Source organism: Lepidochelys kempii, chromosome 9 (genome assembly GCF_965140285.1).
Source record: "Lepidochelys kempii isolate rLepKem1 chromosome 9, rLepKem1.hap1, whole genome shotgun sequence".
Lineage (NCBI taxonomy): Eukaryota > Metazoa > Chordata > Testudines > Cheloniidae > Lepidochelys > Lepidochelys kempii.
Window position 1 is genome coordinate 79,958,729 of NC_136388.1, and position 144,179 is coordinate 80,102,907.

General features: G+C 43.9%; 2 protein-coding genes across 2 annotated transcripts; both read right to left on the reverse strand.

The window, feature by feature from the left end:
• Positions 1-9,731: 9,731 nt before the first annotated feature.
• LOC140916950 (adrenodoxin) lies at positions 9,732-21,233 on the reverse strand. The gene is made up of 4 exons (XM_073358845.2): positions 20,915-21,233; positions 11,566-11,690; positions 10,845-10,974; positions 9,732-10,512 (listed from the first exon to the last, which is right to left on the reverse strand). The coding sequence occupies exons 1-4, from the start codon at positions 21,091-21,093 to the stop codon at positions 10,395-10,397; spliced, it is 552 nt and encodes a 183-aa protein (XP_073214946.1). The 5' UTR covers positions 21,094-21,233; the 3' UTR covers positions 9,732-10,394.
• A 15,437-nt stretch (positions 21,234-36,670) lies between these two features.
• Positions 36,671-108,454, reverse strand: MSN (moesin). Its single transcript, XM_073361010.2, has 13 exons — positions 108,304-108,454; positions 65,719-65,802; positions 48,918-49,013; positions 48,025-48,299; positions 47,284-47,367; positions 43,361-43,507; positions 42,376-42,472; positions 41,045-41,208; positions 40,347-40,477; positions 39,755-39,915; positions 39,158-39,250; positions 37,990-38,223; positions 36,671-36,886 (listed from the first exon to the last, which is right to left on the reverse strand). The coding sequence occupies exons 1-13, from the start codon at positions 108,313-108,315 to the stop codon at positions 36,722-36,724; spliced, it is 1,743 nt and encodes a 580-aa protein (XP_073217111.1). The 5' UTR covers positions 108,316-108,454; the 3' UTR covers positions 36,671-36,721.
• Positions 108,455-144,179: the final 35,725 nt, after the last annotated feature.

The following is a 144,179-nucleotide window of genomic DNA, read 5'->3' on the forward strand; positions in this document are numbered from 1 at the left end:
AAGAGCCCTCACCACCAAATCTGTTCAGGGAGCATGGGCACCAAAGGCTTCTGATTAAACTGAAGCAAAGTCATTCATGAGCTGATTCAGGGTTCCCTGGGACCACAAGCCAGCAAATGGAGACTGGTGTCCCCTCTTCATTTGTCCTCTTTGGCAATAGCCTCCATCTCTTCATCCTACATCGGGGTGAGCAAACTTTTTGGCCTGCAGGCTACAGCTGGGTGGGGAAATTGCATGCAGGGCCATGAATGTAGGGCTCAGGCAGGGGGTTGGGGGTGTGGGGTGTGGGATGGGGTGCGGTGTGCAGGAAGGGGCTCAGGGCAAGGGGTTAGGGCAGAGGAGGGGTGCGGCATGTACAAGGGGGCTCAGGGAAGGGGGTTGGGGTGCAGGGTACAGGAGGGGTGCAGGGTGCGGGCGCCGGACCGGCGCTGCTTACCTGGAGCGGCTCCGGGATGGCAGCAGGGCTAAGGCAGGCTCCCTGTCTGCCTGCCCTGGCCCTGTGTCACTCCCAGACGCAGCCAGCACCACGTCCTTGCAGCCCCTTGGGTGGGAGGGGGAAGCAGAGGGTTCCGCGTGCTGCCCTCACCTGCGGGTACCTCCCCCAAAGCTCCCATTGGCCATGGGTCCCCATTCCCAGCCAATTGGCGCTGCGGGGGGGGGGGTTCATGCAGGCGAGGGCACTGCGCAGAGGCCTCTGCCCTCCCTACCAACCCCCGGAGCTGCAGGGACGTGGTGCCGGCCGCTTCCAGGAGCGGTGCAGGGCCCACGGTGCCACGGGGGGGCAATCCCGTGGGCTAGATCCAAAGCCCTGCTGGGCTGGATCCGGCCCATGAGCCGTAGTTTTCCCACCCCTGTCCTAGGTGAGTCAGGAGCCTTGCTGAGTAAAATACTAAATAATCCAGCTGTGCAAGACCATGTGCAAAAACCACGAGTTTGTCTTCAGCTGCCCTTTGCAGAGCGCCACTTGTGGGCTAAAGGCACCTGCACCGGAAGTGTCTGTTGAGCAATGTCCACTGGCCTCGCCCTCCCTGCATGGAGGGTTCTGAGGGTATGAAAAGGGAAGTGGCCGCCACATCATCATTCTAACCACCACAGGTGCAGCAAGCTCTGATTGCATGCAGCATGCTCTCTGCTTTTCTCCTCCGTTTTTCTTTTTCTGCCCTTTCGGGGGTTAGTTTTGTTTGTAGTTATTAAGATCTTCAGTGAATTAGATGCAGATTTCCATGAATCGCAAATGCTGGTTATTTACCCCCAAATTTACATTGATGTCATGGAAGCGTTGTACGCAATCCCACCATTTATTAATTTAAACTGAGCCCTTGGCTTTTATAGAATCATAGGACTAGAAGGGACATTGAGCGGTCATCTCGTCCAGTCCCCTCCACTCATGGCAGGAGTAAGTATGATTCTGTGATATTCCAACCCTTCCCTCAGCCAAAACAGTTTTCATCACCAGCGGGAACCAAATGCAGTGTGAAACTGCTTTCTGGTCTGATGGGAAGTGGAAAACATACCACAAGATTTTGCCTTTTGTGAATCCAGCAAATCACATGTGTTGGGGGATGGGGGTAACCGGCAATGTCACTGCCTGAGGAGAAAGAAAAGGAGGACTTGTGGCACCTTAGAGACTAACAAATTTATTTGCGCATAAGCTTTCGTGAGCTACAGCTCACTTCATCAGATGCATGCAGTGGAGAATACAGTGGGGAGATTTATATACATAGAGAACATGAAACAATGGGTGTTACCATACACACTGTAAGAGAGTGATCAGGTAAGGTGAGCTATTACCAGCAGGAGAGCGAGGGGGGAAAAAACCTTTTGTAGTGATAATCAAGGTGGGTCATTTCCAGCAGTTGACAAGAATGTGTGAGGAACAGTAGCAGGGAGTTTCTTCACAGCTGTTTAGCTGCAAATGCTCACATGGGGCCAAATCCAATGCCCATTGAAGTTCGTGGCAGTCTTTCCATTGGCTTCAATGGGAGTTGGAGCAAGCCCATGCCAAACACAGGTAGCAAATTTGTAATTTTTGTAAGTCACCACATGGTCAAGACACCAATATTAACTGGCTTCCCTGCTACCACTTGGCTGATACTCCAAAACGGCCACTTCTAATCTTGGGCATTTTGAGACAGCCAATAGGAATTGACAGTTGAAGGGCCCAAAATATTATTTCTAACTTAATTATTGTGAGACCAATTCTCATCTGTCAGTCCCATATAAGGCTGCTTTAGGCAGTAGGCTACCATGCCATCCAGTGCCTTGATTCAGCCAGCATGCCACACAATTCACATGGTAGAGATAGTATTAGCTCCTATCGGTGCAAAAATAGTGGCTGGAGGGGGATGGAATTGCATGGCAGCTGACAAGTCGAGATTAGGATAAAGGAAAGGCTTGCTGAAGCCAAAATATTATTATAACCTACATTTTTGTCTGGGAGAATGACTTCCTCACTGAAGATTTAGTAAGTTTGTTGTCTGCAGTAGTTGACCCAGCTTTGATATCTTCCAGCAGAGCTAAATTTAATAACACAGCACTTATAGAAGGCTTTTCATCTTCTGAGTCCTTTACAGGCATTAACTAATTAATCCTTGGGGAAAGTATCACTGTTACTAATATCTCCATATTTACAGCTGGGGAAACCAAGGCAGAGAGGTGAAATGAGTTGCTCAAGGCCACAGAAGAAGTGATTGTCAGAGTTGAGATTAGAACTCAGGAGCGCCACGCAACCAGGCCTGCCCAACTCATTAGCGCAAACCATGTAGAATAGTTCTTGTAGGCTCAGCAAGAGCGTGGTCCCTCTTTTACTCTCTCATTGGAGTGGAGCAATATGTTCTCTGGTGTTCAGTCTAGGCAGCTGTGGCCCCATGACTTTAAATTGACACTGCCGGACAGCCCAGTGGCAGATGGACCACTACCCACAGCCCTTACTGTCATTGTCTGGCTCGCTCTAGCTCTAGGGATGCTAGGATGGGCTGTTTTTCTCTGCTATCACATCTTTCTGGGTGTGTCAGAACTATTTAATTCGTGTTCCATCTATCACATAGTGGTAGTTATAGCCCCTGTTTTCCATAGACCGCCCAGAAATAAACAAAACCCCCTCAAATATGGGGCCATATCCCCAACTGGTGTAAATCATCCTCACTCTGGTGAAGTCAGTGGAGCAATGCTGATTTACACTAGCTGAGGCTCTGGCCCATGACATTTTAGGAGGGTGTTTTTTTGTTTTTTTTTAAATAAGAATTGTACTGCTTGGGTGCAAAAGAACCAGAAAATGCTGAAAACATTGATAGTGCTCAGAGATGCCATGACCTGGTGTGCCAGGGAACTACTTACAGGGGTAACTCAGTCAACCTCTGCAGCACTTCTCAGCTTATGGACCGCTCAGTGAGAGAGGATGCAAATACATAGAGGCCTGACTTCTCACATGAGAAAAGGCCATAACTTCCTTCAACATGTAGCCCTGGTATTTGTATATAGATGGATTTCTCCTCTGGGTATGTCTACACTGGAGCTGGAAGGTGTAGATATACCCACTGATGGAGCTAGTGAGCAGTGTAACCACACTAACATGAGCAGCAGGACGGGCTAGCTGCCCCAAGTATTATCCCATCAGAGACCTCCAGATACAAGCTTGGGTGGTTAGCTCCTCCCACTGCTCATGCCACCATGGCTGCGCTTCGATTTTTAGCATGCTGGCTTGATTAATGCAGGTGTGGGTATGGCTACTTCAGCTGGAAATTACATTTGCTGGCTCCTGTGTAGACATTTCCCCTGGGGCTACCTTCTGAAATCAGAACAGGGGATGGCTATTGGTCAAAGCGGGACTGACCCATATTGAAAGGCTGTATGCTAAGCCATGAAGGGACACCAGTGACAGTCACTCAGGAAGGGGAGTTGTGTAGCTGTCAGCCATGAACCAACAATGCTCTGCGCCTGACCAGAACTATAGAGCAGGGACAGAGCAGACCATTTCAGTTGCCTCAGAGAGGCAGTGACTCATGTACCTCAGGCCCATTTTGTTCGAGTGCACATTTTGCTCCCTCATCCTCCAGACTTACTGGAACCTTTCTAGTGCAAGGTTCAGCTATAGCTGTTCCTCCCAGAATCCCTGCTGCCACCTCTGACCTATCAACAAACCCAGGAGAACAGCTCTCCCAGGATGTCTCTATAGTGGATTGTCTCCCAGGCAGCCTTTTGGGTGGTGGGCCCATCTCTGTGCCACCAGCCAGGGAGTACATGTGCTAATGGGGACCGTGGGTTATTTTTACTATGTACACATCAAAGGAAACAGTCTTCTCATCCTAAGACCCTTTTCCTGGAAAGGCAGCCATATTCTGAATGGGAATGTGACAGTCCTCGATCCTGTCAGCCAGCAGCTAATCACTCAATTGTCACCTGCTGGCTATGTGGCCTCGAACATGGACTCAGGGAAGGGGTACTGACAGCTTTCAGCAGCAGCTTGTGGCCCAGCTTTGAAGTATAAGTAAGAGAGCACGGAGGGTGAAGCTGCAATGAGCCAGACCTGTTGGCTCTCACATGGGAAAGTCACAGCATGGAGGGAAAAAATTGGGGGGGGCGTTTATGGTGGAAATAACCAGAGCATTCGTGCATCGCCAGTGACTAAGGTGATGTTGGTTATTTTATTTACCCCTTCTGAGGTGTGGCACTATGGCAAAAAGCATATTCCAACTTCCCTAATGCACTCAGAGGACTCACGGGGCAGGAGGGCAATTTCAGAGTAATGCCCGAGACTCCTTCTCATGTGCTTGCAGCCACCACAGCACTTGCAGCTCCAAGAGCAGGAAGCCAAGGCAAGGAATCAAATGTGAATCACTTCCAAGTGACAGCACAGAATAGAGGCTAATGCTGGATTGTATTTGCCATGTGGAACTGAAGCCTTGTTCTAGTGTCAGGACCCACTACCACAAGTATGAGGTGGAGATACTCGGCTACTCAATTTAGAGCTAGATTTCATAGTCACCAGCCACTGTTCAAGTTGCTTGCATCCAGGCCCTTCTCTAATGCTGAAGTACTTCACCACACAACACAGCAACATCCTTGCTCTGTAGTGACCCGGCCCTCTGCCAGTGAGTTGTGCTATACATACACCACTACTCACTGCTAGGGGAAAGGAGCAGGAGTTGGGAGAAAGGACAGAAGATGATCAGGGCAAGGTGTTGTCTCTCTTTCATTTCCAGGAGGGCCCTGTCAAGAACTGTATTTCTTCACAAAATGCCTCCCACTGCTTTGTCCTTTGCCTATTTCTGCCTGCCTCAGTGCAGCAATGAGACAAAGAAACACGACTGGGAAAAGGTTGTCATGTAGGACACTGTGTGAGGGGCTGTATCGCATAGGGTGCTAAATCTGCAGTGGCAAACTAGACACTCATCAAAGTGACTCTGAAGCCCTGATGCTGCATCACGCTCTTGTAATGCTGAAATAAACTTGGGAACTTCCAATCGTCCTGCTGGGAAATTGAATCTGACCTACTGGTGTTGGGCTGAATGGGTAGGAAAGACCTGTGCAGGGCAATGTTTCCATAAACCCAACCCTACCCTACCCCTAGTCTCTGCTAGCTGTACTTTTTCAGTGATGCTGTCCTAAGGGAAAAGCAGCAGAAATCAAAAGCCTATTGTGGATTTTTGGAGGGTGTCAATCTTTTATCCTCTGTTCCACATTACCTAAAGGACCTGGGGTGATCTTCCAGCAGCCAAAAAGGGCTGGATGGGACTCACTTCAGCACTCCTCCAAGTGCATCCACAGGCGTTGCTGCTCTGTGAAAGCCTTCTGACATGGGTAGGTGTTTTGAGTCCTGGGATGCGAATTCAGTGCCCAAACTGGAGAGGAGATTATAAGAAGCGGAAGAAGATCAAGGGTGCAGAGTGGGGAGGGTGTCCTAAAAGGAACTAAGGTTACATTCCCTGCCTTGTTTTATTATCTTTGTTGAAGGAGCTGGTGATGCTGCTGTACAGAGAGTGCTGCCTTGTGTCCAGTTGAAACCTACAAGAATGACTCCTCGGACTGTAGCCGGCAGCCTAAGTCTCTCTCTTCAAGTAACCGCATGGAGCTGTTTTTAGCAATGTTGTTCTGGCAAGTCAAGCTTTATGTTTAATGACCCTGACTAAAGGTCTGTGATCAAGGGGGTAATTTTGCTCTGGTTTTACTAAACTTCATCAGTAAGGGCTTGGTGTGGCAAAGCAAAACACAAAACCAAGGCTGAGAATCCAGATTCTCACTCTAGCCAAAACTCAGAGTTTGGAGGTGCAGATAAATAATTTGGTTTGGACCCATCTTAGTTCAGAAACAGATTCCACATAATCAGATTATCTATTCTACCTTAAACTCCTTACACTTGAATAGTTGAAGTCCTGGTGTTCTAATTAATCTAAATCTATGTATCTTTCTGTTGTGCTAAGTATCATTATTAAAAATATTAATGCTGTGCACCTGGATGTGATTGGTAGGAACATGGATTAAAAATATGGAATACTGAAAAGGTCAGAATTCTAGAATGTTAGTCACCAGGGTTCTAGAATGATAATTTTCTTATTCCCATTACACTAAGGGTCTGACATAAAATGCATGATAAAAGCAAGAAAATTCAACCGACAAGCAGAAATTCCCTCCTTAACTCACCCTACTGCATTTACTGTAGCACACCATACAATAGCATTGATGTACAAACTCACTTTCAGAGACCCCTGCAAATCAATTCTATCTACTTGGCTGAGGTGAGGGGTGTATATGTGCGATGTGTTATGCTGCCTGAATTTTCGGGATGGTTTGGGTTGCTGAAGAACCTACGTAACAGTAGCGATATGGAAGACACAGATTCATTTTTCTGAGGGATGCTTTGTGAGGGAAGGAAAGACTTTTGTTATTATTAAACCTTTATTAGTAGTACATTTGTGCCAACCACCAAAAGAATCCACTGAAGCAAAAGAACATAGGCCCATAACATGCAAATACTTGAACATGTCTCTGGTTAATGCATGTTGGGGAATAAGGAACTGGACCCCAACAGCCTCTGCTGTTGCTGCTATCACTCCCCAGCTCCTTAATAGTGGTGACACAATCCAAAGGTGTGGTTTCCTCAGGCAAATACGGGAAGAACCAAGTGCAGAGGGAGGGGCCAGTCTCTTGCTTCTCAGAAGGCCCCCATTCTGCACAGTCCCAGGACTGCTGCTAGAACACAGCCTAACTGCTTTCAGCTATCAGGTCGTTCCTGCTCTGCTCCGAGCGGTTCCTCAGAGCAGCTCACTTTTGGATTATTAGCTCAGTCGCAGCCATTCCCTTTTACTTGCTTGCTTCTGGGGACTATCCAGGATGGAACTTTTCAAAACCAAGCAAACTGTGAATGACGGGTATAATCCCATCTGGACTGAAGGTGACCACATTAGGCACTAGGCCCAGTAGACACTTAGTAAGACAACACTAACTACCTTTGCCTCATTCTTGGGACATCACCAGGAGCCCCAGCAGCTCTGAAAATCAGTCTGCTTCTCTTTAGGTGCCTAACTCTTGGGTCCAAGCAAAGGATTAGTGGTTTTGGGTGCCTGAGCTGATTTTCAGAGAGTGCTGAGCACCCATGCTCTGAAAATGAGGGCCCTTTAGCTGGTCTCTAGCTGGGTACTCAGAAACCCAAAATGGATTAGTCACTGCTGAAAACCCTGGCCCAAGCCAGAAAAATGTGGCTTTAAAAAGAAAAAACAAACAAAATACCCCTCTGCGTGCTTCAGGTTCCCCTTCTGTACAATAGGGATGATACCACTTCCCTAGTGCTCTGGGAGTATATTGTGAGGCAACGTGCATTGAGCAAGCTGGATGGAGCCCTATTATTATAGTGGGGTTTAACTTGCTTCAGAGTCTAAAGAAGTCATGAGCATGAGAGTCATTCTGGTGAAGCATGTTGTGCTGTCATTACCCTACATACACAATTCATGCTACAACCCAGTGCAGTATTTTTGCCTCTGGAGGAATAGCTCAGTTTGTTTGAGCATTGGCCTGCTAAACCCAAGGTTGTGAGTTCAATCCTCAAGGGGGCCATTTGGGGCAAAAATTGGGGCTTGGTCCTGCTTTGAGCAGGGGGCTGGACTACATGACCTCCTGAGGTCCCTTCCAACCCTATGATTCTAAGTTCTCTCTCTTTTTGTATCACCTTCTCGGTATCAAAGCAGCAGCTCAAAACACCCTGCAGGCCACCCAGGCAATGCAGGGCAGAGCATATTTCTAAGAACAATGGAATCCGTATAGAAATAACAGAGGGAGCATAAAAACAAAAATGCCATAAGATGCAGGTGACAATGAGACTGGATTATTTTACCATTGACAGTATGGTTGGAAACATCAGGTCAACTACAATAAGATCTGTCTAGAATCTTTGCTATTTGAAGGAGTTTGGCTAACTTTTTTGTTCCATTTTCTCATGTAAGTGCTGCTGGTTTCCAGCCTGGGCTGTGCCAAATCACTGAGAGAAAGGCTTTTTTCATTTTCTTGACAGCTCATTCAGGAGCAGGAGGCACTGGAAATCTCACCAGAGAGCCTGTTCTCACATGCTTTCCAGTTTCAAATGGTTCACATCAGCATCTAGCAATCTGCAATCTAGCAATCCCAGCCAAACCAGGCTAGGTGTTTGAAATCAGCCACGTGGGATTGCACATGCGAAGAAGCAGATTTATGGCAGATGTCAGGCACCAGACAATTTGAAGGAAGATGCAAGAAACCCCTTAGTAAACAGATGTGGAAAAATCTGCCCCTGAAGAAGGTTTTATCCTAATCTCTGAAAGATTATCTTAAACCCTGAAACATGACATTTTATCTCCCTTGCAGTACTCTTTTATTAGCATCAACTATAACAACTCTGGACATTCTTGTTATTCATATAAATGTCTAGCCCCTCTTTGAATCTTGCTAAATTCTTGGCCTCAATATTATCTTGTGGCAATTAGTTCCACTGTCTAATAATGCATTGTGTGAAAAAGTACTCCCTTTCATCACTAAAACATATCGCAAGCATATGGAAGTGTCTGTGATGCTGATAAACAGTTTCCCATTAGGTCATTGTTTTTTGATTGCCTGCTAAATGCATTGTGAATTTGAAACCAAATCCTTACTTCTGAGAGAAAGATTTCTGAATGGAAAACCTGAATATAGACTTCAAATGTCCATGTGGCTTCAGTGGCAAGTTTAGAAATTTCACTCAAACATATAGGGTACAGCTACACTGTAATCAGAAAGGCGACTACAGCATGTGTCTATATACCAGAGCTGGCTTTGGTCTAGACAGCTGGAATACTAATATCAGTGAAGCCAAAGCAGTGGCCTAGCTGCTTGAGTACACACGGGACATTTCTACACTGCCTCTGGGAGTGAGTGTCTCAGCCCAGGTCTACAGACTTGTGCTAGTGCATTAAAAAGAGCTGAGTAGATGTTGCAGCTTGGGCTTTCAAGTCTAAGGGAGAGTGAGGGTTATTCAGGCAGTGTTATTCACCCTAGGCTGCTGTGGCTTCACAGCTATTGTTATTTGAGACAGATCCAAGTGATCTTGGGTATGACTACACAGGCTGCAGTCACACCTCTGACTGCATCTTAGACATGCCCATCAAGAGAGAATCCAGGAGGTAAAATATATCTTTTAAAACAGCAACTGCATGTTCATGCCCCAGATCTCCATTTCTTTCATTGTACTATCAACCACATCAGGAAAACAAATTTAATTGGTCTAGAAACCCAGTGATTAGCCTTTTATTTTTGAGTTAGAATGTGATACAATAGTGGAGAAAGGAGCAAATATTTGGAGAAATTAGCACAGTTAGTGCACATTGGCACAAGAAGTTCATATTTATGGGAAAAAATCCATTTCTATGTAAAATGGCAGAATCCTGAAGGTTACCCATCCATTGCTATTTATCAAACTAACAGACTATTTAATCAAGCTGATCCATGCAGTTATGATTTTATGGCACTAGCGTTCCCCCAACTATGTCAGAATGGGAAGTCTCTCTACAGTTAAGTAGCCAGATCCAGCAAAATTCGCCATTCACAGTAACTGTTGGGATGTCCTTAACTTCAAGGAAGGGAGAGAATCACCTGTGTTTACTATGGCCCTACTTCAGCAGAGCATTTAAGCAAAACATTGAGGTGTCTTGTTGAACTTCAGCGGACTTAAGCAGGTTCTTAACTCTAAGCATGTGCTTAAGTCCTTCAAGTTTAGCACATGTGTAAGGAAGAGCTTTGCTGAATAGGGATGGATTCTGAATCAGGGCCTATGTGACCTAATGCAAACTGGTCACAAGGCTCAATGGAGACAACAAAATATAATATACTTAAAAAAACACACATAAATCTAAGGGAAGGCTTTGTGCAGGTGCCAATGCCAGTTACTAATATTATTATTTGCTTTGCTTTCCCACTTCCAGCTCTCTCCTCATGTCAGCAACCTCCATGGGGACCTGGACAGTCAGACCATCCATCGCCTTTTTAACACACACCTGGCAGCCTAGACGTGATCTGAAAAGCAGACAACAGAGTGAGTTTCATACATTTTTGTGGCAAAGGAAAGAGCCCACTAGCTCCCACCGCCAATGCCCATACCATTTCGTTTGTCTCCAGATTCATTCAACAGCTCAGCTATCAAAGGACGGAGCTAGGACTACCCTCCCACTCCCCCAGAAGAAGGAGATTCTTAAGACACGTTCGTAATAGAAAATAAATTACACCCTCTGAGTTACTGGTGCCTTATAAACACTAAGAGTCTAGACTACGAGGAGCGAGACAGAACATTCCCAGTCCAGAAAGTGGTACATTTCTGTGTGCCAACTCCAACAGGCAAAAATGCTTACGTATCAGTGAGTCCATAGGCCAAATCCAGCATGTCCAGCTCCTCGTCTGTAATGGCATCCAACTTTTGAAAGACGTCCTCCTCAAAGATGAGGTGACACGTGGAGCAGGCCAATGTACCTTCACAGGCACCTGCAGGAAGTGGGAAGGGTCAGCACAGTGCATCAGAGAACAGCAAGGAGGGAGAGTAGACACTCTTGAGGAACTGTGAAAAGAGGTGGCCCTGCCTATACCCAGGCCGAAAGTACATCAGGAGTGGTTTCAGAGGGAAATCAAGGAGCCAGTCTTGCTACTAACACATTTACTGGCGGCCCCGCACCTCTTAACCAGAAGGATCCCAAAGCCAAATGAATACATAGTTGAAATATGAACATAATTGATACATCCAGATAAATAAATAACTTCATTAATACAGTCCAGGGGGTGCCAGCTAGGATGGGAGTTGCACAGATATTGCCACTCTGGCCCTTTAAATGAGACAGGGATGTGAAAGCCCTGCACCCTGGACACATACATACTCACTAACGACTGTGTGGCAGAGAGAGAGAGGAGCTGGCCCCCAGTTCAGCGATCCGAGTTTGACCCAACTGCAGAACTGATGATAACCAGAACAGTGAGTGACGTTGCCAGACCATTGCAAGCGCGTCTTCAGTCTCGCAATTCCCTGCATTGTTTATTTCACATTTTGTGTTTGACCCTTGGGAGCTTTATTATTGCACCTACCAAAGCCATCGATGCCCAGGTTTTGATTAACCACCACTTCCAGCAAACTCTCCCCTTCTTTGGCTGTGGCCGTGAGTCTCTCTCCATCCCGGTTTATAAAATGCACCGTCACTCTGTCCGCAGAGCTGTCAAACAAGTTACAGGAGGTCAGTGGAAGCTGGGCCACTGCTACCTATGAAACAGCTGCCGGCTGAGCAGGAGAACGAGGCAGTGATCACATGAGGAATTTACATAAGCACCCAGCTTCTTGAAAGGCTACAATGCAGTTGCATGAAAGTACTTACACTACGTATATTGTGTGTCAGTCCTTGCCATTCACTGCACAGGGAAGGGCAAACTACAGCCATTCAAATCTGAATGGACACAAACTTTACCCCTTCCTCAAATGTTTCTAAGAATAGACATGTGGTTAAGGGTGAATGAGCGTACCTGTGTATGGGCAAGGGGTGGGAGACTGTTGATTTAAACCCAAAGAGCTTGCTAGACATTTGCTATTGCTAGGGGTGGGGGGGCCTCTCTGGGCTAATCCTATATGGAGTGAAGTGAGGATACTGTATGGTAAAGCTGCTCAGGATTAGATTTAAATTATGCAACAGGGGCTCGCTCTTTTTTTCCCCCAGGAGGATTATTTGCTAAATGCTCCATTTCTACTCTTTGTTAGTTCAACCCCGAAAGGGTCACCGAGAGCCTTGATAATACACTAAAAGGAAAATTCATCCTCAACATAAGGGGGATACAGCTTTTAGTGTATGAATGGAAATCGCCCCCATTTTCACTAGGCTAGATTTGGCCCTAAAACTCTATGTGAAGGTGAAGGTCCAGGGACTTTTCTGAATATGCCCATTCTGGCTGGAAGTCTGCATAAAACTCACAACCCATTTCTGCAGGGATGCCTACAACAAATCAGCCTAGGTACATTGCCTGTAATATAACTATTGCATTATAGCAATAACAATAGATCAGACCCAGCAAGCACTGTGTAAAACCTGAGATGGGTTCTTTCTGCCTTTGCTTAGGATATTCTGAATTGCTGGTCAAAAGATGGAGAGGGATCTTCTCTGGATATTAAATCACCCAGCCCATATGCCCTTCTTTGCATGAATGCAACCTAATCAGATTTCTGTTGGCTGGAGAAAAGAGACAGGGAACTATGGAGAATGTAGTATAGAAAGGGGGATCACAACAGAGGGCTATCAATTAAACACAGCTGGTCCCCGAGCCTGCTCTAAAACATACACTTGTGACTTTACTTGGGTTCCCCAAGGTATGCCATGGCAGGAAACATTCACAGTCTTTGTGATCTATAAACTGCAAGCACAAAAGCTTCATCATATGGAGGTCCTAAAAGTCATATGGGTCCCATTAGCATTTCTGTGGCTCGTGTATTTCTGTTACACATCTCCTGTGCAAGAACAGAGGCAGGATTTTGGTAACCCAACTGTGCTTCCCACACAGTGCTACCTCCACAATACCTAAGGGGTGGCCAAACAAGTCAGATAAAAAAAGACTTTTTTTGCCCCAGGCTTAAACAGAATGTCGCTAACAATTGCATCGCTGAGGGTTTTCACAGCTGCCTGCGCTGCTCTGGGCTCCTCCTGGAAGCAAAGCTGTCGAGACACCCCAAGAGAAGCTGGCTGCATGCTGGCTCTGGAAATCTCATGAAACAACCTGTTCTGGCCTGGTTTGGCAGATCAATTACATCTGAATTACAGATGCTGAACTTCACCATCTGCTGAATGCTTTGAGGTTCAAAAATCACTACAGTAAAACGTCAGAAACCTCACACCCCAAGGTTACAAAATCAGGACCGACAGTGCGAACGTGACAGGTGAGGGGCTCCGAAAACAACATCCAAGAGAGAAGTGGAAATCTCAGATGAGGTGGAAATCATTCTTGCAGAAGGGAATTTGCAATTTAAATTGACAGCCCAAGAAACCTAAGTCCTATAGTTATCCTGCCAACACTGACCTAGAAGAACCACCTCCAGGGAGGAGAGGAAAAGATCAGCCTCTGTATCTCATTCAGTCCTTAAGAACATAAGGATAGCCATCCTGGGTCAGACCCATGGTCCATCTAGCCCAGTATCCTGTCTTCTGACAGTGGCCAGTGCCAGATGCTTCAGAGGGAATGAACAGGGCAGGGCAATTAGTGAGAGATCCATCCCCGTCATCCAGTCCCAGCTTCAGACAATAAGAGGTTTAGGGATACCCAGAGCATGGGGTTGTGTCCCTGACCATCTTGGTTAATAGCTATTGATGGACCTACCCTCCATGAACTTAGCTATTCTTTTTGAACCCAGTTACACTTTTGGCCTTCACAACATCCCATGGCAACAAATTCCACAGGTTGACTGTGCCTTGTGTTCCTTATGTTTGTTTTAAACCTGCTACCTATTAATTTAATGGGGTGACCCCTGGTTATAGTGTTATGTGAAGGGATAAATAACACTTCCTTATTCACTTTCTCTACACCATTCATGATTTTATAGAGCTCTCTTATACCCCACCCCCCGCCCCAGTCATCTCTTTTCTAAGCTTTTGCCCTCTACACCAACTTTGACAAGAAGATGGCCAATTCATGCCACCCATGTGGGGACATCTGTCCCATAGGAGCTAGACTGAGACCCTCCCCCAACTCATTTCCCATCAACCACTGAACAGCCAAATAGTAAACAATATTGGCCTAGTAGCATATCACACCACCAGCTCTCTGAGCCGTTCAGAACTTGATGGACTGACAGAGTGGCACACTGAATACAATGGCATCGTTCTGCATAGCACCTCTGAACGGGGACCTGCCCATACTCCTGTGAATTCAAAAGGCAGGAATTGTCTCCAAAGCCAACAGAACTTCAGAGCAGCTCAGTCTCCCTGGTTGACTTTGCAGGTTGCTCTCTCAGCCCTCTAGAAAGGGATGTCACCCATCTAGCAGCTTCTGATACATTCCTGAGCAACAGAAGTGTTGCTGCAGCCAGGTGGCCTTGCTTTTGTCGTTGCTGGCATCAGAAGAAGGTTTTTCAGCCTTGAGAATGATGTGTTTGTTTAGTAGAGAGAATTGGCCAAGCCTGCAATCCTCTGGTTTGCCCCTTATACAAGGCTGACTGAAACAGCACCCAGTTTCTCACAGTCAGAGTAAGATTTAAAGTGAGCAAAACTCAGCAAGGTCACATTCCTGGAAACCCAAGGGACAAAGAAACAAGCAGTGACGCTCAGATGTGCTGGGAAATTATAACACAGTCTACCGATTTCTTAGCAATATGTCCATAGAGTGCAAGCACACAAAATCAAATGACCTAAGCGTATACCAGACACTCTGAAGTTTCCAGTGTAGCTGCCCCGAAGGATGTGCTATATTGTATTTAGGGTCAGTTGCATCAGGCTCACTTGCTCAGAAAGCCCAAGAAGTAAGCAGAGGGAAAACTCGTTTATTAGGGATATCCCGGAGATAGCTGAAGCAACACCTGGGAATGCTTATGCAATGTGTTCATCCCCAGCTGTGCTGTGCGGCAGGCAGAAATCAATTATTTCCGGTATAGGGAGTCCTCCACTGATTTATTTCTATCAGTGACTGCAGAAACAGATGAGAAGGACCTAGCATAGGTGCCGACTCCATGGGTGCTCCAGGGCTGGAGCACCCACAGGGAAAAAATGGTGGGTGCTGAGCACCCATCAGAAGCCCCCCTATCAGCTTATCCCCACCCCCTAGCACCTCCTGCCCGTGGGCCCCACGCATCAACGCCTCTCCCTCCCTCCCTGCACCTCCCGCCTGCAGAGAACAGCTGTTTCGCAGTGTGCAGGAGGCTGGGAGGGAGGGGGGAGGAGCGAGGACACGGTGTGCTCAGGGAAGGGGGTGGAACCGGATGGGAAGAAGTGGGGTGGGGTAAGAAGAGACAAGGGTGGGGCCTTGGAGGAGTCGGGGCAGAGCCAGGGGTCAAGCACCCCCTGGAACTTTGGAAAGTCAGCACCTGTGAACCTAGGTCAGACAGTTTTCATTCCCCTCTACCATTCCCAAATGTATTGGATAGAACATGTAGCATATACCTACCTGATTGTAATGAATGGTCCCTGATCAATCCTTCAGAAGCAGGTGAAAAAAATTACCTGTGAAAATTCCACTGTGGGGAAGAGAGTTGAAATTCCTTCCTTCTACCAAGCTTACTGGTCAGATTAACTCTGCACCAGTGATCCAGAATCACCATGATTGTGTCTAGCGCCATCTATACTCTTAGATAATAGTTGATCACTAGCATTAATCGTCACGATTATGCCCTTGTTACAGTATCTCGCTAAATAATTGTTCTCTTGAATCCTAGTAATATGGATTCCATCAGTAGTCTCCAGTGGTAGAAAATTTGAAACACTGATGATTATCTCTTGAAAAAGCCTCTGCCTAGATTTAATCTAAACTGGCAGTAGAAGGGAGCAGAAGGGTTGTCTTATTTCCTTGTCATTTTCAGGAGCCCCCTCTGTGTTTTCCCAATGCCACATAATTCAGATAGGTAAGGTATAATTCAGAGAATCATGTACCTTAAAATTAGGGGGTCTGCCTATTGCTTTTCAGGGAGTTTCAATCATAAAGCAATATCTAGAACATTTTTCAGCACAGGACCCCCTGGAGATGAAAACAGGGAGAGAAGTCAAGCAGGAAACCTGTACTACAGGAGGAATGGGTTCTTATATACACACTCATATCACATGAGTAACAAAAATGGCCTATTGCAGCCAGAGGCAAGCAGCACAGTCCCGTTTTACTAGGCAGAGAAAATATTCAGAGCCATTTCAAGCCCCACAACAGTGAGACTGACTGAGACTCTCTCTCTCTCTCAACAGAACAAGCCATTTAACTGTCTGTGGAACTTCTTCTCAGATGTCTGAAGCCTGTGCCTCCTGGAATCTTTCCTATTTGTCCGAGAAACTGAATAAAAGGATTGGATCCTTCAAAATAGGGAAAGGCAAAGTGTTGGGATTGCACTTAGAGATGGGCAAAATGCTTTGGAAGAAGCAAAAGCAAACTCCAACCTTCACCTACCTTCTGTGAGCTTTAGCGCTTCAACCATCACTAAGGCACCAGTGCTACGACCACCCAGGCATGGAACTTCCATTGACTTCAAAGGGAATTCAGCATAAGAAATTAATGTGGGATCATGCCCGAAGTCATGTACTTGATTAAGTGGGTACTGTTGCAGCTGAGTGACAGCATGGTGCCGCAGACAGAGCACTGGACTGAGAATAAGGCACCCCGAGTCCTGTTGCCACTGACTCCTTGTATAATGGCAGCGATGATAACCCGCTTTGTAAGGCACTTTTAGATCAACAACTGCCAAACCCATTATCATTGCTAGGTATTTATCAATCTTTTATTTTTAAAAATCATTACACCTTTACTAATCTAAGGCAGTGATGTTAAGCTGAATGAATAATTTAGGCTGTTTACTTTGATAATCTCATACATCCTGAAGTGTGAATCTCACTGTTTAGAGGACTGAAATGATTTGGAAGATTTCTCTGGCTTGACAACTGGCTTGTCAAACAGGACTCTACAGCTTGCCTCCGTATGGTTACAACATGCTGTCTTATTATGCATGTGGTGGATGGGTGCATGGATGTAAGCAATCATTCCTTCTATGGATCTCCTGCCTTACTAGACTAGTCAGTTTCACACTCAGGTCTTCACAGACTATTATTCCCACCCTGCAGGGGAATATTTAAACATAAGATTCAAAACCCTTGTTGATCTGTCATGATGTAAAAATGACAAATTCCTATTCATATTACATTTTGCAAAACTCTTGTTGCTCCTTAACAAAATCTTGGACCAAGATTTTTCAAGAGAGACTAGTGATTTTGGGTATCCAATTTGAGACACTTTAAATGTGTCTCATTTTCAGAGGCAGGTGCTCAGCATTTTCTGAAGATTTCTCCAAGATGTTTCAATTTGGGCATCTCAAAACCTGAAGCACCGACAGTCACTAGTCCCCTCAGGCTCTACATGATACAGAAAATTAGTAGAGGAGTGAGTGGCCCTTTAAATGTTTGTTTATTTTTTCAAAGATTTTATAAGGCCACATGAAAAAGCATGGTGTCAAAAAGTATTGCTGGAAAGAATTTAGTAAGCAACAAACTAATTAAAAAGGAAAACAGTTGATAGTGGCTGTTCATAAGTCCCATTAAACAGGTTTATCGCTACAACTCCTTTCTCTAAGGTCAGATAAAGTGGCATATTGTGTTTTCCATTTTGCTGGCTGGGCCCTTTTTCTAGATTTTTCTTAATCTTTGCTAGCAGATTAAAGCCTACTCAGATCACATTTGTTTGGAAGAACTACAAGTTCCCTTTCTTTTCCACAGAGAAATTAACACATTACCCTTCCACATTACCCTTAACACAAGTGGAGCTCCTTCAGAACCAGTTAGAGAAGATACCATCAGAACTGGTGAGAGACTTGAGGTAAAACTCAGACCCACCCAGAAACTCTGCATTTGATTCTGCATCCCTTACTCTCACAGAATAGCACCATTTACCTCAGGAGCCTCCCTTGTCAAGCCTGCCCCCACAAACACCCTGCTTTGCCTATATTCCCCAGCCTTGTTCCCCATTGGTCAGCTTCTCACACAACCTCCTCCATATCTATTCCTGTGTTGCCCCCCACATATGGCACAACCTCCTTGAGTAAATCTGCAAGGCTTCTACCCTGCCCACACTTAAGTCCTTAAAACGCCACTACTGCTGTGCTGCTTACCGTGAGCGAAGTTGCCTTGTATCTAAATTGCCTTTGGTCCTCTTTCCTTCACTAGTTGTCCTTAGACAGTGAGCTCCTTGGAGCAGGAACCATCCTTCTCAAGTATTTGGAAAGTGCCTGCACATCACGGGCAATACGGGTAATAACAAACCACACTAAATTAGAGGCAGGCTTGCAGCACTGGGCTCTATGCTTTCAATTGATATTCTGCTTTTAAAGCCACCCAAGGATTTGGTGCCAGTGAAATACCCCTTCCCTAATCCAAGCCTATTGGCTCTTTGCTTTTGCATCAAATATAAATGCTTTGATCTGATTGTAGAGGGTTAACCTGTTGCTTGTTTGGGCCCAAGGAGGCATACTCTGATTCCTGGGGGACTTTCTTTCAAAAGTGCAGAAAGCAGCTGTAAGGCAGTATACCTGACCTGCCAGATGCTGCAGTGCTCAGTTTATGCCTGATTTAAGACATTTTTAACAGCTAATCCAAGGATGGATTTGCTGACACCCACAATTTCCAAACTGCTTCTGGGATCTGGCCCTGGGCTGGAATTCTGCAAAAGGAGAAGGAAGTGATTTTTACCTTGTGAATTTAAGAAGAGCTGGGTTGATAGGAATGGGCCTTCTCCCAGTCCTTATTCCTCAATAGTCTCCACCATCCTTTAGCTGGCAGACTCATCATTAAAAGACAGTCCTATCAAAGAACAGGAGCCTCTCTAGAATGTGCTATCCTGATGGGATCTTAAAGTCCTTCTACACAAAGAGCTCACATGCTCGAGAACCGCCATTGGTTACTGTTTGGTGTAGTACCATGACCGAGAAGTGGGTTTGCAACTTGGTCCCTGCCCTACGGTGGGTGCATCCCTGAGTGGAAAGTGAGGAACCCATGTTGCTCAACAGTGCCCCCTGTGGCCGATTAAATAGAAGCTCTTATTGGGATCCATCCACTAGGAAGGCAGACGGCTCCAGCATGTTTACCCAAGAACTGTGGAGGGATGTAAAGATTGGGAGATCCTTAGGGACAAGGGGAAAATGTAAATAAATGGTGGAATCCATCCAAGAGAAAACAGGGAGAATTTAAAAAAAAAAACCAAAACACTCAACTTGTGTTCCTGTTTGTATGTTCATAGTGTAACAAACCCTACAGTAATTGTAGAGTCAGCTGTATTGCCCCCAAGAAGGAGTTCCTGAGAACCTCCTGCTCCCAGCTGCGAGGGTGACAGTCAGTGCAGTGCTATGTGAGGTGCTGGCTTCCGGCTAAGAAGTGCACGGTCTGCTGCCTGCAGATGCTGTCAGCCTTACCAGCTGGGGAGTGAAGGACAAGGTCGGAATCCAAACTCACGTGGCTGTAGCTAGAAGCCTTGGCCAGCCACAGGCCATGTGTTGAATACATCCTTCAAAAACCCACACCACACTACACTAATAAAACCCTGAGGGGATATCTGTAATTCCTTAAACCCCACTGGCCTTTTTGGAGAAAAAATGGTTACTGAGGTGAAGTATTTGACATCTTTAGGACACATAACATGACCTCACCTTTCCCTCAGGTGCTGAAATATAAACCATCCTGTGGCATTAGAGTATGTACAGCTACTATATTGGAAAATGGGTCCTGGAAGCTGTCGTCGCACACTGGGAATCCAGCCCTACTGGCAGTGACGGAGTGTATTTATTCTCTGATGGGTTGTCATAAATATAAAGGGAAGGCACCAGGTGCCAGCGAGGTTACCTTAGCTTCTTATCCCTTTACAGGTGAAAGGATTTTGCCTCTGGCCAGGAGGGATTTTATAGCACTGTATACAGAAAGGTGGTTACCCTTCCCTTTATATTTATGACATGGGTGCTTGGACGCAAAGGGAAAATGATGCAAGTCTCAGACCAATTTCTACCAAACAGGGGTCCACATCACAAAAAACACAGTCATGGTTTGCATTAATTGGCCCCCTTTTTGGCTGTCTGAGCAGAGAGGCTGAGGAAGTGCGGTTCAGCTGGACTCAGGAACCTGGCTTTTCCACTGACCTGCTGTGTGACCTTGTCAAAGCCACTGCATATCTCTGGGCCTCTGTCTCTCCCTCCACCCCCAAGGTACATAAATGTTGCCACAGTCAGAGAAATACTAGAACCCAGCTAGTCCCCAGCATTTGCTGGAACTCACTCAGATCTAAATACATGAGGTATGCACAACACAAGCTGAACTTGCTCTAAGTGGCTACTCACGCCCCACTAAATATTACCTACTGTCCCAATTCAACCCCCTGTCGACGTCTCTCCCTTTAGGACACCATGTACAATAAGCTAGTGAGAACACAGGGCAAGAACCATGCACAGATTCAGCATAACATCCACCCCAATTGTCCCTCAGGTGGCCTTGCCTCTTTCATTCTAGATACAGGTGAAGCCCTACCTCCCACAGACTGGGCTATTCACGGTGCCATTCTCACCTAGCTAGGGGATTGATTGCTATTTATTTTAAACATCCTCTTTTAAACTAATTTGTCTGTCCCACCCCTGCACCTCAGCAGGCTGAGATAGAGGCACGTGGCCCCAGGTAGATGGGGTCAGACTGTCTTTCCTGAAAGATCCTGGAAGAAATGAGGTAGAGTTGAGTCTTTTGCTTACCCTGTGTCCCTTGGGACATCATGGAGCCTGTGTGTGGAGCCGAAGCTTCTCTTTGGCTGCAGGCTGACAGGTGCCTGATTGTGCTCCGCTACTCTGAGGCATTGAAAAGACTGAACTTTGCCCAAATTAAGTCCGTTTAGCAAGGTGCGGATAAGCTGTGGAGCGCACCGGGCCATCATGCTAGCTGAGTCTTGCTTTGTGTTTCTTCGTTCTTTTTTTGTTGCAGGGCTTCTAGCTTCTGAGGTATAAGTACAGCTGAGAGAGGGGGAAAAAAAAAATCTAGGACAGCCTCCCTGTGGAGGAGGAAAGAGGGTGTATCCTGGACCTTACTACAGCCCAACCCACTGGTGGAGTTTTGTAAGCAGCTGTAATGTGCAACCCCTGAGCAGATTAGGACCCCAGCTGATCACACTTCACTATTCTTCCCAATTCTGTTTCATTCTAGCAATCAAACAAAGCCATTTTCAGACGCTATCTTGAGTACAATGCCCACCTACAATATGTATGTCTGTCCTATGGTTTGAAACAGTGGACTGAGACTTGAAATTCTTGAGCTCTACTGCTGTCTCACCAAGTGTGTCCCCTCGAGCACTTAGACTAGTGAGCTAGGATTCCTGGATTCTATTCCTGATTCAGATGCTGTATCACTATGAGCAAATCACTTCATCCCTCTGTGCCACCGCTTCCATTCTGTAAAATGGGCACCTTTACCGACTTCACAAGGGAGAGGAGAGGCTCAATTAGTGAATGGTTTTGAAATCCTCAGCTGCGAAGTGCTACGCAAGTGCAGATTATTATCCTGGTCATTTCAATGCACAGGGAATTTAGTACTGGTGATAACCCTAAAGCCTCAATTTATTCCCAAAGCAAGTATCGTCATGGCAGCAATAGTGTCCTCTACCCCATAACAACGCACCTCACCCCTGACCTGAAAGAGACCCGCCACAATAGAGGAGAGACAAATCCAGTCCTGGACTGATCATTTCAAAAGACTGAATTATCCCTAAACAAATCTGAATAATTTGACAGTTAATAGAAATATTTGTTTTAATTAGGTTTATCTATATCATAATATGTACATTACTATAGAGGCATTATTAGTTACCATTATTACAGATAACCTTTTAAACTGGAACTGTCTAGGGCTCCCACATAGGTTTCAGAAGAGGATAGCAGCAAACCACCCATCTATCCCAAAAGGAAGAGACATTAGGGGGTTTAGTCTAGATCTGGACAGAAAATGGGGGCTGGGGACAAAAATTTAGAAGCAAAAATTATTTTGTTTGTTTTCAGTGGAAAAAATTGACTCTCTGTCAAAGAAGTGAACATTTTCAACCAGAAACGTCTTGGTTTTGGGGTTTTCAGTTTTTCCAAACATCAACACATGTTAACAAGTCTAGTCAGTCAAAAACTGCAATAATCTGTTGGGGAGAAAAAATTAAGGGACCATTTCCAAGCAGCCAGAATTAAAACACACCATTTAAATCATTTTATTGTATTGCTCTCAAGATTAAATTGAAGGTGGGGAGAAGCTTTCAGGGAATGACCTGAGGTTCAAAAGAAAGAAGGTCCCCTCCCTGAGGTCTCAGAGAACCCATGATCTCTTGAGGTATCTGCCCTCCCCGTGATGTGCCTGTCCCATCAGTGAGATTCTCAAACATTCAGGGTTATTTGATTCCCATTCAGTGCTTTGGATCCTGTTCCTGCTCCTACTGATTTTAATGAGAGAGGATCAGCACCATTCTCTATGGGTATGTCTATACTGCCATCACAGGGTGATGCACCCGAGCTAGCTTTAATCTTGCTAGCTCGGGTGGTGGAGCAGCGAAACTGTGGCAGCATGAACTTCAGCATATGCTGTACAAGCGCAGCCAACTACTCCCAGATAACTACGCCTGGGGCTAGCGCTGAAGCATGAGCTGCCATGTGACTCTCCTTTGGGACCCAAACTAGCTACCTTAAAGCCAGCTGGGGTAGGTCTACTTGAGCTGCAATATCACCCTGTGATTGTACTCTAGAAGACATCCCCATATATGGGGGAAGGTGGGAGGGAGAGAGAGAAAGAAACAAAGTGCTCTGTATTTGATTGACAAATGATCAACAAATGCTTGAACTCAACAAACTCAAGCAGCATAGGATCCTCCACTGCAAGTGCTCTGTTGGATTCATCTGGTGTCAACAATCCCCAAATCCTCTCTCCACCTTTCCCCTCTCACTATCTAATGCACACATCAGCCAGTAGAGGCCCCCATAGACCATACAGGAACAGATCCATGACAAAGAATACACTGACCACATCCATGAAGTGAGCTATAGCTCACGAAAGCTTATGCTCAAATAAATTGGTTAGTCTCTAAGGTGCCACAAGTCCTCCTTTTCTTTTTGAGAATACAGACTAACACGGCTGCTACTCTGAAACCTGATGACTGAACATGGTTCTCTTCTCACCCCACTGACCCAGATCAGGAGTTACTCCCTTGAAGTCAGTGGCAGAAAACCAGTGTGAGTGAAAGGGGAATCAGGCCCTTCCCTGTAAAACTTAAGAGGGGGAGGTGGCAAGTCAGTGCTCAGTCCTGTATTGATAAGCATTCTCTACCAACACACAGCAAGTCTTAATGCCTTGCCACAATGGGGACACAGCTCAGAAGGGCAACACCACGTCATCCATAGGCAGCGGGTATAATAGGCCAGGGGAGGCTAAGCCTCCCCAAACCCAGACTGTGGCCCCACTCATGCTCTGCCCCGAGGTCCCACCTTCACTCCTGCTCTTCCCCAAAGCCGGCGGAGGCTCAGCTCAGGCCTATGGAGCTCGGGGCTTGGCCAGCCACTGCACTATGTGGCTGGCTGGCATTGCGGGAAAAGGGGAGGCCAGCATGGCTGGGGCGAGTGGGCGGGCTGATGATTGGGTTGGCTGGGGCGGTTAAATGCGCCTGCAGGTGGTCCAGGCAGCTGGGGCAGGCAGGCTAGTGCTTGGGACAGCTTGGCCAGGACTCCTCTGGCCACGGTGTGGGGGAGCTTGGCATTCCAGCAGGCAAGGGGGTGTGGAAGGGGCAAAGCCGGGGGCTAGCCTCCTTAGAGTAGGGGTTCACATCCTGCCCATGACAGCATGTTAAAAGGCTGCGCACTGAATGACGGACATGCTCTCCCACACAAAGAGGCTGTGTGTGGAGTTTAGTAGGAAGGGTGGTCTTCAGTAAGCAGCTAGATCTCTTCAGCAACCCCCACAAGTGCATTTGGGCCTGGTCTACCTTAAAGGTTAGATTGACCTAGCTATAGCAGTCACAGGTGTGAAAAATGCACCCCCCCCCCCCCAAGAGACATCATTAAGCCAACCTAACCCCGTTCTAGTCAATGGAAGAACTCTGTCAATCTAGTTACTGCTGCTCAGAGAAGTGGCTTAACTACAGCGATGGAAAACCCCCTCCATCACCCTAAAGAGCACCTCCAGCATGGCATTACAGCAGCACAGCTGTGCCTTCATAACACCCACAGCATAGGTATTACATTTACTCTGCTGTAAGGCCCACGTAGCATTATGGAGCCTATCAGCGTTTGCTCAGCCCAGTACATTTTCCCATAATGGAGGGGGGTGGAGGGTGAACTGAAGTATTATTATGGTTTTAATCTAATGAATATTATTACCCTCTCAGTCCAGATGATATCTGTGCCTCCCACACTGAGACAATTTCTGTATGTCCCATGCTTCACAGGGTACAGATGTTAAAGGAAGGAAATAAACCCTGACAAGGGCCCTGCCCAGTAAACTTGGTTTTTAATAGTCTGTACACACACATATGTTAGAGATGGAAAAGACTTCCATTGTTAGGGTTTCTCACCCATTGCACAGACCGCGACCCCCAGTCAATATAGCACTGGCCCCTACAGTAAATCTCCAGTTTTAAATTATTTGTGCAATAGGGCAGGAAAACCAACCTCATCAACCCTGTCCCAAGTCATGCAGGAGTTCAGATGGAGCTGTTCTCAAGAGTGCCCTCATTCACACAGCGACTTCACTGTGGTAAGGGAACCTTTTCACTGGAGATGGGGATCAGACTAAATGCCTGAGCTGAGACCCCTAAAATGTTGAGGAAATTCAGCCCCAGATTAACATGTAACAGCTGGTTTGATCTCTATCACATGCTGAACTAAAATGTTGGGCCTGAATCACAAAGGCATGAAGTTCAGATCCAAACCCAAACTTTGTGGCTCAGGCCCACCTCTAACTTTAACTAGCAAACACTGCGCATGGTTATTAAAAGTCTCCTCCAATCCCACTCTCTGCTCATGAGTCTGGGTTTGTAGGTGCATCTCAGCACCTTGGTCCCTTTCTGTTCTCTCCCCTCTGCCCCCCATCCCTGTGTTAAATGAGAACTGGATTCACCATGAACAATATGGAAAAAGGACCAACAGCACATCCAAACAAACAGCTGAGCAGCTAATCTCACCAGCAAACCTTGAACCGAGAGATAAGCAAGACATAGGAGCAGCAGCTCTCCTGCAAGGACGCTGGCATGTTTGCTTAGCACTGACCTCCTTCACTACCAAGAATTCTAAAACTGCACAGTGAATGGCAGGTCAATGGCACAACAAGGGATAGCCCAGCTGAGGATTGACGCTGAGCTCATTACCCCCATCCCTCAAGGGAGCACTGCAGAGGCTGTGGAATCGGTGGATGGGGAGTAACTCCCCTCCAGCTAAACCACTGCCAGGGCTTGGAGAGAGAGAGAGAGAGTGAGTGTACTCAGGGATCAGCTGACAGCAGGGCATCACCTAATTTTGGACCTCTGAGGATAATATAAGAGAGGCAGTGTGTGGACACCTCCATCTGCAAAACTAGGACCAATCCCAAAAGTAAAATGTAGCGTTTGCAAAGTGACAGAGCTCACTCCCTAAACCTGGAAGACAGCGAAAGAGCTAGGGATAAAAACACAGCGTACTGCACAGAGAATGGCTCTTAGCAGCATTGATTTGCCTGTCCAGCAGTTAGTGCCCTGTCTTGCCCAATCAGATTCAAGTCCTGGTAGGGTGACCAGACAGCAAATGTGAAAAATCAGGACGGGGTGGGAGGTAATAGGAGCCTATATAAGAAAAAGACCCAAAAAATCAGGACTGTCCCTATAAAATCAGGACATCTGGTAACCCTAAGTCCTGGCCCCAGCCTCTGCTCTGCTGAGTAGGCAGGAGCTGAGAGGGAAGCAGGCTTTCCACCACCGCACACGCCTTGAGCAGTGTCACGTTCTTCTGCTGCAGCACTTGCCCAGACAGTGCATGCAGCCCTCACAGTACCTCTGCGCATGCTGCGAAGGGCGGGTTGTTCCCTCCCCCCCCAGCCTGCAATAAATCATGGCTACTTTAGATTCCTCAAGCACAGGGCAAGGGACAAACCCACCCAATTTAGGGACTGCCCTACAAACGTTTGGGAGAGGTGGCAAGGTGACGTGGATTTCCTGACAGCAAAATTCAAAGCAGTGAGTAATCAAAGTGAAATCAGCACAAGGCTGAACGGACAAGTAATTACTTAATGATTGCAGCAGCTCTGAGCAGGAAGCACACTCAGCAGCATTTCCTGAATACCAAACCCAGGTACTTTGACCACCATTACAGCAGCCTGGGTCAGTTTCGCTCCTTCTATGGGCATGTTCCTTAGGGCTCTGCTCCAGTGCTCACAAGTACACATCAGAAAGAGGCAAGAACCCAACACAAACCCAAACACTATCTATGCTTCCCTTAGGCACAGGGTTTTCCTGCAAACAGAAGTCTAATCAGAAAGCATTAACCCCAATGCTGCCAACTTAAGAGACCCTGTCAAGGGCTGGTAGGCCTCAAATGAGGCCTACACTCTATTAGTTCGTAGCCTCCCAAAAAGCAGGATTCTCATCTAGTTTAAAGAAAAGGAGTACTTGTGGCACCTTAGAGACTAACCAATTTATTTGAGTATGAGCTTTCATGAGCTACAGCTCACTTCATCCTTTTCTTTTTGCGAATACAGACTAACACGGCTGTTACTCTGAAACTCATCTAGTTTAATGCCATGTGCAGCATCCCAAACACACCTGCAATTGCAGATACACTCATGTTCATGTCTTGGAACTAGGGGTTGGGGAGGGAACGATTGGGAGATTTTAAAAAAATTCCCTCCCCCTTTTAACTATCAGTAGCTAAAATCCCATGTGACTACATACTGTGTCCCTCCCAGCCTTGTAATTGGGTTGTTACACAATTGTGTAATTGTGTTGGGTTATAAATATTAAAAGGAGACCTGTGTATGGAACAATCATCTGTCCGTGGGGTTACGGAATTGAAGAGAGAGTGGTCTCCATCCTACTGGACATGGAACTGGCCCCTTTATCTGCAGTGAGTCCCAGCGGGAGAGATTGGGTCTGGGAGCTAGATTCTACCATTCTACTGTCATGCTGATGGGAATAGGGCAGGTGTTCTGTGCCCTCACGGCTCGCAAGCAGTGAGGGATTCTGAAATAGTAATGTCTTGAGAGAGGAGGGAGCTAGTGGGCTGAGCTGGGAACCAGGAGCTGCTGAGTTCTAGTTCCAGCTCTTTTAGGGTGTGTCTACACAGCCTACAGCAGCAAGCCTCCAAACCCAGGTCAACAGACTCAGGTTCACACTGCCATGCTAAAAATAGCTGGAGAGAGACTGCAGCTCAAGTCACAATTTAAAAGCACTATCTACACAGTTATTGTTAATGCGGTAGCATGAGCCAGAGCCTGTCAACCCAGGCTTGGAGGCTCACTGCACCACCTTGCCACAGGCCCTGCAGACAGAGCCCCAGTAGTCAAGTCTCTTCTCTAGCCTCAATTTACCAATGTGGAAGAAGGGGACTGCTGACACTTACCTGCCTGCCGCAAGACGGTAAGGGTGAATTAGCTAATACTGGTAAAGCAACATGAATGTTAGTTAAGCATTGCTTTTCCTCAGAAGGGTGTGCGCAGACAGCATGGGCCAGGTACTGCCAATGAGGCAGCCACACATAGGCCTGTCTTATCCTTACCAGTGAAGGATGAGTAGAACAAATCCCACCAAGGTGGAGTGCCTTTGGCTAAGATACCATCCCAGAGAGAAACATGTCCAAATCCAGGGACAAGGGAGGGGTGGGGAGAGTTTGGTCTTCACTTGTAATCGATGTAGGAAAACCAGACCACCCATGACATCTCAGCACAGCATTCCTCATGTATGAAAACCACAGCAGACACTCCCAGTGGCAGAGCACAGATAAGAGGGTCCCATGTCCACAGGTTCAAAGTCACCTTCCAAAATTCACCCTCCCTAACTCCAGATGAAAACTGCTTAGTCCACCTGCCCCATTCTGACTATTTCTATTACAGGGAAAGTGTTGCATTGGCGCAGCCTGAATCCATCTGTGTACTGCTCATGATCACCCAGCTCCAAACACACAAGTCTGTCCCATACCGAACAAGTTGAACCTGAATAGAGCAAATGGAAATAATGTGCTACGGTGGTTAGGACAGACCTCTAGGAGTCACAATATTTTGGTTGTGTATGGCCAGATACTTGGGAATTGTGGGTGCTCAGCTTCCCTATAGGCACAGTTCTGACAGTGGTCAGCACCTCCACAAATCAGGCCATTAAATTCTATGCATTCGTTTTCCCACTTGTAAAATGGGAATAGCCTTTATCTGTCTCATTGGTGTTCAAGGGTTTGAGATCTCCTGAGAAATGGTCCAAACAAAGGGGGAGCAGCACACTTTTCCAACACTAGTGAAGAGACAACCACCAATGATTTATCACGATGCAAAGCCAGAAACAGACAGCACTGGTATTCTGCCCCATGTGACAAATCAACCTGTCATTAATCCACCTAACCACCTTCGAAAGCACCCAGGTGAAGGTCTCCCCAGTGGTTCAAGTGGCCCAGCCAAGTCTCTAGTTTACAGCAGCAAATGCTTTTCAGTCACTCAAGGATTCTGCTGGCATGAGCGAAGAGGGCAATGCCACTGCACTTGGGATACAAACAGCCTTTGCTGGAACCTGCTGACTCCAGCTCCATATATTCCAAGCCCCTTGCTGCCCTGTTCAATCTTTCTGTCAGCGCAACCCTGGTTTGTTTTCCTTAAAGCTTCAGAATTGAAGGCAGCAGGAATGATGGAGATTTGTAATTTTCCAACTTGCTCTTGTGACCAGGGGCTGTGCCAAATAGGTCTAGGGATTTGCTTTGGACAGACTTAGGGTCCCATCCAGCAGCTCCCCCTCATTCCTCTTTCCCCCTCACTTCTCCTGGAGCCCCTTCTTCCTTTCCCCACTGCCCCCTACTGCCCTCTTCCCCCTAATGCCTCCATTTCTCTTTTTCTTCCTCTTCGTTTTTGTCATTTCTCCTCTCATTCCTTGTTTAAATACTTACTTTCCCATTCCTCTGCTGCTACGTAGACTCACCCTCATAATCAACCACCACCTTAGGTCACTCATTCAGCTGCCTCAAGTTCTGTGACAATCTCTAACACTGCAACAGAAAGTCATAGCCTTGTCCATGAGCTGTTCCTGAGCTGGGGCTAAACACACCTGCCAGCAGAAGCTAGCCCTCTGCTTTAATGACAGTTGCACTGGTGAGACTTTTCTGAGTTGAGCCCCGTGTCCGTCCTGTACACATCTTGCAGAACAGCTTAAACTGAGGTTTTCTTAGAAAGGAGGGAAACAGAATTATAATTCCCATGTGAAGTCAACAGACAGAGATTGGGTTATATAGCAATTCTGGGCCTAGGTCACCCTTGTGCCAGTGCAGAGCAACTAAGGGAAAGCAGTGAGTAAATCTGCGGTGTACCATGGGTGAGATCAGAATCAAACTCTTCACACAAAGATCACATTGCCTCCCATGAAGAAAAGTGACAGCTGGTTAACACCACATTTCACAACAACTACAAACTGCAGATGGGTTTATCCTCTACTTCTCCTTAGGGAGAAATTTTGCTCTCAGATACTTACAAGGTACTCCTGGCAAAGGCTAGGATGAATGTAACTTCCTCTCTCATTTACGGTGCCCTCCACTTTTACAAGACATTAAGTACCAACTAGCAGCAGAGGCAGGTGTCATTTTGTGAGGCAAAGTCAATGCAGCTTGATACAGGGAGACAGTACTCTTGTGACCACCACGACCATGGGGGAATTGAGCATTGATACTTGAGCTAAAGTAACTCCTGTAGCCTTAATAGACTTTCATCCTCTGTTGGCCAGTGTCAAGTGGAGGACAAATCATGAACACTGGACAATTGGTTGCACTCTCTCATAGAGAGTTTATGCTTATTTTTGTTTTTCCACATAGCCTAAAATAAAGGGATTCAAAATTAAAGTATATAATTAGTGGGAGAAAAGTTAAGAGTCCTACATACATATGAGAGCAGGACTTGGCCCCAATTGCCTTTCAAGAGTCTAGCAAGAGAGCCTGAATTACATTTGTTATTGCAAGTCATCCATATATTTAAATGGCATTTGGCAGCTTGGCACCAATGGGCATTTATATCCAATTGTTAATTGTGGAAATAAGGAAGTGACTGGAAGAATACAGAAGAAACCGATCTCATCTGCTCGGGGGGGGGGGGGGGGGGCTAAGATTTTCTGGGGTTAGCAGAGGTGAATTACTTCCACCTGCTTACAGAGTGAGACAGCCTTGTCGGTGTCCACTCTGGAATATCCTCTTAACGTGGCTGTTGGCTTGCAGCACAAGAGCTGTACTTTAGGCTCCATGAGCCCCTTCCCCGCCCCTTCCTAGGTTATAAATTAAGACACACACACACACCCCTGACATTGTTACAGTCAAGTGCCCAATCCCTTATTTTCTGTGCACTTGCAATGTGCACTGATCCAGTGCCTCCATGGAAGCAGTATACCTGCATTTATGGGCATCACCTCAGTTCAGAGTCTTTCCTTGAGGTTCTTTTATCTTTGTCCATGCTCAAGCCTGCATCTGCTCCACACTGTAAATGCAGGGCTGATGGATGTCAATTGTTCTGCGTTGACTGAGTCAGCTAAGACCCACCCCACTTCTGGTGACATGTGTCACCTCCAACTGTTTGGGAACCAAATATGCTACATGATACATAACGCTGGAAGTGTGGACTGTTTGTATGGGAAACAATAACCATCTTTACCAGCTAGTTCTCAGCTTTCGGTAGAGACCCCCCACCACATTGGGAGGATGATCGGACATAGACATAACATGCTTGCCTGGGGATGACTGTCCCAGGGGCCTGACCCTGGATCACTTAAATGTCTGTGCTTTCACCCCTGCCAGCACATTAATCAGAACCTTGTACTTTGTAATCCATAGGTTTGCCCAACTGACTGAAGAGAAACCTCTCTCTCTGAGCAGGCTGGGGGACAGGAGTTTCTTTACATTGGACCAGATAAAAAACATCTTTCAGATGTTTTGTTTCTTCTCACATCCCAACAGACAGGGGGTTATAACAAAGGGACAAATCCCAGGAAGGGTAAGCAGAGAGCTGCAGCAAAAGGAGAAGGGGGGAACTAAGACTTCAGTGGTCTCTCAGCACATGTGGGTAGAGGGACAGGAAGAGAGCATGCATGTGAGCACAGACCAGCCAGGAGGTTAGAGCTCAGCAGAGAAAAGCTGATATTACAGAGTTAATTAGTTAATACGAAAACTTAGCCACTGTACAGTCCTTAAGTACCAAATGCTGTCCAATAAAACTGCACACATCAAAACACGTGCACATGGAATGTTTAAAGTATTTGCTGTAACTTTTAGAAGCACAAGTTATAATTTAAATTACACAGAAAGGATCCCAGCCCTTCTGTAACTCAGAAATGGATGGGGGGCGGGAGGTGTTGAGCCCCTGACACTTTCAGAGACCAAGCATGGAAGAAGTAAGCCCTTGTCCTTGGATTATTAGGAGCATATGAAACAGGGTGCTGTAATTAAAGCTATTTTGCAGCCTTAACTCTCTAGTGCTTCAATTCTTCCACACCTGCTTGCAGGTGTATTACTTCCCCAATGGGCAGAGTTTTCAGAAGGTGGAAGGATAGGGCCATTGGTAAAAAGGTTAAAAGGGAACGGAACTACATATTGCTTGAAGTCAAGTAACGATTGTCAGGGTTAGTCTCCCATTCCAGGCCAGTGAAAGTGTTCACTTCTTCCATAGGCTTAGCAACACGTCTCCAGTGAAGGTAAGTGATTCATAACTCACACCAGTGTGCGTAACTCCACTTAAGTCACTGCACTTACACAACTAAGTGGAGTATCGGATGTCAAAATACATCCACACCCCCATTCTTGAATCCCACACTTGTGCTGATGCTTGTGTCTAATCAGCTACACTTGACACTGTTTAATACAAGGTTGCCTCTTACACCCTTGTGGTTCAGACAGCCTTAATCCAGATGTTTGATAATGATTTGGTACTTGTTTAGGAGGAAAAAGTCAATAGTGTGTTGTTCCTGCAACCATATAGTGGTATGTTTGGTTGGACAAGAGGCATCTAAGTCTACCACTGTGGACAAGGCATATTTATAGCGATTTAAAACAAGAAAGTGAAGACACAAGACACCAATGTAGTCTCAGACCAGTTTTCTTCACTGACTCCAATAATCTAGTCATAAATTGGGAGCACTCCTAGAAAACCAGTACACTGAGCAAACTGTAGGCTACGAATTCCATCCTTACTTGGCAGCCCCACCTACCATGATCCTTTATGACCCAATTATGCCTTAGGGGAAGAGGGCTGTTTTAGAGACAGGCTTGCAACCCACCAGAAGGGATAGAAAGTGTCACTGACCCCCCCCCCCCCCCAAATCACCACCAGTGTTCCTTATGAAGTACAACAGACAGGCAACAGTAAATTCTTCTATAATGATTTTTCACCAGTAGATCTCAAAGCACCATCAAAAATAAGGATTTTTACCCTCCTCATTTTGCAGATGGGGAGATTAAAGTGCCCACATTCACCTAGGATAGAGAGAGCAAATGTAACACCCCCCCTCTTCCTTCAACATTCTCATCCTCTCTCCATTTTAAAAAAAAGCCAAAAACACACTTTGAAATTTGGGAGGAGAGCGAGGAAAAGCAACTGTAGCTTGGAAAAACAATATCTAAAGTTCAAGTCCCACTACATAGGAACATCAGCTCATAGCAAATTTAAGCTACAAAACCAAAAGCAGACTAATATATGCTGCCCTCTTGTGGCTTACTGATGCAAAGCAGCAGCTGTCTGCACACCAGAAACAAGGTTTAGTGAAAAATGTAACTCAAAATCCAACCATTTTAGGTTCTTCCCTGAACCGGAAGCAGTTTTAGATTGGAAAAAAAAAAGTTTCCTTGGTCATTCTCAGTTGCAGGTGTTAAGGACAGTACAAACCTGTGACTTGGTTTTGACTTCCACTTCTGGAGACCTGGCCTCCAACCCTAGCTTAAGTCAAGAGTTTTGGTGGGTTCCATCCTAGCCTCTACTTGTGTGCATCAAGAAGGAACTACAGAATTTGTTAATGCTGAGGGGTTGGAGTTCCATGGTAACAGACTGTTGCAGGTGAGCATGGAGGTGCAGTGGTAGAACATGGAAGGGGGGAGGAATGGGGGTGAAACAGAAACCGCAGCAATCCAGATACACCAAGGATTTAATTTCTCTAAACTTTATTGGCACTGAAGGAAGAACAGGACATGGACTTTAACAAATTCCTCCAAATGAAAGTGTTTTGATACCAAGGTTCTTTTTGTGGTTAGTCACATGGGCCAATGAGTTACCTCACAAGCCCCAAAGGACTGCTGTTTTAATATAACCAAAAATAAAAAAAAGTTTGGTCAAAAATGTGTAGACATAATTTACAGCAACAAAAAACAAAGGCAGGCAAACACTTCATAGGATAACCCCCTGAAGAGGATACTATATATCCAAGTAGTAAACAAACTGGGGGAGGGGGACAAGAAAAAAAACTCAATGTATTGTAACAAATAAAAAAATGTGTCTAGAAATCTCACCATAATACTGAAAGCTTCTTACATTAATTTCCTTGCAAAATATCATCTCTTTACAATACAGTATACATTTTCAAAGGACGAGGGGACTATAAACATCTCCTCCTCCCACGATTAATATTTTCTAATTGTGCATAGCTAGAAAGACTGAAATCAAATATCATTAGATACCACTGGAATATATAATACTGGTAGGAAAGGGCACAGCTGAAACAACTACATGAGGAGTTAGGTGGACTCACTGGTATGAACTGTTCTATTCCTATATTGGACCATTTGAAATTAGAACGTGACAAAAAACAGAAGTCACGTCAACATAACAGGAGTTCAGCAGTGTTCCGTGACCAATCACAACAGAAAGGTTTAATGGTTTATTATTTGAACAAACATACTCCAGGCACTGTGCATTCTCTCATTAAGGAAACTGTTAAAGATGCAATAAAAGGCTTTTTAAAAAAGCCAGTAGTTGTCACAGAGCAGAACCGCTGAGAACCAGGTTTAAAGCACCAGAAGTGAAGTTTAATTGTTGTTTGTTCTCCCAGTAATGACTCAAATAGAATCAATGCCAATAACTCTTCAGTAAAGAAATATGCAAATAAGTTCTGACAAGTTTAACTACAATCTTATTTGTAACTTTCAAAGCACTGGGGTGTTTTGTGAGTTTTTTTGGTTGATGGAAAGTTTCCCCTCTCCCTCCCCTCCTAAAGGCACATCGTGTCTGGGGACAAAAAAAGTGCTTCAAAAATGCATGTACTGGACATTTGGAAGGATCTAAGTTAGGTTATGCCACCAACAGAGGTCCATTTGGTCACGGTTTGCACGGACCTCCGTGCAAACAAACTGATATTGTGTCTAAAATCACTTTCCGATGAGGTGGTTTCAAGCAGCACAAGGGATTCCTGGAGGAAATATTGCAGGCCTGTATTAACACTGACTTTTTTGGCACTCTTCTCTCCACACCACTAACATTCCACTGTGCCGCTTCTACTTCGCCTTAGTAGAAGGAGTTCGAGTTTTGAGGAGTTCTAGTGTAAGTTTTCAGGTATTTTCTTTATACCACAAATAACAGTGGCACTATATGGATGAGAAGGGGGTGGGAAGCTCCCACAGGGCTGAAGTTGCATAGATTTTGGAACATGCTAAGCAAGAATACATTACCAGCCAGGCTGAAGGCTGCAAATTTAACTAGCAACAGGCTAAGCGATGATGGGAAGAGCAGGGGAGAGGAGGAGTCCATTTAGGTGGATGCAAATTTTAAAAGGGCTTTTCTAAAACTGGAGAATTTTCCCTCATTTTCTTCTACAAAGAATCAAGGCCATGTCCAAGTCAACCCTGACCATACATGGTCATTTCCTGCCAAGTGGTACACAGAATCCTCTCTAACATGGACAGGAATGCATAACAAGTCCGTTTGGATGACAGGACTTGTTGGAAAGTACAAGTAACAGTAAAACAGTAACAGCTAGCTCAGGACCACGTCACCTCATCACTAGGGACAGAAACGTCTGTTCTCAGGGCCACAAAAGACACAATATCATCATTTCAAGGGGAGGACAGAGGTTTGAGTTAGGAATGAAGTGTGCTGCTATCATTTGATAATTAAGATTGCAGTAGAAGAAGAGGATTCCATTTAGGACAGACAGCTAGCAAGGTGTAACTCCACCACAAGAGATGGCAGGGAGGGATGGAGGGAAGAAGATGCTGACCTGTAACAGATGAACCAGATGTGAAATGAAAAGCCTTAGGTCACTGATTATTTTCCTAGTTTAAACTAATTAACTATGAAGACACCTTATTAAAACCCTAAACTACAGTATATATCTGTGCACAAGTCATAAGGCACCAATGATTTAGGATAAAAAGGCCTTTTCTGGAAGTTACCTGCAGGAGAGGAATAAATGTATCATAATCAGACAGAGTCATGATTTTTGGTGGCTACATTTTCATTTGGTTAGAGCTACTTAATTTTTACATTTCTCCTCCCACTCTTGCATATTAGCCTATTCATTTAGAATTCTAGTTGGGGTCACTAGTGGAAGTGAAAGCCCCTCCAACAGTCTTTGCTACTGCTTGCCATTGGCACAAAAAATGGCAATGAACAAGAATTATTGTGGAGGAGGAACCCCTCTCCTCACTGACTAGGGAATTTACTGCTCCAAAACAAGTTGCTTTAATGGAAATGCCCAGATCACTCCAAAGGACTCAGGAATAGGAAACTGAAAGCTTCATAACTAAAAAGAAGTCTGATGGATCCACAAGAAGTTTTAACACTGACAGTTCAGATGATCTGTTTGGCTTGCTCAAATTCAGGGAGCAGAAAAAGCTTTGGTCTTTTACAAATAACATTTATACTTTACTTCCAACCCTTCTTCACTCAAACCCTCTTCCCCTATACCCCACCCCGCAACTCAATTAAAATCAAACCCTTGCATTAAAGCAGCAATCTAGCCCCTAGCTACTCAATTCTAATACTGAAGTACTGTTGTAAGGCATGTGTGTCAGACTGCTGACTTTTACCATATGTAACTCAGTGGAAGTATCTGGTTGCATCTCCTCCCAGTGGACCCAGGGAGCAATGCAATTATTTCAGTGAACAGTACAAAGCCATGTGCAATTGAGACTTTACCCAGCTAAGCAAAAATAATTTCAGATTTGGAGTCCTGTTCTCCCCCCCTCAAGACAACATGGATATTTTGTTTGTTCCTCTGTGGCTGAACTGCAGAGACTGCACGAAACTCGATAAATAAAGACCATGGTCACTCTTCTGTAGTGGTTCCAGCGCAGCACGATTACACGTGAATGATGGGAGAGGACGAGAAAGAGGGGAGAGTACAGGGACTGCAGGTGCAGGAGAGTTTACATGGACTCGAACTCATCAATGCGCTGCTTAGTATTGCCCTGCCGGATCTGGCGGAGGGTCTTGTACTTGTCACGGCCCTGCCGCATGTTCTCAGCGTGGATCATGTCATTGGCTGTCTTCTTAGTTTCATCCCGGGCATTTGCCAGCTCTGAGGTAAGAGCCTGTAGATGGGAGAAAGACAGAAGTAGGGTTACAAGCCAGCACATGCCACAGCCTTGAGCTGTAGGATCAGGAAGAGGTAAAGTGGGCCTTAGTCCCAAAAGATCGCTATCCTTTGAGATGGAAAACCCTGTGCCTACCTAATCTAGTATTTTCTCATGCCCAATATTTACAGTGTAGGAAGTGTGATAACATCACACCCTTTGCTCCCAAGTCTAGATTTTACCTAGTGTAGGAGGAAGGCTGGACTAAAGTTAGGCATAACATTACACAGGAAAAGGTGACAACACAGGCTCCAAAAAAATGTGGCCCCTGGGGCTCTCTCACAAGGGATTTTTCCCATGGGGGGTAGGGGTTGGAGAAGACAAATAGCAAGATATTTATTTAAATAGTGAACAAAATGGCAAGCCGCTTGCCATTAGCAAGGCACTGCAGATTCCAGCCACCTTTCTAGCATCACCACAGCACAGTGCAGTAACATTTCTGCCCTGGTCTGCAGGTGAAGGAGCCTAGACAGCCAGTAAGTGATTCACAGCTGGACACACACCACCACTTGTTAATTTAGTGCCTGTGAACGGTCACCACGCAGCAGACTGAAGTTCAGTGCAGAGTGTAGGTACAGCACAAACAGCAGGGCAACCTTTCCCTGTGCTGCTCTCAACAAAGGAGCTTCAAACCTGCCTTTGAGACCACTACTAGGGTTGAGCAGTGCAAACCAGCTGAGTCAGCCAACAGGGCAGCAGACTGACATGGACATCTGCTTGACAGGAACTGGACCAAGTCCTTCATCCTGTTCTGGACACTGCTGAACAGCTGTCAGATGGACAGCAGGATTCACGTGGGCAGAGTACATTGGATAGATGCTTTTCTTGGTAATACTTGAATACTCTTCACTGGTAAGAGGTCTGAATGGTTATTGGATGGGAATGGGTGGGGGAGGGGCAAATTTCTCCCCCACTGTCTCTACATTTTGCTATGTATTGACCTGATGAGATTGTGGCACCCTACTCTTCAATAGATATATCTAGCCCCCACTACAGCTGCCCGAGCATGGCAGGGAGGAAGGGAACAGAAGCAGATATCCCTCACCCCACCCCGGCATTACCTTCAAGTGTTTCTGAACCCGTTCGTTCTTCTCTGCCTCAGTGGTGCGATCCTCCTCACTGCGGTCCTTGATGGTGGCATCTGCCTTCAGTTCAGCACTGGCCTCTGCAGCGTTCTCATCCTGTTCATCATCATGCTCGTTCTCAGACTGCATGGGTTCGGTGACATGAGGGGTGCTCATGGCCGTCTTCAGTTCCTCTTTGGTCTTCTCTAGGTCTTCCTGCACAGTCTGAGCCTGCAGGAGGGCAACATCCCTCAGTGGGTTAGCGGGAAAGAGACCCATTTCAAAGGCTTCCCTTATAGTCCAAGGGACCCAGAAGAGGGAACATCTGGGTTCAAATGTCTCTTTCAGAATGTCCATAACCCCTTTGGGTGAAGTGCTTTCAAGTGAGAATTCATAGGGTGTCCAGGCACCACCATACACTAGTGGAGCTAGAATATGGCCATCAACCCCAAGGAGTTTCGATAGGTGAGTTATATCCTATTTGCAGTAACTAAAGGCAACTTAGATAATCTGGGCAGCCGTGTGTGTACAAGTACTGCAGAGTTAGGTGTGTGCAGCTGTGCACACATTTGTATGCATTTTAGGTGTTGATACCCAACCTGCACCTGTAAATCCTGCACTATGTATACTCCTACCTTAAACCAGCCCTAGGCATGTGCAACTACATAGTCTGCACACACATTAGGCATGAATAAGGGTGTAAATGTGCCCATCTTTTGGAAGTCTGCCCACAGGATAATTCCCATGTCTGTCCATTTAAGTTGCAAGGTGGACATTTTCTGCTTATTCTTTTGAATAAATTCACTTTTGGAACACTGAATGAATTTGTAGCTGCATGCAACTACTAGATTTTACCTGCATACGTTGCTCTCACCACTTTTTGAACAAAAAGCTGGTTCTAGCAAGGTGAACCAGGAAATACTGTAATTGGTAAATTGGTAACTGGAGGCAACTTAGCTTTACCACACATTGAACACACTTCAGCAGAAAGGAGGGAAGCCAGAGTCTTATTTTAAAGAGCTCTCTGCATCCTAAAAGGACTCGTGGTTTGGGTCATATGATTAATCACACTGACATGGTCAGAGGGTCAGACCAGCCCACAGTAAGAAGAGGAATACTGTGCCAAGCCCAAAGCTACACTTTTGTATTTAGGCTCCACTGATACCTTCTGTTGCCACTCCATGGCTTCACTCTCCTTCTTCTGCCTGGCTATTTCCAGCTGTGAGATTTTGGATGTGAGTTCTGACATCTCAGCTGCCTGTGGAAGTAATAGGTTATTTTTAGTAGGAGAGAAAACCAATTCCCTTCTGATATTAGGACCCTAAAGCCCCAGGAACCTGGAAGTTCCATTTCCACACTGATAAGAGGACTAGGACCAACATTGTTAGTTGCCTTATGCCCACCTTGTAGCTGTGGGTCTTGGCTCGGTCTTTCCCTCTTTTTCTTCCCTTAATTCCAAGAGTTCTAGAACAAGGCCATGAGCTGCTCTCTCAGTACTGAGCTTGACTAGTTAGCGCATATATGGACTTTACTAGAAGCTAGTCTCCATTAGTCACTACATACAAAAAGCAGCTCAAATAGAGACCACAGTAAAAAACACCAGCATTTTTCTGAAAAAGGTAATTAAGTTTCTTTAGATAGTAGCTTATGCCCCTGCTACAGCTACAACTAGGCTACATAACTCACCCAGTTTTGAGGCCAGCAGTCTAGAACTCCAGTAAAACCATTCCCCCACTGCTAAGCTTTCAGGAAAGCGGCTTACCAGCTGCTCCTGGGTCTTTTTCTGATCATGGGATGCTTTCAGCAGGGCTTCCTTTGCCTCCTCTGCCTCTTTGCGTTCCTTAGCCAGCTTCTCTGCTTCTTCCTGAGCTCGTTTCCTTTCCTGCTCTAGCTCCAATGCCCTGCGGGTCTGTTCTTCTAATTCTGAAGCGAGGACAGAAAGTATGAGGCAAAGATGGTCTCTTTCTGATCCTCTGAGCACAGAATAAGTGCAGGAAAGCAAGCTTCCTTCCCCATGACAGACACACACTTTCCCTTCACCACCAACACAGGAAGGTGGGTAAACAAGTGGGAGTAAATACTGGTGAACAGGATAATCAGGAATATACTGCATAGACAGCCTGGTTTTGCATTGTCCTACCCCAAATTAAAAAAGGTGTAAAGTTAGCTTCAAATGCCATCGGGTTACTATTAGTTGGAACCATTGGTCTGTACAAAGCACCAGAGCACCAGGTGATTACGTAGCTCAAGGAAGTAAGATGGCTGGTAGGGAGGGTAATTGTGGAATTTATTTTCAATGAAGGCCCTGTAGAACCAGACTATTTCAGTCTCTCCCAATGCACATTTCGTAATACCTAGTTGAGCTTTCTTGGTTTGCTCCTCAATTTGTCTGAGTCGTTCCATCAGCTCTTCCTTCTCACGCTCAATCTTTTCTTTCTCCTTTTCTGCCAGTTCCCTCTTTTTCTTCTCATTCTCCAGCAGAGCTCTGATTTGGGGAAAAAGTTAGATTTAACTGCTATACTGTAAATCACAATTCAAAAGACAACAGTACTTTATTATAGAAGACCCAGGAGCATGCAAACAGCAACTGACTTAGTGAACTTTAGAGACACAAGATGGGTGAAGGAATGTCTTTCATTGGACCAACTTCTGTTGGAGAGACAAAAGCTTTCACGCTTACAAAGAGCTCTTCTGGTCCTGGGACTGACCCTGACAACACCACTGAAAACATTAGTGAACTGTGTCAGTTAGGTTCTCATTTGTAGAGATTACATAGGTCAACCTACAGCTCTGTTTAGATCACCTATTTGGACAATCCAGACTAATTTGAAATATAGCCTTTATAATCCTCATTAAGATTCAGAATCATGATATTGATATGATTAGACGTGAAATGCTCTGAATTGCCCAAGGCAGTCCTACACAGGATCTTATTTATAAGGCGTGCCATCTACAACATCTCTTTAGGTTTACTGGAGCAAAAAGGAATCCGCTTGATCAGTTTAACAGTGGACTCAAAAACACTAGTTACTCAGAGTCCTGCAGTACCCACCTCTCCATCTGTTTCTGATGCTTCTCTTCCCGAGCCTGTGCCTTCATCTGCTGCACCTCAATGGTGTCCGGTTTACGTCTGCGCATATAGAGCTCATGGTTCCCCATGCACAGCGCCAGGATTCGCTTGTTAATCCGTAATCGTGGAGCATAGAATACAAAGTCCTTGGGACAGATGGGAGACAGCATTAGTCTCGTTGCTCCCCAAGCATGCACCAAACATACCTCTGTATCCAATAATAGTCTTGCATAGAAAAGAAAATGTCAAGTGTCTGAGGGAGCCCATTAGCAGTAATAAAAACTGATTTCAAACACCTATACCCATAAGTGCCTGATGACATGGGTCAGGTGCCTTGAATTAGCAGTACTAAAACAGTCAGTTTAGATTATGAAGATTGACAGAACTTGTACAGGAGTAAGTATCCCCACAAGCACATTTTGGAGATTACAGTTAGCAGTTTTCCTGGGATTCCCAGTGATATATGGTGCAGTTCAAGTCTCTGGCCTTAGAAAATTTTCAGGGTTTATGTTCTGCTTAGTGCATACCAGAACTGGATTTTCCGTTGTGTGGCTATGCATGCAGTGCAGAAATACTCTAAACTCAGTTAAAGCATTCCTCTATCAAGCCTCAGTGTCTGGTTTTAAGGAAGTTTTTCTATGTTCTGAGACATTCTAAAAGTTTTTATGGATCATATCATAAGAATGACACCCTTATTATTTCTATTCAACTGGAATTGTAATGTTCTGGCAGACATGTGAAGAACCACGTTTCCTCTTATGCCAGAAAAAGGGGAAGAAATGGATCTTCATTGTGTGAATGAGGTACAACAGCTGCAAGGTTGTTTCCAAGCAGCAGTAACTTCATCCAGGGAAGGAAAGTAGAAGATATAAATAGGTACTTGGGGAAGCCAAGGAGATAGAGCTTGATTTCATTTTCTCCTGAATTGGAGAGATTAGAAATGCATTCTACTTTGGATTTTTCCAGAGTGAACAGGATTTGTTTGGGCTATCAGAAATAGTAAAATTCGTCCTTGCGCTTCAGCAAGAGATTATCTCAATGTAAGGCAGCCTGTCACCAAATCAGAAGTGGACAACTATACAAAATGACTATTGTATCAACCCCCTTCCCCTACAAACCCATCTACCCACTTACTACTATTAAGCTTGCTCTGCAATGCTGGAGGTATCACTTTGGCAATATGTGGATGTCTTATACCAACAAGAAGTACTGGAATTGACTAGACTGGTTTTATTTAAATGTGTAAAAGATGAAGAGCTCAACTCTATGTATAAAATGCTAAAGATTTATAGTGTTTGAGTACTGTTTCTTACTGGTGCTTTCTTGTCAATGGGCTTGATAACAAACTTCTTGTCATTGAATGAGATATTCCTGATCTCACTCCAAGGGAATCCAATTTTTGGTGTTAACCTGCAGTAATGAAGAAAGGAGAAGTTTTTAGTAAAAGTTACCCCAAGCAGTCTCAAATTCTTAGTCTAACTCTGGGCTGGAAATCTCACCCAAACTGGCTCTCAGAATATTTCAGTACTTCCCAATTCCAGCCAATGCCAGAAACAAGAGTGAAGAGGCATGTTAAAAAACAAAAATATAAGAGCAGGAGTTGACAGCTTTTCAACCCCTCTCCCCCATTAGAGAAAGCGAGGCCAGGTCTACACTACACAAAAACTTATCTGTGAGAAATCCACACCTGAGCAATGTAGTTATACTAACCTAACCCCTGGTATAGACAGCGTCGTGTCAGCAGGAGAGCTTCTCCTGCCGACATAGCTACTGCCTCTTGGAGATGGATTAACTACACTGACAGGATCAGCTCTCCCACTGTAGGGGTGTCTTCACCTAAGTGTTACAGTGGCACAGCTGCAGCGTTTTCAGCATAGACCTGCCTTAAGATTTGAAGGCTTAGTCTTTAAGCAATCCTTGTTTAATGGGATTTGATCGATGCCTAATTTCAGTTTCTTGTCCTATCCACCCCATGATTGTGAACAGCTTTTTTGTATCAACTTTACTTATGCAGGAGATCCAAAGTACTGGATCACAAGGTTTATGTTGATGTCATTGCCAAGAGCCACATGAGGACGTGGCTTGGAGGAGTTTGCACAGACTGCATATAGCATCATCCCAACAAACTGAACCACCTTCCTATGTAGCTGAGTGAGGAACAGCTATCTGTTCCAAAAACTGGATTCTTAAAAGTATTGCTTTGCTTTGGAGAAGGAAGTTTGTGTTAGCTGTATATGCATGGTGGAATGAAGGGTCACTAGAGAGGGGGCAGTGAACTTAGAGACGTCCTTTTGTTACCTGTCGTTCTGCTCATAAATGTTGAGTCCGAGAGCATCAACACCTAGCCAGAGTTCAGAGCCCTTCTTATTCTTAATGCTGAAGTAGTTCACGCCATACATTTCTAGATCCTGTGCAATTTTCAGGTACTCCAAGATGGCATCTTCCCTAAGAATGCAAAGGAGAGCAGATATTCCTATTTGAAACCAGATAAGCCAAAAATTGAGAATTTATGCCTTCTTGATTGGTTAGTGGCAACTACTCTAACACGTCAGAGCATGACAATGCAGAGAGGATTTTTTGAACTAAGGGCTTGGCGAAAGCCAAGAGGAGCACGTGGTTCAGGTGGGATGTCTCCATTAAAGCGGGAACTATGTCCTAGTAAAGAGATCGTAGAGAAGCTAGTAAGGACCAGACAAATGTTAAAAAAAAAAAAAGGTCCCATTTAAATAACATGAAGGCAAGCAATTGAACATTGGTAATATACTTGTGCTTATGTACACAAACTCTAGCAGTCTAAATACTAATATGGATGAACTAGAGTGAGTGGCATTACATGAGGATATTGATAGAATAGGCATTGTGGAAATTTGGTGGAAGGAGGATAATTAATGGGACCCAGTAATACCAAGGTACAAAATATACAGGAATGAAAGTAGGTCATGCTGGTGTGGGAATGACACTGTGGGTCATTTTAGACCTTTTAACTTTGACTCTCTCTCACATAAACTGTCTCTATAGAGTCAGTCTATGGTAAATTCCATGCCTGAATATAAGGATAGCAGTCTATACCACCAGTCTCCTGACCATGATGATGAAATGCTTAGGGAGATTAGAGATGCTACAAAAGGCAGGAAACAATAATAATGGGTGATTTCAACTATCCCCATGACTAGGCATGTGTCACCTCAGGAAGGGTTGCAGAGATACAATTTCTACACTCATTAAATAACTTTTTTGGAGCAGCTGGTGCTGTAACCTAGGGGTTCTTGACCTCTTTCTTTCCTTCTTTCTGAGCCCCCCCCTCCCCCCCAATGCTATAAGAACCCCACGGTCCACTTGTGCCACAACTAATTTTTTGCATATAAAAGCCAGAGCCAGCATTAGTGGGTAGCAAACAGGGCAGTTGCCTGGGGCTGCATCCCACAGGGGACCCCACAAAGCTAAGTTGCTCAAGTTTCATTTTCAGCCCCAGGTGCCAGGGCTCAGGACTTTGGGCTTCAGCCACATGAGGTGGGACTTCAGCTTTCTGCCCTGGGCTCCAACGAGTCTAACACTGGCCCTGCTGGACCGACCACCTGAAAACCTTCTCATGGCCCCCTCGTTGAGAACCACTGCTGTAACTCACAAAAGGAGGGGCAATTCTTGATTTAGTCCTAAATTGACCACTGGATCTGGCCCAAGAGGTGACTATAACGGAAGTACTCACTAATAGTGACCATAATGTAATTAAGTTGAACATTCTTGGCGGGGACAAGGAATACTAAATGCTACTATAGTGGTTGTGGGTTTTTTTTTTAAACTTCAAAAAGGGGTCGGATACAAGCTTCCTCACTTTTGTTAAATGGAAATTAATAGGGTGAAAAGCCTGCAAGCTGCATGGAAACCATTAAAAAAAAAAAAAAAAAACACACACCATACAGGCTCAAACTAAATGTATACCGCAAATAAAAAGACAAAAACCACCACACCACCATGGCTAAACAGAGTAAAGGTAGTAGTTGGGAAGACATCCCTTAGAAAGTTTGGAACTCAAAATCCTACTGAGAAATAGAGAAGTATAAACCCTGGCAACCAAGGGTAAAGGCAGGCCAAGAAAGAATTTGAAGACAAACAGCAGGAAATTTTTTTTTTCTTTTTTTTTGTTTAAGTACATCAGAAGCAGGAAACCTGCCAAAGTCAGTCGGGCCACCGGACAACTGACATGTTAAAGGAGCACTGAAGACAAGGCCATTGTGGAGAAGCTAAATAATTCTTTGAATTCTTCACTGTAGAGGATCTCTGGCAGATCCCCACACCCAAACCACTCTTTTTAAGAGAAAAATCTGAGCAACTGTCCCAGATTAAGGTGTCAATAGAAATAGTTTTGGAACAAACTGACAAGTTAAACAGTGATAAGTTTAACTTGTCAGGCTCAATGGGTAGTGATCAATGGCTCCCTATCTTAGTTGGCAACTGGTATCAAGTGGAGTTCCCCAAGGGTCGGTCCTCGGGCCGGTTTTGTTCAATATCTTCATAAATGACCTGGAGAATGGTGTGGATTGCACCCTCAGTAAGTTTGCAGAGGACACTAAACTGGGAGGAGAGGTAGATACGCTGGAGGGTAGGGATAGGATACAGAGGGACCTAGACAAATTAGAGGATTGGGCCAAAAGAAATCTGATGAGGTTCAACAAGGACAAGTGCAGAGTGCTGCACTTAAGACAGAAGAACCCCATGCACCGGTACAGACTAGGGACTGAATGCCTAGGCAGCAGTTCTGCAGAAAAGGACCTAGGGGTTACAGTGGACAAGAAGCTGGATATGAGTCAACAGTGTGCCCTTGTTGCCAAGAAGGCCAATGGCATTTTGGGATGTAGAAGTAGGGGCATTGCCAGCAGATCAAGGGACGTGATCGTTCCCCTCTATTTGACATTGGTGAGGCCTCATCTGGAGTACTGTGTCCAGTTTTGGGCCCCACACTACAAGAAGGATGTGGAAAAATTGGAAAGAATCCAGCGGAGGGCAACAAAAATGATTAGGGGACTGGAACACATGACTTATGAGGAGAGGCTGAGGGAACTGGGATTGTTTAGTCTGCGGAAGAGAAGAATGAGGGGGGATTTGATAGCTGCTTTCAACTACCTGAAAGGGGGTTCCAAAGAGGATGGATCTAGACGGTTCTCAGTGGTAGCTGATGACAGAACAAGGAGTAATGGTCTCAAGTTGCAGTGGGGGAGGTTTAGGTTGGATATTAGGAAAAACTTTCACTAGGAGGGTGGTGAAACACTGGAATGCGTAACTTAGGGAGGTGGTGGAATCTCCTCCCTTGACAAAGCCCTGGCTGGGATGATTTAGTTGGGGATTGGTCCTGCTTTGAGCAGGGGGTTGGACTAGATGACCTCCTGAGGTCCCCTCCAACCCTGATATTCTATGATTCTAAGTTAGTATGACCAAATGGTATTCCCCCAAGAATTCTGAAGGAACTCTTAAGCAATTGCAGAACTACTGACTGTGGTACACAACCTATTGCTTAAATCAGCCTCTGTTCCAAAACACTAGAGGGTAGCTAATTTAACTCTTTTAAAAATGGCTCCAGAGACTATCTTGGCAATTACAGGCTAGGTAAACTTAACTTCAGTACCAGGCAAATTGGTTGTATCTATAACAAACAGAATCAGACACATCCATGAAAAGTGTTGGAGAAGGGTCACAGCTTTTGTAAACTGAAGTCATGCCTCCATCTACTAGAATTCCTTGAGGGAGTCAACACACACATAGACAAGGGTGAGACAGCAATATAGTTTTCTGAAAATCCAAGTACACCTTTGACAATGTCCCTAAACCCCCAACTGCCAAAAGCTGGGACTGCAAGGTGGATGAATCACTCGAAATTGCCCAGTTCTATTCATTCTGTCTGAAGCAGCTGGCACTGGCCACTGTCAGACACTATATGGAGATAGATGGACCACTGGTCTGATGCGGTATGGGTGTTCTTATAATGCAGCCATTTAGAAAAGTTGAGTTTCACTCTGCTAGGGATATTGTACATTTGCTAGCCAATACTGGCTGAGACAGATAAGATTGTAGTTATTCTTCAGCAAGATGGCTGGAACAGTGCTAAGAGGCTTTTGCCCTAGGATGAGCTTTTGTTTACACACAAACCTTATCTACAGAAGTAGAGAACTACCATGTAGTGTGACTATACCAATCTAACAGAGTGCGATCAAACCTTGATCAGTTACCTGAGCATTCCCCGATGTTCCTCATGCCACACTTGGATCCTCTCCTCCCATTGGTCTTTGTTGAGTTTGTGCTGCTCCAGAACTCTAGAAAAGAAAAGAGCAGCAGGATCCTGTCAGTTCGAAAGGCGGCACTACACCGAGACAGGCCACAAGTCTGAGCATATGCAGTGCTGTACAGTCTAAATGTCCCATACACAGTATAACAATGCCAACAAATTCTATAGTATATGGTGGCCTTATTGGCCAGGGTTGACTCTTAACCCAATTAAATGTTTTAAGACAATTTGGCCTGATGAACACCACTGCTGCATATCCAGACTACAGCATAATTTGACAGGAGCCCTGAATATTTAGCCAAGTAATGATATCCAGCTTCTCATTTCTTTTATGCCATCATACCCATTTATGAAGTTTAGTGCCAAAATTTACTCTTTGCTCCCCCCTTCTTTTGCTTAGGTATCTTCAGTTCGTTATTCTGAGAAATTTAAGTTTCTACCTGCATTTTTATACGGAATTGCAATGGGCTCTTCAAAATGCAAATTTCCAGGGAGAATAGACAGGGGTGCAGGAAGTGCAACAGCCTTACTCTTATGGAAAGATGCACTCTGGACACCCATCAGAATTAAGATGATTTGAGAAAACAAAACAGGCAAAAAGCTAGAGTAAGTGAAGCTTATAGTAAATATAGCACTTGTGCACTTCATGGTGCTGGAAGGTCTGAGGCTGGTGAAGTCTGCATACCTTTGAGGGAGCAGTTTGTCACCAGCAAGATAGCCAGGCTTGTGTAGCTCCTTGTTGAAATCTCCATGTTTAGATTGGACGGCATAGGAAGCCAGCAGGACAGCAGTCTCTGGAGGGCAATAGATATCATCATTCAAGATGCCCTCCTTCACCTGGAGGAAAAAGAGGCGCTGCGTGATGTCCTGAATCAGCTCCTCTGACACATCCTCTGGGTAGAACTTGGCACGGAACTTGAAGAGCAGAGGGCTTTCCTTGCGTACATCCTGTGCGGTCACCTGGAGTGAGAGAGCACCATCCAGTTTTAGAACTAGCCGGCTGAGTGGAGCAGTGTGTAATAAAATGGGAGTAAAAGACAGAGGCATATTCAAACACACTTCTTTTCTGACACAGAAAGCAAAAAACCATGAAGTATCCTCCCATTGAGCAGTTCATTGGAAACTGCGGAGTTGGTCCAGTCTAGCCAAGATTTCTTATTTAGCAACTACAAAATACTATTGTAAACCTATCAGAAAGTCATGCACCACAGAGTTTTCTAGGGATGGCACCACACCAGGAGTCTTATTCACCATATGTATTACACATGAATAAAGTCTCTTCCTTGATCCACCACATTAGATCTGCCTGGATAAAGAACAGGATAACTGTAGGCCAGGAACAGCATATTAGCTGGCATATCTATACGCTGTAGACCTAGCTACTCTGGAACAGTCAGCGCAGACTAACCAAAAATAATAATAATAAAGAATATCAAGGTTCGGTATTCAGAGTGGCATACAAGAACAAGTGTGAGGAGCTGACCATCCCATCCAGCTGAGGATAAGAGTCCAGAAAATAATTTACTGCATTTGTTCTAACCATTATCAAGTGTACAAATTGGATAACCAGGCATATACCTTTTTATTAAGTTTCAGCCATGTTGAGAAGCCCTTGGTGTCCTGATATTGAAGTCCAAAAAACCAGACCTCTCTCAGCCCAATTGTCTTCACAACCTGGAAAAGAAGACAGAGCAGTGCGTGCATCAGTAACTGTCACAGCTGACTGGCCACAGGCTCACTGGTTACCTGGGAATGTGTTGGAGTGGTGTAGTATAAAGGTAGGCAAGTTTAGAAAAGAATCAAATAAACCAACTTTCACCTGTTGACTATGGGGACAGGGAAAAAGCTATCCTTGTTCGCTCCCTGCACTCCATACCACTTCTGCAGAGTGGTTTATAAAGAGAGACAAGAGGGGTCCCTAAAAAGTTTGCCAAATTTGAGGTAGGGTTATGGTAATTAAGGTAGGCCAAATTGAAGCAGGTGGTAACAGAATGCCCTATGCAGCTCTGCCAGTGCAGATCACTACCACTCTGCTGCATCTTCTTACATGCCCCCTCACTCTCCTTGAGTGAAGGCTGCCAGTTGTACAATAGTTTTCTGATTAAGACAGACACCAATTAAGAACTAAGCACCTATCACAAACTCACCGCAGATGCCTCCTAAACCTATCTGAAACAGGACTCCTGCTGGGAAAAGCTGGAGCATGGAGCAACCCTAAATTGGTACACTAAGATTTTGGCACCATAGCAAAGGCCAGGGTTTCCCTTGTATGTAGGTAGATTCCAGAGAGTTTGCAGGTGGGAATCTATACAGCTTAGACCCCCTACCTTTTCCTGGTCTGAGCCTGGATAGCAACAGTGCAAATGCTAAGATACTAGCCACTCTCATAAATGAGCAAGGAGGACTGCAGTAAGGAGCGATACATGCTGGTTGGGTAAGGCAATGGCAGATACTACAGGAGTAGACAGCATATGCCTTGGCTCTAGTTCCAGAACCATCCCTCATTTTTACATGCAAGGGTCCTATTTTTGAGCATAGCATGAACCACTCTGCTATGGACCAGAGAGTCAGTCTTGTTAACTGCCACATGCCTTAAGATTTGCAAAGCACGCTACCTTGTATGTAAATGATGCCTACCCATACCCACCTGCTGTTTAGTTGCTCCACTGAAGTGCACTGCTTTGGGTAAGGCAGGGCAACAACATGCCCCTTAGACAGTGGTGAGCCACCAATACAATAAATAAACCCTGATGCAAGGATCTCTCCTCTGTCATGCACCTAGCACACTTTTGGTGCTATATAAACAAAGAAGGCTTCACAAAGCTATTGTAGCATTCAGTGTTAGAAGCCTGCCAAAGGTGGAAAACTACTGTGGTAATGCTATTTCCTGTCAGGGGGTGGGGGTTATTTGTGATTGAACAAACCAACAGAACTGAACTTTTTGATAAGCCAGAGACATGTTATGGGCTAAAAATTCCCCTACAGGCAACCTTCCTGAAACTTCGTCATCTGGCTTCCAATCTGTACTCTACACTTCAGGAAAACCAGACAGACAGACATGTCCCACTCTCCCCATCATCTTCACTAGCTTCTTAGCCAGCTGACTTTACCCACCTGTCTTTCAAACTAATTTTATAAAATTATGACCCCCCAACAACACTGCAGCCAAGTGTCTCAAGACTGTGGCACTCACTCCAGCCTACCTGTCAGACTTCAGATTTACTCACTTCCCTGAGACTGCCTGCTTGCCTCCCTGGGCCTGATGCCTCATCTGTTGGGGAGGAGCAGTGCTGACATGATCTCCCCCTCTCAAATCACTTTCTCTTTTAATCTCCAGGAAGCCCTCTGCTCCATCCGGTTTTTATTGCTCTAGTGGTGCAGCATACCCGGAGATTTGTATTACTGGTTTTACGGCCTGCTTGTAAGAGCAGAAGAAATGCTGGATCTGAGAACAATGCTGGGTCACTTACTGCTTTGCTACTTACCTGTAAACCTCTCACTTTTGCTGTAAGTATTTATCAGACTTGGTCTACAATTAAGACAACTATATCAGAGATGTGAAAAACCTATACTCCTGACCAACACACAGCTATTCTGACCTAGTGCCTCCAGTATAAAAGCTGGAAGAATGTGTCTGTCACCCTTGCTACCATTGTTTAGGTGGATGGTGTTCCAACACAGAAGGAAAATCCCTTCAGTCAGTGTAGGCTGTGTCTACACTGTGGGGTTATGCCAGCATAATTATGCCAATATAGCCTCTATATGGGTCCCACCCTGAAATCCTCCCCTATGCACCAGTCCCTCTGACTTCAGTGGGATTTGTCCAAGTAAGCACTGCTTGCTTAAGAGTCGAGGGATTGGTCCAATGGTTTGGAGTAGACTCCTAGGGACAGTGGGTCATAGGAACATAAGCAAATGTTTGAGACAGGCAATGGAATACATGTTGCTAAACAGACCTTCTGAAGTGCATTTAATACTGCAGGCCACTATACAGCTTGTAAGTGTGTGGGGCAGGGGAAGGAATGGGTCTGGAACACAGTTAAAATGAGAGCTCTGTTCTCAGGCATCATTAACATTTGAATAGGATGGTGGCTCACCCCCACTGCTGCATGTGTCCGCTTGCCGCAGTTTCATTTGCTGACAGCTTAAGCCTGGGAGTTCAGCATGCTGAACTGCCAAAAAGGAACCGAACGGCATCACACTGAGGCCATAGCACAAAAGGACTTTTATTCCACAGTGGAGAAGTCTGCACTGTAATAGCAACAGCAACAGATGGGACAAAAAGGAAAGCCAGCTATGCAAACTCAGTATCTTTATAAATCTTATTCCCTCCCTCCCTGCCCAAAATATAACTTTTCTGCAAAGTTATACTGACACTATGCTGCACAGAACCACATAATTAGTGCTATGAATTACATGAGCTGTAAAGCCAAGCATGTTCTGGCTTGCTAAAGCAGGTCTGTGCGCAGGCTGTACGTAGTCATTCATATCTGAAATAGTTTTCCAACTGGATGTGCATGCTGGTAGCCTCTATCAAATGCAAAGGCAAGTAACTCCCCACTGCATTAAAAAAAATATTTTTTGTTCCATTTTGCAAAGGAAAAACATCAAGGTAGAAACTGATTTCTACAGCTGCTAGGAATCTGCCTGGCAGCTAGCAGCCTGATTACTAACTACTTTTGTTAAAGGGGTATGCAGCATTTGCAGATTTGTTGAACTGTTTGCCTGTGGAGCCTCACACACAATTCTTGGCAGTGAGCAGCAATGGAGGGTGCAAAGGGACAAGATGCATAGGGCTGTTTTGAGGATGAGGAACAATGAATTTTAAAGACAGCTGACTGTATGCAGTATTACAAGATTACTTGTATATTTATAGCCTTACTTTGTAAGTTGAACAAAAGAACACTATCTTTCCTCCTCGCCAGGCAGAATATTAAGTCAGGCGGACTAACAGAACTCTGGAGTATAATACAAGGAATTTATTCATAGATTTCATGTTTTTGATCTGCCTATAGGATGGTGGAAAGCAGTGTACGGAGAGTTCAGGCAATCCTCAAGATTCCAATTATGGTTTCATAGCCAATTAATATATATATTTAAGACCCCAGCTCAGGTACAGTTCATCAAGTGGAACTCTGGATGCCACAAGTAAATCCCAGACTGGAGTCATATCAAGCCTTTTCCCACCTTATATTGAAATAATCACACTAGGTATCTTCGCACTCATTCTTTGAGTGAATCTGTATTAGCACTAGCAATAAAAAGTTTTCTAGGGCAGTGTTTTTCAACATTCGGGTCGTGACCCAGTACCGGGTCACACCATGTAAGGCACCGGGTCACCTTGCTCAGCAACCAGGGACCCTAGCGGCTCTGGTGAGCACCGCCAACTGGGACGTTAGAAGTCCGGTCGGCGGTGCTGCCCAGCTAAGGCAAGCTAGTGCCTACCTGTTCCGACATAGCACTGTGCCCTGGAAGCAGCCAGCAACGGGTCCAGCTTCTAGGCAGGGAGGCCATGGGGCTCCATGTGCTGCCCCCACCCTGAGCACCAGCTCCACACTCCCATTTGCCAGGAGCTGCTTACATGCCTCTGCCTAGGAGCTGGACTGCTGCTGGCCACTCCTGCCTCTGCACTGCTGACCAGGAGCTGCCATAGGTAAGTCTATGCCCCAGCCCCCAAACCAGAACCCCCCTTCCTGGCCTCACCCCAGAACCTTGACCTCCTCATGCACCCCAACCTCCTGCCCCAACCCTGAGCCTCTCCCCCCCAAACCCAGAACCTGAAGGCTCTTCCAAGAGAGTAAGATTTCTTGAAAGAATAGCAGATGTCTAGCTCTCCAGTCTAAGAGACCAGAAATGGGAGACACTGAAGTCTTGTCAGAGGTAGCTTGTCTCAGGTAGTTTCTACTAGAGCTCCCAAGTCAAGAAGGCTTGGTTGGACTTCTGGTTGGGGGGGGTCAATGCACAGTATGTGGCCAGGAAGAGGAATGGGGGAACCCTGCCAAGCTTCCAGAAGTCATATGATAAACAAGCAGGGCTTAAATTCAGCTGGAGCCATCCAGAGCAGAGCTCCAGTGAGTATTTTCAACCCCCTAAGAGGGTGGCTGCTGGGGCTTCCTTGTGGGGCTGAAAGCCCCAAAGACCCCGACAACACACCCTGCAGCTGAAACCTGGAGCCCTGAATGGAGGAGGGACAGAGAGGTGCAGGGGCTCTGGGATAGAATCTGAGAATTTAAGTCCTGGAAGCAAGGATCAACATAAACCAGATCTGCACTTCCCTTTAAGCTTCACTGTTACTAACTCAATTTTATTGCAAGTCTCTCAACATGGTGGGTTTTTTTTTTGTTTTGTTTTTTAAAGCCCAAGCTCTGAGTCACAGGATGACGACAAACCCCACTCATTTAAAAACAAAGTTTCAGCCCTCAGAAATGCAGAGCAAGAAGAAAAGAAATCCTAAAGGGTCAGATTCCAGAAAGCAAATCAAGAACCCCAATTTTTCCCTCCAATCTCATGATTTCTGAGGGCCAGACCCAAGACTAAATGTTTGGATTTGGCAATAGTGAAACTTAATTCACTGAAAAAGCTTTGGATGTAGAAAAAAAGGATTTCATGTTTATCATCGTTTCATATGCTGTGAAAAGGGAACAGAAAATGCTTACCAAACGCATGAAGTTGGCTAGTTTCACTGTAGCCTTTGCCCTGGTATTCTAGCTTCACAGCAGTACACACACACACACACACACACACACACACCCCAACATACCACATCCAGCAGCAGCAGCATGGTGAGAAGATTTGTTTAATGCTCTCAAAAGTCATGTTAAACTTTTACTCTGTGCCAGTAACTACTTGGTTTTCCAGGGTTCTGTAACTACAGAACCCATCTTCCTGTCAAATCTAAACTTAAAAATTTAGCAATGAATTCCTGGTTGTGAAGGCAATCTTCAGAATAGTTTATTGCTTTTAAAAAACAAAAAAAGGTAACACTGTACTGGTTTTATTCCTCCAGTTTGATTTAAAATGTAGACCCATTTAATTTTACAGAGTCCTGAAGCATAGCTACTTAAGTATCAGACAAAGCAGCCTGATGACAAAAAAAAATTTACATCTAATGTGTGCGCGTCCCCCCAAAAACAGATCCTGCATTTATGTCCACATGCTTTAAGACTCAATTTTTAAGTCTGAAAACAGCACGAGGAGTTCTAGGAGAATACAGAATGAGCCAGAATCATATAGAAGTAAAGCATAATTATATATAAATTAGGCAGCCCACGAGCCACTACTCTAGGAGGGAACCTTCAAATACCACTAAAAAGGGTACAGCTTTCCTTTACCAAGACAGACATGGACCACTGAGAAGACACCTAATAAGCCTTCCTCCCCATCCCTGGAAAAAAGAAAGTACTCCACCCAAGGTTCTGAATTGCCATAGTATAGGTTTTAGAAAGGGTTTTGTGCAAGATATACATGTTGCTTGGCACTAGTCTAACTTCATTCTCTTGGCCCAAATCTACAGCCAAGATAACATGCTCCAAGAACAATTTGAGAGGGAAAAATGAATAATCTCATTTTCTGGTTTGAGCAAGATTAGCTACAAAGCTTCCCTCTAAGAAAACAATTCCTGGCTCCAGTCACCCTTTGGAAACAAGTTTCATTCTGCATAAAGTTGGCTCCTGAAGTAAAAATGGCAAAACCACATTTCCAGAAACATTTCAACACCACGACAGCCACAACCACCCTTAGCTGCAGAAAGGAGATGCATTCCTCGGGGGGGGGGGGGGGTTGGAGGAGGAGAAGGAGAGAGAAGAGAAGACCTGATGAACAGTGTCCATGGAATCCCATCTTTCCCTTATGGGAATGCCAAAAGGCATTGCTAACTTCAGTCTAGGAAGCTAATGCATTAACCACTCTACCAGCCCTTTAAAATGCCGCTAATATTTCAAGGAAATATTTCAGAGGATACTTGCTACTGCTGAGTGCACCTCCATTAGCATCTCACAGTTTACTTTGTGTGCAGTATGAAAGCCTGCAAAAAAGGTATTCCATAAACCGCTTGATTGGGCGAAGTGGTTTTTTCTATGTACCCCTAGGGAGGTTTGTTTACTCATACTTGGCTAAACTGTTGTGGCTAAAACCATTGCTCCTTAATAGCAACCATGAAGAAATCGAAAAAAATAAATATAAATAATTTAATAAAATAGACTAGACTCTTCCTACTTCTATTTAAAGTCCTGGTTTGTCAGCAAGGTGGCTTAGAAGCAGAGTAATGCACATTGGAAAATCTCAACTACACATATAAAATGATGGGTCTAAATTAGCTGTTACCACTCAAGATCTTGGTTATTAGGGATAGTTCTCTGAAAACATCCACTCAAATCTGCAGCCTCAGTCAAAAAAGCAAACAGAATGTTGGGAAATTAAGGGATAGATAATAAGATAGAAAATATATTGCCTCTATATAAATCCATAGTACGCCCACATCTTGAATACTGTGAATTGGAAAAGGTTCAGAAAAAAGGGCAACAAAAATTAGGGGTATGGAATGGCTGCCATATGGGGAGATTAAAAGACTGGGACTTTTCAGATTGGAAAAAACAACTAAGAGGGGGGATACGATAGAGGTCTATAAAATCATGACGGGTATGGAGAAAGTAAACAACATTTCCTTATTTACTCCTTTCCATAACAAGAACTGGGGGTCACCAAATGAAATTAATAGGCAACAGGTTTAAAAACAGAAGGAAGTATTCTTTCCAGACAAAGCACAGTCAACTTGTGGAACTCCTTGCCAGAGGATGTTGAGAAAGCCAAGACTATAACATGGATCACAAAAGAACTAGATAAAATTCATGGAGGATAAGTCCAACAATGGCTATTAGCTAGGATGGGCAGGGATGGTGTCCCAAGCCTTTGTTTGCCAGAAGGTGCAAATGGGACACACTTGATTACCTGTTCTGTTCATTCCCCCTGGGACACTTGGCATTGGCCACTGTCAGAAGACAAGATACTAGGCTGGATGAACCTTTGGTCTGACCCAGTATAGCGGTTCTTAAGCATTACTTCATTGCTCTAGGATCCAGGAGTCAACTCAACACCAGCCTGCTGAGGATCCAGTACATTACGGGCTCTTTCCCCATTGAGATGGATCTTGATAGGCTCCACATTTGAGCGTGTGCTAGCATCTGCTCATTGCTGGGCATCAAGGACAGTGAGCACTCTGAATAAGATGTGGTCACTGGGCTACAAGGGAGAAGCGGACATTTCAGCTTCAACTCCTTAGAGTTATAGCTTTCCGTTACAAGCCAAGTTTTCATCTCCTCAATGTATTTTCCTCAAAAAATATTTTCTCTTTCTGAAGTATGCCATAAATCACCTGGCTTGGCTAAGAAACTTGAATTTTATTTTATTTATTTATTTTTTTAAATAAAAGTCCTACAACCTTTGTTTACTTTAAAGTTCGGTGGTTGGTTTTGGAATTACATGCAGACTTGAACCATTAAAACTTGGACCTCAAACCATTAAATTTGGTGCTGAACTGGCTGTGTTTAAGGATTCCACAGGGGTAAGTTTGTGGAAGTTGTACCGTATGAGCAAGCTGAAGCTCAAGATATGCTAGTTAAGACAGCTGTCCTTTAGGCACATACCTACTGGATAAGTAGCTCCAAATAAACAGGGATGTTACCATTTGACTTGACAAATGTGTAAAAAAATCCTCAAATGAAAAATTTAATGAGTTATGTTTGCAGATTCAAGAAAAATTAGAACACTGAGATGTGAAAAATAATTCTAAAGTCAAAAAATTTTGAGTTTATGAGTATCCAAACTTAGCGATGCCTAGGTTCCCGAACTAGGGACTTGATTGACTGATTCATTACATTTTCTGTAGTCATACACCTGTGCACAGAAGATTTAAAATGCTCACAAGTCTGGCATCTTCTGTTTTGATGGTGTTTTACCCTCACTTTACATATCATGTAATTATGACCCCACATTCCCACTCACTATGGCATGTAGTTATGGCAATACCTACTTTCTTCACTTCATATGGCAGATACTGTACAATGGTCTAGGAGTCCCATGTCTTCTCCAGAAAATATGGAACACAATAAAATATGATGTGGTGGTATTAGGGCTGTTCTAAACTTCAAAGGGTAGATGTAGTAAGCTGGACTGTCCAGCCAGATCAAGGATGGATCAAGATAAATTTTTCTGGGAGGTACATGGAAGAACCGTCAGCGTTTCTTACTATCAAGCAGAAGATTTATAGAGCGGTGTTTACAATATGGGAGAGGAATGTTGTGGTCTGACCTAATAAATCAGAAGTGTTATTGGGGTATAATAGATGCAGAGGGTTTGACTGTGGTGAATAGGTAGAGGGCGCATGTGGATACAAAGCCAGACATAAGATTTTGGGGAATCAAACTGATTTTCTAGACTTAAAGGTTTCTGCTCAAAGCAGAGGGAGGGGTGTGGTCCTAAACTGCCACACCATGTTCAATTAGGAAGTGAGTCAATTTTTAAATATTTCCACACTGGTTACTGGCTACAATTCCCAACTTCCTATCTGTAATGCAGGGGTGATCCTTTGCCTGGAGGCATCAGTTGCCACTTTAAGTGTTCACCAGTAGCTGATGGATGCTGTCTCCAACAAGTAGTTCCAGAAACTGCAGAGGCTGGCTAGGGAGTCACTGCCAGCGCTTTTACAAAAGAAGTGTGATGTGGGCTGTACGTCCAGAGGAGATAGAAGTAGACTAAACAGGATCAGAGAGTGATTACTCGGTGCTGAACAGGTCAAAAGTAGAGCTGCTCCGTGGGTTGGAGGAAAAAAAAGTCTGTGGCAGAGTAGGGCTGGGGGAAGTGGAAAGGGATTCTACAGGTCTGTTTTGAGATTTGGTTGTATAGTGTTGTACAAAGTCAAGGCATGCAAAAGACTGAATTTGTGTGATTTTTTATTTCAAGCTGCTTCCACTTAATGGTCTCTTATTACTAGTTCTGTAGGTAGTAAAACAAAAATTCCACCAGCCTAAACACAGATTTCTTTGAACAAGACTATCTGGATTTAAATTCTAGTTAGAGAAGTCCAGCCTGTGCACCACACACTCAAAAGAAAAAAAATAACCCAGCTGTACCAGGAAGAGATCCTCAGACACAACCAACCAAGTGAACTCACGAAAGCTTATGCTCTAATAAATTGGTTAGTCTCTAAGGTGCCACAAGTCCTCCTTTTCTTTTTGCTTCCTCTCTGTAACCACATAGTAGTTGAAGGAGGTAAAACAAAACGTAGCTGGTGGCATCTATGGTAGGAAGAGGGCGTCAGAGGAAACATTTAAGAGGGAGGGAGAATGGGAAGGGATTGGGGTAGGACTCCAAAGCAGTTTAAAGGAACAAGTTACTTACTGAATTTGCAGTTTGTCTATCAGAGATAATCATTTACCCCCAACTATAGTTAATTTAAAATAAAAGCAATGTTCTGCACCATATGGAGCAGTATTAAGAGGGCAGACACCCACAATGTAACAGTTACATATTAAGCGTCTCAAGCCATGCTATATTTTACTCTTTAATCCACATGCTATGAGGGGGAGGAGGGGGAAATAAACTGGTGTTGATGTTGCAGTCTTCACACTAATCCACAAACCAGGGAAGTTGCCATTTCACAGGTGCTTTACAGACCACTCCAGCAGCAGTGAAGGAAGAACCAGGCAAGGGGCTAAGCAGAGTGAGGGCAGCAGAGCCCCTTGATTGACCTGTAGCTCCATAACTAAGAGTGTCTACACTGGCAATTAACAGTGCTGCAACTTTCTTGCTCAGGGGTGTGAAAAAACACCCTCCGAGTGCAGCAAGTTTCGGCGCTGTAAAGCGCCAGTGTAGACAGGGCCCCAGCACTGGGAGCTGTGCGAGTTGTGGAAGTGGGTTTTTAAGAGCGCTGGGAGAGCTCTCCCCCAGCACTCTGCTGCAACCACACAAACCACGTTAAAGTGCTACCGTGGCAGCGCTTTTAGTGTTGCCAGTGTAGATGAGCCCTAAGTAACTCATTTAATCCATAAATGCTAGAAGAGCCTCCCATCAATTCTCTGTAGAGTGTTACAGGTTCACTAGTCCGCTGAAAAGTATTGACATTCAGAGGCATCTAGAGCAGCTGAATAATTAGGAAAAAACTCACACAATACTGAGACCCTATGGAACAACATCAGTAACTGGGACTGGTTTATACAAATGGTTATATGAACCCCCAGCTGACCATTTGCAACTGAAAATTGTCTGTTCGTGCATGTATGTAATTTTCCTAGTTCTATACTTAAGTCAGGCATAGAATTGCACATGCACCCAGAAAAAAAAGCGCCAGATATTAGAGATGTACAAAAGGCTGCAATAAAGCCCATCTGCAGCTCTTAGAGACAGGCAAGGCAGAAGGACTCATGCATCCCTAGGGTGGATCAATACATTAATCAAAGTAGTTGGTTATAGAAATAACAGCTTAGAAACTAGTCTCCCCATTACAGAAAGAGGCAAGCAGGAGAGTAGCCTTTACAGTCTTGGGCTGCTCAGTTATGGAGAAAGCCACCTAGTTTACTACTGAACATTTAAGAGCAGTTGAATAGAAAAAGGAGGGGGAGTTTAACAAATGTCAGCACTTAAAAATAAACGGCTGTGAAACCATCTCTGCAGCCAACCACACACTACACCCTGCTCTAGTGAAGCACTGTTTAATCAGATGAAAGTCATGGGAACTGACAGAATTAGCGTCAATTCATATTTGAAGTGATTTAAAATGAATACAAGGTAACAATTTTTTGCTGCACTTTTAGATAAGGTGAGTATGGTAGCTAGAAAGAGAAGAGGTCCAATGAACTCACTGGCAGGTCAAATATACATAATGCAGGGCCAGCTATACACAGGCTGCTCTTGAATGTGGTTGAATGAAGTCAGCTGCACACACTACAATATGTTCATATCCATTACAGTTGTGTATCAGAAGGTTTGACCACAAGCTGGATACTAGTTTTGCTAAGTTTAGTAAGATATGAGAAGAGCTCAATTCCTACCCTCAAAGTCTCATTTACTCTCAAATGAAAAAAAAAAAAGGGAATGCCAGTGCTAGGAGTCTGTTTGGAACAGAGCAGAAAGTTACCCCCCGTCCTTGTCATGGCTCCAGGGAGCATCAAGATTAGGCCTGACGTCAGGAGATGATGATCCATACACCGCTTCACAAACAAACTGCAGGCTGGCTATATCAGTTCAGGCAAAAAAAAAAAAAAAAAAAAAGTGTTTCTCAACAAGGTGCTGAAACAGATGTGGCTGCCAGGAGCCATGCAGAAGTGACTGCTGACCCAATTTTGTCTTAAGAGCATGCCGTAACTTAAAGCAGCTAGTACAGCTATAAGTCTAGAAGTAATTAACCAAAGCCAGAGCACTGTAACCTGGTTCCATCGGTTCCAATGGGTCTTACCCATTGTACCAAAAATCTCTGACAAGAGGCAAAGCAAGATGAGCCTTCTAGTCACAGGCAAAGCCAAAAGGAAGCCTCAAGGCCCACGTAATGGCAAAGCAAGAGTTGCAGCTGAATGTGCAGTCCAAAATGTCCATTAGTAGTAACTGTGGCAAGAAATGCAGTTCTGCACTGCACCATGTGTGTCACTTTACACATAAGATACAAGATATGTCCCCTATCATCTACAGTACAAATTAGGCAGCATGCAGACAGGGTGGAGAAATGACTTTAAGTTACTTAAATACGCAGTTGTGGCTTGGCACAGGTCTACAACAAAAAAACCTAGAACCGCTAGACAAGAACAGGAGAGAATGGTTAGCTACAAGAAGTGAACTTTTAGGAAAAACCACCTCATTCTTTATGCAAGTGCATTAGATCAGGCGCAGAGGATAGAGAGCAGATGTAAAGGCTTTTTTTTTTTTGGGTTGGGGGGGAGAAACACATCAGGTACAAAGACAAAGGGATCAGAGAGGCAAGGTGATTGGCAAAGTACTGCACAAGTGGTGGTGAAAGAGGATGACAGCAGAGCCCAGCAGTGCAGAACTATAGTAGGCAGAGGTATTTGAACTTGATGTGGAAGTGTGGAAGCACAAGAAGGATTCCAACCAGAGCTAACCAAAATCAGACATGCAGGGATAATTTGGCTGCAGTCCATTGAATGAGGGCACAAGTAGTATTAATAACTGAGCAAAATACCACGAGAGGACAGCCCTCCACCCATTTCATGCCTCTCCCTTCACCATCCCCTGCCAGGTTAGATCATTTGATAGAACTCCAGTATGTAGTTTACAAAAATTCCCCAATTGAACATCCATCATGAAACTTGTTCCATGCACATCGTTAAAATTATCTACATCAGCAGCTGCATCCAAGCTCTTTGGCCTTTCTGGTTATACTTATCAACTCACTATTTCACACTGTTATATTCTGAGCAACAGTTATAATATTCCAATATAGCCCTGAACTCATTTGCCATGTTTGGGTTATAATGCCTGATGGTACTTTTCATAAAAAGTGGTTCTCTGAGCCAGCTTAAATATGGTAGACCCTCAGAGTTACGAACTGACCAGTCAACCACACACCTCATTTGGAACCTGAACAATCAGGCAGCAGCAAATATAGTACAGTCCTGTGTTAAACTACTAAAAAATATTAAGGGAAATATTATTCTTCTAAAGTTTCAAAGCTGTATTAAGTCAATGTTCAGTTGTAAACTTTTGAAAGAACCAATGTAACATTTTGTTCAGTTATGAACATTTCAGAGTTACAAACAACCTTCATTCCCGAAGTGTTATACTGTACATTCAACAAAACCCTGACCCAACATTAGGGCAAGTGACCAGTAAAGCAGCCACACTGAGGTTCTGACATTTATCATTTGGTTCCCCATGCAGATGAAACTGGGCATAGGGGTGCTAGAACAGAATCTTTTCCTCCCTCTAGCCTCCCCGGACTGTGTGCAAATCTCTGACAAAGTAAATCATTTTCAACCAGGGCAGTCTTTCCAGGCTAGAACATTTGGTCAAGAAACAAAAATAAATACGGAATAATCAGTCTTATTTCAGAACAGGAGCAGTACGTTTCCTATTGTTACTGAAGCTGAATGGGATATTTCCTTTGCAATCAAACTTCCCCCTTCTGCAATTGTCCAGAGAGAGTTTTTGAATGCCAGGGCAGCATTAGAGGACAGATTAGATTCTTTATCAATCCACTGACATAGCAGTAGATTCTAAAGTTCCTCACCCCTCCTGAGGTTCTGTCTGCAGTAGACTGAGCTGCTGGAGGGAAACCTTGATACCCATAAATGCAATGCCTACTTCCCATCTCACTCTTCAGAGTGTTTCTAGATCGCTCACTTTTCCTTGGTAGAACCTTCATCTTCCCAACCCAAGAGTTTCCATTTGAAATCACTATTGTTCTGGAGTCCTTTGGCTAAACGGCACTCTTTCTAGCCCCCTCACTGTTCCTCATCCCTAGGACCATATTCCTAGAACTGCCACACAGTCACCAGAGTGAGGCGGACATGCACAGCCGTCAAGGACTACATACACCACTTTCACATACTCCCTAGGGAGTGAGCAGCAGGAGACAAATCAGACAAGCTTCTAGATGGCAAGATCACTCAACTGTCCACATATTATGTATTAACCAGATATGGCCTACTGGGAAGCCTTCAAGAATCTTCTTTGCCCTTGTCAAGCCACAAAGTGGATGGACACACACCACCATCTAGTGCAATTTCTCTCCTTTAACAAATCTAGTATATCTATATCTGACAGCTATAATGATAATGCAGATAATTGAAAAATGAGAACAGGAGGAAAAGTAGCAGAGGAACTGTTCTGTATCCTGGCTCTGATGTATTGTGGAAACCCTTAGTCATATGCCAGTGTATTTCCCTCTCCTTGTGGGTCAAATTACCACTCTTTCTTTGAAATTCTTCCATTAAGATTTTAAAAGTTTAACCCACTAGTGCAGCTTCTACACAGTTTTAAGATTCAGCCTTCTAATCCTTGAAGAGCTGGTATCTTGACTCAACTATGCATCAGTCTTTTAGACTTTGGGGGAGGGAGGGAAGTAGGCCCTTTAATAGTTCAGGGAATGGAGAGAAAATCAGAAACAAAAAAGGGAAGTAACAGAGGCAAGCAGAAAAATGCTTCAGTCTTGACAAAAACTGAATTCTGCTCAAAAGTAGTAGTCACTTTTGAAAATGTTGGCCATCTAGATTTAACTCATGGTTTTAGGCACCTACCAAAAATGGCCCAATTTTCAGGAGCACCTAGCATGGCATAGCATTAACATGTCAGCTGTGGACGCTCAGTACCTTTGAATGAATGTGTGCCAGACCATTCCAGGTGTCAAAATATTTGTGGACCCAGGTAACATTAAAAAAGCCAGTGCCCAAAAACAAGCTACATTGGCCAAAATTCTCAAAAGCCAATCGATACCACTTTCCCTCTGGGCTATAAAGGACAAAAGAATGTTATCAATGATTAAAAATTAGAAAGATATATGCTTTTCAAATACAGACTTATTCACGGTAAAGACTAAATTCAGCATCAGTGCGTGCTTTGTGGAAAAGTTCTGCCGCCCTGGGAGCGCAAAGCCATCAAAATTGCAGACCCACATGGAGAAGATTTGGAACCCCCTTTTCTCATTGGTTAGGGGTTACAGCTGCAAGAACATCCACTGAAGTTAGTGGTGTGCTTGCTGAGTAGCACCTTACTCTGTGTGGTTAGGAGTATTAAAGCCTGACCCTTGAACCCCCCCATGCCCCCTCCCAAAAAACACACAATATGACAGTTTCAAGGGAAAACACTTTGAGAACATCAAGCTGTTAATTCATTCTGCATCTGGCATCTCAAGGGCTACTGCTGAATGATGGAATAAAGTTAACAGTGCAGTGTCCCTATCCTTATTTGTGTACACTCATGCTGCTTGGGTTTCAACAATGTCATTTCTATGGACCATGAAACCGTTATATTTAAAAGGTGGGTCACAAGGCTAAAAGTGTTGGAGCTACTGCTGTTCAGTAACATGCTAACAGTCCATGTAAGCCCTCCGTAAGTCAAGACTTTGGTTTACTCACTGAATATCTTGAGGCACTGCTCCATCACAAAAAACAGCATACTAATCTGTCAACCTATTCCTCTATATTGCAGCTTTGCAGTGAAGCAGTATCAGAAGAGAGAACATTTACTATCTGAACATTCAGACAGTCTAGTGTGTGAAAAGAACAAACAACTTTAAGTCACCTTGCGGTCCAAAATTAAGCTTTCTGGTCCCAAATGAGGTAGTCAGCTTTATGGGGAAAGTAGCCATAATTTATTTTTTTCTCCCCACTAGCCCAGATGCGGTGCAAAGGCTGGCCCCAGAATGTCTAGGGTTTCTTGTGAACCACACCCATGTTAACACACATGAAGGAATCACCAGGCAAAAGAAGAAAATGAAAATAAGACTTCTTGTTCACAGAATCTTCTGCAAGCAGCCAGTGCCTGGGATCTCTTCCTCCCTCCACCTCTACTGCATGCCACCTCCCCCAACGGCAGATCGACAAAGTCCCCACTGTCTACAAGACATGATTGCATCACTCTCCACAGGCTGAACAGATGCTCTGAGCAGCTGGGCAGTAGCCTGGATAAGGCCTCTGGGATTACAGTTGAGATGTGTAATGGAGTCTGTCAGTTTCTCAACAGCTGTGATTGATAATGTCCATGGCTTCACAGCTTCACGTTTGGGCTGCGTATGTCTCCCTGCTTCTGTTTAGCCTGAGCTGAGAGGGGAGGAAGGAGGGGTAAATCCACCCTGCCAATAAGCATAGAATGCAGAGGAAAGCGAGTCCACCAAGATAAAGACCGCTGAATCTAGGAAGTGACTTACAGTAGTAAGAACCTCCTTGTCAAAGTCTGGCGCACAGTATAGTGCACATCATTTCACTAAACTCATTTGCTGAAACTTGTACAAAGAGGAGTTTTTATTTTGAAAAGGCACAACTCTCACTCTTTCAAATGCCTCCCAGGGGCTATTCCTACCAACACACCTACAATAAGCTAACTAATGATGGTAGGGAGAGAGGTGATTCAGGACAGTTAATATTTTTAAGAATAAATGGTGTATTTTAGCCTCTCCCCTCCTCTTGGTATGCAGTTTGCCCAAGAGTGGAAGCACTATGGGGGCAGATATAGCTCCTGGCACTCTCAGAGTTAAAATATACAAATAATGAGGTGGGGGTGAAAACATGCAGTTTCTTGATGCTAGATTCTCTTTTAAAGGCCTCAAAAGAGTAAGTAAGTGGTGAGTGTGTGCTAAGGGGTGAGGATAGTTATGAAGGGGTGGGGAGCTAGCAAAGTCAGTACTAAGGGCATGTTTTCTGCAGTTGTGTCACCTTACCTGATCAAAGAGCTGCTTCCCTGTGGTGTTGGGCTGGATGGCAAACTCCAGCTCAGCATCCATGGTGGTAACTCGCACACTGATCTAGAAAATGAAGAAAAAAAGTGGTTACAATGGGTGTTCCTAATTGTGTGATAGTATTACAGGGAACATAGGAACTGTCATACTACATCAGACCAGTGGTCCATTTATCTAGTCCCACCCCCAGTCTACAACAGCCAGTGCTGGAGTCTTTGGATAAAGGTGCAAGAAACCCTTAAGTGGGCAGACAGCCCATATGGGGAGTTTCTTCTTAACCTCCTCCCTCTTGCCCCACCCAAGTCAGTGAATGGTTCATCTCAGCGATGAAACAGGAAGGTTTACATCCCTTCTAACAAAGTTAATCCAATCTAAAAATGTACATGTGTAAAATGGCATATTATAGCTTGTAAACACATATAAAAGTTAGTGCTCTACAGAGGACATGCCAACAGCTTCCATCATATTTAAGAAGGGAAAGCACTTGAAACTGCTGGCATGCATGCCAGAGGTTGCCTACCCTTGCTCTACGCACTTAAGGCTAGGTCTACACTAGCCCTTACTGCAGGATAAAGTTAAGTCACTCAAGGGTGTGAAAGAGCCACCCCCAAAACGGCATAAGTTATGCCAACCTAAGCACCATGTACATATCGCTATGTCAGTGGGAGAGCTTCTCCCGCCAACACAGCTATTACAGCTCAGAGGGCTAGAGTAGTTAAGCCAATGGGGGAAGCTCTCTCCCATTGGCTTAGAGCAGTTATATTATGCAGCTGCATGGCTGTAAGCTCTAGTGTAGCCACAGCCTAAGGTGGGAAGGGTTTCTCTTTGAATACTACTGTATGACTGAGCTGTGATTCCATTCAGACCTCTCTGGAACATCCATCAAGAAACTAATTCAGTGCAGAGCTGCATTTTCCTTTGTTAAAAGGAGATTTCTCCTTGTAGATTTGAGTGGGGGAAAAAATTCCTGCTTGAAAATGGACAGGATGCGTTACAAGAATGTCAGTGAAGCTAATGTTAGGACTTTCAGTAGCAAAGAAAAAAAAGGGGAGGGGGAGACAAGTTGTTTGAGAACCCATTTCTGTTTGCATATCTATCCGTTTATATAGAAGGGAAAAAACCTCTAAGACCTATGTACATTGTGCTTCAAGTATTTTTAGCTGGGTGGGGAGGGTACTTTTAGAACAAACTGTGTTCTAGTATTCTCCCATCCCGGACACCCAAACCAAATTTTCAGGATTATGCAAAACAAGATACTCAATGTATCAATGAGAATACAAAGAACTGTGCTATGGTTACCCCTGGCTTGCCAGGAGTCAAACTGTTTTTTAAATTACAGATACCAGCTGTCATCTTCAAGATGATAGACCCTTCCCAACTCTCCCTTCAGCTCTACCAGCCCCCTCCCAAAGAAAGAAAAGACACCATGTGGGTTGGCTTTACCAATAAAAATTCAAACTCAAGTTTAGACTAGAGTTGTTAACCATGATGACACTATAGGCCAAAAAAACAAGAGTCAGCAGAGAAATATTTGAGGAACCACCCAATACAGCTATGAATTAAGCTGGTTCAGAGTAATCTGTCTACCTAGACAGGTTTCATCGCTACTAACATACCATTTCCTCTGCTAATGAGATAGCAGCACACAAAACTGAAGAACATCTGTGGAAAGATAGGAGGAAAAGGCTTTGTCTATTTAATGCAGGAACTAGTCTAATCCTACATTTTACATACAGGAGAAGTTCACTGTGCCCAGATATGTGCATTTCTGAAATATATCCTCAACAGGCCAATTCCCCCACTCCCTGGGATAACCATGCTGGCATCTTGCACTTTATTCTGCCGTAGCATTAACTGTTCCATCACCATGCAGTACGAAAAATATTTGAGTCAAGCCTTAAATTGGCCTGTTCCGCCTCCTTTGGTGGGTTTATAATACAATTTTAACCCTACATTTTTGTAGTTCCTGTACAGCATTCAATGCTTTGTTAGGATATCTTGAAATATCCTCACAGGCGGCTCTTCTAGAGATTCTGGGTATCTACATTGGCTCTACTTATTTGTCACCTCCTTTAGCATGGTATCAATCAGTTGACCACCACTGTGAACAGAACAATTGTTTTTAATTGGCTAGTAAAACACAGTCTAGCTAGGCATTCTTGTGTTGCCAGCTGAATTAAGTAGCCAGGAGGCATGCTGTCATCTGCAGTTTTTCCTCCCTTGTTAGTGGCACATATGGACGAGAACAAGGATATTTGTTTTTTTTAAAGAGCCAACTGTCAGCCAGGTTACACAGTTCAGCCACAATGGTCTTTTGAGTACTATCCTCTACAATTACTTGAGTCCTCTTCCCCCCAGCTTTACTACTATTGGTGCTGATCACTGGTGGAGGAGCAATCATTTTGCTCTCTCTTTTTTACAGGTTAAAAAAAAAAAAAAATAGATGACTGCTGGCCAAGGACATCCTGCTTGGGCAAGCAAGTTAGGCTGATATCAGAGACACAATGTTGGCTTTGACACTTCAGCCCACAGTTCCAATTAATAAGGAGAAGACAGAATTGTAGCATCTGTGGCTGGTTCTTTATATCCTGGGACAGAATAATATTTTAAGAAGTTGCTTTCCAGATCAGGCCTTAAGTGAAGCTGCCTTGATGGATGGTAGTACCAGTCCTACATCCAGGATTCTATAATCTTTTAAACCTATTTGTGCCCACAGAGTTAAGATGCAATGCTCAACACTGCTACGTCACAGTAATTAGGCATGCAGTAAGGGGCCTATTTTTACTTCAGTGCATTTAAGCCTATTCTACTACCAATCTGTTCAGTATATAAAAATCTTTAAGAATCCTGTAGTACTGAACATAGGTAACTATTTGAGTGAAATATTTGCATTTTCCCCACTCTAAAGGTTCTACCAACTCTTTCTGCTCAGAGTTAATTAAACGAAAAAGGTTAGAAGCAGGCATAAAATCTTGAAACCTATGCAGTTCTGCTTAATTCAGTGTGCTGTATATAGATTCCAGTGGCCAGTTTAAATTGTGAGATAAGTAGGTGCTCTGTAAAGCCACCCCTAAATACAGTGGGGCCTCACTTGTCTGCACTAATAATGAAGGGATCTACTGAAAAACTGAATTTTGTGAGTTAGCAAGAGATCAGAAGGAGAGCGCTTCTTGTGATCTATTAGCCAATTAGCAGCAATAGTGCAACTGGTTTCATTTATTTATAATCTCATACTATGCTAGTCAGCATGCTGTACTAAGTTTTGCAAAGATAAATATGGTACCTCACTACAGTGAAACATTTTTTCAGAAAAGCTAGTTTGTATCCATGCGTTACTAGGTGATAAAAGGATTAGCAAAGTTCTACTGTTTAAAATAGGAAGTGGGGTTTCTCTTTATTATCCCAGTAAGCAGATAAAAGGTCAGGCTTGTAACAACACTTATAAAGGAGGATGGGCACATGGCTCATGTTTTAAAAGTATGGTCCCTTAGTGAGACACTGTCATGTGTAGGAGCGGTTCCATCCTCATCAGTTAAATGAACTGATAGTAAAAGATACAGATTACAAAGAATAACTTTTCCTCAGTTTACTCTTAAATGATAAAGCAGAAGTGATATGTTAGTATACATACTGCATATATCACCTCTGATGGGACAGTGCCTGGCAGAGCCATCAGCTAAAGTATTTCCTAGTTAACCTTAAAAAAAACCCACCCTTTAAGATGAACAAAAAAGCCTCATACTCTGCCGATTATGGGGAATACCACAGCAGTATGGGTGCCCTATAAATACTGATCACTATGCTTAACATTAGACAAGACAATTGTATCCCACCATAGCACTGCATGCTGTTTCCTTTGTCAGTTATGAGATACTATAATTTTTGGGGGGGTAGAAGGGGTTAAAAGGACAAATTTTTTTTACCACCAGTGTTTATGAAATACAGATAAATAATTATGCTAAAGATTCTTAAAACTGCTGTGAGCAGGAGGTTTAAGCTGTTTCTACCTTGCACTTCTCTCTCTCTAGAGAAATTTCCTCAGGTCTGATGTACTAACAGCCATGGGGTATGTATTCTCCCCATTTCACAGATGCAGAAGTGGGTGTAGAGTTGACGTGACCTGTCCTAGATTTTATAGTGAGCATGTGGCAAAGCAAGGAACTGAACTCCCATTTTCCTAAATCTAGTAGGTTTTTGCTTCCAAATGCTAGCAGAAGAAAGGTAAAGACATGCGAGTTCTGGACTCGCTCAGGGGACTGAACAGAGTCAGACTCTTTTCTATGAGCATTTTGTGTGTGTCCTTCACCAGACAAACTAAGTTGCAAACGAGTCTTCTACAAAGTTGTAAGTAGTTCTAATGTTTTCCCCTCCAAAAAACCTATATGCGCTCACCAATGCATCCTGCCACCAGGCATGTGCAAGAGACTAGAGCACTGTCTGGCAGTGGCATGGTGACATGGCAAAGGTGAAGTGATTTCCCCATATACACAAGTACCAACAGCAGTTTAGTTTAAGAGTCAGCACAGCTGGTGCTGACAACACTGCTCATGTTTAACTGGTTGTTCACAGGCTAATATTTTCCATTCCAAAGAACCAGCTACTCCCCAATATAAGGGAGAGTAACCCAATTGCGTAACTGGGCATATGAGATTCCAGGTCTGTCATTCATTGTAGGGTTACTATATATTTAATTTTTATGAAGTGACTAATAACAGCAGGGAAAAACCATCCCCTCCAATGATAAGAGCCCAGAAAGATACTTGTGCGTGCTTATGAAAGAAAGCGGACATTCTAAAAACACTTCATGTCCTTCCTTTCCAAAAGGAGTTATGTTAATGTATTGGAGGGTTTAAGACAAACCCTTAACCGCTAAAAAACCACAGTTAAGGGATTTATTGGCTTATAGTTTTAGACTTCCACTTCAGGAGGATTGCCGGGGTAGGTTTCACTACATTTCTATTTAATGCAACCCAATAAATCTATCCATCTTAGCACTTTTAATGCACTTACTGGTGTACGAGTGTGACCATGAAAACAAGTTTGTTTAGACCTTTAGAGGCCACCTCTACTAGGGAAAAAATCTTCTGCTAGCCCTTTGAGCCAACGAGCAATTTACCAATCAAAAGGAAGAGACAGGTTTGCACAACTATTTATCCTCCCTCCACTTCTGTTTCTACAACATAAATTTAAATTTACAGCTCAATACTGTGCAAAGTGCTTCCAAAGAAATGGCTCTTGCTGCATATTATCGCTGTGGTACTTTTAGTGTTCCTCCCTAACAGGACTCCTAAGAACCCACCACACCAGATATCAAGAGGAAGGAGAAGATGCTAGTCATGAAACAGACAATACTGCTAACATCTCCCTAAAGGAAAAACAGCCAGAACCCCAGCAACTCCTCCAACTGTTACAGAGAGCAGTTCCCATTGTTTTACCACTTTAATTAAAAAAAAAAAAAAGCAGTTAGTTACGAAATTGCTTCTACAACAGAATTTCCTGCTGCCCTGGACAGCACTGCTGCGAAGGCAAGGCCTCCTACACAGGCCAAGCCCCCTAAGTCAGAGCAGCGCCTGTTCCCATATGGAAAACAGCTGCAACTGGCAAGATTGCCTTTTAATATATAGCTTCAGAAACCTTCATCAGGGATCAACACCTCCTCCTACAGCAGCATCAAACTGGAGAGAAGTGATACTAGGTGCCTGGTACCACTATCTATTTGCAACAGACCTTCAAAAGTTTAACATTCCACCTATGCCTTCCATACCCACCCTTTATCCCCTTCCTCCATGTAAACTCCTGAATAGGTTCACTAATAAGTGCCAGAGCATTAGAAAGGGACATCAGTTATTCTCAGTTGTTCAGAGGGGAAGAATAATCCCCCTGCCCTCTTTTAATAACCAGCAGTAAACTAAACAGGGTGGTTTGGTCTGTAGCTACATTATAAGAATGGCAAACAGGAAAATAAAAATTTAATCAGGCCAAATTAAGGCTGCATGATAGTATTTCCTACTACATTTGATACAACTGGTACCTAGTGTTCCCTTTTCTCCATTGGTATGTGAGCAGACACGGAGTCTCCTTTATCTGAAAGGGCTGTCCCAGAGTCACTTGCCTTATTTATTGATTACTTTACAATTTATTAGGCTGACTCATGCCTAGGTGCAGGGATGAAAGAATATGTCCAACTCCTGTACTAATCAAGTGTGCCGTTAGTTAGCTGAAGGGTTCCCCCCTGCTTTGAGGTTCAGAGTTGCTGCAATAGAAAGTGCAAAGGTACTGGGAGAAGAGATTTTACATGTTGTAATCAGTCCAGGGTATTCACAAATGGCCTCCCTGAGTGTTTGTGGGAGACTACTGCATTTTAAGTCCACAATACAAGAAATTTTTTTTAGCATCTAAATATTGTGGGTTATGTGTGTCAGTATTCCACACACCCTAACCAGACATTCCACTGAAAATTGGTGTGAAGTTTTGCTTCAGTATTTTAAAGAACTGATTTCCGTAAATTTCACATGACTCTTTGCATATGGAGCAAAAAGAATTTTACAAGTCACAAATTCATCTAACACACATGCTTGTAAGGAAGAGCAATAATAAGCACAGTTGCTAAATAGGGACAGAGTTGATCCAGCTGATACTCAGCATATCACTTGCTTCAAGCCCTGGATCAGGAATGACCTGAGGTAAGTCACGGATAATTAAGATGGGCCTGTGTTATTCACCTCTTAGTGGTGAATGAAGCAGGCACAAATTCAGCTTGGCAAACAACCACCATATGACTCAACTCTATATGCTGAGTCAGTCATTGCTGCTTTGACCAGAGAGCCTTTTCCCCTTAGTCTGAAAACAAGTACACCACATTCACATCGTATGTTGGGAATTTAGTGGATCTGTGGACTGGGACTGATCCCACTTTTAGACAGTCGCATGACAGAAATCAAAGTCAAGCAAGATAACAATACATTTTACCAATCTGCATTTTGCAGAGCAGAGGGCTCAAATGGAGGGGGAATTCAGTGCAATAATGGCTAACAAATTTCAGTTGCAAGTTTAGCTCTTTTTATTCACACATGAAAGGAATTACAGTTTCTACAGATGTACCCATTATTCCCAAGTATTTGCTGAATAGTTTAGGAAACTAATTCCAACCTGTGGTTTTACTTGTAAGCTATTCAGTTCAACTATGCTATTTCGGATGTGTGATATCACATGCTATCATTTCTGTGACATTCGGACATTCCCTGAAAGAAAGGAATGCTAGAATGACACTTCTGGTATGATTTTTTGAATAGATTAGCTTTATTGAAATTCACTGAATTTGTAGGATTTAACACATGCATATATTATCGGATCACCCAGCTGAGTACTCATGAACAGTTAAGCCACCCCAAGAACCCTGGGAACCTGGCAAGTCAAACTCTGCTATCGTTCACAAAAAGATATTTGCAAGTCATTTTGTATTTGAGTACCTAAAGCAGGGGTGGCTCTCCCAATCAGTTTTGCCCATTGAAAACATTTCAAATCAGGCAGCAACTGTTTGTGTTGGGGGGGGTTAAAAAAATAGATACTGCATAGCAGAGCTTAGTCCTAGCGTAACTTGACATGGAAGGCAGTTGCCCCCTAACTCCCAAAAGAGGGGCAGTTATCTTAACTGAGCCCCGATATCAATGTCCATTGGCCTTGAACAAAAACTACTTTCCATTGCTTTATTACAGTGGTTTTCAATCTTTCTTCAGCTGCAGACCCCTAAAAATAAAAATTCAGATGGAGGTGCTGACCCCTTTGGAAATCAGACAGTTTGCAGATCCCCAGGGGTCCACAGCCTAAAAACCACTGCTTTATCACAATCCTACAAAACTTAATCACTGCTACTGACGCATACCTGTTCCCACACCAATATTTCCCCAGATTCCAGCACTGCCAGTGTAATCATAAATTGCACTAAGCTTTCATGATGCAGATTGTCCACCTGCAAGTTTTAACTTACCAGGCTTTTTACAATACCCACATGAAGCTGGCATTGCTAACCATCTTGCCTATTTCTTCCTCTATTTAGGATGGCAGTTTATACAATTAGGGACATTCATGGACCTCATACTCCTGCTTCCATATTTTGATAGCATGCTTTCTGACTCGGGCATTACCAAACCTCAAACCCTTAGGGTACATTCCTTCTCAGATGGCAAGCTCTCTATTTTGTGTATGGACAACCCAAGCTAGAGCCCCACATACTGTGCTTGTAATCTGAGGGACATTAAATATCCCCTAGAGTATCATTTATTCAAGACTCCTTGACTGATCATTTCTTGAGCTACTAAAAAGTCATTCCTTATTGGAGGGAAGAATGCAGGAAGATTGCTACTCCTCAAGAGCACAGGATATAACACTATTGGTTTGATTTATAGGCTTCACACCTCCTGTGACGTTAAGGCTACTGGATTCAAGTTATCAATATGTCCATTTCAGACTAGACTATTCCTGGAGAAAAAACTCTGCTCTATAAAAAAGGGAAACTTATGCGTGTCTGATTTTCTTGTGGACCGTTTGGAATAAAAAACTAAATAGAATACCAAACTACATTTATGAAGTCCTTTCACCCATACAAAATCTGAATTCCTTTAGGAGTGTCACAGACACCCCCAATCAATACACCCACCAGGGAAAAGCAGCCACTTCTGGGGTGGACATTTCCAGATTAACAGCATATTGCAATACTACAGAGTTTAGGACAGGAAATTAAGTATACCACATAATAGAAATTGTATGGAGAAGCTATTCATAACATGGCAAAGCCATAAGAGGAGTCCAAAGCTGCTAAAGAGGACTTTAATAATATCAAAAGGAGATCTCTGTAGAGAATACAGAGGCAGAGGACACCATGATCAGGGTGAAATACTACCCCCTCCCCCCCCAAAACCCACATGTGTTTAAGGGGTAGACATTTCTCACAGCTACATATTAATTCTAATCCTGGCTGGAAAGATGAACTATCCTGGCTCTGCCACCTTACATATTCCAGGCCCAGTGGCTTGCCAGAGGGACACGAAGTCCCACAAGTAGAGTGCACCAGGTGCTTCTGCTTACCACAGGCCCTACAAGGAATGTTAAGGATAAGCCACTCCACCCCTACCTGTTGCACCAGGGATACTTACAGACATCTGGATTCTTTTTGAGTGCCAGCCCTTCCCTCTCAAACTTCCCTGTGTTTGTGTGAAGCTGGACCTAGGTCATATGAAAGGGCTTGCAATTGCTGAAGGGATTACATTTAATTAAACCAAGCCCCCTTCCAGCAATCTTAAAGGGGCTTTTCATATTCCTAAGCTAATCAGGGAACAGAACACCAGCAGGCAGGCACACTCAGGGTTCCAAGCATAACCCTGCCACATTGCAACCTGGAGAAAAAGATTAACCCTCCAGATGGCCACCCAGAAAAGCCTGCTGCATCCATCTTTTGTTTCTCCATTTAACTTTCACACACTAGTCCTCTCTACTTCTACTCTTAGAGACCTTGGGCTCTATGGACAGGGCACCAGACTAGGTTGGTAGATGCATTCCATCCCCAGATTTGCCATCAGCTTACTGTGTGACTTTGGAGGAGTTTGCCTCTGGGTCTCATCATTCCTGTTTTATAGAGGTATTAGCTATTTGCCCACTTTTCTAATGCACCTTAATATCTATGATCACTGTAGAAGTGGTATATCCCTTACAGTCATTCATTTCCATTTTCACTAGTCATTACCTTTCACTGCAGCTCATGACGGGAACTCCCTGTTACTCATGGACTCTTCTCCCCCCCGCCCCCCAACCAACCACTTTAGCTCCTTGTCTTTAGTATCTGCACTAATATTACAAGATTTAGCTTCTCTGCCCCATACAGGCTTAAACAGCTTCAGGGAGAAATTAAAGGGACATTAAAAACTTAAAGGATTGTTGTCTAAAGTTAACTTTCTGTTTTAGATTTCACACCCCCCCATGAGAACCACTATAATTGAAAGAGAGAAACAGGTTGTTTTTGTTGCACATTTGATAGTGTTATTTCTAGGTCAGTTTTGTCATTCATCTACGTACAAGTTACAATTTAAAAAGTACTTTAACTTTTTGAAACCAAATTTCAAGCAGACTGTATCCCTGCACCAACACTCTAGTTATGGAGTGTGTTGAGACCCTTGTGTTCTGTGAGTACAGCATAGAAGAGTTTTAGTACAGGAGAATTTGGGAAACAGATTTTTAGAGATATTTAGGTACCTAAAGACACAGATACCTGTCAATGGGAGTTAAGCACTAAGTGGTTTGGGAAATCCTACTAGACACCTGGCTTCTTTAGCTGCCTAAATACTTTACAAAAAAACTTTCAGACTGACTACTTTATGCAAGCAGCAAGTGTCAAAGAAGACAGCTCTTGTATCATGTAAAATTAAGCCAACATGATTGAGAACCTTAAGGTCAGTCTGAGATAATTTAAGATTTAGGTAATAAAGATTGCAGTGACAATATCGGTCATTAAAATAAAACTACACCTCAGAAGACAGGAGTTTATGGGAAGAAATATCAGAAAGAACATTTCACCCAATAATAAAGTCTTATCCAAAAGGACAGCCTACAGAAAGGACTATAGGCTGGTCTTCAGGCCACAGGATGGAGAAGCAGCAGGAACAGATGGAACACAAGGTCACAGTGGCCCGAGCCCTTTCAGAAAAGCTTCTCTTAGGTCATTGAAGGATTGGTCTAAATATCAGGTGCAGTCAACCAGCACCCAGGAAGATAAGCAGCACCAAGGTGCCAAGTCAAGTGGCAGCTAAACAGAAACCCTTCAAATCTTCAGCTGCTGGTCTTTTGTACAAGAGCAGGAGTGACTATCTCAACCAGCCACTGAAGCCAGTGGAGAGCTAGGATTCATCCAATATGGCAACAATGTCAGGCACACTCAAGTGTGATATTCCAACAGCAGAAAGTTTAAAAAAAAAAAACAAAAAAAACCACACACACTTTCAATGGACAACTGAGAAAAAGCCGAGCCCCTCACCATTGTGGCTTATATAGAAAACTGTCTGCAGCACTGGTCCTTCATCTCAAAAAAGGGGATTTCAGAGTTTGAGGAGATTCAGAGATGGAGCATAAAAGGCATTAACGGACTGGAGAAACTTGTATGAAGAGATTTGAAATAGGTGGGATGTTTATCTTTTAAAGAGAGCCAAGTGGGGACATGATAGAAGTTAAGAAAATAATGAACAATGTAGAGAAGGCAGACTAGGAGCTTCTATTCTCCCAGTCTCAGAACTGATGAACAAGGGAACATTCAATGAAATTAGAATAAAGGAGATACTTTTCCACACACACAGCATAATTTGACTGTGGAAATCATTGCCACATGTCACCGACTTGCAAGATTCCACAAAGAGACGGACTCGACATTTACACGGTAACAAGAGTATCTAGAATTATAATTAGTTTGCGGGAAGCGGTCTGAAGTCTCTTGCTTCAGGGGTTAAGCTAATCCCTAGCTATTAGCAGACTACCTAGTGCAGTGGTCCCCAATGCGGTGCCCACGGGAGCCATGGCGCCCGCTGGGGCATTTATGTGCGCCCGCCTAGCGACATGGTGTGTAAAGTCATGCCCAGCAGGGGAGAGAAGCTGCAGCCCCACATCTGCCGGGGACAGAGAACTCTGGGGCTGCAGGTGCTGGTGTTCTCTGTTCCCGGTAGGCACAGGGCCACAGCTTCTCTCTGCACTGCCCAGAACTGCCGCTCGGATTGCCACTGTCCGAACTGCCAAAGTGCAAAACACCCCCACAAAAAAAAAAAAAAAAAAAAAAAACCACACACCACACAAAAAAACACCCACCTCCCCACCCCAGCTCGGACTCTGCTGCCCCAAGAATGGATGGCATGCCGCCCCAGGCATGTGCTTGCTCCGCTGGTGCCTGGAGCTGGCTCTGTAGGTGAGCATTCTTCTGCTGCACTGATACTGCCGTTTTCTCGTGCTTTGTGATTTATTTATAACATTTTGCCCCAAAATGGAGTGGTTCAAATAAAAGACAACGTACGTATTATTTCAATGCAGAGTGGGAAGAATCCTACTGTTTTACTGAAAATAAAAGGGAAATGTGTTTGCTTATTGTGCAGTGGTACTGTTGCAGTGCTGGGGGAAAAAACAAAAAACGTTGAACGCCATTTCCAAACTAACCACTGCTCTTTTGACATTAGCAATCCACCTAAATCCGAGTTGAGAAAGGAAAAAAAGAAAAAAAAAAATCAACTCAATCTGCCCAGCAATCTGTTTTCACTAGACAAGTGGTAAAGTGCTACTATTGCTTCCTTTAAAATTGCTCATCTGCTTGCAAAGAAAAAACCCTTTCAAGATGGTGAATTGTTGAAGGAAGCATTTTTGACTGATGCTGGCCGATTGCATGTTTCAAGGATTTCCTAACAAGTGTGAGATTTCATCGGCAATGCAAGACTTGCAGTTAAAAGTATTGCCTATGAAAGGGTGAACAAAGGGTGAGGACATCTATAATTTATTCAAATCATACACAACATCAATTAGTATGCCACGACACAAGGTGTCTGCAACCACCACTGATGGGGCACCAGCAAGGATGGGAAGCGCCAATGGATTCATTGCACTCTGCAGGAAGAATTAATCCTTTCCGAACTTTGTCTTATTGCATTATCCACCAAGAAGCTTTGTGCATCTAGGTTCTTTCTTTTCAACACATCATGAATCTAGTTATTAAAATCATTATCTCTATCCGAGCGAAACCTTTGCAACACCGACCTTTTAAGGCCCTGTTGGAAGAGGTTGAGGATAAACAATCTGATCTTATCTTGCACACAGAAGTACGATGGCTGAGCAAAGGGAAAGTTCTTGCATGTTTTTTAAGCCTAATTGAAGATATCAAAGAAATTCTGGAGTCCACAAATCAGAACTTTGAGCAACTAGAAGACTCCAGCTGGTTAATGAACTTGGCTTTTCTTGCTGACATCACTGACAAATTGAACATTTTAGATCTTGAGCTCCAGGGAAAAAGACAAATATGGCTCAAATTATAGGTTCTGTAAAATCATTCAAAGCAAAACTGATCTTGTGGATGTTGCATATGAAGACGAAGTCTCCCATACATTTCCCAAGTACGAAAAAAATGGTATGAGACAGTGATTTTAACCCATCACCATTTGTTATCCACATTCAAACACTTCTGGAACAATTTGAAAAGAGAATTAAACAGTTCACCATCATTGAGTCTGCTGTTGCCTTTCTTGTGAATCCTTTTACTTGCCAAATGGAGATAACAGAAATGGCTACATCAATTGCAAGTCTCATTCAAGTAAGAACAGAAGATGTGGAACTGGAGATTTTGGACCTTCAAAATGACATTGTTCTAAAATCCTGCGCAACAGATGAAAAAAAACTTTTGGAATCTGGTTGACCAAAAAAAGTTTCCTGTCTTAAAAAAAAGTAGCATCCGAAATAAGATTTTGGTTACACTTATCTATGCGAAGTTCTGTTTTCAACAATGAACATCATAATATCAAAATACAGATCTCTGCTTACAGTTGCCCATTCTGACAATTGCTTACAAATGGGAATATCATCCTACTCTCCCAGCTATGAAAAACTGGCTGAAGAAATGCACTACAAAAAAATCAGACTTTATTAGAAAAACCTCATGAATTAATGATCCCTTTTCTATTAAGTGCTGATAAGTGTGTATGATTAACTTGTGTTTAACTTTTTTTCATTTGTTTATTGAAATCTAGATACAAGTAACAATACAAAGAATATTAATTAACCATAACTGGCTATGTTAAAGTAAGAATAATAAATATTTGGACCAGCAGTTCAACAATGTTTTATATATAGGACTGAAATATTACTAGCCTCACTTTCTGCTACAGCTAGTCTAAATTTTTCCAAAAACTGTCCAATCAAAAAAATAAAAAAAGTTAAAATAGGAAAACTTTCTATTTTGTAAAAAATCCTTAAATTTTTCTTGCAGGTAGATAAAAAAGAGCAAGTTCACATGGTAAGACGAAAGAGTAAATGCCAAATAATTTAATTAATACCATTTACATGTAAAATTACCTTTATCTTATGGATTCATGTATTATTCAATAATACAAAAAACATCCTATTTAATATTTAATGTACAAATACAAAATAAGCCTTGAAAAATTGTTGGCATTTCCACACACTCTTCTGAAAACATGAATGTGCTATTGGCCACAGAAAGGTTGGGGGCCACTGACCTAGTGTATGTGTTGGGGAGGAACATCTGTCTGATTCAGAGAAAGGTGCATGAACCTTGTACTGTAACATCTAGTTTGACCAGTGTTGGAGACAGGATACTGTTCTGGATCTAGTACAGCAATTCCTGGTGTTTAGCACGGAACATTATATTTATGACAGCTGCATGTTGCAACATATTACTCAAGACTATAAAGGGAAGGGTAACCACCTTTCTGTATACAGTGCTACTTTCAAATGGGGGGGGGGGGGGAGATGCACAAGAAGGGGTCTGTCTGTGTGATGCTTTTGCTGGGAACAGATCAGAAATATAAGCCTTCCAACTCCTGTTAAATTAGTAAGTAATCTAGCTAGCAAATGCGTTAGATTTTCTTGTTTAATGGCTGGTAAAATAAGCTGTACTAGAGGGAATGTATACTCCTGTTTGTGTGTCTTTGTAACTTAAGGTTTTGCCTAGAGGGATTCTCTATGTTTTGAATCTGATTACCCTATAAGGTATTTACCATCCTGATTTTACAGAGGCGATTCTTTTACCTTTTCTTTAATTAAAATTCTTTTAAGAACTTGATTGATTTTTCATTGTTTTTAAGATCCCAGGATTTGGATCTGTGTTCACCTGTACCTATTGGTGAGTATTCTTATCAAGCCTTCCCCAGGAAAGGGGGTGTAGGGCTTGGGGGAAGACGTCTCCAAGTGGTCTCTTCCCCTGTTCTTTGTTTAACACGCTTGGTGGCGGCAGCATACTGTTCAAGGACAATGCAAAGTTTGTACCTTGGGGAAGTTTTTAACCTAAGCTGGTAAGGATAAGCTTAGGGGGTTTTCATGCAGGTCCCCACATCTGTACCCTAGAGTTTAGAGTGGGGAAGGAACCTTGACAGCAGCTTTACAGTTAATTACTAGCATATATGCACTCCTATAACAGCGTTCCCTAAAGTAAAAAAAATTTGTAGTGGCAGTGCTCAGCCACCTTAGTCTGCACTTTATGGCTGAATCCAACTCCAGAGACCAGTAAGTATGTAAATTTCACAACATCCAGTCAGGTACAGTCTTCAAATAAGTAATTGATGGTGCATGTAAAGGAATGGGACTTGCTTTCTACCTAGCAGAACTAGATCAAAAGCCAGGTTGGTCAGATACATCAGAAGACTAGGAGGGCTGGGAAACTCAGCACCACTCATCTTCCAAAAAGGGATACATGGCCACTGGTAACTACTATACCCATTAAAGCTCCAGTTAGTGATAGCTACACAGAGCAGCTGCTGGAGGTAGAGGATCACTAAGTTTTTAAATGAACTAAAATGCAATTTAACTATTTGATTTGCAGATTTCCAGGATACCATAAAGTTGGCTTTTGACTTTGACTGACTGTCCTTGCTGCAAGCTGCACCTTTAAAGCAACTGCCAAAGCACTGAGTAGTTGAGAGAATGGTGGGGCCAACCCACTATAGCAGGAAGTGAACCATATCCGCCTCAGCAAAGCTCAAGAACTTATGACTGTATTTGAAGACAATCTACTTGAAGAAGTGATCTGAGAAAGAGGGGTGGGGGGGAAGGGAGAGGGCTGAAGGGAAGTGAACATGCAAATCAGGCAACCACCACCACAGGGTGTGAAGTTCTCTTGCTTCTGCAGTGGAACTCAGTGGGGCGTTGTCAACATTAAGGGTCTGTGGCCCCACAATTTATAGCAACAATAAAGTATGTATGACATTTGCATGTCATTGTTCTTATTGGGGGTATGGTTGGAGTGTCCTGGCCATTAAAATGAGGGCTACAGATGTTTGCTAGAAGACTATGTCACCTGTACTGTCTATTTAACATGAATGGCTTTCTGGACTGCCGCATTCCACTTAGGCCACACAATCTGAGTACCAACATTGGCTACTGGCTGCAGAGAGAGAAAACTCTGCCTTATCCAACAGGCTGGTGGTTGAGACTACACCCATTTCAGTTTCAAGGATCTCTCCATTTTCAATTCTGAACAGTTGCACAGGATCTACTGCCGACTGTCTACAGGTGGGGGGGGGAGCGTCTTATATCCAGTCTGTAGTGTTTTACAACACTCCTCTCCAGCCTCTGCACATGACTGGCCATCTTCTAAATCAGGGGTTGGCAACCTTTCAGAAGGGGTGTGCCGAGTCTTCATTCATTCACTTAAATTTAAGGTTTTGCATGCCAGTAATACATTTTAATGTTTTTTAGAAGGTCTCTAAGTCTAATACATAATATAACTAAACTATTGTCATATGTAAAGTAAACAAGGTTTTCAAAATGTTTAAGAAGCTTCATTTAAAATTAAAATGCTGATCTTACGCCGCTGGCCCGCTCAGCCTGCTGCCAGCCTGGGGTTCCATTCACCTAGGCTGACAAGGGGCCGAGTGGCCGGGACCCCAGGCTGACAAGGGGCCGAGCGGCTCAGCCCACTGTTGGTCTGGGGTTCAGTCTGCCAGCTCCTGCCAGCCAGGGTTGCAGCTGCAGCCCTGCTCAGCCTGATGCTGGTCTGGGATCCTGGCCCTGCCCACACAGAGTGGGTATCTACCTTCTCCCTGGTTCTAGCCCATTCTCTTCCTCTCTCTCTGCACTGAGCTGAGGGTGGGAGTGCACAGAGCACAGGACTGGGGGCTGAAGGAGCAGGCTGGGGGTTGGGGTGCAGGGTCTGGCCAGGAGCTAGAATGAGGGAGGGGGCTCAGGCTTGGGTGTGGAGTGCTTACCTGGGCAGCTCCCATTTGGTGTTAGGGGTGCAGGTGGGAATGTGGCGGGGTGTGGGGTGCAGGAGCTCTTGTTTGGTGCTCAGGGTAGGAGTGGGAATATGGGGGGTATTGGAGTCAGGGCAGGGGGCTGAGAGAGTGTGAGTGCTCCCAGCCCCCTGCCCAGAGTGGCTCATGGCAGGGGGCCGGAGGGGATATGCCCTGACTCCACCCCCCTTTCCCAAGGCCCTGTCCCCACTTCTTCTCTGCCTCCTCCCCAGAGCAGTGAGCCCACTGCAGCTCTTCTCCTGCTCCAGCGCAAGGGCCATCAGCTGATCGGCAGCAGGGAGAGGAGGGGCAGGAACACAGCACACTGGGGGAAGAGGGGAGCTTGCAGCTGGCAAGACCAAGCTTCTTCACCCTGCCTGGGGGGGCAGAGGGGAGGGGAGGAGAGAGCTTGGGGGGGGCACCAGAGAAGAGCGGGCCAGGGCAGGCAGGATTTTTAATGGCATGCTGTGGCCTGCAGGGGTCCTGGCCTGGGTTCGGCAGCAGGCTGAGTGGAGCTGGTGGCTGGGACCCAGCAGGCAGCAACATGCCATTTAAAAAAAAATTGCTCACATGCTGTCTTTGGCACGTGTGCCATAGCTTGCCAACCCCTGTTCTAGATTTTAGTGCAACTCCAATCCTGCCTTAGCATTCTTGGTTGTCCTAGGGAAAAAAGTTTCCTTATTTAACCTTCTAAAATGTCCCCCCCCCATTGTATTATAGGGTAAAATCCCAAAATATATGTATGGCATTCATTGAAAACACCCTGAAAAGATCCTTTGCCAAGGTAGTCCAGTCTCCAATCCCCTACAGCAATACTTTGCATTATGTGAGGACAAGGTGCTCCTCCAAGTCAGAACTCACCAACAGCACTTCAGCAGATTTTAACCTGCAGAATTTGTTCTGTAGTGGCTGCTATCCTTGTATGGGCCTTTCCCACCTTAGGTTTGTCATGACACTGGTTTGCAGTTAAACTGCAAATCAAAGAGGCTCCTTGGAAGTTTTCATTCTTCACGCGAGATACCCCTATGCCCCCTTTTCAACCCTCCAGGGGCCTCAGACGGAAATACTGATTACTTTGGAGAGGGAAGAGTGTCTATTCCCTTTTTAATATTCTTGGATGCTTTTCTTTCTTCACAGCAATTTTTATAGCCTTAAGACATTTGTAACAATGGTCATCTGGGATCAAGTCTGTCCCACACCATATAGTTTTGCCTCAGCTACACCTCCCTCACCTTGGGACACCCTACATCAGAGCAACTAGACATAGGCCAGTGCAGACAAGGGAAGAATTCCCATTTAATTGGCAAAATGCAGTCCTTGGTCTTGAAGATGGTTTACAGATGCCTCCAGCCTGACCCTCTTCCTCTTTGGACAGAAGAATCCACAGCAAGTGAAGACTCTTACACCAATATCCACCATGTAACCATCCATATTAGGTGTTCCTAGAACTAATCAATCTACACAAAGTGATTATTTCTACTTTGGTTCATTGTGATAGGTATGTGTAAACAGGGGGACATGGCAAAAAGATAGGCGGAATAGAACTCATTAAAATACCAAGAACTTGGATTAGCAAGAGTGGAGACATGCAAAGAGGCAAGTATCCAAACTTAAATGTTCCCAGTATGACCATCCATCTTTTGGTGCAATAATCTTATTCTGCATTTGCAATTACTAAAGGATACTCCAGATAGGGCATTCCTGTGTTACCAATTACCACAGCTCCCCTCACCACTAGAAAATTGTATCTGTTTTCTCTACTTATTGCCATCTCAACACAGGACTGAGAGCAGGGATTTGAATTCTATTCCCATGACTTGTGGGTTGGGAATAGGCATTTATGCTCTTAGCACTCCAGTACTTGCTCTCCTACCTCCATCTGCAAGATGTGAATAGCACTTATCTCACAGAGGGGTTGCAAGATGCTCTGAACACACAATATTCCGTTACTGATGATTAAGTCACACAGTGCAGCACCTTTGGAAGAACTCTCTTTAAGGGTTTCAGAGTAACAGCCGTGTTAGTCTGTATTCGCAAAAAGAAAAGGAGTACTTGTGGCACCTTAGAGACTAACCAATTTATTTGAGCATGAGCTTTCGTGAGCTACAGCTCACTTCATCGGATGCATGCCGTGGAAACTGCAGCAGACTTTATTTATACACAGAGAATATGAAAAAATACCTCCTCCCACCCCACTGTCCTGCTGGTAAAGCTTATCTAAAGTGATCATCAGGTGGGCCATTTCCAGCACAAATCCAGGTTCTCACCCTCCACCGCCCCCACACAAATTCACTCTCCTGCTGCAGCTAAAGAGTGTTTACGAAGCAGATCACCCTGTCATTAGTTACCCTGATAATGACGACTTGTATCAGTACTCCCAAAACAGTGACTATCCTTCTACTAGCTGAAGACTTTGTTAGAAGAGCAGCCTGGGATGCATCTGATGAAGTGATCCATAGCTCACGAAAGCTTATGCTCAAAATAAATTGGTTAGTCTCTAAGGTGCCACAAGTACTCCTTTTCTTTTTGCGAATACAGACTAACACAGCTGCTACTCTGAAACCTGGGATAGTCTCCCCCCAAGTTTTCACTCATGTGACCAAAAAAGTTAAGGCAAAACATTTATGTTCCAGCAGCACTGCCAACTTCCCAACCCAGGGTCTTTATCCCGGAAAGCTATTCACACCACAGGGCATTTAACCCTGTTTTGCCAGTTCTTCCCCCCCACACAGTGCCCACCTACCAGATCCTGTGAAGAAGTTTACTCCACCCTCAGAGATGAAAAGCAAAATACCTCTCTGCAGACACTGCCATCTTGACAGGCAGATATCCACAGGTTATTCCCTAACTGACCTCTCCATCACAGCAGCACAACCACACCCAAGCTGGGCTTTCTTAAAACAATTAAGAGGAAGCTAATGGAAGATGCAAGTCTTCAGTTGTAGGCACTCAGCACCTATGACAATCAGACCCCTAGAATCTTGATTAAGCTCAGTTGTGTGTTGTTGGGCAAGTCTTTCCTGCACCCCCTCCAAAGATATCCATGGCCACTGTTAAAGCAAATCAGCATCTTACCTGCTAAACATTATATGTATTTAAATCAAAGTTTCTGGATTTTTACAGTAGGCTCCAACGTGGGAAGACCATCTAAACACAAAGTTTCTTAATGAAACAAGAATGCCCTACCTTGGCGATAACCAGACTGTGGTATGGGTGACTAAGGCTTCAGGTATGTCCACCATCCCAGTCCAATGAGCAGTCAAGAATGCTTGGGGTTGTGTTAAAGACAATTTTAAAACCCGGGGGGGGGGGGGGGGGGGAAGGAAGCTTCCCTCATTCATCCCACCCAATTAAAGACAGGTTTCTTTGCACTCATGTTTCAGTAACACTGTTTTTTCCATTGATACGGATATACAAGTGTAAAAGCTATGGTAATGTGGCTTTATGACAACACAAGCCTTAACAGGGAGCACCACAAGAAGAGCATCTACCTCAACATTTATTAATTAGTTCTCAGCAAGTGAAAGGGGAGTTTCAGACACTTACAACTCTGGGGATATTACCTATTTGATTTAATAGTAAAATCCCCAATGACTATGTTCCTTTCAGAAATGAGAAGGACATGTAGATTCTGTTGTGCCAGGGGTAAAGCATGGTCATTTGGTTTTAGCCCCAGCAGGGGGACTTGCCCCTTTCAACAGGTTACAAGCAAAATCAGTCAGTTGAGGGTAACTGAATTTATTGCATTTAGTTTGTCTGGATATGCCAGTTCTGTGGTTAAATGGCAAAAATTGCCTCCTAACCAACCAAGTGATACAGGATTAACCCCTTCTTGCAGTCATAAGCTGTGTTTCAACAGTGGCCACTGGCTAGTCAGCTAGGAAGGACACAAGCAGTTCCCCACCCCCTTAATTGAAGGGGGAGGGGGAAATTAAAAGAAAAGGAACTGCAAACTAAGAACACTAAGCCAGAAAAAAATATTATGGGTGGATCAAGTAATAGTCAAGTCCAGATATTTATGGCAGCATTTATTGCCAATGTTATTCACAACCTTGGGTAATAAGTCAAATCCTCTATTTTTGCCACTTCCTCTCTCATAAATAGAATCTTCATGCACACTCCCTTTGCTTTCCTGTGATAAAGTTTCTGTCTGAAGTTCCTGTGCCACTAGTGTTTGAAATTAGGCTCTTAAAAGAATTGCTTTTCAGAATGTGGACAGACCAACTACTTGGGTGACTTGCAGAAACGAACAAGCTTTATCAGCCAAAAAACCCAGAAGGGGTGCAAACATCAGAATCTGGAAAGAGGACATTATATTTCCCCTCACCACATGTTCAACATGAGGTTCAGGAGAGCCAAATCCAGCTTGAAGTAGTTGCCATTATTTGTCCCCTTCCATATTTGTAATGAGAGACAACTGCCTGAAAACAGAACAGATCTGGGTTTTTGGTGACATATGCATGCTGGGAATATACACAACTGTGTGCTTAGTATGACCCTTGGACTTTAAGTAGTAAGAGCTGTACTTTCAGGGCACAAGATTAGGGCCAGGGACATGCCTATGTGAAGTCACATACAAGGCTTCCTGCCTCTTAGGCAAGGGCCAGTCACGAAAGGACCTGGGAATGGGAAGGGGCTCTTTGCGCCTGTCAGATGAAAGCTTTGACAGGGCCCCTGCAGGGCACAGGAGCTACCTATGAAATCCTGGAAGAAGGGCTGACACCCTGGACACAGCAGCTACACCAGACCCTGAGGGACAGCATAAATGTTTTGGGTTGCATCACACTGTTTTGAATCTGTTTCTAAAGTAATCAGGAACCCTGAGGAAAGAAACTGAACTGTGCTGTTTGGGGCATGATTTTACCTTCCCAGATGGGGGAGTGAAAAGAAGCTTGGCACACCAGTTTACAGTACTTGCTGATTGGGATAGATGCATAATAGTGGTCTCTGCTGACGCTATCCAAGCTAGACATAGCCACTTCAAGGAGATTTATATCTTGGGATCACAGAGAGGGTCATCTTCCATTTATGTGACCCAGTTCTCAGAAAAGATCACAAAGGAAGCTGGTGTGCCTGAAGAGCCATTATTGTCCACCACACTGCATGATCATACTGTGTACTTCCCAGTCAATTCTCATTACAAATCAGAGTAATTCCCTCATATACACTGAGCATGCTGCTTAAGTGGATGTGCTTTAGTAAGAGCTAGGATCAAAATGCAGGGAAGACAAAAAATGGCTAAAGTAAACACTAGCCAAATCTCTTCAGATGCCCTTAAGCAGCCACTAATTAAATATTTTGAAGGTTATTTTTCTATTTAAGTCATCTCCTCAAAACTTCCCTCCAGTTAATTAGGGGCATTTCATTTGCTTTGTTGATCTAGTGTATCATATACTCTCTCCATATCTAAGATGGCATACATTTCAAACAAGCCTACTAGATCACTAGAAACTCCCAAATTTCAATCTGGATTCAGTCAAACTAAGATTTCAGGATCCTAGTCTACTGCTCAGTGGGCCTCTGGCCAAATCACAACAGTAAACTATGAGCAGCTCATAAGCATGTGTTCTGATCTTGCCTATCAAGATCAAAGCAGGCTTGTAGGGTTTTGAAGACTGAAGTGCATTGGATGTGTGGAGATGAGAGTCCCACAGACCCACCAATACTATGCTTTATTATACTGGATGGCTAATTTCAGCTTCATAAGCTAAAAAAATCCAAAAATTGAGGAAAAAATTTAGGAAAGAACTTCTCTAGTCGCAAAATTCCAAAACTTTTTTTAGGAGAGAAAAAGCACATATGTGCATAAAATGTACACTCAGGTGCTTTCACAGGTTTGGGGTGGAGGGAGAGCACACCATCCCTTCCTATATAAAATTCTACAGGATTTGTGTAAACCACCTTTTACAAAGTTTTCACCTAGTTAAATCTCTTGATAAACAAAGAGAGGCAGTCACTTCTGGTAAGTCAGTTGTATTTTATGGTCTTTGTAGCTCAACATAACAGTTGAAGACAACTGCCAGTACCAGACATCTAAATCAGTGTCTGGGTGAGGCACACCAAATACTTGTGCAGTTTCTCAGTATGCACTAGAGCTGTCCAGTAGCCAGATCTCTAGGAACTATGAACACATTTATTCACTGTGGGAGTGTGCCTGTCCAGTCTATGAGGCATATCTCCAGATTTGTCTGCAGTGAGACCTAAAGTAAAGCTGTTGATCATTCTGAGATTCTCAGAATCTACTTAATCTTGAGAGAGAGAGAGAAAGTTAAATCTAACTTGGTTTCTTTTAGGGTCTCATATTCAGGAGTGAGTCAGTCCGTCCATTCAGGATGTGGCTCCATCCAAGACAGGATTTCACTGAAGTTCCAGGAAGCACAGGGGTATTTTTTTTTGTTGCTATTGAATTTTTTTTAAAGTTTCCCCATCTTCATTTGCCTCCCACCCCACCCATTATCTTAGTGTTGTATAATTCCAGAGTTATTTATGGTTTAATAAAACTGATTTGCAATACCAAACCTACTTTTATAGCTTAGTGCCTGCCTACATATTAGGAAGATTGTCAAACATTTGCATGGTTGTAACTATATTGAGACAGTCACATTGGTGCAAGCCTCTAATGTTGGCAACCGCAGCAATGCAAGAATGAGACTTCACTGGTAGAGTACTCTAGTAAATTACCAGAGTAAGGGGCATTGGTACAGCACTAAAAAAAGCCCAGCCCCCCACCACACCCCGACTGGTGTAGCTACAAAATACGACACATGCTCTTAAGTTATTTTCCAAAAGGCATTCTGGTTTCATGTAAGAAACACTTTCCAAGAACATTGAAAATGGAGCCATAATCAGACTTCAGAGAGGTATTCATATGCCCCTTGAAACATGCAAGGCCCAGTTTTCAGAAGATGGCAAGATTTGGGCATTTTAAGTAGCATCTGGATGCTCAGATCACTTAGATGCATAAAGTACCCATTTAGAAGGGCTTTTTTTTAAAAAAAAAAAAAAAAAACCCAGATTCTGGATTATAAAAAACGTATTAGAATGCCCACATTTGAAGAGCAGGCCCTCAGTACATCACCATACAATTATGCAGTCTTTGAATGACAGGAGAAAGATCAGGAGAGGTTACACTGGTGTTTAAATATAGATGATCTGCCACCATATTAGGCCAGAATAGCCAAAAGTAAGTAGTTCTACCTTCCCCAACAATTAATAAAAATATCCCTTTGACTATTTCAGTTATAGGAGTATTAAGCATCACATTGTGAATTATGTTTCCCACTTTAATAAAAAAATCCTGGGGACTAGAAGTGTAAAGAGGGATGTGAATATTGAAACAGTGCTCCTGCTTAATACAATCCATTACCAGCTGTTATGACTTGAGCATTGTACAGAGGAGTGCTGGTGGGCAGCTTTCTGTCGAAAGAAAGCTGGAGAACTATGAAGTAAGCACCAAAAACACTTGAAACTTACAGGCATTGTACAGGGTTTGCAAGACTCTTAGCATCCCCACACTCTGGAGAATCAGAATGCAAGGACTTTAAGTCAAAATTTGGTAACATTTAAGAAACACTAAACTACAACCCATTTTTTGAAACAAGTTTGAAATAAATAAGCAGGGTTATTAGCTTTTGGTTAAGTAGTGGGTAGAAATGGGGGAAGACTGATTAGATCATCTATTCCCTCTCCCTGCCAGTGCAGGGTTGCTCTCTACAGTAAATCTGCTACTACTTTCCACTCAATCTCTTTAAAGAAATTCCCTCCTCCCCCAGGAAATTCCCAGCCACAACTACTGTAAACAATGGGGATCCCAATAAAGGGATCCACCTGCCAGTGGACACACTACAGCAATTTTAAATACTAGCCTCTACAGCTAGGTTTCAATGTAACAGAAGATTGGATATCCACTTCTCCCTAGCAGTTGGCTTAAACAGCTGTATAGTGTAAGCTTAGAAGGGAAAAAAAGAGAATACTTGCTCTTATAAAGACATTGGGAAGAGGTTGTATCACTTTAGTCACTGAAAGTTCTGTAACTAATGGACTAAAAATTTCCCTTCCTACCTTCCTCGGAATTGTGGCGAGAGCCTAATTTTGATCAAAGGCTCAGGGGCTACTTAAAGACAATACAAAGTGTGCATGGTTTGGGAGGAGGGTGTGGCACTGTAACAGGCTCTACAACAAAATGTTGCTGTAATTGGAGAACTGCTCTGCAACATTTCTGTAGAAGGTCTCAGAAGATACAAGTAGGCTAGAATTGGAGATAATGGGACAGTTATGATGGAGAAGAATTTTGAACATTGACAAGCCTATTTTCCTCTTCAGGTTTGACTTGTCACTGTAGGCAAGAGAACCTTAGAGTTCCCTTCTGGGAGCATACAAATCAGGCTACCACCCCACTTCCCAAATGCCTTTTTCTACAGGCAACATGAACTACTTAGTGCCTTGAAGTACAGACAATGGGGAATTCAGGGCAATACTTGAAGTTTGTAATCCACAGGTCCACATGCTTAGTAATATTTCAGAGGTTCCTCAGACCCACCCAAGAGCATTAGCTGACATCCTTACCTCATGCTGGAAGAAGATTAGTCACCCAGTGCTGTCCTAGAGAAGATAAGGATCAGTCCAGCTGGGTGAAGAGGTGCCAAGAACCCCAGGGAAGTGTTGGAGGCACCTTTTAAAGAGCAGGTAGATTTTCTTCCCCCCCCCCCCAACCCACCCAACCACTCTTTTAAAATGGAGTTATAAAATGTGACTAGTTAAAGGGGAGCTCATGACACTTAAGAACTGTCGTGACCACAACATTGCCCATCACCCCACTCAGAGAGATATTATATACTCACACACACCCTTCCCTTTTGGTGGTATCTTTGCAAAAAGAGTTACAGCACAATACCCAGAAGTTTGATGGTCACTATAAGAGTCCATTCCAGTAGTTAGAAGGAAGTCTCTCCCACAAAGAGGAGGGCTGAGACTGTTCCCAAACCCCTCCATGGGTGGGGGAGAGAAGAGCTCTTCCCCCCCCCCCCCCACAACCACCTATAACTTCTTAGTCAGTTGGGATGGGGCCCTGAAGGGAAATCCAGAACCAAAGCTAGTACAGACAATAAGAAGTGGGGGAAAGCACCTGCTGCATGAGTCATTGTGAAGTCTCATGTTCACTCACTGTATTTGAACGAACAATGAAACTTTTAAAGCAAGACAGATTTTGAATGGGTTTAGACAGAACTCACAGCAAGCACATGCTACAGTATCACACAGGCACTCTCCATCTTAAAAACAAAGTAACAGCCTCCACAGCCAAAAGGTCTGCATCACTTCCAGAACAGTACAGGCCTATGCTTCTCCAATCAAGAGCCATGCTGATCACTGCTTTAGCATTATGTAAAGATTCCAAAGTTTTTGCTATTAAAATGCCTTTCAGCCACCTAGGAAAGCAGGTGTGCTGGGGTCTAGATTAACCCTCCAGACTGGGAGTCAGGATTTCTGCACACCTAGAAGTAAGGGGCTCCTTTTCAATGTAGAGCATGCAGCTTTAACCACACAATTGCACTAAAAGTCAGTGCAAGCTGCACTGCTAAAACCCTGTACTACTCTGGGAACAATCCTAGAGGGAAGTGGAAACATGTACAGATTTATCAGCTCAGTGTTTCAAAGCCCACAGTGATCAGAGCTAGTGATTTAAAAAAAAAAAAAAAAAAAAAAAAGACACAACGAACTTTAGCTCAACTCACAGGTTAAAGCAAGTCTAGCAAGCCTCATCTTTGTCTCCACTTGTCAAAGTTAGACCTGTTACTCCAACCTCTAACAAGGTATGTGGGAGTTCAAGACTGAGCCCTGGCCTACCCCTAAAATTTTGATCCACCTAGCTACATTGCTGGAGGGAGGGGGGTGCAGGTTCTGAAAAATTCAGACCCAAGCACCACTGTGAATTAATTATATAGTACTGGCTAGTCAACAGAAGACTTCATCTGTCAACCTAGTTACTGCCACTTAGGTGGCTGGATTACCTACAGTGACAAAAATCCCATCCATGGATGTAGGAAGTATCTACTCTATGGCACAATAGCTACAGCACTGCAGCAGTGTTTGGAGTGCAGACCTGTCCAAAGAAAATTAATTGGATAGCAGAGGCAGCCTGTTCAGTATCTGGCTATTTCCAGTGAAAGCTAATTCCTTAATTTACTTCTACCAACAAAACCAAAAAAAAGTTATTCAAAGAAAATCAGAACTCACCATGCCAGACTAGGGGAAACAGTACCCTTTCTAGGCCATAATCAAAAAAGCTTATATTAAAGAACATGAAGGCTTGATAAAGTTGAGCTCTATAAGCAAAGAAATAGCAATGTTAGAATAAAGGCTGTGCATGCAAACCTATGAGTATGCAAGCACTGAGGCCCTTGCTTCTTTCAGACACCTTGCACTTAACTGGAACTATTAAGTCCTGAAAATCAGCAAGAAACAACAACTAGTGCACCTACCAAGGTTTGTTTTGTTTTAAAAGCATATACCAGAGTTTGATATATGAATACATGCTACAGTCCTCTTCTCCCCACCCCCCTTTTATTATTAAGTGTCCTAAAGGACTTTTGTTAAAGTTACTCTATCCCTAAGCCATGGATGATTTTCAAACTCCCAACAGGGCCAAATCAAAAACCATTCCAATTAAAACCCTGAAGAGACATCTCCAAGGCAATTCTCTGCTAAACGTTGACTCTCTCCAACCATTCTGGTACTTGACCTGTTTAAAGAGGCTGCTTATCACAGCAATGCTAGCCCAGCTTTCCTCCAGTCTTCCACACGCAGAGTCCTATCCACATGCAGGTATCAAGCTAGGAACATTTCATCCCCAACAGTTGATATTCAGAAACTTGCAAGTAACTGAAAGAGGGTAGTTGGAGAGAAATGCTTGGGCACCCTGAAGTATATTTCACTAGAGTTTGTGAACACTACAGCAGTAGCATTAAGTCAAAACCCATGTCCTAGTATCAGTTTAGGGGCATTGGGAGAAGGGGTTGCACATGTGTGTACAGCACCAAGTTTACTTTGTTCACGGTTGCTGGCACAAGCTTCCTGTTTGGCAGAGTGTGGCCACTTGAGTATTTGTCATCCCTTTCAGAAAAAGGAAATATTTCAACTGGAATGAAGACTTTCATACTTATTTTTACATACAGAAGCAAAATGCAGCTCCTAAGAGAAGAGTAAGAAACACTCTCCATTTGTAAGTCAAACCTACTTGCTGAGTGGTTTTATGCTCATGACTAGTGAAGCTAGTTTATTGTTGTGAAATTAAATTTAAGAACTCCACACCGGAATGTTTAAGTCACACAGAAGACAAATTCAACTTGTTTCACTGTAGGTGTAAGGAGACCACTAACAAAGAGCTGAGACCAGGAGCTACAGGTTGCCCCTGAACAAGATGCACTGGTCCTTACTGACAGAATAAGCTATGCTTGGTTAACACCCATACAAAGAGCAAAATATAGCACCAATTCAGAAGGCTAAACATTATGTTTGTTAAAGCCAAAGTAACCCACACAGATAGGGGAGAGCTTGAAACATGGCAAGGATTGTGTGTCAAAATTCCCTATCTTAGTGATTTAGCATTGGTCAGTTATTTGCCATATTCAAAACAATGTGGAGTATCTCAACCATTTCCAGTGTAAAGACAGAGTTTTGGGGTCTGAGTAAAGGGTGGAGTTTGTTAGTATTTCACCTCATCTTTGGCTGATGATGCTACAATTTTGGGGGTGAACAGCATTTGGTCATTTGTCTAGTTATATTTTTATGTTATAGGAGAGGCACTTGTAGCTCAGGACAGGCACTTTAGCACATGTTAGAGCTAAAGAAAAAAGGAACTTTCCTAAGAGAGTTATGAAAAATCCTAATCCAACCCTCTGTTTGGACATGGGGGCATGCAAATTGATGCACTATTTCTGATAGGACCTGCTTGAGGATGTACTTGAGATAACAAGTGAAGTGCCAAAGGTTATTAGTGCCAAGCCATAAGAGACAGTGAGGTGTACAAGGCATTACAATCCTTCCCTCTTTCAGCATTACTTAGCTGCAGTAACTGTAGAAAAACAGACACTCACACCACAGTAACTGGTACTGCACCAAGCAATAAACCAGACAGATGCCACGAAGACTCTCACAGACACCAATTCAAGAATTACAGGTTGAAATACGGAACTCCCAGGTTTATGTTCTTGAACAGCTCACTGAAAAGTTAAAGCAATATGCTTTTAAAGATGAACATCCAAAATTGACAGCACATTGTAAGGCGTATGGGCCACGTGACAGCATGCTTCAGCTTAAAAAGGATACTTGTTTGTAAGTCTCCATACTTCTTAGAAAATAAGTTCAGGTTTTTCATGTTACTGATACCATCATAACTGATAAAAAGAAAAATATTACTCCCTGCTCATCAAGAGTTTGCCTGATGGCATTAACAGCTGCAAGATAAACCTAGAGTACTGAACTGTGGCCTTAACAGGTAAGAATATTTACAGTTCACAATCAGCCTCCACAAGCAAGTCTGCATAACCTTCAAATCGATTATCTGAGACATTCATATTTGCAGGACTGCAGTATAATTTCTACCATTTTCCAGTCTTAATGGGATACCAGTCCTTTGACAACATCCTTTGTGGAGCGGTCTTAAAGGCCAATACTTTCTCTAATCTAAAACAAGCAAAGCTGATCAAGTTAGTCACAAATGAATATTCATCATCCTTCTATTCATGCATTGAGCCAGATTACTAGGAATGTTATTGGTAAGTATTCACTGAATAGTTTATGTAAACAAGTTTCACCCTGTTTGCAAACTGTTCACTAACTACTGATTTGCTGTGTGTGTTGTCACTTAACTGATACAATAAAAGCTTCTGCTCCCTGACTGGATGACAATTATCCTACAAACAGACCCATTTCTCTGCTTTTGGTGAATATATTAGGGAATTACTTTGGGAATTATTTAACCAGCCCTGTGAAGCTCTTCAGGTGGGTCATGAGTCCTTCAGGACACACAGCAAAGCTACTGGATTAAGCTATGTTCCAATTACAGGGTTGACACAAAAAATCTAAATCAATTACACATCATATCTTCAGAAGCTATAAGACTCCTAATGTGCACAAATCTAATCATTTCCTCTCACCTCACCCAATCCATTTTGGAAACATGTTACATAATACTGCCCACCCAGCCTCAAACTTGCTGTTCCCTTAGTGCAGGAGTACCCCATACATGGCCCACCAGAGCATTTCATAAGAGCCAGAGCCTGCTTCAACACCATATACTAATCGCAGATTCATTAGCTTTTTGTCATCATGTTTACATCATTTTAGTTTACACAAGTGGAAACAGACTACTGTACATATAAACAGCCTAATACATATGAAACAAGCTGAACTGAATATAAATCAATACAGGTGACTTTAAATCTTATTAAAATATGTGGAATCTGTTTGGCCCACAGAAGGTTGAGCTTAGGTTTGTGAGAACCTCCTATGTAACAAGGTTGGGCACCACTGCCTTAGTGGAAATCCAGTCACATGTGTTTAGTCAAAAATGGCTCTTTGAAAGGGAAACACCAGATTTAATGCCTGGTTTTTGCTACAGCAGACACTATTTATAAACCGTAGTAAGTGTGAAGTGAGTCCTTAAACTGCTGCTAGCAAATAGTGAGCTTAATGAAACTTTTCTTTTAAGTGAACACCTGTCTGCACAACCAGTGAGCCTTACTGTCTCAGTAGGTAGCTTACTGTTGCCACCCAAACAGTTTTACAAATCCAAACTCTCCAGAATTCACGTCAATGTAAAGTCAGTCCAGACTGCTTTTTTAATCTATTTTCTTGACAAACCTGGACTAAACCGCTTTGGAGTACTGCAACATGGAGGGAATTAAGAGCTATTAATTAGAACTGTTAGAATAGAAGATTCTGATTGATTTAAAAAAAATAATAATGTTTTGGTGAAACTTTAAGAACCACCCATGACTGACTTTGTAATGCAAAATAGTAAAAGGTCTGTGCTAGTGCAAGATAGCCAAGTAGGATAAACTGAGTGTAGTTAGCATGTAGAAAAGACTATTTTTTTTCCTAACACTCCAACAATTGACCAAATTACAGAACACAGTTGAGAATTTTCTCTACACTGTTACTTGTTTTTCCAATAGCTGCAGATTATTGCAATAAAGTTGAATATTCCATTAACCTGATCTTGATCACTAGACTGTATCTGGTACCTTACCAATTGGTATAATACCCATTTTGTTAAATGTATTATTTAAAGTAATCCTTGAAGGATCTATTTTGTAGTTAAACAGATGAACTGTTCATTCAATAACCATATTTTTCATGTCAAAGTTAGGCATTTTAAATGCCCCATCATTGTATTATCATGAACCCCCCTGATAAAATTAAGACTTGGATAGTCAATTTTATCTCTACAAAGTACTGTATTCATGAGAGGTGTTCACCAGCAGCTCTGTCTCAGCAAGAAGAGCTTAATGAGGGTTGTGCTAAACCAGTTATCTATTTCCTTCAGAGACCAGAGTTAAAACTCATCTGGATATTGCACACAGATTGAATGTAAAAGAGTGCTTGCATTATAGGACATGGTAGTTTAACTTAAGAGCTCATGGATCTTCACTTTTCCTGAACTTCTAAGTAGTCAAAGCATCCTGAACATGGATTAAGTTTTACTTAAATTTAAAGGAAAACTGCAGGAACTTTCTAGAAGTGCATTGAAGTTTGTCTAGGTTCACTATAGCTTCTTTAAGTGCCTCTATGTTCCTCTAATACCACTTTATCAATAATAATTTTTTAAAAACCACACGCACACCCCCACGCCCGTGTGAGATACAAGAATTTTCTTGTGATGAAAGTATACCCAGGCAAAAGACTGTACAAAGGACTGCACACTTTTACAATACTAATGACTTCTGTCTGTTGTAGTTTACATGCTGGGTGCAGAAAAATCTGTGTCAAGATTTAGTAGAGAAAAATGGAGAGATGAAAATACTTTGTGAACTCTTGCAGCTTCCATTTTCCAGCCTGCTCCAGACAGACCTAAACATTTCTTAACATGTTTATTTATATCATTTTAAAAGGCCAGATTCTGGAACTGCTCCAATTGCCATGCCAAGCATTATCTTTTGGTTGATCTAAATTCTTGTCAGTGTTGCTACCTATTTAGTAGTATAATTACAATGCTATAGTTCTTCTGGTCTACATGAGGAAATTGACAAGCCCTAGAACAGACAATAAAATTAAGGGACCAAATTCATTCTTTGTGTAAAAAAGTTATATTGGGATGAATTTGGCACAGCTTTTCATGCATTATTATGCCACATGAAACCATAAAGTTTATTTAAAACGGCTACATGACTGATGAGACTATACTCACTGCTAGATTTTTCCTATATTGAATAATTTCCTCAAGTTAACAAGCCCTTCCTAACCAGAGGACAGAGCAGTGATTCATAGTGGTAAAGCAAGAGGGAGGATGAGAGGTTCGGTTAGTGATTTTCAGAGTCAGACAAGAGACATGTCTCATAGCTTCAGGGAATAATCTAGTTTGTTTTTGGAACAGGAGTTAAGAGCTTTCATTAAAGTATGCATGGGATCTCAATGAGATATTCTGAATTGTTGCTTACTAAGGGGCTGCAACAAGCAAAGGGTCTGTGTCATTTACCAAATTTATAGTCCAGTCTGTATTTTGTGGGATTCACAGGCTACCACATTACTGAAGTTAAACCCAGGACTCTTAGCACATTGTACCTCTGTTCCAGTGATACCAGTTTTGATGTCTTGTTTCTCCTCTTCCACCCTCCCCAACAGTCTTCATGCTTTCTTCCCCCACAACAACTCCCTTCTCCACTCAAATTCCTCCTCTTAAGTTACCCAACTACTAATGGCTAGTGGACGAAGCAGCTGGATACTGCCAGACACTCCCACCCCACTCTTCAGACACTTGTCCTACAAAGTAAGCTCCTCAGGACAGTGATTGTTGTCTTACAGGTTTGTATGGCAACTAGTACAATTTTGGGTGTGGCTGTACTTTAGGTCTGCAGATACCTGCAGGAGTCATCCCATTGTCCTCAAAAGATCCAGATTGGTATTTAGTCAGCTTGTACCTTCAAGTTTAAAAACCCAAACTAGGATAGCCATTATGACACCCAAATTTGTGGGTAATAGAGGTACCTAGGTGAAGATAAACTAAAGTATCCTATGGCTGAACAGTAAGACAGCAAATGTTGGATCTCCCCCACAAGATTTTACAGCTACACATGGGGGCGGAGAGGGGGGAGTTTCAAAGCCTAAAAACCCTTGCTTAATTTCAGAACAGTTGCAGCTGATTCTCTTCCTCCTCCTCTCTAGATCTATGGTTTTAATCATCACCAAACCTGCCAAGGACCTATTTTCTACAAATATTTGGCAGTGGAGTTGGAAGATACATTAAGCATTATAGCAAGAGAATCAGCATTAGCTATTGCAGTCAGATGGATGTGTTTATACACCCAGACCATTCAGCAATTCTACAGTTGAAGTCAGTTTTCAATAAGGTATAAGACAAGTGCTTTTGTGAAACAACTCACAATAAAAAAAAAAGCCATGAGCATGAAACAAACTTCAGGTTGCTTTAGAAGTTTAAGATCACTGTAAAAATACAAGCCACTAATATGGCATTTAGTAGATCTAATCCACACGTCTTCTGTTGTTCTAACACATCCCTTAGGAAAAGCAAGCCACTAAATTGGCATGAATTATTCCTGGGTGGGGGGTTTTGTGGTTTTTTGTGTGTGCACTAAAACTGCTACAGAGGCCCCCTGAAGAGTTTGGCACACCACATTAAAAGCAAGCATGTGAATGAGGTACTTCTTGGAGGTAAGGAGAGAGAGCGCCTTATGTCTACACAGCAACTAGATACCCATAGCTGGCCCATGCCAGTCAGCTCTGGCTGTGGGGCTATTCCACTGCTGAGTAGACTTCTGGGCTCAGACTGGAGCCCAGGCTCAAGGACCCTGCAAGGCAGGAGAATCCTGGCACTTGGGCTCCAGCCTACACAGCAATGAAACAGCCCCACAGCCTGAGCCTAAGTCAACTGGCACAGGCCAGCCACGAGCGTCTAGTAGCTGTGTAGACATCCCCACAGAGTTGAGAGAATCTTGGCACCATTCTCCAAGCAGGAGACCGTCAGTGCTATGATTAAACTCAAACAACAGCTTTATTGTGCAAAAATCAGGGAGGCCCTTTCCCTGCACAGAGAAAGAAAGAGTCAGCCAAATAAGGCCGTTTGAGTGGTACCAAGCCCGGAAAGGGACCAGGAGATGACGTTGTTCAAAGGAAGCCCTTAGTCATCAGCTTCCTTCAGAAGCTGGAGCGGAGCCAGAAGGCACCTCTCAGACATTAAATCTCACAGTGAAGAATGTCAGTCAGTTGAGAGCAGAGATGCTCAGATCCCATCAGCTCATGATGAAAAAGCAGCTTTAAAAATAAGTCACAACAGGCTAATAAGGAGTCCCTCCTTTACTTTAGAAGGTTTTAACTAGCTGTACTTCCTGCTAGTTGCACAGGGCTAAGTGAGCTATGCCGAGCAGTGCAGCAAGATTTTGCTTCACACCAAACATTATATATGAGACATCTGAAACAGAGAGCTTCCTCTTGAGACAGCTGTGCCATTTCCTGTCAAAAAGGAGTCCATATTAAGGCATCTTAAGCAGGGATATTTCTTTTTTTTTTTTTTTAAACGGACTGTTCTTTACCTTCAGAGGGGATTAATCAGACACATATGAAGAGGAAACAGTCAGCATGATAGAGAAAGCACTTCAACCCCTGCTGCTCCAAGGAAGGAATTGCCTGCCATTCAATTGCAAAAATACTCTGGTGTGTGAGAGAAGTGCTAGATTAGCAATCCTGGGGAATTAAGTGTTCTGTTTCTTCACAAAATTATGGTACGAATAGCAGCTGTGAAAGCATAGCCATGCTGCCTTTTTAAGTATGCTTCAACACTGATCTAGCCATTATGTTCTTAGAGAACCTAGAATAGTCTGTGGTAGCCAAAGTCCAGAAGTGGGTGGGGGAGAGGGGGGAAGATGAGGGAGTTCAGGCTCTGTCTGTTCAATTTGTTGCCACTTCTGTGGAACCTAAGAGGATCAGTTATAGTGGTGATTTGCCAGGTGGACACTTGACCAGGAAGTGAACAAAGACCATGAATGTATTTCAAAAGTCAGCTACGAAGAGATGTTAGGGATAACTTTTGGTCACTACCCAGAAGGGTCAGGTCTGAAATTCTGCTTTTGCACTGAGGTTCTCCACATGACATGGCCAGCCAGATACTCCCCCTTCTGAAAAGGGAACCCTTTTGGCTAGCGTAAGGGCAAAATACTGTAAGGAAATTAGATGTGCAACAAAATGTAACTTGTTGAATTGGTTTGTCATTTTGGGGATTGGATTTGCCACAAAAACCCAAACCAATTTATTCAGTTTCAGACTTTTGGGGATTTAGAAGAAAGCTCTTAGAATTCTACTACTCCCTCCTCTCCTAATCCCCAGCCTGCCAAAGAGGAGACATAGGACTTTGTTTTAAAAAGATGATTTTTCCAAGTCATCTGATGGTACTAGGCTAGCCCACTACTAAAAAAAAATTAAGTAGTCCCCCTTTTGTTAGTCTCAACCAAGAATTTGTTGGAATGACTGAATTCCCACCACCAGACAGGCCATTCTAAAAAAAAAAAAAAAAAAAAAAAAAAAACCAAACACCCAATGTTGAAGCACTCAGGCAGAGGCTGAAGTTGTAAGGGAAACTTACCCTGCCACTGGCTTGTGTGTATAAAAATGCACCAGAACTTATTAAGCAAATCAATGTTATTTTATCAACTGGATTTTGTAACCCCATGTATTATTTAAATGCCAGAGTCCAGAGCAGGGGTGGCCAACGTGTGGCTCTGAAGCCACACGTGGCTTTTCAGAAGTTACTATGCAGCTCCTTGTATAGGCACCGACTCCAGGGCTGAAGCTACAGGTACCAACTTTCCAATGTGCCGGGGGGTGCTCACTGCTCAACCCCTGACTCTGCCACAGGCCCTGCCCCCGCTCCACCCCTTCCCGACCCCTCCCCTGAGCCTGCTATGCCCTCGCTCCTCTCCACCCCCCCAAAGCCTCCTGCACACCATGAAACAGTGATCAGGAGATGTGGGGAGGAAGGCGGAGGAGCTCTGCTGGTGGGCAGGAGGCACAGGGCGGGGGGAGAAGCTGGTGGCAGACTGCTGACTTATTACTGTGGCACTTTGGCAACATAATTGGTAAATTCTGGCTCCTTCTCAGGCTCAGGTTGGCCACCCCTAGTCCAGAAAATCCTAGTTAGCTAATTAGCCTCTCTCAGTTTTATGGCAACTTCCAACACGTGTGTGTGTGTGTGTGTGTGTTCCATTCCATGCATCTCACAAAGTGGGCTGTAGTCCATGAAAGCTTATGCTCTAACAAATTTGTTAGTCTAAGGTGCCATAAGTACTCCTGTTCTATGGAATACAGTTTCTAGACCATTCAGCTCACCCCACTGTGCATAGGTATAACTGCACATTATATACGAGATAAAATACAGAACACAAATATTCCTGCAGCACCAAGAAACCATGATAACTGCTGTTCTAAAGTGATTAACATTTCAGAGATTGCTGATCTGCAAAATAATCAGCCCTTTTGTCATTTGACCATTTAGCTTCCACTTCTTTTGCCCATCACAAGTATTACAGGGGTTTGGGGTAATAAAGTCTCATTAATTGAGACAATTTAGTCAGTGTGTTTGATTTTAGCCCCATTTAAAAATTCTAAAATAAAAAGACAAGTTTCTTAATACACCACTATTTCCAGATAGTCAATGTTTGTCATTTTGCTGGAAGAGATGCAATGGGACAGGAAGGGAGAAGGGAATTTTCAGTAAGCCAGAAAACAGTTCTGTCTGCCACAGGAGTGTTACTTTACCAAAACAAATCAACTGTATACTGGTATGGTACCATACCTGAATGTTTGGATGTAGCCAGTCATAACCCAGTACAATTTGAAGTACAAAAATGAGGAAGTATTTGAAATTCCCAGATGCCTCAGGCAACCCAATAGATTTCCCTGAAAAGGAAGTTCTTTGGAGGCTCTCAGTGCAGCCTTTTCATTTTAGGACCTCTCAGATTGTTGGCTGCAGAGCAGAGAGACAGACTGCAACTTGAGTTTGCATAACAAGCTAACCATTCAGGCAGCCATGCTAGATCAATGCTGAGACATTACTTTTCAAAGTTAGACAAGATTCCCAAGTCCTATAAGGAGCCTCAGAATGGAAACACTTTTGTTCTCTATTAGTTAAGACAGAAGACAAGATATTTGGGACGCCTTGAATGTTCCTTGGCAACACATCAGGATTTGAACCCAGTTCTCTGGTGGTGCAGAAAATTTGCCTATTATAATTCAACCGGCATTTCATATGGTTGTCTCTCACTGGACCCCCAAAGTCAAGTCTTAGAGTAAATTCTGTAACTGTATAAAATAAGTACCAACGTGGACACAACAAATGGATATAAACTGGCCACCAGGAAGTTTAGACTTGAAATTAGACGAAGGTTTCTAACTATCAGAGGAGTGAAGTTTTGGAATAGCCTTCCAAGGGAAGGAGTGGGGGCAAAAGATCTATCTGGCTTTAAGATTAAACTCGATAAGTTTATGGAGGAGATGGTATGATGGGATAACATGGTTTTGGTAATTAAATATTCATGGTAAATAGGCCGAATGGCCTGTGATGGGATATTAGATGGGGTGGGATCTGAGTTACCCAGGAAAGAATTTTTTGTAGTATCTGGCTGGTAAATCTTGCCCATATGCTCAGGGTTTAGCTGATCGCCATATTTGGGGTCGGGAAGGAATTTTCCTCCAGGGCAGATTGGAAGAGGCTCTGGAGGTTTTTTGCCTTCCACTGTAGCACGGGTCACTTGCTGGAGGATTCTCTGCTCCTTGAAGTCTTTAAACCACAATTTGAGGACTTCAATAGCTCAGACATAGGTAAGAGGTTTTTCGCAGGAGTGGTGGGTGAAATTCTGTGGCCTACGTTGTGCAGGAGGTCAGACTAGATGATCATAATGGTCCCTTCTGACCTTAGTATCTATGAAAGTCAGCACATGTATAACACTGTACAGTTACTGTATTATTAAGATTTGAATGATTGTCCTAGAGCAAGAAAATTCAATGATTCAAAGAATGCTAGAGAAACTTGGTCAGTATTGTTTGGAAAGGAGGCAGCAAGAGAAAAAGTATATACAATATTGGAGAATAGCAAGGGAAGAAGCCACAAGAATATTTAAGAGTGATATAAGTCAAGAGCCACCAGTTTAAACCAAAAAAGGAACACAGGCCATTATAAGGAACTTAAACAGCAGTTTTGTTATACTGGATTAGTGGGAATACAGAATAGTGAACCAAAGGCCACAACATTAATTACTCTTCAGGAAAAAATAAAGTCTTAAACTGACAGATTAGTAGAGTGGTGAAAATATTCCCCCTTTTTTTTATTAAAAGCTTCCATGTTTCTCCAATTAGATTTTCTTTGCATGGACTTTTCGGTTAGAGAGTGCTAAAGGGCTAATACTCTAGAGACTCCATCTACCAGCCAGCAACATTTAAGTGCTGCCAACACAAAAAGCAGATGAGCACTAGCCCAGGCCTTGCTTATAAAATGATTGGGCCTAGCCTACAAAAGCCACTGTTCTGTGAAAGGCCAGTTCTGGCCAATCCCATTTCCCTATGGTGTAAATGAGGTTGTAGAGTGATTAAGAACTGAGCTGTTTAAGACAGTAATGATGAGCAACAAGTTTTAAGTGGCCAAACTGTCTTTACAGGGTAAGACAGAATCACAAACATCCAAAGGTAAAAGAATATTTCATGTGGGACTGATGCTTATGTTGGTCACACTGGACCTAGTAATCCACTCAAAGTAAATCAGAGCTAGTTTATTTGACCTTAACTTGTAAATGGAAAAAAGTCAGTAAATCTAACTCCTTATGTCCCCATTTAATAGAAACACATGAAAGTATTAACTCTATGAAGCAGTGCTTACCCCACAGGTAAGCTTTTTTTTTTTAATAGCTAAAAGTTATTAAATGAGGTTTTGAACCAGCTTTCACAGTGACAGCTCACTCACCTCAATTAGGTTCTGGAACACAGTGTAGTGTTCAGCTCTACTAAGCATGAAATGGTTAGGGTGAAAGATAGGAACACTAGCCAGTCACAGTGAGACCAGCTCCCCCTCTTGGCCAATAAGCACTCAAGGCTCAAACAAAGGGGAAGAGACTTCAGTGCTTTAGGATGACTTGGGAAAGCCTTTAAACAGTCAACCATCTCCTTCTAATATGTGGAAACAAAAGAGTATATAGCCTACTCTTTCATGTAATCCTTAACTGCATACATCACGCAGATCTTTCAGAACAAAGAACAATGGTGAGCCAGAGTGAAATAAAGTTAGAGGCAACACCCGTTTAGGATAGCTCTCTAAATTCAGCTGCGAAGCCAGATGCAGTTTTCCCCAAGAAAGAGTCTGGCAGGATTAGCAGACATTTTCACAATGGACTTTCTACATATCCTGTATAAACGCCAATGCCTCCACCCCCCACCCATGCCCCTTAACAAATAATCTTCGGACCAGCCCTGGGGAGCCATTTCCCTCCCTTGATCACAAATGTACTGACTGCTTGACAAAGAGAGCCCATGTACATCTCAAAGGTCACAGGTAGCACTAGTTCAAGGGTTAACAGAGTGGAGCTTTCCTTCCTATTAATGGTGCACCAAAGTTTAATGCCACTTGGCCAATTCTGAAAAGTGATGGAATGGCTGAAGGAAGCATGATTTCTATCTAGCTCTGTTAAACTTTAGCCTGGCCGGTAGATGCTTAAAAAAACTGCAATAGTTTTTGATGCTTAGACCAAACAGTGACCACATCGGCACGTTTTCTGAGAGTCTGGTGAAACTCTATCAACGTTTTCCTGCCCAGCCGGAAGTAAGTGTTCCCTTAAACATTTGCTCCAACTGGCTCCTCCACGATGGATTTATTTTTGTGATGAGACTCATACTACAGCTATGTCTAACTACTTAGAAGGTTTCACCCATGTTTGACCTGGATTTGAAGGAAGAAAGTAGCTCATATTTTCCTCTTTGAAAGTGACGACTAGTAGTGTGCTATTCTTAATTTTTTTAAAACAAAACGGCTGAAATTCATCTAGAGAAATGGTTACATAGTTTTGCCTACATTTCCTGTGAGCCACATCTTGAAAATGCTGTATCTACAATTTCTCTGCAGTGCAGGATGAAGTGTCATTTTATTTTAGGTCTGCAATTATAACAGACAGGCCAGGAAACAGGAGGGAAGCTGGCTACTAGCTATTGCCTCATTCCAATGAGCCCACAGTTCTGCACTTTGGTAGTAGCTAGGTGCATGTTTAAACAGCCCACTTCGAAATCTGCTTCAGCATCTGAAGTTACAACATACAGCAGATATAACATACTACAATGAAGTGCTTGGAGTTTCATATCTGCATCTATTTGAATTACTCTGAAAATAGAACCAAGCCCCTGGGCAAAGAGGGGAAAGCAACAGATTGAACACATGAACTCAATCTAGGGCGTGTGAGAGATTCTGAAATTGCAACAGGCACTGTATTACAACATGGCACATAAATCTGGATACAGCTTGTTTGCAGGGTAACCATACCCCTCAAGAATGCCTGCAGTATGATAAAAGTACTTCAACCCAAATCACATTATCTTCAAAAGTTCAGGGTAGTTTCATTAGATACAGGTACTTGGCATGTTTCCTATGCTTAAAAAAGGGCTGTTGGTTTTTTTAAATGTAGTTTGTAGATTAACTGGACAAAGTTTTAACTACAGGAAAATCTTCAGAGTTTGGCCCTTCCATTTTCCAATAATGGAAAATACCAGTTCTGAGTTCAAGCAAGAGAAATTAAAAATGGAAAAAACTCATCCTTCTTATTAATCATTAAACTCCTACTACAAAAAGTAAGAGTCAAGTATGGACTTGACAAAACTTTCTCAAGCACTTGGTTCTCCCTAGCCAAGAAATACTTTTGAATCAAGTTGGGACAAGGCTCCCTAGCAACTCAGTCAAACAGAGACTTTAATTAGGAGTTATAAAGACACCAACCCCATGTTCTTTGTGGCTGAAATGTAACCATACTGGGAGTTATGAGAGTACATCCTAAATGCATTTTTAACTCTGCATACTTTGATTTTAAAGGGGTCAGTAAATTTGTACTCAGGAAATATACACTTATAAGACAACCCCTGCAGTATAGAAAGGCTTGTAAACTTGTGTAGGCTGAATAAGGCCCTGTCAATGGTGGACGCAGATAGAAAAGTCTGATTCAAAAAAGAAAAGACAGCGTAAAAAGAATGAATACTTAGTTTCAGGAGGAGAATTACACAACTGTGCAATTAGTCAGTCAGCCACCTCCACCAAGGGCAGCCAGAAGCAAGACTCAGGGCCGATTTCCACCACTCACACCCCCACCACCCATTGACAGTCATCTCACAGTTAGCAGCAGCTCATCCAATGGAAGCTGGGCCAACACAGCCCAGCGCTTCTGAAGATTCACTCCTCCTTCATTTACATGGCAGAAACTCTCCCCCCTCCCCCCGCTGTTCTGGGAAGTCTGACTAGCATGACAAGAACCCGGAGCGGGGAGGGGGGGGGATAGGGGTATTTACTCCACCTCCAATTAACACTTTTATCCACTCTTGTTCTCACCGAGTTTGGCGGGCAGGGGTGAGTGAGCAAACGAACCCCCCCCCCCCCGGGCAGGAACCGCACACGCTCCACCATGGCTTCCCACAGCCCTGCCCACGTTTCAGCTCGTGTCCGCGCCGCAGAGGAGCCCCTGCCGCCCAGGAATGGGATCATTCACGGGAGACTCGGAAGCTCGGCCCGGCCGCCTGTTCCGCCAAGCGGCTGGCCGGCGAGCTCGGCCCGTAATCAATCCCGGGCCAGGGCAGCAGGAGCCACGGCTACACGATTTCGGCCACACCTGTCTCCCCCCCCCTCCGCGCCCCGGCAGCGGTTGCAGACCGTGCATCGGGCCCAGAGACCCCCCCGCCCAGAGGAACAACTGAAGAGGGCGTGTGGCCCTTTTTTTTTTTTTTTTTTTTTTTTTTAAAAAAAAGGGACACCCGCCCCCGGCTCCGCACATCAGATACTGGCCAGCGGTGGTGAAATCCCCGCAGCGAGAAGGGAAATGCCGAGAGTAACCCAGCCCGGGGAGGGGGGGCAGGGCTCGGCCAGGGGGAGGAAAGGGGTGGGGCCTGCCCTGCACCCCCCCCCAGAGAGGGGACCCCTGTCTCCGCTCCCGAGCCCCCAGCCCCGCCCACGCAGCGCCCCCCGCCCTGACCCCGGGCGCCCGCCGGAGCCCCGCTGGCGCGGCGGGGAAGGGCTGCACAGGGAGCGGCCCGCAGGGGCAGAGCGGAGACGGCTGCTTCCGTTCGCCGCCCCCCAGCAGCTGCGAGCCCCCTCCCCAGCCCGGCGAGCCCAGCGCCCGGGGGCACCCACCGTCTTAGGCATCTTCCCGGCGGGCTGGGCTGGGCACGGCGCTCTCGGCTCCTCCGCTCCGGCTACTGCTGCGGGCTCCGCGCTTCCTGCTAACGGGACTCGTCTGCCTCTCCCGCGGCGACGCAAACCCCACCCCGGAGCTGCGGCCCCGCCGCCCGCCTTTATTCTGGGCTGGAGCTGCCGAGCCCCCGCCCCTGGCTGCCTCCCCCGGCTGGCGCTGCCTGCGCCCCGCGGCCGGCCCGGACAGGCAGCCCGCGGCCCCCAGCCCCCCACAAGCCGTGTGTGTCTCCCTGGCCCTCCCCGATCCCCTCGGCTGCCGCCTGCACCCCAAATCCCTCCATGAACCGCTGCCTGATCCCCGTCTCCTCGCCCCCCAACCCCGCCCAATGTCCCCTGCCCCCAATCCCCCTTCTGCCCCCACACGCCTGCGTGCCCCCGCCCCAATTCCCCTTCTGCCCCCACACCCTTGAGTGTCCCTCTGCCCCCACACCCTTGCATGTCCCCCTGCCCCCAATCCACCTTCTGCCCCCACACCCCTGTGTCCCCCTGCCCCAATCCCCGTATGCTCCCACACCCTGTCCCCCTGCCCCATCCCCCTTCTGCCCCAAAACCCTCGTGTGTCCCCCTGCCCCCAATCCCCCTTCTGCCCCCACATCCCTGCATGTCTCCCTGTGACCCTGTCTGCCCCAATCCCACTCCTGCCCCCACACCCCTGCGTGTCCCCCAGCTCCAGTCCCCATCTGCCCCCACGTCCGTGCATGTCCCTCTGCCCATCCTCCCTGTTACCCCCACACCCATGTGTGTCCCCCTGCCCCAATCCCCCATCTGCCACAAAACCCTGCGTGTCCCCCTGCCCCCAATCTCTTCTCTGTGCCCCACTCCTCCACGTGTCCCCCTGCGCCAATTCCCATCTGCCCCCCACACCCCAGCATGTCCCTCAGCCCCAATCCCTCCTTGACTGCCCCCACATCCTTGCATGTCCCCCCGCCCCAGTCCTCCCTGTGTGGGACACACCCCTGTGTGTCCATCTGTCCCAGTCCTTCCTGTGACCCCATGGGTTCCCCACTCCTACATCTCTTCACTGTGTCCCCCTGCCCCCACATCTCCCACACACACTCCAGTCTCATATTTCATCACATCTCCTGAGTGACCCCTTCTTTGAATCTGCATCCTCTCCTTGTAGATCCCCATCCCCCAGCTCTCCCTAAATGTCTACCCACTTCATCCCAATCCCTTCAAGTGTTTCTATCCTAACACCATATCCCCTTATTGCATCCATCCCCACACACAACCTTCCAACATCCCCTCCCATGACAGAAGGCCTTCAGAATGGCCTACAAGCCATTACCCTATGATCCCACTGAGAGTTACCAAAAGCAACTACAGCATTTGCTCAAGAAACTTCCTGAAAAAGCACAAGATCAAATCCGCACAGACACACCCCTGGAACCCCGACCTGGGATATTCTATCTACTACCCAAGATCCATAAACCTGGAAATCCTGGGTGCCCCATCATCTCAGGCATTGGCACCCTGACAGCAGGATTGTCTGGCTATGTATCAGAGTAACAGCCGTGTTAGTCTGTATTCACAAAAAGAAAAGGAGTACTTGTGGCACCTTAGAGACTAACCAATTTATTTGAGCATGAGCTTTCGTGAGCTACAGCTCACTTCATCGGATGCATGCCGTAGAAACTGCAGCAGACTTTGTTTATACACAGAGAATATGAAAAAATACCTCCTCCCACCCCACTGTCCTGCTGGTAATAGCTTATCTAAAGTGACCATTCTCCCTACAATGTGTATAATTAAGGTGGGCCATTTCCAGCACAAATCCAGGTTTTCTCACATCCCCCCCACCCCCATACACACACAAACTCACTCTCCTGCTGGTAATAGCTCATCCAAACTGACCACTCTCCAAGTTTAAATCCAAGTTAAACCAGAACATCTGGTGGGGGGGGGGGGGTAGGAAAAAACAAGAGGAAATAGGCTACCTTGCATAATGACTTAGCCACTCCCAGTCTCTATTTAAGCCTAAATTAATAGTATCCAATTTGCAAATGAATTCCAATTATTTGGAGCAATTTCCAGTTATTTGCTCCAACCCCTCAGACAGAGACAAACACCTACAAGATCTCCGTCAAGCTTTCTTACAACTACAATACCCACCTGCAGAAGTAAAGAAACAGATTGATAGAGCCAGAAGAGTTCCCAGAAGTTACCTACTACAGGACAGGCCTAACAAAGAAAATAACAGAACGCCACTAGCCGTCACCTTCAGCCCCCAACTAAAACCCCTCCAACGCATTATTAAGGATCTACAACCTATCCTAAAGGATGACCCAACACTCTCACAAATCTTGGGAGACAGGCCAGTCCTTGCCTACAGACAGCCCCGCAACCTGAAGCAAATACTCACCAACAACCACATACCACACAACAGAACCACTAACCCAGGAACTTATCCTTGCAACAAAGCCCGTTGCCAATTGTGCCCACATATCTATTCAGGGGACACCATCACAGGGCCTAATAACATCAGCCACACTATCAGAGGCTCGTATACCTGCACATCCACCAATATGATATATGCCATCATGTGCCAGCAATGCCCCTCTGCCATGTACATTGGTCAAACTGGACAGTCTCTACGTAAAAGAATAAATGGACACAAATCAGATGTCAAGAATTATAACATTCATAAACCAGTCGGAGAACACTTCAATCTCTCTGGTCACGCAATCACAGACATGAAGGTCGCTATCTTAAAACAAAAAAACTTCAAATCCAGACTCCAGCGAGAAACTGCTGAATTGGAATTCATTTGCAAATTGGATACTATTAATTTAGGCTTAAATAGAGACTGGGAGTGGCTAAGTCATTATGCAAGGTAGCCTATTTCCTCTTGTTTTTTCCTACCCCCCCCCCCAGATGTTCTGGTTTAACTTGGATTTAAACTTGGAGAGTGGTCAGTTTGGATGAGCTATTACCAGCAGGAGAGTGAGTTTGTGTGTGTATGGGGGTGGGGGGGATGTGAGAAAACCTGGATTTGTGCAGGAAATAGCCCAACTTGATTTTCATGCACATTGTGTAAAAAGTTGTCACTTTGGATGGGCTATCACCAGCAGGAGAGTGAATTTGTGTGGGGGGGTGGAGGGTGAGAAAACCTGGATTTGTGCTGGAAATGGCCCAACCTGATGATCACTTTAGATAAGCTATTACCAGCAGGACAGTGGGGTGGGAGGAGGTATTGTTTCATATTCTCTGTGTATATATAAAGTCTGCTGCAGTTTCCACGGCATGCATCTGATGAAGTGAGCTGTAGCTCACGAAAGCTCATGCTCAAATAAATTGGTTAGTCTCTAAGGTGCCACAAGTACTCCTTTCCTTCAGTCTGTGTTCGTCCTCCCCATAAATCTCCTCAGCATACCCTCACTAAAACCCTTTGATGTCCCATTCCCCCCACAAGTCTCCTGAATCTCTCCTTTCCCTCATTAAAGCCCCACATCTCTGTTTTCCAGACACGTTCCTCCATCTCTCCTTCCCTACTTTTCCCAGTCTTGCCTTGCCTACACTAGAGAACTGAATCAATTCTAATTTAACCTTTTTTAAAAAAATATTTATTTATTTAGGAGGCTTTAACAAGTTTACAAATTCTTGCCATTTAAATGTGAGAAACCAAACAAACATTACAACAGTTAGCTTTTGTTTAAAGAGACATTATGTAGGAATATAGTCATCAGATCTTTCTATTTAACAAGGCATTAAAGAGTGAGCATCATTACAACCTATAATATGTTGCTTCTAATGATTTTATTAAATTGAGTGAAGTCTCTATATAAACATATTTAACAGACCAGGCATAAACATTACCAAATGTTAATATTCAAAAAAAAAAATTGGACAGGTGTGCTGGGTTTTTTTGCAGGTGAATGTACTTTGAGTACTGAATAAAACTTAACCAGATATCTAAGTTTATTTAACAATAAAACATAGAATCAACAGATATCAAATATAAGGAATAAAGATAGAAAAGGTTGCAAGCAAACAAAAACTAAAAATATACTACTAGGACTAAAACTTTATTTCAGCAAGGTACAATCTTTGCCTAAGCAGGTTTCTCACTAAACTCAGTTCCCAGAGACTGTAGCCCTCTTAGCTGAAGGATCCAAAATTCTATGATTTCAAGAGCTCTGGCTCCATTAGTCCCCCAAGTGATAGATAACTCAAATGTCTTTTGCCCCCCTTTTGTCACCCGAAAGTACTATCTCTGTTCAAGAGCCAGGGAGGCTTCCTGCTGTTCTTCCCATCCTATAGACTTCCCATCCCCTGCTGATTTGTATGTAAATGGGGCTTCCATTGTTTTGATTCCACACTGCTTACTTTATATTGGAGACAGGTAGCTAGCTGCCTTCTCTCCTGTCTGGGAGAAAACCTGTTTCTTTCTGTGTTTGATCACAGACTTTAAAAGCATAATGTCAGTAAGTATCCATAATTCCTCGGCTAATGTTAACACATACATTTCACAGAGACAATCACCAGTGGGTCAGAGGCTTCCATAGAAGACCTTACTTGATACACTTTGGTAATACAGTAATATTGTATACAATCAGCTGATTTAATTGCTTATCACTGAAGAGTCAGACTTCCTGTCTTTATAGCCAAGTCAGCCTTTGAAATGGATTCTTTGAAAAGTAAGTGCAGACCAAGGGCTTGTCTACACTGGCAATTTACATCGCTGCAACTTTCCCGCTCAGGTGTGTGAAAAAACACACCCCTGAGCGCAGCAAGCTGCAGCGCTGTAAAGCGCCCTGTCGACAGTGCACCAGCACTGAGAGCCGCACTCCCAGCGCTGGGAGCTATGCCCCTTGGGGAGGTGGGTTTTTTAGAGCGCTGCACCACAACCATACAAGGCATGTTAAAGCGCTGCCCCGGGCAGCTCTTTAGCGTTGCCAGTGTAGCCTAGCCCCAAGTTTCTGTTTCCTTGTGCAGATGCCACACTGGCTTCCCAAAGTTAATTGACCCTGCTTCAAGAAGCATGAAGATAACTCAGGGGGGCAGGCTCCATCCTCCATTGAGATTTGGTATTTATCTTTCCCCACTTGCTCTCTTGATGGCTTTTTTTTTTTTTTTTACCTTGCAAGTAAATGTTCTCTTCTTTGTCTTTGGTCACATCTTGCCTAATTTACACCAGAGACATTTTCAAGCATATGGAGCCACATTCCTTTGTCTGGAATAGGCATGGTTAGGATACTATTTATCAAATACATTTTAAGAACACATTTGTAGCATATATCTATAACTCTTCGTATGCACTCCCTTACATACACCATGTAATGATTTTCAGGACCAGCCTGTTACCAGTTTGTATATGGTATTTTACATAACACCTTTTGGATACAGATTGTGACAACAGTGTGTTAGGTGTAGTGAGTATGTCAGGCCTGACAAGAGTTACTTACACCAATGGGCCTCTGTGTCGCTGCAGGGTAATCCCATGTCCAAGAAGTCTACTTAGTGTGATCTTGAGGGAGCCTGAAATAACTTTTGAGGCCGATAAAACATCACATTGCAGATGTTATCATGTCTGATTACAAATGCTAATATGAAGTCATGAAGCATGAGTTTTCCCCATTGATCAAGCTCCCTTTTAAGTGTAAATCCTACTGACAAATTGTATCACGTCCTGATACAATATTCTACCTGAACAAAATTTGTGAGTTTTTAAACATCCTGCAGGCTAGTTCACAAATGATCAGCACAATTGCATGAAATCCAGGAAGGCTGGAGCAGGCCAAAGCTCTCATTTTGGTCATTGACATTTAAGCCACTAAAGTTTACTGAAGTTTCCCCTGTACCTACAATTCTTTTAAAGATGTTCTTTTCTGTTTAAAAATGCCTTACTGATGTTTTATAGAATAACATTTTTCAAAGTACATTTTAATAATTTAAAAAATGAGAATACAACATCAGAGGATAATGGAATCAAAATTGGGAGGAGTGTATAGGCACATGGAGAGGATGTGAAAGTAGTGTAGGGTAGAGAACATTTAAGCACATGTAATTTGCAGGATTAAGGCAATCAACATTTTTTTAGGTGGTTTTATCATGTTGGCAAAGCTGGGAAATTACATTGGTGGGAGGAGCATTTCAGTGTAAAACTGTGTAGTTTACTTGTCTACACTGCCACTTTACAGCACTGCAACTTTCTCAATCAGGGGTGTGAAAACACACCCCCTGAGCGCTGCAAGTTTCAGCGCTGTAAAGTGGCAGTGTAGACGGTGCACCAGTGCTGGGAGCTGCAATCCCAGCGCTGGGAGCTACTCCCCTCATGGAGGTGGGTTTTTTACAACGCTGGGAGACCTCTCCCAGCACTGGTGCCGCAAGTACGCAGCCTAGTGAAGACATACCCTAAGTCTTAAAAGCATCAGATGTAGGGGCCCATCCGGCAACAGTCAAAGTCAACAGACTGTTCATCTACGGAAGGTATTATAGAGTCAGACTTTGATTTACAAAATTCTTTCATAGCCTGCTGCGTGTCTGAGAAAGCTATATCCCATTTTCAGGCACTTAAATATTAGTCCTAGAAGCAATGGGATCTAGGGTTCGGATTCTCAAAGGTCCCTGTGATAGGGTTTACAAGCCCCACACTAAGGACGAGACAGCTGTTTTCTTCATTTGTAGCCCCAATAAATCGATTCCTAGGTTCAGTGGTTCTTCTCCCTTAATTGATTCCTGCCACATACCTGTTGTTTTTTGGTGCTAGAATAAATCAAGGTGGTGTAAATCCATATCCAGCTACAAAATGAGAAGTGGACTAGCCAAAAACTAATAGGCAACGAAGGGTATGTCTACACTACGAAATTAGGTCGAATTTATAGACTTTTTTTTAGAAATCGTTTTTATATAGTCAATTGTGTGTGTCCCCACACAAAATGCTCTAAGTGCATTAAGTGCATTAACTCGGCGGAGTGCTTCCACAGTACCGAGGCTAGTGTCGACTTTGGGAGCGTTGCACTGTGGGTAACTATCCCACAGTTCCCGCAGTCTCCACCGCCCATTGGAATTCTGGGTTGAGATCCCAGTGCCCAATGGGGCAAAAACATTGTTGTGGGTGGTTCTGGGTAAATGTCATCAGGCCCTCCGTCCCTCCCTCTGTGAAAGTAATGGCAGACAATCGTTTTGTGCCTTTTTTCCTGAGTTACCTGTGCAGATGCCATACCACAGCAAGCATGGAGCCCGCTCAGCTCACTGTCACCGTACATCTCCTGGGTGCTGGCAGACGCGGTACTGCATTGCTACACAGCAGCAGCCCATTGCCTTGTGGCAGCAGATGGTAACCATCGTTATCATGTCCGAGGTGCTGCTGGCTGCCTCGGTAAGGTTGGTCAGGAGCGCCTGGGCAGAAATGGGCACAGGGACTAAAATAGGAGTGACTCGACCAGGTCATTCTCTTTAGTCCTGCCAGCAGTCCTATTGCACCATCTTCTGCCGAGCAGCCAGGAGATGAGGATGGCTAGCAGTCCTACTGCACCATCTGCTGCCAGCCAAAGATGTAGAAGATAGATGGAGTGGATCAAAACATGAAATACACCAGATTTGTTTTGTATTCATTTGCTCCCCCCTCCCTCCCTCCGTGAAATTAATGGCTGACAATCATTTCAGTGAGGTCTGTCAGGGGCACCTTGAAAAGTTTAATGGAGATTCAGTTCTGCCTAAAATAGTGGGGGAGGGATAGCTCACTTGGTTGAGCATTGGCCTGCTAAACCCAGGGTTTTGAGCTCAATCCCTGAGGGGCCCATTCTTTGTGACAGTTGTTTTTGTTTCTCCTTGATTTAAAGCCACCCCCTTTGTTGATTTAATTCCCTGTAAGCCAACCCTGTGAGCGGGTGAGTTTGGGGGGCACTGGCCCCAGGTCCAGGGTGAGAAACAATTCCTGGCTGTCGGGAAAACCGGTTTCTCCGCTTGCTTGCTGTGAGCTATCATCTTCCTCGTCCCCAAAACCTGCTTCCGTGTTGCCTCCATCTCCATAGAAGGAGTCAAACAACACGGTTGGTGTAGTGGTGACTGAACTCCCTAAATTGGCATGCATCTCATCATAGAAGTGGCATGTTTTGGGCTCTGACCCAGAGCGGCCGTTTGCCTCTCTGGTTTTCTGGTAGGCTTGCCTCAGCTCCTTAAGTTTCATGCGGCACTGCTTTGGGTCCCTGTTATTGCCTCTGTCCTTCATGCCCTGGGAGATTTTGACAAACTTTTTGGCATTTTGAAAACTGGAACGGAGTTCTGATAGCATGGATTCCTCTCCCCATACAGTGATCAGATCCCATACCGCCCCATTCGGTCCATGCTGGAGCTCTTTTGCGATTCTGGGACTCCATGGTCACCTCTGTTGATGAGCTCTGCACTCACCTGCAGCTTGCCACGCTGGCCAAACAGGAAATGAGATTCAAAAGTTCGTGGGCCTTTTCCTGTCTACCTGGCCAGTGCATCTGAGTTGAGAGTGCTGTCCAGAGCAGTCACAATGGAGCACTCTGGGATAGCTCCCGGAGGCCAATACCATCTAATTGCGTCCACAGTACCCCAAATTCGACCTGGCAAGGCCGATTTCAGCACTAATCCCCGTGTCGGGGGTGGAGTAAAGAAATTGATTTTAAGAGCCCTTTAAGTCAAAAAAAAGGGCTTCGTTGTGCGGACAGGTGCAGGCTTAAATCAATTTAACGCTGCTAAATTCGACCTCAACTCCTAGTGTAGACCAGGGCTTAGCATAGCCTATTGCTGACTAATCCCTTTTGTTTAATTTGATTCTAGGATTCTTCTGGGAGTACCAGAAAACTAGGGCATATTGGGAATTGACACCACATTAATAATACATTTCTCTAGTGCCTTTGCATTTTTCTAGTGCCTCTATCTAAGGATCTCAAGGTGCTTTTCATACACTAATAATTAAATCTTTACAACTGCTGAAAGGAAAATTTATTTTTTCCCCTGAGCAATAATATGCTGTAAAATTATATGTAGTATAATATAAATAAATTTCCATTTGACAGCCTGTAAAATGTGTTAATGTGTTTTGCAATGCCTTGTTTCTTCACCATGTAGTATTCTGTGAAAAAGGGAAAAAACCAGCATAATTCTCATTCTATAAAAGAAATATATAAACTATAAGATATTTGATTCTCCCCTGCCTTACACCAGTGTAAAGCAGGAGTAACACCACTGAGGTCAATGGAGTTACACCAGCACAGAACTGGCATAATAGGAGAATCAGGCCCATAGCCTTCTTGAGAGCCTGTTGTATTTATTAAGCCTGAAACCTGCAGCCTCACTCAAGCAAAATTCCCAAGGTCTTGGCTAAGAAGATTGCATTCGTTTAACTACAACTTTTCTTTAGACAAGGCCATAGATTCTCTAAGGGCCCATTGAAATTACCTGTACAACACAGTATGCCAGTTTCCTTCTGCCGCCTTTGTTGACTTGAAATTTGTTTATATATCTCATAGGCCAGACTGAGAACAAGACTCCCCATTGGTTGGTTCCGACTATATCTGTAGGAACTTACTGAAATAAGTAAAAAGAAAAGGAGTACTTGTGGCACCTTAGAGATTAACAAATTTATCTGAGCATAAGCTTTCGTAAGCTACAGAGGCTTAAGCTCAAATAAATTTGTTAGTCTCTAAGGTGCCACAAGTACTCCTTTTCTTTTTGCGGATACAGACTAACACGACTGCTACTCTGAAAACTGAAATAAGTGACTCAAGATGCTATGTGTATGGAAGTCCTTGCCCATTGCTTTGATTTGGCTAATGATATTGGGCTGTCTATTGCTCCTTTGTGCCAGGTTTGGAGCCAGACTGAACAAAAATTCAAATATGTGGCTCTGTCATAGAATATCAGGGTTGGAAGGGATCTCAGGAGGTCATCTAGTCCAACCCCCTGGTCAAAGGAGGACCAATCCCCAATTTTTGCCCCAGATCCCTAAATGGCCCCCTCAAGGATTGAACTCACAACCCTGGGTTTAGCAGGCCAATGCTCAAACCACTGAGCTATCTCTCCCTGACTTGCACATCAAAATACTAAGCTGTATTTTTAAGTGTGTAGATTAGTTCTCTCACACTAGTATAACTCAATGAGCTCACTGTACTTTTACAACAGTATAAGTTAGAGAAAAATCCAACCCCTTGACTGCATCTTCCTGTTTCTCAAGTCCCCCTCCCCCCCCCCCCCCCCCCCGCAAGTTTTGAAGCAATGTACATGGGAGATTTAGCCACTAAGCTCCCATTGGCCCGGTGACTTCTGTTAAAGTTCAAGTCCAGGGCATCTCTTTGTGAACTTTCAGGTGTCAGTCACAGTTTGGTTTGTAGGGAACTAGCTTTGTGCTCACGTTGCTGAGATTAGGAACACTGAATGCCAGTGCTGTCACACACCCATGTCAACAGCAGGACAATCAAACATATATAGTTCCAAATTTTAAAGAAACACCATTCAAGGAATATTTTACTATACACACAAATGTATAATTCTTTATTACACCTACAGGCCACAGTGTGCCAGGCACTGTGGATATGTGTATAGTGCATCCTAACCTGGGGCTCTGACCCAGGTCTGAGCCCAAGCCCCACTTCCCTCCACGCACAAATCAGTCTGACTCAGGTCAGCAAGTACTCAGAACCCAGGTCCCAGGACTCTAGTAGGAGAGTGGGTCAGAGCCTAAGTCTTGCTGTTACTTGGGTCCAAACCCTGTCATTTTACAGTGTGGGTGCAGCTCAAGTGGCAGACTTGAGTCAGAAAGTCTGCCAATTGTAGTATGGAGGCATTAGCATGGCTGTGGGATCCAGGTCCAGCAATTGTAAACCCAGGCTTACAACGAAGTGTGGGCCCTAAAGCAGATTTGGAAACAACAAGACCACAAGCCTGGGTACTATATGTAAGCGGAGGAATGGTCCCGCTATTGTGGGGAACTTTCCTGGCTTATACACTACCCTGGTGAAATGGACTAGCGAAAGGATCTGAGACCTCATTCCCACTTCCTTTACCCAGAGGCCTGCCTGATCTCAAGGGCTCCCCTTCCACTCTCCAGGATGGCAGGATCCTTCTTCCCAGTGTTGCCCCTGCCCTATCGGGGTTACAATCCCCCTCCAAATCTGACATGCAAGGCCTCTTGGCCAGGGGTGTCTTCCTGCACTGGGCCTGCTGCCCAGGGTCCCCCATCACTCTCCCCAGCTGCTCACCACACCTAGCTCCAGATTGCTCCAGCTCCAGATCTACTCTGCCTCAAGCTCTCTGGGCTGCTTTTCTGGCTCTGGTTGCTGCAGCTCTCTTCCCAGCACAGGTCTGTTCTCTGGGCTGCTTCTGTGACTGTGCTCCCAGCACTGACCTGCTTCCTGGGCTGCTTTTCTGGCCCCTCTGGCTGGCAAGACCCTGCTCCCCAGCTCAGCTTGGGCCCCTGCTCTGTCCTTAGTTCGGCCTCACTCTGCCCGACCTAGGCAATTCCAGCTCACAGGGAGGATAGGACCTTCCCTGGCCTCCTGACTCCCTGAACAGCCTGCCCACCCTGTCAATCTGTTGTACCAATAAAAAAATAACCAGCAGGATCTTATTAAAGGGAAAAAGGCAAAATACCACATTTATTGTGAATACAGGAAGAATCATAGTAAGCAGTTAGTTATAGCTATAACATTCCATTCAATCTCATATTTATTCTCACATTCATTCATACAAACACACACACACACACACAGGTTCTGCAAGGTTGTTATCATAGTTACCAGCCTTAGAGTTGCTCATGCCAAGCCACTGGCCAGGTGGCCTGGACATGAGGAGGGAGCAGGGCCTTGTCAGATGCTCATCTGATGCTCCTGGAAGTTGGTTTGCAGAATCAGACCCCAAAGTTCTCACTTTTTAGAGTCTATTTTTATAGGAATTTCTTCCTATGCCAGTCTATGGGAATTGCTTCATCATGCTGTTGCTGAATCAATCAGCAGATAGCACATTCCTGACGGCTCCAAGATGTTATCTTGTTCTTTGGTTCTCCCATTCTTGAGGCTGTTGGGTGGATTCCAGTCTGCCCTCCGGGTGGGGTCCTCTGGTTATTTCCACTTGACACCTTCTTCAGCCGATGGACACTGGATTCTTAGGCTGGCACCTCCCTGATCATTCAGTTATTATCCACACCAAGCATCCATCCACATACATCCTCTATCTCTATTTTAATCACAATTGTTAATACAACAAAAGGGTGGGGAGTCTCTGGGTGCTGTTTCTGTTGTTAGAGTATTGCTTTGAGTCTCTCTCTCTTGTGAATTGCTTTGAGAACAGACTCTGTCTTAGAATGTACTAACACAGTTAGCAGCTTGCAAGTTTCACACATAGAGGGAGAGAAACAATACCAAAAACCAAGAGACCTCTTAATTAGTAATGCCCTGGAATTTAAACTCTGGGGAATCAAACTCATTTGTGATTTTAATACAGAACTTCTTTAATATGATCCAACATAATCCCCCTTTTGACACTAAGATTTATAATCGTCAGTGTCACTTTCTATGTAACCTATTCAAGAGAAAGTACTGTGAGTTTGTGATTCCAATTCATGCCACATACATGATCCTAGTGATGTATCTTTACTATAAGGTTCTGGGGCAACAGGCAAGGTGAGGCACACCCACTTTTGAGGAGTCCATTCGGTACAACCTCTAGTGTCCAATAGCTTCCCTCCCTCCCCAGCCCACTGGCTCAAGGTCCAGGGTAGCCAAAAGGATCCCATGTGTAATATGGGGAGTGGGTTAACCTTCAATACCTTTGCCTCCAGGGACTGTTGGTGTGCAATTTTGACAACAATTTCTCCCATTAATAAGTCTGCTTTACAATAGTGGAAACATATTGCATCCATTCATATTGATAAGTGTCAACAATGATCTCTTTCTTTTTTAACAAATGCATCAAACCCTTAATATTTCCCAATATGACCCAGAACATTTTGTGTTCCAAAGTAGCTAGTGCAAGTATCTGCATTTCAGTGCATCCCATAGCTATGGCTGTGTAGTTTCCTATTTCTAATATTTTTTTTTCTTATGGATAAGCCATGTGGTAGTATTAAGCCATTACTAAAGATTCCATTGGCCTTTTAGGTTACCCAGACCAATTTGGACCAAGTCTACATTGGCATGTACTTGTTTTTGTATCAGGCTGTCCTGTAGCTGGGACAGAAAGCTTAATTTATTTTTAAGTTCCTGCAGGTCTTCAGTATTTTTTTTTTAAACACACAACAGTGCTAGCAACAAGACAAAACACAAGACAAAACATAGAACACAGAACACAATTTCTATTGTGACAGTAGATTCATGGTATTGGGTTGCTTTTCAGCTGGCATCAGCTTTTCCTGATTTTCTGAAAGACAAAAAGAACATGTTTCTACCCCTTTTGGGGTGGCAGATTATTGCTTAAAATATTTCTTTTACAAATACCCATATTTCTTTTACAAATACCCTTGCTGATTGCAGGCAAAACAGAGAAATTGCCCCCATATTTTCCTGTTTTTGTTCTATAGGCAGGCCAGGTTTCAATGGCTTTTATCTTTTAAGGGTTATGGGGAAATTATCCCACTGTTTAGTCATTAAATCCCTGAGTTTTCCTTCTTATACAGCAGACCAAGTTTATAATGTTTTTCCTGCTGTGTTAAGCTTTAAGTTTTATTTACAGGTAATAACTGAGAAGCATCATTACCATACGACCTTAAAGGATTTTTCCAAAAATCATACACACTATACGTTGTTACAGGGATACTTATTATCATTAAATTTATTAAAATTATCTTGTTATCCCATGCCTTTTATTTAGACAATTTGTTTGCTGACCAGGTATGTCCTTTATCTGCAGCTCCTTTGTGCTGCTAGTTCTTTCCTTCCTTTATCATTTAGGTAATTTGCATTTTCACAGAAACTTCCTGCTTTTGGATTTAAAGCCATCAGCAGCTCAGAGACTCTATCTTAAAAGGGACACAATCAACTTTCACCAGAGTTTTGATTACTTTTAACTTCTGCTTCCAAAACACACAGCAATCTGAAAAAGAAAACCCAACCTATTGTGGCTCCCTTTGGAGCCCTAATAGCATTTTAATTAAGTAGCATGGTATGTTTGCATTTCTTTTGCCCCTTCTACAATATACCCTGCACATGTTCTGGGGCAAATGCACATTTCTTCCATAGTTTAACTTCTATAACATTATCCAGATCCATTTTTACATAAGGTGTCACTATTTCTTTTTTTGCTTACAGAGTTTTCATGTACCTTTATCAAAGTGACAGTCTGATTACTCAGAGCCATTTTAAGACTCAGTGTTTCTAACATTGCTTCTTTTTGTTTTGTGCACCTCACCCCTGCTGTTGCTTCAGAGAGGCACTGTCTTTTTTTAATTTTTTTTTCTACAACTCTCATCTGCTATTTTGTTACAAAAACAAACAAACAAAAAACAAACAAAAAGAATCCAAAAAATTTTTTTTTTATATTCTCCTGATTTTGACTGCCCTGCTGCAGCCACAACTTAAAAACATTTTAAATTTTGTAAAGCATTGAGTTACCTTTTAAGGGTTAAATGCCAAATCCCAAAGCCAAACAACACTAATTACCTGTGTCTAGCAAAAAGGTCTGTCAGTTTTGCAACTTTGAATTAAAGAGTCAAATGGATTTTTAGTGGCATTATTTGAAACAAAAACAAAACTAACTGGTCCTTAGAACTTTACATATTTACACACACACAGACAGATACATACACGTTTTCTTTTCCTTAACATCCCTTCCACACTGCTCTGTTTTTTACATCTTACATTCCCTTTATACATTTGAGGCAGTTAAGTTCCAATAGAATCCTCTTATGTTCTTTTAGCAAATTTGACTAAATTGTCCAGTCAAATGATTTTAATCAGATAGTTTATTTTTGCCTGGCTAATTTACAGACATTCCTTTGGAAAAGGGCCCATTTTTCTTTCAGAATGGCTGCAAAGAAACCAAGAATGCTCTAACACTTTTCCTTTTTAACATTTTCGGTTAAAAGTTGTTTGGGTGAAATACAAAGTTTAACTGCTTAATTCCCTCCAGCCTCTGCAGAGTTAACTTTTTTTTTTTTTTTTTACTCTCTTTTCTCTTTGTAATTATGCCTGGGGGTGCCGTACATAGGACCTTCTCCCCCTTTACCTGCCTCCCTCCAGCCTCTGCAGAGTTAACTTTTTCACTCTTTTTATATTCCTGGAGTGCCTCTTTCACTATTTTCAGCTGGCTTTGGATATTTGTAGCCAGCACCTTCCAATTGTCTGCTCCCTTTTCCATTTGTGCCTTTTCCTCTTTACATGAAGACAAGCGGAGGGAAGAATCCTTACATGCCTCCCACAACAACCAAATTGCTGCTGCATCTCTTTTGGCAGCACTAGAAGGTTTGTATATGAGGATATACTGAGCCAATCTATCCTCTAGGTCCGAAATAGTGCAGACATCAGCTAGGGTTTGTTTAGTCCAAGGACTGTGCCCAAATTTTTGAAGGATTTGTTTAAAAGGTGTAATTTCTTTAACAAAAGGTGAGGTTGGAGTTCCTTCTGACTCCATTCCTCCCTCTAGTACTGGCTTACCCTGTTTTCTTTTAAACATCTTAACATGGATATTTCAATCTCTTTGTCACTGCTGGTATTACTTAGCAAGTGACACAGCCTAGATTCTGAAATCATAGCTTAATCTATGCGTTTTTCCCCTGCTACCTTCCCGGAGGCCAGCAGGTCCCCTGCTACCTTCCCAGAGGCCAGCAGGTCCAGTTAACCTATTTCTCCCTGCTACCTTCTCGGAGGCCAGCAGGTCTGGTTAACCTATTTCTCCCTACTACCTTCTCGGAGGCCAGCAGGTCCGGTTAACCTGTTCTTCCCTGCTACCTTCTCGGAGGCCAGCAGGTCCGGTTGACCTGTTCTTCCCTGCTACCTTCTCGGAGGCCAGCAGGTCTAGTTTAATCTGTTTTCCCTGCTACCTTCCCGGAGGCCAGCAGGTCTGGTTTAATCTGTTTTCCCTACTACCTTCTCGGAGGCCAGCAGGTCCCCTGCTACCTTCTCAGAGGCCAGCAGGTCAGCAGGTCTGGTTTAATCTGTTTTTCCTGCTACCTTCTCGGAGGCCAGCAGGTCCCCTGCTACCTTCTCGGAGGCCAGCAGGTCTGGTTTAATCTGTTTTTCCTGCTACCTTCTCGGAGGCCAGCAGGTCCCCTGCTACCTTCTCGGAGGCCAGCAGGTCTGGTTAACCTAATAGAAATGCCTAGCTCACTAGAGCTGGCGGTGTGCACACCAATATTTACAATAACTGAGGTTTTTTACCAATATTCCCCCTTTCGCAATTCTCCACCAAAATGTTGTACCAATAAAAAAATAACCAGCAGGATCTTATTAAAGGGAAAAAGGCAAAATACCACATTTATTGTGAATACAGGAAGAATCATAGTAAGCAGTTAGTTATAGCTATAACATTCCATTCAATCTCATATTTATTCTCACATTCATTCATACAAACACACACACACACACACAGGTTCTGCAAGGTTGTTATCATAGTTACCAGCCTTAGAGTTGCTCATGCCAAGCCACTGGCCAGGTGGCCTGGACATGAGGAGGGAGCAGGGCCTTGTCAGATGCTCATCTGATGCTCCTGGAAGTTGGTTTGCAGAATCAGACCCCAAAGTTCTCACTTTTTAGAGTCTATTTTTATAGGAATTTCTTCCTATGCCAGTCTATGGGAATTGCTTCATCATGCTGTTGCTGAATCAATCAGCAGATAGCACATTCCTGACGGCTCCAAGATGTTATCTTGTTCTTTGGTTCTCCCATTCTTGAGGCTGTTGGGTGGATTCCAGTCTGCCCTCCGGGTGGGGTCCTCTGGTTATTTCCACTTGACACCTTCTTCAGCCGATGGACACTGGATTCTTAGGCTGGCACCTCCCTGATCATTCAGTTATTATCCACACCAAGCATCCATCCACATACATCCTCTATCTCTATTTTAATCACAATTGTTAATACAACAAAAGGGTGGGGAGTCTCTGGGTGCTGTTTCTGTTGTTAGAGTATTGCTTTGAGTCTCTCTCTCTTGTGAATTGCTTTGAGAACAGACTCTGTCTTAGAATGTACTAACACAGTTAGCAGCTTGCAAGTTTCACACATAGAGGGAGAGAAACAATACCAAAAACCAAGAGACCTCTTAATTAGTAATACCCTGGAATTTAAACTCTGGGGAATCAAACTCATTTGTGATTTTAATACAGAACTTCTTTAATATGATCCAACAAATCAGGCTGACCTGGAGCATTGGCCTCTCCTCCTTGTTCCTGGGGACTGTCAGTCTCAGGGTCCTGATTCCCCATTGACCCTTCCCCTTTCTTTTGGTACTGGAGCTAACCAACCAAAACATCCCCACTGAGTTTTAGTAAGAAGACAACAGTCCCCTTACATATAGACACGTGTTTGCAATGGAGTGTAGAGAAACCCTATATAAACACACAGGAAGATTCCATCTCTGCCCCAGCAATCTTACATTCTAAACAGACAAGACAACATACAAGTAGAATGTTCAAGGTGATTTTAGGTTCACAGCATGTTAGACATTTCCTTCTCATCCCAATCACATACACCCTCCCTCTTCCTCTCAGTGCAAACCTGCTCCATCCACCCTCTGTACCTGATGATGGAGATTCAAACTCAGTGGACCAGATTCATAGCTGTCCTACAGCCCCATTGCACCAGCCACCTCTGCAGTCACCCCCAGCACAGGGGCAGGGCCCCGAAAAGAGAACAGCCATTTTGCTGGGGGATCCTGCAGAGGTGGCTGGCAACTGGCCCACTGAGCCTGAATCTACATTGCTGCGGGTGGGATGAGATGGAGCTGGATCATTCCTACACCCTGGTGATTGTGCACCTTGCAGTGGGCTGTAAGGGACACTGAAGCAGGGGTGCAGGTTCTGACACCAGTGTAGAGATGATAGCCAGTTAGATGATGGCTGTGCTAGTGAAAGTGTCTGAAAGTTAGGGGCTTGCTGTGATGGCGGCACAAGCCTACATTCTTCACCTACCCCCTGCAGTCACTTCCCTCCTGCTGCTTGCCCTCTTCCCTGTAGAGCTATAAAACAGGGGAGGTACATGAGCCTGCCTCTGTTCAGGCTCCCAGGGCTGGGGCTCACTTATTTCCACCTTTCCAGCTGCTGAGAGTGAAGAGAATAGATTCCAGAAGGTCTGGTTTGTTTGCTGAGCACTCCTGCACAGCCTTGTGTGACTCAAGCTCAGGCATGGCTATGGATTCCATGAAAGCCACATGCAAAGTACAGAAGAGATATCTGGGCTCTAGGCCTATGGGCTGAGTTTTAAAGGGCCAACTGTCTGCTTGTTAGAGCCCAAATAAAGCACGATCCCTAGAGGAGGCAGTACAGATTGAATAACATTGCCTAAGGCCTTCAGAATGCTGTTATTCTCAGTTTGCTCAGGAATCAAATAATATTAAAGTATTTAAAAATTAGATTACATTCGGATGGCATTAAGCATCCTCCTTAATGATGCAGGTATTCACCTGCCCTATGTAGTGATGATTTATTGTTCCTAGTTTAAGCAGCTTAGCAGTATTGTCTTTTAAGTGGAAGAAAGTAGGTAAAGATTTAATTTTAAATTGTGGATTAAATATAAATAGTTTAATACAAGCACTAAAGTGGCTCTCGAGCATGCAGCTTCTTAGAAGAGAACAGTAAGTTAACTCCTCATGTGCACAAGATGGGCAAGTTGCAGAGCCCCCACCAAAGAGGACAGGGGAAAAAGCTAATGATTTCATCAAACATGCCACAAGGCAACAAAGCAAATGTGTAGTGACCCAATCAGAAAACATAGCCATTGCTGCTAGGGAGGAAACTTAGGGAACAAGTTGGAACCACTGGCAGTAACTGACCCAAGGTGAGAATCTGTGCAGCTACCATGTAGCCATGCTCTTCATTGATGATTAACTGAGCTGTTACAAACTATTATTTTCATCTTATGTACAGTAGGTCTGCCTCCTCCCTCCACTCAGACCATAAGGTCTGAACATGCAGGGTGGATAATTTTCATTAACAATCACATTTTACATTTCTACAGCATCTTTCATTCCGAAGTATCCCAGAGTTATTCACAAATGCCCTTTCTGCTCTAATGCAGACCTTGCTGCAGCTCTTCATGCCTTCTGCATCAGGCTAGATTATTGGAACCTGCTCCTGTTCAGGCTTCCTTTGAAACGGATCCACTTGTAGAATGCAGCTTTCTCTCTGTTCCTTGGTACTATATAGGAGCAAGAGGATTGATAATGTCCACTTGCCACACCCTGCATTACTTGTTAGTAAGAACAAAAAAAAAAAAAAAAAAAAAAGAGCTTTGTATATAATCTGGGGTGGGACTTTAAGAATTTGCAGCCTAAATAAAATATAACATAATTAGTGAGGCCAAACAGTGGCCATTTTGTGGCAGTTTGGGTGCCAGGTGCCAGATACTGCAGTGACTAGTGTGGTATAAGAATCTATATGAAATAGAACAATATATAGAAGTTGACAGGTTTAGAGACTGACATCTCCTACTTATTCACAGCACAGTGCAATCTTTCCCAGTTCTGGTCTATCAATGGGCCTCACACCTCACCAGAAGCCCCCCAGGGAGGGGAATTCAGTTTTGACCCTTGGTCTTTTTTTATATGCCTAATAAGCAATCCCCGTGGTGTCAATTGTGCTGGTGGTTTTTGTGATCTGGGCACATGTCCAGTAGGAACTGAAACAAGAAACATACACACCCAAATTTACTTAACACAGGGCATCAAACGGTTAACAAATTCACAACCAACCTGGAGCAGATTGTAACCAATAAAGTAGATGTTAAATGCTCCGTAGCCCATGACCAGTCACCTGAAGCATGCCAAAAATCACAACTGCTGTCCATTCTAGTGATACCTTGTTTTAAACAAACAGAAATCAAAGAAATAACTCATGTACATGAAAGGGAGAATCCAAACTCTCTAATGCTTCTGTGTCACTCTGTTTCTTTCCCAACCTTATTTACTTAAAGAGACACTCTTAGGGCAGGCAAGCATAAAATCTGACCAATATTTTATTTTATAGGGCTAAATGCTGCCTCCTCCTCTATTGCTGGGAAGGGCCTAGATCAGGGGTTCTCAGGACAAATTTTTTCGTGGCCTCAGAATGCAGCCACCAACTCTTGCTGGTGGCCGCTCTCACACTTTCTCCTAAAATACTTAATTAGCTTTAGGAAAACCAAATAAATATGCACATATGCAAGTCCAAATCATTGTAATTTAGTTATAGATAGCTAGTAAGTCTGTTGTGAAAAGTGATATTAACAAACATACAAGTTATCACTTTTCACAGCAGACTTACTTAGCCCTGGCAAGCCTGGGGACAAATTAAGCCCTGGATGGGGGGTCGGGGGAGGCAGTGAGGAGCTGGAGCCTGAAGCCCTGCTGCCAGAACCCGAAGCCCGGCAGCTGGAGCCCAGGGATGGAGACTGAAGCTGTACGGCCGGAGCCTGGGGTCTGCCATCAGGCAGCCAGAGCCCAGGGCTGGAGCCCGAAGGCCCACATCCAGAGCCTGCTGCCCCACCACCCCTGGACTAAAGCCCAAAGCCTGAGCCCCACTGCCCCTGAGAAGGCAGGGAACTCACTGGCTGTCTGCTCCTATAGCATTGTGCCCCAAGTGACTCCAGATGGGGGCAGGGTCCAATCCCTACTGGTAGCCCCAGCAACCAACTCCATGGCAGTGCATCCAGGAGCAACAGGGAGGGGGAAGGTGCACTATTTTGCCCTCCCCCCCATCAGGAGGCTGTGGCCACAAGAAAAGCCCCTATTGGCCCCATGTGGCCATGGTGGTCACATTTGAGAAACACTGGCCTAGATCCAGCAGAGCCAGTAGGATTCTGCTGCAGAAAGTGGAAATACAATTTATACTCCTAGGGGAATTCTGCACCACTGCACATGCACAGAATTCATGTCCCCCCCACAGATGTTTTTTTCTCTGCAGAATATAGATTCTACTAGAGAGGCACTGCAGTTACACCTTTCGCCCACCAAGGGCTGCTGTGGCAAGAGAAGAAAGGGCAGCCAGCCAGAGAGGCTGTATTCCTCGCAGCAGGGCCAGGTGAGGAGGCACCGGATGGACAGGGACATATGGGGCTACTGGGGGGAGAGACACAGACTGGGGTTCAGAAGGGCTAGTGGAGAAAGCAGACTGGGGCATGGGCTCAGGAGCTAAAGGGGTGACAGTATTGAGCCAGTGGCTGAATGGGAGGGGACTGCAGGGCCACATGGGGGTGAAGGGATACATGGGGATGGGGGTAGGGGGTGCAGGGACACACATGGATGAGGGGTGCAAGGACACATGGGGACAGGGGCAGATGTGCCTGACTGGATGGCAGAGGCTAGGGGTCAGCCAGGGTCTGCATGGGAGAGGCTCTCTAACAATCCCTTCCCCCCCCCAAAAAAACCACCCCTGTTCCATACTTCTCCCACTCACCCTCAACAATCCTCCAGATTCACTCCCAGGCTCCTTCCCTCTCCCTCAGTTCCTCTATTATCCCTGGCTCCCCCAAGCCTTTGCACTGCTTCTGAGGGGTATGGGAAATACATTTCTGTATTGTAGTTTAAATTAGTTACTCAAAGTTTTGTATTAATGTGCCTAGTAAGGGATCTATTTGTCAGAAAAAAAAATCAGGATTTTTTGTGTGTCTATATTGTTAGAGACCTACTTGCTGACAGGTATTTTGAAATAAATTACCAAAATAACTGAAACTGACATGATTATATTGTGTTATTTTGACAAATAAAATATGCAGAATTTTAAAATGTTGTACTCAGAATTTTTAAATTTTTGGCGCAGAATTCCCCAGGAGTAAATTTAGTGACCCCCTGTGGTGTGCCAGTGAGTTGGGCTCTCTGGGAGCTCCCTGCATTCTAGCATATGGAGTTAGCACAGAGCAGGGACAAGTTTGCTGGGTCTATGACTATGCAGATCCGTCAGCTCTTCTGACCCATGCAGGGGGAGTCCTGAGGCTTAAGTAATGATGATACAGCATTTCCCTGGCTCTGTGTGGAGGACAGCCGCCCCCGCCCCTCCCCCTGAGAACTCTGATGCATAGTCCAGCCAGTAGGACTGCTCTCTGGGTGGACAGGAATATGTCAGGAATGCTTGTATTTAAATTAGGGATTTCTCAAGATTTTAAAGGGCAATTATAAGTTTAGCTGAGATACAGGGAGTCTAATGGGCAGACGAGTTTAAATAGGCTGAGTGTGATAGCATACAGAATCAGTCTGGAAGATGGAGGGAGTTGGGAGAAGGGGGCTGTGCAATATTAGCTAGGTACACAGCAACAGAAATGATAAAAGGTTCAGAAAGCATGAGCTATGAGGAACGGTTAAAAAAGCTGGGCATGCTTAGTATTGAGAAAAGAAGACTGACGGGGACTTGAAAATAGTCTTCAAATATATTAAGGGTTGTGATAAGGAGAAGAGGGAACTATTGTTCTCCATGTCCATTGAAGGCAGGATAAGAAGTAATGGGTTTATTTGCAGCAAGGGAAATTTAGGTTACATATCAGGAAAAAAAATTCTAACTATAAGGATAATTGAGCACTGGAATAGGCTTCCAAGGGAAGTTGTGGAACCCCATCATTAGAGGATTTTAACAGGTTAGACAACCATCGGTCAGGGATGGTCTAGGTTTACATGGTCCTGCCTCAGAGCAAGGGGATGCAGTAGATGACCTCTTGATTTCCCTTCCAACCCTATGTTTCTACAATTCTATTAATATAAACCTGTCTAAAGAAGCCACAGGGCTAAACTGATTTTGAAAGTGTTTTTCACATCAATAGGGTTTAATAGCATAAAATGGAAGTGCTGAAATACCGCAGCAGCAGCCACTCGCTACAAACACAGATGGATAGCAGAGCTAGATCAGAAGTGCTAAGACATGTGAGGCAGAGAGTGGTCATTAACACCACTTCCTCCATCAGCATAACTGTGGATCCAGACTGTGCTCCCCACATTTAATTCATAGCATGCAAAAGCAGGGTATTCAGGCAGAGCTCTAGAATCCGGTTGTAATAAGAAGGCTGGGCTAAATTCACCCCTCAGGTGAATTCACTGGGGCCAATAGAATTATACCAGACTGAATTTGACCCAGTGAACATAGGGAAAGAAGCCTGTTGGATCTGACCAGAGTCTAAGATTTATGAGAGAGTGTCCTGGATCTTTAAGATAGGAGAGGTCAGTACAGGGTTACTTATACTGAAACTCTGATCTCATCATAGGTACACAACATTCCTGTAAAAAATCTACTCTGCTTCACTCAGCTTTGGAAACAAATAAAGCTCTCAGTGCATGTGCCCCCTTCCTCACTCATGTAACACCAACATGGGTAACACAAACACACACACACACACAGGCCTTGTCTTCACTGCTGGAAAAGGTGGGTATATTTTTACCTGTGTTAGTTACCCCAAGGAGCTATTCTGAGCAAAAAGCACAATGAAGCCAAAGCACCTTAGTTTTACTAAAAAGAAAAGGAGTACTTGTGGCATCTTAGAGACTAACAAGTTTTACTGTGAAGTAAACTAGGTGAGGTCAGCCCTAGGTGTCCTTGCTTAGTTTACCTGGTGATAAAACTAAAGTGCCTTGTCTTCACCGTGCTTTTCCTCAGGATAGCTCATCCACATTATTTACTCTGAGGTAAAAACTATGCCTTTTCTAGCAGTGAAGACAAGGCCATAAATGCACACATCAGCTTCAGCAGTGCTTCCTGGAGCCCCCAGGACATTATTCTAAATACAATCACAGGTCAGATTTCAGAGTAGCAGCCATGTTAGTCTGTATCCACAAAAAGAAAAAGGAGTACTTGTGGCACCTTAGAGACTAACAAATTTATTTGAGCATAAGCTTTCGTGAGCTACAGCTCACTTCATCAGATGGATGCTGATGAAGTGAGCTGTAGCTCACGAAAGCTTATGCTCAAATAAATTTGTTAGTCTCTAAGGTGCCACAAGTACTCCTTTTCTAATCACAGGTCAGTGATAGAAACTTGCAACTGAAATCACTGAAAAGATTAGTTGAGGGGCTATGCTTTTACTTATGCTGTAGAGCCCTCAAACAGACATACCCTAAATCATTATTTCACATGAGCTGCCTTCCAGCTGACCATCCAAAAATCTCCCTGACCTTCCCACATTTGTACCGCTTTGGCTTCAATATTGAGAGTCTAATCCTGCAGCTCCTGTTCTGATTGCAAATGAAGTGTTGCCTGCTTAGAAACAAGAAGACAAGGCCTTTACACAGGGGTTATCTATTTCTTAAATCCATGTTCCCTTTTCCAGGACTTGGGGAGACGCTATTCATTTTTCTTGAGATTCCTTTAATTTCTTTTTAGCACTCCATGGAAAAAAAATCACTTATTAACTTGGCATTAGTGCTGAAGTGATACAAAGACTTGACAAATATGCGGTTACAAGGACTGCAAAATTGGGTTTTAGAGGAATTTGGAAAAAGATGAATCTCTCAGCATTTTTCTTTGTTTTTTTATGAACTTTTTTTTTTTTTTTTACACTTTGGCCACATGATGGGGCCAAAATAAAGTAAGATCTGGTCTTTCCAGAATCCAGCAACCAAATACATTGAGATGACCATATATCTCATTATTTCTGCCCTATAAATTGCTCTTGGACCTCATAAACAAACACAAATATTTGACCTTGTACATGCCAGAAGCGTCATATTCCTAGGGTAACTACATATCCTGGTTTTCCAGGATATTGCCTGTTTTGAGCTTCCGTCTTCTGTCCTGGTGGATTTTTCAAACAACAGGAAATGTCCTGGATTTTTGCAGAGCGGACACTGCTGCTCAGAAAGAACCCCAATTGGTCCACTTCCCGATTGGTCCCTCCCATGAATCTGCAGCTGATTGGTCCATTCCCTTGCAGCCACAGCTGCTGGAATCCACCTGCCTACCCAGACCTCGGCTTTCAGCTCTGGGGAGTGGGGCAGGCAGAGAGGTACTGACTGAAGGCTGTCAGTGTGTCCTGAGCTTGTGTTAGCTGCCCTGACACTAGGGTTGCCAACTTAGTAATATTTAAAAACCAGACACTCCAGCAGGAGTGCCAGAACCTCCCCTGCCTCACCTCTTCCCCCTGAGGCCCCACCGCTGTCCCCACCTATTCCCCCTGAGGCCCTGCCCCATCCACTCCTCTTTCTCCCCTCCCCTCTCCCCCTTCCCCCTGTCGCTTGCTGCTTTTCCTCTCCCACCACCCCGTCCGGATCAGGAGAGACTTGCCTGTGGAGCCAGGGTTGAGAGCTGCAGCCACCTGACACAGGTAGGAGGCAGCCCCAGCTGAGTAGGGGCTGGCATGGTTGATGACCTGGCATCTCCCCGCCACTCCTGCCTGCAGTGACCAGACATTGGGTGTCCGATCAGTAGATCTGGCCAGACACTGTTGGGTCCCCTTTTCGACTGGACTTTCCAGTCAAAAACCGGGCACCTGGCCACCCGCCACTGTGACACGAAGCAACACTGCCCCCTATCTCTAGTGAATACCCTTGCCACAAGTATGCTCTTCCCCTGCAGTGTCCTCTTTTTGGAAACCTGAAATATGGCAACCCTACGATATTCAGATCCGGTACAAGTCAGTGAAATGCTATTGACTTACAATAGCTTTGCCTGTAGCAGTGTCTCCTGCCTATACCAGCTTTGACTCTGGCCCCTGGTTTTTCCTAAAATTATTTATAATTGATTTTAAAGTGTAGAAACTACTTAGTACATGTTGATTACTTAACAAACCAGTGATGTTGAGATGGCTGCAAAAATGGACACTACCTCAGAGTTAAATTTTCTTCTATAAATAAATTTAAAAGGGGATGAAAAAACAGCTAATTGATCCCGTCTTTCTGCTTTTACCAGTGAGTTAAACTTGCAAATTATGGGCCTGTTCCAAAGGCCATTTTAGTCAATGGAAAGGTTCCCTTTGGCTTTTTTATCAGATTCAGGACCTATGAAAGTATCTGCATAAAACATGCCCTGGGGAGTCTCTGACTCACAAGTTACTGGAAGTTGTGGTTGGGGTGGGAGGGAAGAACGGGCTCAAGAGGAAATAAAGGGTGCGCGTTATGAGATAGGAAGTGTCAGACAGGAAAATGAAAGCTCTCAAGAAGCAGCAATAACAAACCTCATTTCTTAACAAACCCTTTAGCTGCAGTCAACTCCCTGGAGCTGCAATAACCTCCTTTTTCTTAGAGTTACTACTGGTCAATTTGCCTCTCCTTGACCAGAGCAAAAGTAGTTTGTGGCTTAATCTTCATGTTGAGCACCCACAACTCCCTGTGAACTGAATGGAAATTGCAAGTGCTCCAGATCTCTGAAAAATCACACCATTAAAGCAGAGTCCTCTAGTGCAGTGGTGGGCAACCTGCAGCCCATCAGGGTAATCCGCTTCCCGCAGCTCCCATTGGAACGGTGAACCACAGTCACTGGGAGCTGCAGGCGGCCATGCAAATGTAAACAAATGGTCTGGCAGCCCGCCAGTGGATTACCCTGATGGACCACAGGTTGCCCACCACTGCTCTAGTGGATATGTGATGAGAACCAGGAGACAGGTCTTTTGAGTTCTATGGGCCCTATCATAAACTAGCTGTGTGATTTCTTATCACCTCACTATGCGTCATTTTCCCCATCTATAAAACGAGCATGATAATGCTGAGCTATTTCACTGGGGAGGATTAATTAAAGGGGACAATGTCAGGTTAGTTTAGAGCCACATTTAAGTTTTATAAATAACATGTTAAATTATAAAAATAAAAAAAAAACAAAAAGAGAGACAGAATTGTTTCCATTATTTATGTCAATGCAAATAGTTTATTTTTAAAGGCAAAAATTCCCCCTGCTGTTTTGTAACCCAAGTATTGCAGCACCGGGTTACTGAGCAAGAACCAGAGAATGAAACAAATTAGAAAAGGACAGTGATAGCTGTGTTTTCATTGCCCAAACTGGGTAAAATATAGCAAGCAAACACACTGCACAAGAGCATGATCCAACTCCCATTGAAGTTAATGGATGTTTGACTTCCACAGGAGTTGGATCAGGTCACAAAGGATGAAAAGGGAATCAGGAGACTTATTCTCCACTTCCTTGCACCTTGTGTCAACATCCAAACCTGTGCAAAGTGAGTGCAAAATGGGAGTAAAATGCTCCCATTCTAAGTGGGATACATTTGGCATGCACTTTACTCAGGTGTAAGTGATGACACAAGCTCCAAGGAAGTGAGGAATAAAGTTCCTTATTCGTTTTTCATCCTTTGTGACCTGATCCAAATCCTGACACAAGAGGCAAGGCAGTGGTGAAGCAGATCCACTTTCTCGCTCTAGGCCCTCATTACCAGAGTATCTGAGTGACTCACTAAAAAAAACAAGGAGTACTTGTAGCACCTTAGAGACTAACAAATTTATTTGGGCATAAGCTTTCATGGGCTAAAACCCACTTCATCGGATGCATGCAGTGGAAAATACAGTGGGGAGAGATATATATACACAGAGAACATGAAAAAATGGGTGTTGCCATACCAACTGTAACGAGACCAATCAATTAAGGTGGGCTGTAAGCCCACGAAAGCTTATGCCCAAATAAATTTGTTAGTCTCTAAGATTCCAAAAGTACTCCTCATTTTTTTTTGACGATACAGACTAACGCGGCTACCACACAGAAACCTGTCACCATGAGTGACTCACTGTTACAGCAAAAAGAAAAGGAGTACTTGTGGCACCTTAGAGACTAACCAATTTATTTGAGCATAAGCTTTCGTGAGCTACAGCTCACTTCATCAGATGCATACTGTGGAAAATACAGTGGGGAGATTTATATACACAGAGAACATGAAACAATGTGTGTTACCATACACACTGTAAACAAGAGTGATCAGGTAAGGTGAGCTATTACCAGCAGGAGAGCTGTGGGGAAAAAACCTTTTGTAGTGATAATCAAGGTGGGCCATTTCCAGCAAGAACATGTTGACAAGAACGTGTGAGGAACAGTGCGGGGGGCCGGGGGGGAGGGGGAAATAAACATAGGGAAATAGTTTTACTTTGTGTAATGACACATCCACTCCCAGTCTTTATTCAAGCCTAAGTTAATTGTATCCAGTTTGCAAATTAATTCCAATTCAGCAGTCTCTCGTTGGAGTCTGTTTCTGAATCATTGTCACAGCACTTTCTATTAGTTGCAAATTAACTGTAGATCTGTTTGTGCATCCTACTGATCAAATCATGGCAGGTGGCACAGTACGTTAAGCTTAAAACCTCACTTGGGAGGCAAATCATGGAATCAGAGAGATATAGAATAAAGTCTGCGGATATCTCATGACAGTCACTGGTGAAAATTTACATGGAATCCTATTCCACCCACCTAAACTTATCTGGTATTTTAATTGGGAACAGTATTCTCTGTCACTTCCTGTCCTAAACTGTTTTTTGTGGTACATGGTATTCTTGCTGTCATATTCCACCCCAGAGGCAGTTGTGCTTCGGTGGTGACTGCCTCTACAGTTATGTACTTTGTAAGTGCGTAAAATGCCTTCAGGGTTTTGAAAGGTACCATGCCACAGAAAGAATAGATATGTGTTAGCTAACCATTGAATAGAAAGGTAAAAGGTCAGAAGGGATCTTCTGGTTTTCTGTCTCAGTGCACACAGGCTGGGTGCTTTCTCCTCTTGGCTAGTTCCAGGAGAATTTGTTCATTTTTTCACAGGATTGTTATGGCTCCCTGCAATGGATTCTGGCATTGCCCCTGCCAGAGCTCACAAGCAGCTCCAACAGCAGAATGAGGACACAGCCCATAAGTTGTGAGAGAGAGCGAGACAGCAAACTCCTCCTACCCCACGAGCTGCAGCCAAAGCAACAGCTTTAACAGACCATTAAATAAGTCATTGCCATATTGGCACCACTCTAAGCACAAAGCTGCATTTCATTTGCTGAAGTCTGGGGCTGTGTGAAACTCTTAGGACAAAACAGCCCTTTGACTCCTAGGTGCTACCCAGCATTGAGAGGCAGTTCTCCCTGGTGCTTGCCCCCTTATGGTGCAGAGCACATTGTGCCCTTTGATGGCGAGCTGTAATGACTTGCACCTATGACAGTGTCCCATGACCTTGTTTCATAGCAAGTGACTCTAGCCTGTGCAAAATGCCACTGGCTGCCTTCTCACACATATGGAGAAGCACAAACTCATCTTCAAACCATCCATCAATTCCACGGTCACTTCGGTATTCTAGGCCAAAATCTGTAACTCCTTGATGCCACTCTGGTAATGTAAAGGGGCCACAAAGGGAGTGGAACCACTCTCCAGAATCCTCTTTAATAAAGAGAGGTTTCCTATCCAGTACAGAACCAATGTAAAAGCTTTACAGTGCCCTCTCCCCTTGCGACCCTGGCATGGGGAGTGGTTGGGGCGGATTGGAGTGCATGACTGGAGCTCAGTGCAGCTTTTTAGCAGCACAGCATAATTTAGAGCAGCCCCTGAGGTTGCTGTAGCTTACACCAAGGACCAATCTGGTCCCCAGCTGCCTCCATGCTGCAGGAGGCACAAAGGTAGCTCAAAACTTAACTGCAGATGACAGTCAGGACCTGTGTTTCTAAATGGCCCTTCTCCTTTTTATAACATTCCATAGACTTCCCCAGTCCCACATCATGGTATAACACCTCTGGTATCAAGTGAGCACAATTCCATTGATCTCAGTGGAGTTACATCAAATCTGAAGCTGTCCTGTGCTCTGTCACTGCTCCTTTTTCTGTTCCCTGCACTCATCTATCACTGGCCTCTTACACAGTCTCACCACTGTTGGTGAGAGAGTCTTCTCCTTTGCAGTTCCTGCCACTTGGAGCACCTTCCCTCTCTCCATTACATCGAGATCTCTTCTCTCTTGCCTATACCTTTTAATTTGTTGCTTGCTCTGATTTAAGGAATAAACAAACTGAAGAGTCTGGTGTCGTTGCATTTTCTATAATTCCCACTCTACTGTACTATATCATTTAACTCTTCACAGGAGTTGGAAGACAGTTTGTATGAAAGACCATATGCAAAATAAGCACCTTGCAGAATGAGTTCCCAAAGTTGGATGATGCAGGGGCTGAGTCTCAGCTGGTGTAAGTCAGACCAGCTCCACTGAAGTCAATGAAGCTAGGCAGATTTACACCAGCCCAGGATCTGGCCTGTTGTGTTGATTTGCAGGTAGATATGTCTATTTGGTAATCAGGGTTGACGCCAGAGATATTGGTTCCTCACCCCATGCATTCCAAAGAGCACAAACACAGAGGATGAGCACCCTCCCTCTACTTTTCCCTACCAAAGCTAAATCAGCTCCTCCCAGGCTGCACTGAAACCTGACAAGTGAACAAACAGGCTGGGGTATAAGGTTCAGAAAGAAGGCTATAAAGATGGGAATAAAAACTGGTCCAGGATTCAAGGTAGTGGCATTTGGGGTGGAGGAGGATTTTAGTAATAACTGCTTCAGACAAACCACCCTTTACTTCTTCTTTCCATCTAACTCTTGGCTCCATTCATTTTGTCTGAGACTTGGATCTATTTTTGGAAGCTTTAAAAATATCCAGGGAGTTGCCAGCCACTTTGTTTCAGATACAGGAACTTTATTTACTGAAGACAGTTTAAAAAAACCAACTGGCTTCTCCTCATCTTAAAGTGGATTCTAGATGTACCGCAAAACCTAAGCCACAAAAAAAGCTGGCCAAATGGTTACTCTAGTCATTACTGAGATGTAACAGGCATAGATTAACAGAGCTTTACACCTGGTCTACACTACATGGTTAACCTGCCTTGCATCCACCTAGCTGTGGAAGTGTTTTCTCTTAAACTTTGGCTACCACCATCGTAAGTGCCTCTCTACGCCAAATTAGTAACACCACCTCCCCAAGCAGCATAGAGCTGTGGTTGGTGCATCACTGCCAATCCCAAATTTTCAAAAATCATGAGTCAGGCTCACCAAAGATCATGAGAGTGGCTTTAAAAATATGAGATTATGTAAAAATAATAGATTTGGGGGTCTTTATTTGCCTTCTGCTTTTTGAGCCTTTGGGGCGCACAGGGGTCACATTTTGAAGCTTTCTCCACAGCCACAAGAGCTCAAAACTTACCTTTTCTTTAACAATGAAGGCTGAATTCATCACATATCCACTTGACTCCAGGAGCTGGGGGCTTTAAGGAAAACAATCATGAGACTCATGAAAACTCATGAGAGCTGGCAACACTGTCGATGTAATGAGGTTGATGCAGGATCAGTGTAGACACTATGTTCCCTATGTTGATTGCTACTGGCCTTCAGGAGCCATCCCACAATGCCCCACACTCCTAATAAAATCCGTACAAGAACTCCTGGTGAGGACGTGCCCCGCTGACACAAGACTCCAAGTGTGCATACATATTGAATTGAAAAATACTATTTATTTTATCATTTTTACAATGCAAATATTTGTAATAAAAATAATAAAAATAATAATAAAGTGAGCACTGTACACTTTGTATTCTGTGTTGTAATAGAAATCAATATATTTGAAAAATGTAGAAAAAATCCAAAAATATTTAATAAATTTCAATTGGTATTCTATTGTTTAACAATGTGATTAATTGCGATTAATTTTTTAAATCACAATTAATTGTTTTGAGTTAATCACGTGATTAATCGACAGCCCTAATATAAACATTTAAAGCCTTTAAGTCAGTGTTTCTCAAGCAGGGGGAGGTCACAAGGCTATTGCGGGGGGGTCAGTCATGGTATTGCCATTCTTACTGCTGCACTGCCTTCAGAGATGGGCGGCTGGAGAGCGGCAGCTGCTGTCTGGAAGCCCAGCTCTGAAGGCAGCGCTGCCGCCAGCAGCAGTGCAGAAGTAAGGGCGGCATGGTATCTTATTGCCACCCTTAATTCTGCACTGCTGAAATACCACGACCCCCCCTACAATAGCCAGATTTCATGGGGGAGACCAAATTTCACGGTCTGTGGCGTGTTTTTCATGGCTGTGAATTTGGTAGGGCCCTAGGCATAGTAAAGAACAAATACTGTGATAGCACATGGATGACAGATTGCCCCAGTTATACTAGCCTTGCGTTTGGAGGTTCCTTTAACCTAAACAGAGAACACTGGCTTTCCCTTTTAAAACAACCACCATCACCACTTACTTTTGGTTGGTTGGTTTGGGGGTTTTGGTGGGGGGAGGGAGTTGTCTCACTAAAGAGAATCTCCTTTGAACAAAAATCCCCTGGATTTGTATTACTAGGAAAAGGCTCCCAAACTCAAAACTAGTTTTGCAAACCCAAAAACATATTTTGAGTGGATTGTAAAATTCAGTACTCCCCCACCCCAGCACTCCTCGGCCTCCCGGGGGCAGGGAGGATTAATTAGCTGTGTTTGCACAGTGCTTTGAACAAGCAGACGCTCTCCAGGTGATTCTCTCTCTGAAATCCTGCAGCCTTCAAGAAGCCAAAGCCCTCACTAGCAAAAGATAATGTGCAGCTAAAGATGATCATTAAGCAAAACTGATGAATCAGAAGGATTTTGGGCACCATCCTGATTGGTACTCAGCACCTTCAATTCTCCCCGAAGACAATGGGGGTAGAGGGTGTTCTGCCCGTCACAGGACTGGGCCCTAGTGCTAAAATACATACATTTGGTATGCTCTTTTCCCTGGGAGGATCTGTGCCATTATATTCTCAATGGAACTGGTAATTAAGCAATTTTCAGCACTAATGGGAATTTACTACCAAAAGGAGAGTAGGCAAGGACTTTGCATATGAGGAGATATTATATGGAGAGCTGCAAGGACTCCAGTCCATAGTGCTGAAGTCTTTGGAAGTTTTGCTATAAAGCAAGGAGCCCTGGACCGACACTCTGGGACAAGGGTAGTCAATAGGCAGACCGTGGGCCAAACCCGGACCGCCAGATACTTTTGAATGGACCACAAAATCTTTTTATGTACTTATTACTGCTATTACAGTGTGAAATATCTTTCTCTGGAGTGTGGACCTTGACTATACCTTGACCAAGAAATCTGGACCTTGACAAAAAATAATTGACTATCCTGGCTCTGGTGAATGTGAGCAAGGAAGTCAGTGGATGGAAAGAGCAGCTTGGTATTTGGACTATTTTCATTCAGGAGCCATAAAATTTTCTGGGTTCTATTTAGTGCTGTGGCATTTGAGGCCTTTGTTTCGTAGAAGTTCTTTTCTCCCCTTCCCCATGCCTCCCCTGCAGAGGTTAAAAGCTTCTAAGATGGCAGTAAAGTTCCATCACCTTAGTGGCTACTGGAATGCCTCCCTGCCTTTACCAGATGACCTCTCCCACTCTGCACCTGAGCTACCCACCAGCTTTATCAATGCCCAAGAGAGTTTTTGCTACGAAAATGTCTTACAGCTTGGAGCCATCAGCAAGGCTGGATATGCTAAGGGCAGCTTTCCAAAAAGAGCAGCATAACCTTTCTGTCATGGACAATGTGTGATGTTACTGTATACTATATAAAAGCAGCTGTGCTACACCCCAGAGGTGACTGCATTTCAGTTATGGCTAACATAGATACATTGTTCTATTCTTTCCTCTCTTCCTGGCACCAAAGGGAACAAATCATGGCCAAAAGCAACAAAGACACCCTGAAAGCAGTGACAAGAGGGAATGACAACTCGCTGGCATTCTGCCCCTTTCCAAAGCAGCTGTGAATCTGCAGTAATAATTCTGCAGTCCCTCCCTGTAAGGAGGATGCTGGGGACAACAGAGGGCAAAGCAATCCCTCGCAGCATGGATCCATGTGAATCTTGATAGAGACCATGAATTCTGCACACCAAAACCCCTGCTCATTCATTAGAGAGGAACAACCTGCCACCTCAAGGAACAACCAAGGCTGTTGCCCATAGTGCTGTGGGGTATCATAAGCATTCCAAAATAATGAGACAAGCCAATCTGATGATTTTTTGGATCTTAAAAATCATGGGATTTTTATTAAAAAATAACAAATTTGGTGGGAAGGTTGGCTTTTAAGCCTTTAGGTCATAGTCATGCCATACTTTCCTGCTTTTCTTCACAATGAAATGAGCTAGAAATTTACCCTTTTTAAAATGAAAACAGAGATTCTCACATAATCACCTGATGCCAGGAGATGGGGCTTGAAGATAAACAGGAGATATTGCAAGACTCAAGATTAAACCGTGAGAGTTGGCAATACTGCATTGCTTTAATCCAATAAGAGCCAAATTCTCTGCTGGTATACCTCCAGAGTTACAATAGCAGAGAATCTGGCTCCATGCTTGTGAACGGCGGTGAATCACCATGTCACTGCAAAAGGAATGGCTTTTGAATTTCTTCCTATATTGGGGATTCTCCTTAAGGGCTGGATCCACAGAATTGCTCCAGGTACTCCAGAATAATGAGTCAGGCCCCAAAAAATCATGGGATTAGTTTAAAAACCATATGATTTTAAAAATTCATTTTGCGTTCTTTTTATTTGCCATCTGGCTTTTGCACCTTCAGGGATCACATTTTCCACAATGAGAGCTAGAAAATTACATTTTTTTTAAATGAATGCTGAGATTTTGATGTATTCATGTGACTCCAGGAGCTGGGGCTTTAAGCACAAACACCAGGATCAACTCTGGTAAAAGTCAACGAGAGGTCTTCTGTTGATTTCTATAAGAATTGGATCAGGGCCTAAAAGAAGTGAACTTTGTTGGATTTATCCTGATCTATTAGGCAAAGAGTGTAACCCTCACCTGCATTATGCGTGAAGAGCTGACCTTTATCTATATTTTAATTAATTATATCTTAAATTGGTCTGGCAACATCCACCTTTTCATATTTTCTTTATGTATATATATCCTCTCACTGTATGTTCCATTCTATGCATCTGATGAAGTGAGCTGTAGCTCATGAAAGCTTATGCTCAAACAAATTAGTTAGTCTCTAAGGTGCCACAAGTACTCCTGTTCTTTTTGTGGATACAGACTAACACGGCTGCTACTCTGAAACTTATCTATATTAGACATCTTTGCAACATTGGAGTTATACCAGTGCAAAGCTGCCAGCAGAGAATGCTACACCAGTGTGATTTACTCCCCTTTACATCAGTTCTGCCCCTTTATACCTGTGCAGTCACACTGGTGCAAAACTCCATAATGCAAACAAGCCCTTAGGCCAGGTCTACACTACAGACCTATACCGGTACAACTACTTTGCTCAGGGGTGTAGACAATGCTGTCAACTGGAGAGCTTTTCCCACTCACCACCTCTCGGGGAGGCAGTTAACTCACATGTAGTAGCGTCTTCACTACAGCGTGTGCTGTACACGAAGACAAGCCCTTTATAGGGCAAGAAGAACAGGAGGACTTGTGGCACCTTAGAGACTAACCAATTTATCTGAGCATAAGTTTTCGTGAGCTACAGCTCACTTCATCAGATGCATTCAGTGGAAAATACAGTGAGGAGATTTATATACACACAGATCATGAAAAAATGGGTGTTTATCATGCACACTGTAAGGAGAGTGATCACTTAAGATGAGCTATTACCAGCAGAGTGGTGGTGGGTAGAAACCCAGAAAACCCCTTGTAGCGATAATCAAGGTGGGTCATTTCCAGCAGTTGACAAGAACGTCTGAGGAACAGTGGGGGGCGGGGGAGGGGAAATAAACAAGGGGAAATAGTTTTACTTTGTGTAATGACTCAACCACTCCCAGTCTCTATTCAAGCCTAAGTTAATTGTATCCAATTTGCAAATTAATTCCAATTCGGCAGTCTCTCGTTGGAGTCTTTTTGTTGAAGAATTGCCACT

Excerpts from the sequence above, each read along its gene's own strand:
- MSN (XM_073361010.2), bottom strand. Across the intron at positions 49,014-65,718 it reads GGAAGCAGCTCTTTGATCAG|GTTGTGAAGACAATTGGGCT; the intron begins GTAAGGTGACAC and ends CTTCTTTTCCAG. Across the intron at positions 40,478-41,044 it reads CATCAGAAACAGATGGAGAG|AGCTCTGCTGGAGAATGAGA; the intron begins GTGGGTACTGCA and ends TCCCCAAATCAG.
- LOC140916950 (XM_073358845.2), bottom strand. The coding sequence starts at position 21,093 with ATGATGGCCCGGTGCGCTCCACAGCTTATCCGCACCTTGCTAAACGGA. Across the intron at positions 11,691-20,914 it reads GATGTCCCAAGGGACACAGG|CTCTGCGGACAGAGTGACGG; the intron begins GTAAGCAAAAGA and ends CTTGTTTGACAG. Across the intron at positions 10,975-11,565 it reads CCTGGGCATCGATGGCTTTG|GTGCCTGTGAAGGTACATTG; the intron begins GTAGGTGCAATA and ends CACTTCCTGCAG.